Source organism: Phyllostomus discolor, chromosome 13 (assembly GCF_004126475.2).
Source record: "Phyllostomus discolor isolate MPI-MPIP mPhyDis1 chromosome 13, mPhyDis1.pri.v3, whole genome shotgun sequence".
In the NCBI taxonomy this organism is placed as follows: Eukaryota; Metazoa; Chordata; class Mammalia; order Chiroptera; family Phyllostomidae; genus Phyllostomus; species Phyllostomus discolor.
This window is the reverse complement of record NC_040915.2, coordinates 6130153-6273745: the sequence shown is the minus strand read 5'-3', so window position 1 is coordinate 6273745 and position 143593 is coordinate 6130153. Positions and strand designations below refer to the sequence as shown.

The window sequence follows — 143593 nt, the reverse complement described above, 5'->3', positions numbered from 1 at the left end:
CGAACGTGTGCGTGCCATGGGGCAGGGTGCAGGGAAGAGGGCCAAAGGGAACAGAGGTGCCAGGACCAACGACCTGTCTGCCCACTGCTCCTTCTTCCTTCAAGTGCCATTGTCTGCCCCTCACTACCTGAGGATATCTTCCTTGGGCTTCCTAAGGGCATAGTTCAGAGGCCCATCCTGTCCACTCCCAAAAGGCCCACACTGACTTAAAAAGTGCTGCCCTGGGGGGAATTGTCCAGAATTTTCCACCAGAACACGACTTGCTAGTATTTACATTTGTTTAATGAATTGTCTTTTGTTCTAAAATTCTACAACACCCAACTTTTACTGAATGTTCTCTGAAAGCCAGATGGCTGAGCAGATACCAGAAAGTGCACTGAGTGGAGAAAGTGACAGATTTCAGGCCTCCCCTACATGGAGAGGGGGTCCCCATGGGTGTGGTCTGACTCCTCAAAGGTGCTGCTGGTTGAGTCACCCCCTCATTGCTTACCTCACATCTTTGGGAATCCACCTTGTGAAACTGTCCTCTCTTCATTGGACACTCAGCCTAGCCTGTCCGTCCTGGGTGTTTTATGTTCCATTACCTTTTCCTTGTTTGGGACCTTTCATTCTACAGGTTAAAAAATTTTTTTAATTCTTTGGGATTGCAGGTGTACAGCACATGTGTGTGGGACCCACTGGTATTTTGGGTGGATTCCCCACTGTTGTCATCACCGAGTGCTTGTGGTTGATGCTAACTCTCTTTCCCTTCGGGGTTTGCCCCCCTGCAAACCACAGAGGCTGTGATGACTTCAGGGAGGAGGGGAATGGCAGCTTGCCCTGGCCATCTTCTCCTATGTCAAACCACACTAGCTCCTGAATTCACATTTTCTCCTCCCAAGAAATTAACACTTGCTTTCCTTTTTTAAGAAAAGAAATCCTCAACTCCTAATTTTAAGAGACATTATTGAGAGACAATGCCGAATTTCTGTGGGTTCCTTTTTAATGTGATTATTGCCAATTTTTCTATTAATAGGTAGAGTGGAAAGAACACAGGCTTGGGAGGCTGGATGGCTCTGGGTTCAAATCTCAGACCGGCTGTGGGATTTCAGGCAAGTTAGTCCAGTTCTCTAAGTCCTGATACCCTCAACTGCAAAATTGTGTTCATTAGTACAAATGAGTGCAAGCAACAGTAACCTACTCAAGCCACTTAAAGACTGATCAGAGGGCCCCTGGGTGAGTATCTTACCTGCTCCAAATGCAGGAATGCAGCACGGCCCCTGGGCTCAGGGATGTGGGCCCATCACAGGTTCCAACTCCATCACTCCATTGTGGACTGGCTAAAAAGCTTTACCTGGGATTGGTTTTGAGATGTAACATAGTTGGGCCTCAGCGCTCTTCTAGTCTGCTGTTTTTGTATTGACTTCTGCCACCCCTCACTGACCCTGTTGAGAACTCAACCAGGCATTCCTCTGTTTCTCACGATTTTCATGTTCTCTGCACATGCACACTCTCTGCATAAAAGGAGTAGAATTCTATCTCCAAATTCCTAGGAGAGAACCAGGATGGGCCCAGCTCTTAGATCAGTTAGTGATCACCTGGGTAAATAAATCACCAGTGACCAGGGGACAGAGTCTCACTGTGTGATATTGGGGATAGTGAAAAGATTCAGAACAGGCCTCCACAAAATGTGGCTTAACCATGCTAAATCCACTTTAGCATGTGGCCACAAAATGTGGCTTAAGCATGTGGCTTATTTTGAGCTGAAGGCGTTTGAGACTCTGCAAAATCATGAGCAAGTTTCACCTCTCCCTTAAAGAATTTAAATTGAGGGCCTCACCCGTAATAAGAGTCATCACCAGAAACATTTCATCTGACCTGTCTGTAGGGCAGGGCAAACTTCCAAGGACTGAACACCTGCTCTTCTTATCATCCTACAGTGGCCGTCCTCCCCTCTGAAACCCCCAAGGCACTTACCTCACCGCCTCCTCAGCTCAGAATGCCACAGAGATCTCATGTTCGCCTTTCTGTCTCTGAGCCTCTTGTGTTTGTGGGGTCTCTGACTCTCTCATGTATGTGGGGTTCCCTGCACACAAATATAATTAAATTTGGTCATTTTCTTTTATTAATCTGTCTTGTGTTGATTTAATTATTTCCTAACTCAAAGAACGTAGGTAGGGAGAGGAAGTTTCTTTTTCTCCCCCAGTGGGGCAAAGGGCATTGCGATGGCAACTTTTTCCAAAGATGCTGCTATAAAGATAATTCTTATTATGTTAGATAATAATAAATAATTCTTATATCTTAGAGTTGCTGGAGGTAGAGTGTAAGTCCACCATGCAATTGCACCTGGATGATGCCTAACAGACCTTCAGGTATTGCCTCAGCTGCTGGTCCCACATCATCCTGGCACCCTGGAGATAGCTTCTATTTTATTTTAGTGGAATTCAATTTACACACTTAATCCATCTGTTAAAATTTCATTTGAAATTGTTGTGCCTGCACTTATATCTGATATTAGCCTATGTTTTCAGTTGTTAAAAATCTGACATCACATCAAGTTTTGGAATTCTCTCTACTTACCTCATAAATAATTTGAATTGGATGACAAATAATGTTTCTACATAGTTTTAAATAACTTATGTAATACAGGGATTATTTATGAAATAATTTGAAAACATTTCCCCCAGGGGTAATGGATGGCATGCCCAAGGCTGGAGTCAGAAGGCCTGAGTTTGGCTCGGTCTCCCTCTCAATCTGCTGTGAGATTTTGAGTGAGTCCCCGCCCTCCCCGACCTCTGCAGGCTTAGGGAGGAGAAGTCAGCTCCCCCCCCCCCCCCCACAGAGGTCTGAGCCCTCGCCCAGCTGGCCTTTCTGGGCATTCAGCCTCTGGGCCTTGGGGTCATTTCTTTGGGCAGAGGCCCCTCTGCACCTTCCTGGAAGATTTCTAGCCAGCCTTTCCCCTGCCTTTGAAGTGCTTTGCATTGTGCTGTGTTTCTCTCCTGGCCCTGAGGGTGCTCTCCAGAAGCCCTGCTCCCTAGGGAGAAGGGGAGAAGTCGAGGGCACCAAGGTTTTGGTTCCCTGTAATGAGGTCTGAGAATGAGAGGCATCTGAACCTGCCTCCAGGAGATGCCCCACCCTCTTACAGAAACTCTCTCCTTTGACTTCCCTGGCACCTGGCCCTCCTTGAGGGAAGGCGCCTCCCTCCACCACCTCCAAAGCGTGCCGGTGCCCTGCTCCCCTCCCTCTCTGACACCTTTCCAGTATGACAGGAGCCACTCTGAAGGTCCTCAGGGCCACCTCCAGCCCTGACCTCTCTCCTCAGCCCCAGCCCAGTGTGAACTTAGGATGGCCACCAGAGAAGGAGGAGCCTGGGGCAGATGCCCAGAGAGAGACCCAGGAGCTGAGGAGTCTGACCCTCTGCTCCTACCCTGAGTTCCTGCCTGTAGGGGGGCTTGTCATTCTTACCCCCTTGATCTCCTTGGGACCTGCCTCTTCCTGTCCTGCATCCTGCCCTTTCTGAACCAGCAGAAATGGCCTCTTCTTATAATAGACTTTTGCTTGTTAGATGTCTATTCATGAAGAAAATTTGGAAAATATAAATAAATTTTTTAAATACATATACTCCCACCACTCAGTGATAGCCACTTTTAACCTTTTCCATTTTTCCATGAATATGTTAACACTTTTAGACATAATTGGCATCATCCTGAATGTACCATTGTATAACCTGTATTTTTCAATTGGCTACGTGCCACAAACGTCTCTCTATGTTGCCGTACGATCTTCTGCATCAGCATTTTTATGGGTAGCAGAGCACACACCACCCTACGGAGGCACCAAAATGAGTTCAGCTCTGTGATTGGACATTTGGGAAGTTTCCAACTTTGCACTATTATAAATAATATTGCAGTGATGATCCTTTGCACAAACAAGTCCTGATGTTTTTTCTCCTTGTGTTAATTCCCATGTACACCTGCCGATGGTGTCAAAGGTTAAGAATTTGTTGGGATGGTGACATGCCTGGCCAGCTGCCCTTCAAAAAGTGTTTGCAGGCTCTCAGACCCTCAGATGCTCACAGTCTCCTGGTCCCCACCCTGCTCTTGTCATTGACATCATCTGGCTTGGCCCCCAGCCGAGCCACCTGGGTGACCACCAGGAAACCCGGCCTGCATTCTGGGTATGTGGAAACAGCGATGGTGGGGACGGGCCACCAGGTGAGTTCAGTGGGCTCCTGGGGTGCTGACCCTCCTTCTTCTAACAGGGAGCAGCACACTGGGACCTGTCTGGGATGGGGGCCCCACCTTAGTCTCTGGAGAAAGGCGACACCACACAAGTGGTGTCATTCAGACAGTGGCTTCACGATCTCCCAAGGCGGGCAGCTAGGCAGACAGGGCGGCGTTTCTTCTTCTTTGAGTTGCCTGTTCATGTCCTTTGCTTATTTGTCTTCTTCTTGATTTGAGTTACGTGTCAAAGCCTTTTTCTGTGGCCTATAGTATAAACATTTTTTGTAAGTTATCTATTTATCTTTTAGATTTTTTAATGGTGGTTTTTAACATGCAGGCATTGAAATAGTCAGATCTTCAGATCTGCCCATCTTTTCCTTTGTGGTTTCTGCCCTCTTTGTTGTGCAAACAAAGAAAGATTTTCCCTACCCCCAGATGGTATAAAATTTGTATATATTTTCTTCAAAAAATTGTTTCTTCATTTGCAAAGCCTAAAGAATGTGGCTTATTTCCCATCAAATCCTGACCTTGTGCCAGTGGCAGGCATGCACAGGTATGTCCTCGGGGACCAGTGCTGGTGGCTTGATCTGCCCTGACTCCCAACCCTGTGGACTCAGGACGAGTTCTGAAGGCTGCATCTGTGTCCTTCTGCGGCTCTGGGGAGATCCCCGGAGCCCACTAGTTGTTTTATTGGCCTTTTTAAAAGAAAAGGATCTGGTTGCTTGTGTCTGCCTGGTTAGTGCCTCAGATCATTCTTAGTTAAAAGAAATCTTCCCACATAAGTGGGTTCATCCCCATGTGACACCTGGGCAATGACATTTCCACAGAACAAGTGCATTCCTTGTGGGCAGGGACTTTTTGTGTGTTGGTTCACTGTGATATCCCCGATACCTACACAAAGCCTCCAACACAGTGGGTTCCCAGTATATACTTGTTAACTGAGTGAATGCATAAATGACTACCATGTGTTTGTTTGTTTGTTTTTAATTTAAAGATGTAATAACATCTGAAAAATACTCATGTGGTCAGGCTTTAAAAAGTAGCATATGATACTGAATAAACTGTTTCCATCATTCATTCATTTAACAAATATTTATTGGACTGTGCTATGCATGAGGGGAAAGCCAGGGTTGATGTAAGCTTTAAACTAATCGCCATATGGTATTAGTGCTCTCTAACTGCCATAACCACAGACAGAGTGGCTTAAACAATTGAAAAGTATTTTCTCGCTGTTTGGAGGTCAAGTTAGCAGGTTGGTTTCTGGTGAGACTTTTCTCTGTGGCTTGCAGATGGCCACCTTCCTCTCTGTCCTCGCATGGCCTTTGCTCTGTGTGCACACTCCCTAGTGCCTCTGTCTCTTCTTGTGATGACAGCAGTCCTACTGGATTAAGATTCCACTCCTTACAGGTCCTGTCTCCAGCCCTGGTTGGTGTGGTCAGTGGATTGAGAGCCGGCCTATAAATCCAAAGGTTGCAGGTTAGATTCCCAGTCAGAGTACATGCCTGGGTTGTGGGCCAGGTCCCCAGCTGGGAGCATATGAGAGGCTCTCTTTCTCCTTCCCTTCCCTTCTCTCTAGAGATAATTTTTTAAAAATGTTCTTTAAAAAAGACCCTCTCTCCAAATACAATCACATTGGGGGTTAGGTCTTCAATGGGGAGAGACTGATTTAGTCCATAACGCATATGCAAAATTCGTAGAAACAGTGCCCGGCACACACTGAGCACTATACTAGTGTTTGATATTGTTATTAGGAAGTGCACGGAATTACACTGCTCATTCCCCTTGGGGAATGAAGTTACAAGTGATTTTAGTTTACATTTTTCTATATTTTCCAACATTTCTACATTGAACAATTTTATTAACTGAGGGCTAGGCGACATTGTGATTCAGCAAAAGATGTCAGTTGAACGTTGTTTACAGCTCCTCAACCATTTCAGCATATATTCAAAGACTTTGCTCTGAGAGGCTCTCAAGTTCTTGGCTCAGCTCTCCAGATGGGCGGTTGTCAGAGTAAAGAGAAGCAAAGGTCTGGCCCAGCTCACCCAGGCCCAGCGGCCAGAGCGGCTGTCCCCTAGTGTGCACAGGATGCGGGGTGGTGCCGCGCACTGTGTGTCCAGAGCTGGGAAACCCTTTAGCAGGTGGATAGTGAGGTCAGTCTGACTTCTTTTTTTTATTATTATTATATTTTAATCATTGTTCAAATACAGTTTTCTCCTTTTTAATCCCAATCCATTCCTCCCTCCCACCCACCCCACTTCCCTCCCATTACCACCCTCCCCTTAGTTTATGACCATGTGCCCTTTAAGTTTGTTCCTGTGAGCCGTTTCAAACAAAACCCATACGGACTTTTAAGCAGAAAATGAGCATATTAAAGAACGTTAGGTAGCTCACAACATTGTTGGAAGGTTCCAGAAACAGGGTCAGATATCAGTTTCCAGAAATAACTCCCCAGCCATCAACTCTTCCTCTTTGTAGCCTCTTCTCCCAGCCCTGTGCCAGCAAGATGGAGACTGCTGGCTGGACTCTTTGTCTCACTCATTGCTGACACTGGAATCAAAGGTTCATGTGTCTCCACCTCACTGGCATGGTCTGAGTCACTTACCTGCCCCTTCCTGCAAGGGAGGCAAAAAAGAGAGTTTTCTGGATTTTACCTTGGGAAGAAGGTACTTACAATGTGGGAAACTATCAAAATATAGGAGTGTTTAAAAATGTTGGCCAGCCCGAATAACAGAGGTCCTCTGCCGTCAGAGCACAGCCCAGACATCCTAACTGCAGCAGACCTGAGCCCAGAGGGGCTAAGGCCATCCTTGGCTGTCTCTTGGGACCAGTGGTCCTCACAGACCAGAGGGTGGTCACTGGTTATGAAAGAGGCAGCAGAGTCATGGCAAGTTGGTCCTAATTCCCAGAAGTCTCTAGATCAGCCCCAACTTACCAGAGAACACAGAAAGGGGCAGAGGATTGCCCAGGGCTGCACAGCATAACAGAATCAGGGCCAGGACTAGGAGTGGTGTCTATGGGGATTTAAAAGTCGGAAAATTTTAGTTGTAGGTAATACTAAATAAGCTTAGTAATCAGTGCATGTAAAAAGCCATTGTTTCAGGAACCAAAGGTATGACCCACCCTGATCCTAGGAGACCATAGGCAGTTCCACCTTTGCACCCTGGGAGGACTGCAAGCCCTCGAGATGATGTCTGAGTCATTGTACCCTGGGGGGAGATGTCCACTACCCAGGACACAGATAAAGAATCACTGGTCAACAGATGACAGAATGCTGCAGCTTTTTATCTGATTAACCTTCTTCCTGAATTCCAATCCCCTTACCTACACTTTTCTTCTCCTTACAAAAAGGGTTGTTTTGAAATAGAGTGTAAGATGGTCTGTTAGGGCACAGAACCCATCGTCTTCTCAGGCCACTAGCCATTGGGATAAAGCGCCCATACAAATTCAGTCACTGTCTCTGCTTATTGGGTCTGGTGGTGAGAGGCAGCACGAATGCCAGCTCTTCTGGTTTCAGTGTCCTTTGGCCCACTTCAGCGGCTGGCCAGGTTTAGGGCCTAACTCAAAGATCTCCTCCTCCAGGAGGTATTCTCTGGGTTAGGCCAGAACCAAATGTGTGGCATCAGGTTTGTCACCCTGGACTGCTGTTACTATAGCTCTCTTTCTGTCTCCCTGCACCCACAGTGCCCAGTGGGAGTAGGACCACATATCAGTGCACATGAGCCAATTGAGTGTCTGGTGGAGGAAGAAACTTATTTCTGTCTTTCTAGGTTCTTCCAGCTTGTCTAATCATTGAAACAATATAAGACAGATTAACAAGAGAAAATGACCAAATTTAATTCTATACATATGCATAGAACCTCACATCCATGAGAGGATAAGAGACTCCACATATACGAGAGGTTCAGAAACAAGAAGTTAAAATGTGAAATGTGTGACATTCTGAGCTGAGGAGGAAGTGAGACGCCTTGGGGGCTTCAGAGGAGAGGAAGGTCATTGGCAGGACAATAAGTTTTCCCTGCCCTATAAATGGGTCAGAAGAAGTATTTCTGGTGATAACTCTTATTATAGACAAGGCTCTTAATTTAAATTCTTTAAAGGAGAGGTAAAAGTTTCTTGGCCCAAAGGGTCTTGAATGTTTTCAGCTCAACATAATTCGCATGCCAAAGTGGCACTTCCTGAGGAAGTCTGATCTGAACTCCTTCAAGTGAATGAGTAAGTGAGTGAATGAGGGAATGAGAATTCGAAGGCCAGAACTTCTCTGTGATCTGAGACAGATACTCCCTCTCTAAACTTTAGTCTTCTGTTCTGTTGAACGGGATAATGTTCTCTGCATTCTCTGGGCCCTGTGCTGGAGCCAAAAACATGGTCAAGATTAGCTTGCCTGCCCTGTCCTCTCAGAAATGCTGATCTGGGAGAAGAAAGGTGTGAACAGAGGTAGATGGATACACTTTGCTTCCTCACACAACCAAAACAAGGACAACAACAAATTTAGAAACAAAAAACAACCAGAACCACCAGAAAACCGAACTGTATGGAAGTCCGACAACCAAGGAGTTAAAGAAGAAACATTCATTCAGACCAGCAGGAGGGGAGGGACAGAGATGGGCAGCTGGGGCAGAGAGGAAGTGTGGCTGCGGCTGGCAGACCCTGCGGTTCCACATTTGCATGTGGATAAACCAGGAAGCACAACTGGGAAGTAAGACAGACTGCTCAACCCCAGGTTCCAATATGGGGAAATAAAGTCTCAAAACATCAGGTTGTGAATACCTGTGGGAATTGCGGTGGTGGGAGAAACTCCTAGCCTCACAGGAGAGTTCATTGGAGAGCTCTCCACATGGTCCTAGAATGTACACAAGTCCACGCATCTGATAATCAGCACCTGAAGGGCCCAATTTGCTTGTGGGAAGTGGGAGAAGTGATTGAAAGTGGGTGGAGAGCCAAGCAAGTGGTATTGTTCCCTTCTGGGCTCCTTCCCTACATATAGCACCACAACCCAGCCTTGTGTGTTGCCCTGCTCTGGTGAATACCTAAGACCCCACCTCTTACAATGTAACAGGTGTGCTGAGACAAAACAAAATATGGCCCAAATGAAAGAACAGATCAAAGCTCCAAAAATAGAACTAAGCGATGAAGAGATAGCCAACCTATCAGATGCAGAGTTCAAAACACTGGTAATCAGGATGCTCACAGAAATGGTTGAGTATGGTTGCAAAATAGAGGAATAGTGAAGGCTATGCAAAGTGAAATAAAAATATACAGGGAACCAACAGTGAAGGGAAGGAAACTGGGACTCAAATCAACAATTTGGAGCAGAAGAAAAAAGTAAACATTCAACAAGAACAGAATGAAGAAACAAGAATTCAAACAAATGAGAAGAGGCTTAGGAACCTCTGAGACAACTTTAAATGTTCCAACATCTGAATCATAGGGGTGCCAGAAGGAGAAGAGGAAGAGCAAGAAATTGAAAACTTATTTGAACAAATGATGAAGGAGAACATTCCCAATCTGGCAAAGGAAATAGACTTTCAGGAAGTTCAGAGAGTCCCAAAGAAATTGTACCCAAGGAAGTACACACCAAGGCACATCATAATTACATTGGCCAAGATTAAAAATAAGGAGAGAATCTTAAAAGCAGCCAGGAAAAAGGAGAGAGTTACTTACAAAGGGGTTCCCAGAAGACTATCAGCTGATTTCTCAAAAGAAACCTTAAGGCAAGAAGGGGCTGGAAATAAATATTTGAAGTCATGAAAAGCAAGGACCTACATCCAAGATTACTTTATCCAGCAAAGCTATCATTTAGAATGGAAGGGCAGATAAAGTAGTTCCCAGACAAGGTAAAGCTAAAGGAGTTCATCATCACCAAGTCCTTATTATAAGAAATGTTAAAAGGGATTTATCTAAGAAAAAGAAGATGATCAAAAATATGAACAGTAAAAAGGACAACAGCACCTACTCACAACTATCAATAACTGAACCTAAACAAAAAACAGAAACAAAGCAAACAACTAGAATAGGAACAGAATCACAGAAATAGGGACCACATGGAGGGTTATCAGCAGGAAGAGAGAGGAGGGAGAAAAGGTATTCCCTAAAAATGTATAGAGAATAAGAAGCATAAATAGTAGATACAAAATACACAGGGGGAAGGTTAAGAATAGTGTAGGAAATGGAGAAGCCAAAGAACTTATATGTACAAACCATGGACATGAACTAAGGGTGGGAGGGAATGCTGGAGGGTAGCAGGTATGCAGGGCAGAGGGGAATAAAGGGAGAAAATGGGACAACTGTAATAGCATAATCAATAAAATATATATATTTTAAAAATGTGTGAACAGAGATGCCACTACTGTGGCTGACCTTACTGACTAAGAGAGAAGTTCGAGGACCCTCCAGCCTAGCCCCTGAATCTCTGGGCCCTGGTCCCTTTCTGCAGGGTTCCATGGCTGTCACACCAACAGTCTGGAGGCCTCAGAGTCACAACTGCCCATGTCCACAGATGGTCCATAGATGGAGGACCACAGAGAAGAAGGACACCTCAGGGGCCCAGGACAGGAAAGAGTAAGTCCCCTTCCACAGTGGTGGGAACAGGACAAGAAAGGAGGGAGTTACCTGGCCCTGATCCCACAGACAGACCTAGGGCCTTCCTGTCCCCATCCTTCAGGTGGGCCCAACCCATGCTCAGAGGAAAACAGAGGATTACTTAGTTAAGCTGGAATCTGACACAGCTCCTGAACAGGTTTTTGAATTAAAATATTCACAAGTAGCAGAGACATCTGTAGGAAGAATAACTGGATGCAACATTCTGCAGGAGGCCAGACTAAATGTGTCCCATGACATCACTCTAGGGAGGAGGCTGCCAGGAGCCGCGCAAGGGCCTGGAGCAGCGCTGCAGCTGAGTGCTGCAGAGGAGGACTGCGCCTGGGTTTGCTGCGTGGCTCTTGGGGTCCCTGCTCTGTGAAGAAACACTTTGCTGGCCCCTGGCTTATGGAGATGTTGTCGCCCACCTCTCTATGCCAGTCTAGTCTGGGGATATGCCTTTCTTCTGCCCAGCCTTCTGATTCCTTGTGGGTCTCCTTCTGAGAACCAGCAAGTCTTCAGTTAACCTGCTGCCAGTGGGTGTAGAGGGGGGATTCTGACAGTCATGTGACACCTTAGAGAAGCCCTGACAACCCTGGAGCATGAGAGGTTCCACCCAAGTCCCAACCAGGCTGTGCCTGAGTTCCAGCAGGAGCAACATTCCCTGCATCCAGATCCTGCGACAGGGAAGAAGGTGGAGGGTCTTATTGTAAACATGGGCAGTATCTCAGAGATGTGCATCTGCACACTTGCCCCTACCCGGTATACAGAGGCAGCCTCGGGCGCACACATGCCATACACGGGCACCGCAGGCACAGGACCCTACAGAAACGTGCGTCCCAGCTTAGAGCTGTGAGTGCGCATGCACTCAGGGTAGGTGGTCTCCGGTGTGTCTGAAGAGACTTCTGGCTCTTCCACCCTCTGCTGCCTGGCGTCTACTCTCCGGTTTCCTGTCCTCTTCTCCCTGAGTCAGCTGGTGCCAGCGGCGCCGGGGAGGACCGTGTGCACTGTATGTACACATGGTTGGGCTGCCGGAGCACTGTCCTTGGTGCTGGACGGCTAGTGGGACGTGCGTGTTTTGAGAACAGGCAGGAGTGTTGGGAAGAGGTGACCTTGAAATCCAGGTGTATCTACACTTTTTTCCAAAGAATGTGCAACAGGGCTTCCTCTTTTCGGTCACAGTGACAGGGACAGAAGGTGTCCAACCCCTCAGACAGCAGTGTGTCCATTTGTGGCACTGGGTGGCCGCGTGGCCATTTACTGTAGCTGTGAGGTGCCACGTAAGGTTGTGTATAAGGATCATCATTCTCTCTGTCCTCAGAGACTCCTGTGATTCCATGTAGCTTCCTGTGACCTCATGTGACCTCAGTGAGCATCCTGTGATTACAAGAAACCCTCAAAGCCAATCTTCCCACAGGGCAACTAGAAGGACAGGAATCCCCAGAGGGTCTGGGCACGATCTGGCCTAGCTAACCCCTTTGCTAGACACTAGAAAAACCTCACCCCCTCTTTCCTCACTGCCTTGCAGGCTTGGCACCCAGAGGATCCCGGTGTCCGCAAATCCGAGTCTTCAAAGAGGTCTGCGTCAGCCGGCAGCAGCCCACAGGCACGTGTGCCTCCTAGGACAGGTGACTGTGACCCCTCTGTCACTTAAGCCTGCCCTGCTATAAAAGTCAGGGTCGCGCGAGGTAAGAGTCGCGCATTGGTGGGGTGGACGCGGCGTCACGCTCCAGCGCAGGCCACCAGTGAGCCCCTCTTCTGCCGGTTTCCCCAGAACGCTGGATCCTGACGTTGGGGGCAGGGGCGGAGAAGGCCGGTCCGCTCTGCGGCCAGGCCCCTCCCCCGCCGGGGGCCTTGCGGGTTCCGCAGAGCCTGCGAGCTCCGATCGCCCCTGACCCGGGGCAAGACCAGGACGGGTGGGGGCGCCCTTGCAGAGCGCGCGCCGCGCCCTCCCCCTCCCCCTCCCGCTGAGACTCCACCGCGGTACGGGGAGGGGGCGCTGCGGAGCAGGGGGCGGGGGCTAAAAATACCCGGCAGCGGCGCGGCGACTGCTGGGGCTGCGGAGCCGCGGGGCTGTGGTCCGAGGAGGCAGTACCGGGCCGGGCCGGGCCCTGCTGCCCGACATGCTGACATTCTTCCTCGTATCGGGTGGCTCTCTCTGGCTGTTAGCGGGTAAGTCCCTCCCTGCCCTCGTCTGTTACCCCCAGCCCTGGCACACTGTGGGAGTCTTGATCCTCATTGGGGGTGAACCCCCAGCCCCAGCTGCCAAGCCGTCCCTTCAAGCCCTCTTCCCCCAAGCCGCCCAGGTGACCATCCTCCCAAATTCTGGCGGGCTCTGGGCGGGTTTGGTAAGCAGCCTGTGGGTCTGCAGAAATGAGGGGCCTTGCTCTCTGCGACCCCACAACAACCTCCCTCCGGTTCTCGTACCCCTACTTCCCCCATGGTGAGGACTATTCACAGATCAGACTAGGCCCTGAGCCCATTCGTCTTCCAAGGCCAAGTTCAGGGACAGAGTTAGTACATCCTTGCTTGTCTCTGGGGCCCGGAGGCTGAGGGTGTTGGTCCCATAGGTCCCGCAGCAGGTCCGCAACGTAACCAGGACTGACCCGGACTTCCTGATCTCGGTAAGGGGGTCTCTGGGTCTCCTCACGACTCCTCCTTGCCCACCCCTTGGCCAGAATACAAGGTTTCTGTGAAGCAGGGGCCCTTGGCTCTTCAGCTTCGCCCAGAGTTCATGTCCCCATCCGCCTTCAGGAGTCAGCCTTCACCCTGAGATCTCTCAGGAGGCTGTGAGGGCCGCTCCTGCCCTCCCCTCCCTGCACAGCCGGGCCCCACCGCAGTTCTTCGTCCTGCCCCGCGCTCCACACTGTGAGCCCCGTTATTGCACTGAGGGGTCTCTGCCCCACCCCCACCCCCCCATGGGCAGGTTCAGCCTGACAGTGTATGTGAAATGCCTGAACCTCAAACTGGTCCTGCCCAGAGCACACGCTCTATGAATGTTCGTGTTTACTAGTTTACATTCAAATAGCAGCATCAGAGGAAGTAATAAGGTTCTTTTTGAGCCAAAGAAGAGGGAAAGTCGACCCTTTTGGAATCCTACCTGAAACTTGGCCTGTTATTTATTATTCACAGCAAATCCTAACAGGTTGCTGGGCTTTCCCCTTTTTACTGACGTGCAGAGGTTAACTGACTTGTCCAGTGTCACATGGATAATACCTGGCAGACAGGGTTCCATCTGAGGTTTTAACTGATCCATCGTTGCTTGTGCTCAGTGGTATTAGACCTAAAATCAGAAAGCTGGGGGGCCAGGTCTTCATCTCTCCCACCCAGCACCCAGTGCCCTGAGCTGGGCCCCAGGGACACCTCCCCTGAGCGGGGATGGGCAGGCCTCTCTAATCCCCTTCTCTCCCTAAGCTCCTTCCGTCTGCTGGTGCCCAGAGCCCGTCTGCCAGTGTCCGTGTAGGCCACTCTGGGCCTGATGTGCTCATCCCGCAGGCAAGGTCAGGGCTGGAGCTGGGGTCAGGGGGAGGGGCAGGGGCCGTTACTCAAATGACTGCTATAGTATCAGCCTTTTGCTGCTGCATTATAGGACCTTTCTCCAGAGTCAGGACCCCTTAGCCCTACCCATGGGAGGCTCCCACCCAGCTGGGAGTTGAAGAGCAGCTCTCAGGAGCCTAGGTTGTCTGTGGCTGTGGGGAGGTATCTGAGGGCTATAGGGCTACATGTGCCAGGAGTCATCAACAGCCTGTGAAGTACAGCCCCTCAAGTATGGGGTCCCTGTCTGAAAGCAAGGTTTAACAGTCACTGACTCAAACTGGCCTGGCCCGCTCCATGGTGGAGCGTTTCCCAGAGGGCTCAGGGGCCTCCCCGAATGGGGAGGCTGCCCACTGGGGGGCTGTGCAGGGGCCTTGGAGCGGTCAACTCCTGTGCAAGTGGCAGCTGCCTCCATGGGAGCCAGACTTCTTGATGCAAACAGGAATTTCCTCAAAGATGCCACACTTGGCCTAAGACACTGAAGCTGGTATGTGGCATTCGTTGGAGAGAACACCCCAGACACACATTGGGGCATTCCCAGATCACATGTCCACTTTGCTGGGGTCTTCGCCTGGGCCCCAGCCCTTCTCCGGGGGGTAGAGGGGCTCCTGAGCTAAAACTGAGAACATGCTCTGCCATGCGGCTGCCACAGCCCTTTGGCTCAGACAGAACAGAAGACCCTTAAGATGATGTCACCCTTCAGTAGAGTTATGTACTTTTTGCCACATCATCTGGCCCTAGAGAGACAAGGACTGCCTTCAAGGGGCCACAGGGAGAGAATGACAGATGAGAAGGGTGTCAGGGAGCTGCCCTGGAGGAGGAACTGACTGCCTGGGAGAGGCGGCCATATGCTCTGAGCCCTCGAGAGCAAGGGCTGCGTCTGTCTTGCTCCCCACTACGGAGGCCAGCCCACAGTCCTCCTGTGTGTTGACTAGTCAACAAGGAAACAGATAATGTAGGACCAGGCTGAGTCAGATGCGGTGCCTGGTCTCAGTGCTGTCAGCGCTCAGAGGACCATGGCAGGATGGGCTGACTCTCTGCCTGTCTATATGGCACCATCGTGCAAAGTTGATGAATTTCTAAGAGGGCACCCCTTCCTCCAGCTGATGCACCCCCATGCCCTTGTACAGGGTCCAGTCTGCTCAGCCATATACCTGGCCAGCAGGGACAACTTAGTGGACTTTTGCAGCATAGAGGATGTTTGTCAAAGGCAGGGAGGCCAAACTCCAGGTAGAGAAGGTCATGCCAGCAAAGGTGTGCAGGAAGAACCATGGTGGGGGTGGATCTTCAGGGTCTTGTGACTGGGGAGCCTAAGTTGTGGATGGAGAATGGAGTCTGGATAGAAGCGGGGCCCTGGCTTTCATCTAGGAACAGAGAAGCCCTCCATGTAGCTGCGGTGGCCAGGCGAGCCAACAGGACAGAGTGCAGCCTGGGGAAGCAGCAGGAGGCTGTTGTGATGTGCATGAGACTCAGTGTGGCCCAGGGGTGGCCCATTTGAGGCTGAACCCCAGGAAGGGGGAGTTAGGAGGCCCAAGTGTGACCCCTGGCGGTGGCCCTGGTGGCAGAGTCTGGTATGGCAGCCCTCTGGCTGTAGGTGTCCAGGGCAGGTGCAGACTTGCACAGCCTGGCTCAGCTTGGCCCTGTCGGATCTTCCTGCCACCCTGGATCCCACAAAGGTGAACTGGTGTGATGTCTGAGACCATGCCAGGGGTCCCAGGGAAGCAGCTAGGACCTTGACAGATGGTGGGGCTCCAAGCAGAACAGCTGAGGACATGCCTCACCAAAGCCTGAATTTGCACAGGGCGCACAACTCTGTGGGAGAATCCTGACCTCAGCACCTTCTCACCCTCCCAGGCCTGTGGTAGGAGGATACAGGGAGGTCCCAGTGAGAGCACACGGACACCAGGGGGCAGCAGAGCCAGCCCATTCTGCTCTCAGGCTGGTTTTCTGTTCCTTGTGATTGTAGGGACTCGAGGTTGACCTTCAAAGGCCAAATTTGGCTCATCTACAGCCCTGGTTGGCACCCCAGGCTGTCCGCTACACACAGCAAGCAGGATAAGTGAGCATAAAGCTCTGGCTTATTTACAAAAAGAGGCAAAAGTTATGGGTGTTTGTGTAGCAGAAGCTGCACTGCGTGAGCTTCTATGGGAGGCACTCAGATGTTCACTGAATAAAGCACTGTGGGTGCGGGAAAGTTTCCTTTATGGTGAAGTGTTGTAGACAGGCTGACTTGGCTACTCGTTCCCTGAGCACCTACCATGTGTCAAGCACTGTGCTCTACGATCCCCCAAGCTCTCCTTCAGTCTTCCCCCAACACTGTCATGCTGTTGGCCCCATTGAATAGATGAGGCACTAAGACACGGGGAGGTTCAATGTGAAACAACTCCTCGGTGCTGTGAGCCAGACACCATTCTCAGACTTCAGTCCAGGGAGGGGCCACCAGGCACGATCAGGTAGCATCTGAGCCCCTCTGGCAGGCTGTCAGTGGTCACAGACAGGGAGGGTTTAAGAGAGGATGGGTATGATGTGCCAAGAACAGGGGCTGGCACATGGGAAAGGACTCACTGAGTATCAGCTGAAGTTATAACAGCGTGCGCTGGGTCTTCTTGAAAGCGGGTGAATGATTCTGACCTGGAGAGAGAGAGTAAGGAAAGAAAAGGCATTCCAGGTGGACAGACCTGTGTGAGGAAAGGTTGGCTGTAGGACCGGTGGAGACCGAGGGACATATTCTGCTTGGCCAGTGAGGTCTCCAGGGCTGGGCTCTGCAGGCTCTGGAATGCCAGGCCAGGCAGCACGGGCTTGGTTCTATGCAGTGGTTGTGTCAATGACCACAGCCCAAACTGGGTATGCAGATGGCCAAGGTGACACTGTCCCTGTGCCCCACAGGCCACATGTATCCCCTGGTGGCACACCTTCCACTGAACTACGGTGTTTGGTCTCCCCAACTAGCCCTTTGACCTTCTTGAGGGCGGGGTTCCAGATGTCTGCTCTCTGTATCTCAACCCAGGCACACAGAGCGAGTCGGTGTTAACTGCACCCATGAACGATACGAACAGTTCCCTGAGAAAAGTTGGTTTTGTTTTATTTATTTTTTGGTAGATGCTAAATTTCTTTTTTGTTGTTACTGTTCTATTACAGTTGTCCCAATTTTCCCCCATTGCCGTCCCCTTCCCCTCACACCCCCATTCCCACAGTCAATCTCCACCCTGTTGTCCATGACCATGGGTTATTTATACTTGTTTTTTAACTAGGCCCTTCCCCTTCTTTCCTCCCTTATTCCCCTTCCCCCTCCCCTCTGGTCACTATCAGTTTGTTCCTTGTTTCCATGCCTCTGGTTCTATTTTGCTTTCTTGTTTTGTTGATTAGGTTCCACTTATAGGTGAGATCATCTGGTATTTGCCCCTCACCATCTGTCTTATTTCACTTAGCATAATGCTCTCCAGTTCTATCCATGCTGTCACAAAGGGTAGGAGCTCCATCTTTCTTTCTGCTGCATAGTATTCCACTGTGTAAACAAACCACAGTTTTTTGATCCACTCATTTACTGATGGGCACTTAGGCTGTTTCCAGCACTTGGCTATTGTAAATTGTGCTGCTATGAACACTGGGGTGCATACATTTTTTTGAATTGGTGTTTCAGGATTCTTAGGGTATAGTGTCAGCATTGAGATCTCTGGATTGAAAGGCAGTTCCATTTTTAGTTTTTTGAGGAAATTCCATAGTTTCCCACAGTGTCTGCACCAGTCTGCACTCCCACCAGCAGTTCCCTAGGGTTCCCTTTTCTCTGCATCCATGCCAGCACTTGTTTGTCGATTCGTTTATGATGTCCATTCTGACAGATGTGAAGTGGTATCTCATTGTGATTTTAATTTGCATCTCTCTGATGGCTAATGATGCTGAGCATCCTTTCATATGCTTATGGGCCCTCTGTATGTCCTCCTTGGAGATGTGTCTGTTCAGGTCCTTTGCCCATTTTTTCATTGGATTGTTTGTCTTCCTGGTGCTGAGTCTTATGAGTTCGTTATATATTTTGGAGATCAAACCCTTATCTGATATATCATTGGCAAATATGTTTTCCCATACAGTTGGTTCCCTTTTCATTTTGCTGATGTTTTCTTTAGCTGTGCAAAAGCTTTTTAATTTGATGTAGTCCCATTTCTTTGTTCTTTCCTTTTTGCCCCTTGTCCTAGAGGACGTGTCAGTGAGAACATTGCTGGGGTGGGGGGAGATATCTGACATTTTCCTGCCTGTGTTCTCCTCTAGGACTTTTAAGAAGAGTTTATTTTAATACCAATGTGTTTTATAAGCTGTTTTCTCACCACAAGTCAACCAACAAACAAGAGATCTTGAGTCTGCTCCTACTAAGTGCCAGGCTCCATGCCCAGATGGGCACCATTGCCAATGTGCTGGAAGCAGTAAGGGAAAGCAGGTGTGAACTCCTTGCAGGCAGGGCCCAGGTCAGCCTTCAGTGAACAGCCCTTAGTGCTGAGAACTCAGAACAGAAGGAGGACCCCCAGAAGTGTTTGATGAATGAATGAATGCATGCATGCATGAAAGGAACCTGCTGCTGCAGGGTGATTGGTTTTGTGGATTATAGTCTTCTCTGAGGATGAGATCCTGTTGTTTCTTAGAGCTCCAAGTTTTCATTCTCCCAGTGTACTGGGAGCTCTGGCCAAGTAGAGCTGAAAGGAGGCCGCAGTGAAGGTCCAAAGCTCACTGGATGGCCTGGTGTGATGGCCCCACTCCCTGCCTTGTCCTGGCCAGAGTCCCCACTAACCACTCACTGGGCCGCAGGAGGGGATTGCTGTGGACGAGATGCCACTTTGGACCCTAGGGGTTGTCCTCCAGCCTGCCCAGGGGTGCTCCTCCATTGTCACCTAGCCACTCTCAGAGCCCATGGGCAGTGTGGTCATTCTCACACCTAGTTCCTTTTTGTGGCTTCTGATTCATGGAAGGCTTGGGGTCTGTGACATGCAGAAGTGGGAAGATGAGAAGTGGGCTAGGACAGATTCGAAGCTGAGCAGAGCTGAACTAGTGATGCTGAGGCCCAACCTGTAATCTCAGAGCCTGAAGGATTTCAAATCCCAAGAAGTCCCACCTGCTCTTCCTAGAGACACCTTTTTTTTTTTTTTTTTTTTTTTTTTTTTGCAACTGCTCCTCCAAGCATTTTGCTGAGAGATGTCTGTGGAGAGTTGGGGGTGGCTAGCTTCTGATTCGCCATCTGCCCATTCAGGTGTCCTGCATTCTGAGATAGCTCTCTCCTGGGGCTTTGGAGCAGGAGGCCAGGCCAGGAGAGTGCCAGTGAAGGAACAATGGGCATCTCAGTTTCAGACCCTGGGATAAGTAACTCTGGGCTGGCACCTATTGGGCCAGAAACAGACCTAGTGATGAATGGCTGTTGGAGGAGTGCGAGAGAGGACAGGTTGAATGGGCTGCTCTGGGATAGATCCCACTGCCCAACCACATCAGGGGCCCTGCCTCACTTGCAGCGCACTGCAGCCAGGCCCTGCAGCCCAGAGCTGGGCCCCCAGGGACTGGGCAGCAGGACTGGGCAGCATTCGGCCCTCCTACTAAGTCCTGTTCTTGCCTCCAGGATTGTCAGGGAAAAGACCCCCCTGTGGGGCTCCTGCTGACCACCAACTGCTGTCCTGGCCATGGCGATAAACCATCTGGGCATTGTCCTCAGATCCTGCCAAATAAGCAGAAGGGCCACTGGGAGAGACTGGGAGGTCAACCAGAGATAGGACAGCAAGGCCAGCTAGAGGCCACACAGCAAGGATAGTCAGAGATGGGGATGAGAAGGTCATCAGAGCCGAGACAGAGCAGCAAGATGGGCTGTGGGCCAGCTAGTGAGGCTGGACAGGGAGCTTGGCCTGAGGTGGATGGCTAGGCCCCATTGGCCAATGAGAGGAAGGCAGTTATCGGCATGGAGAAAGGGTGCTCATTTGGGACCCATCCAAGCCTGCAGTGACCCCTTGACTTTGAGAGGGACAGTGCTTCTGGCCCCCTAGAGCTACCTGGACCTCGTGACCCTACTTAATGGCTGGAGAACTTTAACAGTGACAATACCTTCCAGCAGATGGGTTGGATGTGATTCTCGGGGGGACACCTTCAACTCACCCATACTTAGCCCCCCACCCTGCCTGCAGGCTCTCCCCACAAGCCTGGCTCTATTTCGGGTGGTAGGGGGACAGGGAGTGTGGGGGGCCTACACTGGCCAATGGCTGGAGGAAGAATTGGATACGTGTGTCTCTGGTATCCTTGCCACGGTCAGACAGCAGGCAAGACCGTGGCCTGTGAGGCCCGTTCTCCCGCCCCTCCCTGGGCAGCTCCGTGAACTCTCTGTGCACAGTGCGTGGCCCTGAGGAAAGAGGCAGCGGAAAAGTCATCAGAGGTGGGCCCTTGCTTTGGACGGAGAGGCTACAGAGGCTGCTTTCCTGTGGGTTGCAGGAAGTCTGTGGAGTGTCCACCGCAGGGATCTGCGGGTTCAGAATCCCTGTGGGTTCAGAATCCCTTCTGAAATGGTTTGGTCCCAAACTGCCTCTCAGGCTAAACCGTCATGCTGTGTCATTGCCTCCTGTCGGTGGGAGTCTGAGTAGCACCCATGATCCACAGGCTGCATGATTTGTGCTCTGGTTGGGGACAGCTCCTGGTGGCCCTGGGGCATCAGCAAAGTAGCATTTCTGGCTCTGAAAGTCTGAACAAGACTGAAGTCTGACCTTGTCGTGGCACCTCTGTTGAGGATGGAGTCCAAGTCCTGGAGTGTTCCAGAAGCTGGTGATGGTGCACACCAGGCTCTGGGGGGGGGGGGTGTGTGACCACAAAGCCCACTGCCTGTGTGGAGATGCTGGTGGCTGCAGCATTGTGGGGACAGGCAGAGGACACGTGTGGCCCCCGTTCCTGAAAGTCCACTCTGTGTACTGCAAAGGCTATTGTTCACCATCACATTTTCCTTCTCGCTTCTTTTTCTCTTTTAAATAATATTTTATTTTTGTTTTATTTTAATTATTGATTGGTTGATTTTTGAGAAAGAAGAAAGGAGAAACATGGATTTGTTGTTCCACTTATTTATGCACCTGTTGGTTGATTCTTGTATGTGCCCTGACCAGGATTGAACCCACAATCTTAGCGTATCGGGACCACGTTCTAACCAACTGAGCCACCCGACCAGGGCCCAATTTCTTTTTCCATGTTCACCATCAACACCATCGTAATGACTGATGTTTCCTCATACAACAAAAAGGTTGCTACCTCAGACATCCAGGATTACTTTCGAGAAGGACGGAACGCACAGAGCAGCAGAGCGGGCTCTCTCATTTCTTGGCCCACCCCTGCCCAGAGGCAGCACTTCCCTGGGGACCACAGAGCCTCCAGCCCCCTCTGAAAACGTGGTGAGTTCAGTGAGAGTCCAGGTGGTGGGTGCTCTTGGTGGGTCAGTGTGAACAACGTCCACCAGCCTTCTTGGGCCAGCCAGGGCCTCATTTTGCTTTGGTCTGAAAGAGATTTTTGTTTTCCGGTGAGAACAGCCTCAGCCTGGCCAAGCCCGAGCCAGGGCAGGAATACAAACCCTCCCTGTGACAGCCCAGAGTGGAGAGGTGCAGCCTGCCAGCAACAGGCCCTCCCCTGCCTCTCCTGGCCTCCGAGGGGTCATTTGCATATTTCCCATTCACCCTGGCCTTGAAAAGGAGGCCTGAGTTCTCCCCGCTCCCTGCCCAGCGGAGGGCTGAGCTGCTTGAGCCTGGCATTAACCCTGTAGACGCCGTGGGGTCATACTGGCCAACCACAGGTCCTGGCCAGAGGGCAGTGAGAGGCAGTGGCAGCTGCCTTGTGGCCCGGCCTCCAGAAGGATGATTCAGGAGGTGGCAGAGTCCCATTGACCAGCTCAGCCTTCCACTGAACTGAGAGAAATTCAGGCTTGTCTATTCTTGTGTCATTCAGAAGAGGAATTTTGTCCAAGTGTGGGGAAGCTGGAACGTTAAGCTGTATCAGATTTGCTAGAAAATGTGCCTATAACCAAAAGCAAAACTCTCTTTCTCTGCTCATTGTCTATTCTACGAAAAACAGATGACACCTGGAATGGTTGGTGGGTGAAGGACCCATGCTGGTGCCTGGCTGCCCCAGCCATCCCTTTGGCTGGGATCTAGGGGCAGGGCTTGCCTGGGGCACTTTTACATCCTGAAACCCCTGGGTACAAGGTCAGGTGAGCTAGGGGTGCATAAGCTTGTGGCTGTGACTTCAAAGGCATGAGGCACATAGAACCAACCACAACCTTTTTCCTTCTGTAGCTAAATGGCAGCCTCCCGGCTTCAGCTTCCTGCCCCTGTTCTCAGTGCGGCCAGGCCCCTGCAGCTTCCCAGGAGCCCTGTGTCTTACAGGCTCTTCCTGTGACTTCACAACCCACTTCAGCCACTCTGTCCCTGTGTCAGATCCCTCCTTCCTATTGTGCTCCTAATCACCCCCTGCTCCCAGTCTCTGACTGTGGGTGGGCCTCAGGCCCTGTCCTTTGTGCCTTCTTCCCCAGCAGGACGTCCCCAGGTGCTGCTGTGCGAAAAAGCGAGCAAGAGCAAGCAAATTCCTGTCCTGTTCCCCCCTGGCTCAGGGGTCCCAACCAGACCTGCACAGGACCCTCTCTACTTTAAGGAGCTTCCCACTAACTGGAGGAAGTCACATCCTGTGTCCCAAGGCCTGGCCACCTGCAGTCGCTCTGAGAGCATGGCCCTGCCAGGAGCAGTCCATGTTCCCTTTCCTGAACTTGAACCTGTAGGGTTTGCAGTGTGTCCTCAGTCTGGGCCGGTGGTGGAAGCGGATTGCTGCTTCTGAGGCCAGCACCCTGGCAACCCCAACTGGACTAGCTGGCAGGGAACAGGGTCGTGTTGCAGTGCCAAAGCTTGGCTGTCTGTACAGTGGGGCCTGGCCAGGGGGTTTCCCTGTGCTCATGGGTGCCACAGGCCTCGCCAGCGTCCCAGCACTGTGCCTGCTATCCCAGGGCTTGGTGTGGAAGGAGGGATGATGAGGCCAGGGCTCCTCTGCACCATCAGTCCTGGACATTATACCCCAGAACATTTCCAAAGGGAATACTGCCACCATCGTGGCCTCTGCTGCTCCTCTTTGCTCTGAGACTTTTGTTGGGCCTGATTTGTAGCAAGAACAACGTTTATCTCAGAGCTGGTGAAAGACACTGTGTTTCTCTTTGCTCCTCTGTCCTCAAGGCTATTTATACATTTCAGTTTCTGAAAGTGTTGTTTGAGCCTGGCTTCCCGGTACGGTCGTCATCATGTGGGCCTCTGGTCCCTGACCAGGTCTTAGGGTGAGTGAGACTCTTGAGAAGTGCCGGCATGACGATGGGGGGGTGGGGACAAGGGGCGGTGGAGGTTGCTTCCCACACCTGATGAATTGTTACAAGGAGGCATGTTCCCAGCAGGTTCGAGCTAGTTGGGACAAGTGGCCCTGGGTGGTGGGCAGGCACAGTTGGGCCTTTTCACATTCAAGGGGCTTAATTGAACCTGCAGTTATAACCAGGTCCCTCAAGGAGGCTTGGTGAGGAGCCACTGTGTAATCGAGCAGGGCTGGCTCGGAGTCCCATCTGCCCTGGGGGATGTGCAGCCAGGCTCGGGGAGGCTCTCAGCCCCAGCTCTGCCCGGTTACTTGTGGTTCTGTGACTGTAATGAAAGCCCAAGGGGAAGATGGAGGGAAAGCCCCCTGTCACAGCTGAGGTCAGCGTGAGTGGTCCGTGTGTGCACGGGGTGGGTGCCAGGCCGCAGGTGGGCTGCAGTGTTTGCGCCTCTGCAGGTCCACACCACACAGGTGTGATGGTGAGATCTGTGCTCTTTTTAACCCAGTGACAGGGCCACACGCCTCCTGGGGCAGAGCTGCTGTGGTTCGGTGGCCCCTGTGCAGGTTTCCCTCGGCCAGGGCCTTGGTTGTGGCCAGTGGTGTTTTCTGCCCCAGGAGCAGCCCTGGGGAGCATTAAGGGATGCTTTTGTTTTAAAGATACCTCTGAAGATGTCTAGAGAAAAACAGGGACCTGCCCAGAAGGCGGGGAAAGGGCTTTGTGGGCCAGAGGTGGGCCAAAGATGGGTCCTCAGATATTTGTGGGCTTTGAAGCTTCCTCCAAGTGGGCTGGGGGAGGCTGGGGTCTGGAGGCCCGGGGAGGCTGGGGTCTGGAGGCCCAGACAGGCTGGTGCCAAGTTCCCTGAGGGCTGCTGGCGCTGGAAGCTGTCCTCAGGTGGTGGAGTGAGCAGTAGAAACTGTACCAGCCCCAGGGAAGGTATTGTTGCAGGGCCCGTGGGCTCCAGAGTTGCCACTCAGGGTGTGCAAACAGTTCTCAGGAGGGGGCTCAGGGCCAGGCCACACCTGGGATGGCCTTGCTGTAAAGGAGATGCATTGGATTTGGGTGGACAGCAGTGGCCTGGTTGTGGAAGGCTTGGAAACGCCCACTGCGGGTAGGACCTGGGGCAAGGGGTGAGCTAGGCTCTTCTTTCATTTTGTAGCAGTAGCCATCTGGTGCCTACTGTGTGCTCAGCCACCTGCTGGCCATAGAAATAGGCGTGAAAGTAGGCCGTACCTGATCCCCAGCCCCATCCCTCACCCTGTGGAAGCAGACCTTGCAGGCGTGAGGCCCTGGGAGTGTCTGGGACCTCAGCGTCCTGGTCTGTCTGCTAGACGTGCTGAGGGGGTTCAGAGCTCAGGTTTGGTTCCAACAGGCCCAGGTGTGGATTCTGGCTCCAGGGTGGCTGTGCGCCTGGCAAGCTAGGAAGACAAGTCTCCTGGCAGGCGTCAGGGAGGGAGGGCTGCTGTGTGAGCCCAGCACCTGGTGGAGATGAGCTGGCATCTTCTACCTGCAGCCCCTGCACCTTGGTCCAAAGGGCCCCCACTACCCAGAGCCTCTCTGAGCAGATGCTTTATCTGCAACTGTGTCAGTTTCCTCCTCTCAAGTAGACTGGCTGTGACCTTGTGGGGGTGGGGAGAGAAGCAGTCCCTGGGAGGGGCTGGAAGGCATGGTGCAGGCCTGCTTCAGCCCCAGAGACCCAGTGTCCCCGCCCGCTCCCACTCCTCCCTATCCCCTCAGTCGCCGCTGGCGGCAGGTCCCCAGCCTACAGCCAAGGCCCTGGCCCTTAGTCAGTGTTGCAGATGGATATGTAAGGAGGCTAAGCCCTTAAGCAACCCACCTGGCAAACTCCTCTCCAGCAGTAAAGGGGGTGCAGTGGCATGCAGTGGGAGTGTGAATTGAGACTCCTGCAACTTGGCAAAGTGGGGGTTAAGGCTGGGCTGCTTGGCTCTGAGCTGCTCTGAGCCAGCCCCGCCCAGTGTGCAGATGGAGGGAGGGCCCGCAGGGCCCTTGAGGGGCCAACAGCTTCTCTTAGAGCTGTTCTGTGCCCGGGTCCTCGCCAGACGCTCCCAGAGCTGCCAGGGAGCCTCTGCCACCGCTGCGAAGGCCTGCAAAACCACCACTTCTCAGAGTAGGTGGCGTTGCCACCTGCTGTCCCCAGGAGGGCGGACTTGGGGCAGGGCCTGCGCCACTCCTGTGCTTTGATCAAGATGTGGTGAGCTCTGTCCCTGAGCCCCACGCTCCCTCTATAAATGGAGGCTGGCACTAGTGGGACCAGCTCAGCTGCCTCCACAGTGCCAGGAACCCGCTGGAAAGGTAGGGTGTGACTGCAAGGACTTCTGCAAGTTGTCACTGTGCCCTACGGGCTGGCAAAGAGATGGAGGAGCCGCTTCAGCACACTACTATCTACTGAGTGTTTCCCTTTCTACGTGCCGGACACCGTACTCTGTCCTTGGACTTGTTTGAGATGAGGCCCAGAGGGGTGAAGTGACTTGTCCAAGGTCATACAGCTATCAAGAGTCTGAGCCAAGATTTGGACCCAGGTCAGTCCAGCACCAGCACTCCCCCTCAGGCCCTTTCCCTAGCTCGTTTGCTGGGGCCCGTGGGCCCTAGCAGAGATGGTGATTATTTCCCCCAGCCGCTCACTGCATTGAGCAGGTTCTTTGATCATCTGGTGGCGTGCCTTGTGCTTCCCTAATTTCCCGAAGGCCTCCAGCATCTGCAGAGACCCAGAACCCTGTCGCCAGCACCCACACCCCGCTCCAGGCTAACCGACACAGAGGGAAGCCCAGGCGATTCTAAGCGGGGGCGGGGGGGAGTCTGAAGATGGTGGAGGGCCTTGTGCTGGCATGAGGAGTTTGTGCTTTTGTCCTGAGGTAGCAGGGAGCCACGTGGGAGTTTTGAGCAGGAGCATGATATGGTCACATCTGAGTCTCAGGAAAGTGACTTTGGTACCAGTATAAGGACCGATCAGAGCCTTATACTGGTACCGGTGAGGAGGCTGCTCGGGGCATCGGGGCTGCAGCGGGTGGCCGCACCAGGCCCGGGGCTGTGGGGGTGGCACGAAGCGGGTGGGGCGAGTGCTGTCGGGCTGTCGAGCTAGACCGTGCAGGGCTGTGTTGGGCTCAGGAGGCTAGACCAGCAGCGGGCTCCTGAAGCCCAGCCGCAGGCCCAGGGCCATCTCCACAGGGACTGCACTCTGGGTGGGACTTGGCCTCTGTCGCTCTGCCACCCTGGAGCCACCGTGCTTCCTGCCAGGGCCCTCTTCTTCCCATCCCCGCCCTCCCTGGATTTTGAGAGCTAAGACACTCAAACCCACCCTGCGTGCGCTGTGAGTCAGCAGAGGACATGGTGAGGGGATCCCAGTGCCCCCAGCCTGTGCCGCCGCTCGGGATCCCAGACTGGCCTGTGCCGGAGAAGAGGAGGCCAGTGCCTACCTAGGGCTGGGTTCTCTGCTGAGATGGTGTTTGTAAACACTCACAGCCGCTCACTTGGCAACAGGACAACAGTAGCACCACTGAGTCCCTTGGGTGTCCCCCCTGTCCCCACACCCCAGGCTGCTACAACCAGGAGAGCCTCCCGGGCATGGAAGGTAGCTGTGGCTGGGACCCCAGGGACCACCAAGCCCTACCACCCTGGTCAACAGAGGGGGTGTGGAGTTCAGAGGAAGCCAAGGCCCTGTGAAAAGATAAAATGAGACCGGACTCCCAGCCCTAGGTTTTGCCCTGCCCCTTGCCACGGGCTTGGTGGTTCAGGCTGGCTCTGAGGCCCGTGTCCTCAGAGGACCTGAATTTTTAGCTCTGCCCTAGAATGGCTCCCAGGTCTGAAGGGAATCTCAGGGTAAAGGCAAGTAGCCTTGACTCTGATAAGCAATGAGCCTGGAAGAAGAACACCCTGGGGTCACTGCCCAGCCAAGGGGGAGGGTGCTGGCCCAGTCAGCCCAGACTGGCTGCTGCCACTTCCAAGATATCCGTTGTGGTGGGCACTGAGTGGGAGCCTGGGTCGAGGGGAGTGGGTGGCCAGGCCCATTCCCCCTACCTTCCGTTGCCCCAGGTGAGTGGGCTTCCTGGGGCAGAAGAACCTGGCCACGAGGAGATGGAGAGTTCTCGATGTGAGTCCAGGAGGGAGCCCATCCCTAGAGTGTGCATGGCAAAGGACAGGGACTGGTCTGCCCGGCTCGGCCATGCCTACAGGCTCTGGTGGCCCAGTGTGGTACCGTGGCCCCTGCAACCGGGGTTGGGCCCTGCGGAGCAGCTCTAGAGCTGGCTTGTTGTTGGTTCAGCAACGCTGCAGAGGAGAACTGGGGTTGTGGCTGTAGGTGGCGTGAGATTGGCTGGGCTGGGGCCATGGCACCATGTGAGGCCGTGGCTTGGGAGCCTGCGATCTGGGGCTTGAGTCCTGGCTCCCTCACTCACTGACCATGTACCTGTGAATGGCAGGTAATTTCTTCAGTGGAGTCTCCGTTCCCCACATTATAATGAGTCCAGGGAGCTGCTGTGAGGATCCGACAGTGCAGTGTGTAGGCAAGGGCGTCTCAGGCCCCAGGAATTCAGGAAGTTGAGGCAAGTTCTGTTCTTCCCTTTCCTGGGGACTGTGGCACTTGGGTGACTTCCGAAAGCTCGGCATGTCTGGGAGACCATTGTCAGACTTGTGGCACTGACCCCTGTGTAAGATTTCATGGGCTCAGGATTTTTTCCTCAATAGAATATTCAGTTTACTAAGTGCTCAATGACCTCTCTCAACCCGGCCTTTGTGTACTTGCTTCCCTCTGCTTGGGACACCCTTTCCCCTCCATCCTTCAGTCTCTGCTAGAGCCTGTGCTGAGCCTCCATTTGTGGGTCAGGCACCTGTACTGGCTCCCCAGGCCTGACCACAGCCCACACCACACTGCGCAGCACTGCCTGCTTCCTCCTATGTCTTCCCCATGGGACTGAGGGCAGGCCCCCTTGTGGCTTATCCCAGTGCCTAGCCCTGAGCTGGATGAGAGTGGGGACCTGTAGGCGATTGCATGGGTGGATGAGTGGATGGATGGGTGGGTGGTTGGGTGGATTGACTATGGGTAAATGAATGGCTCTGGCCATTCGGGACTGTGCTCTGTGAAAACCTGGTGTGCTCTGCTACAGCTTAGGGCCTGTGAGCAACAGCCACACACCAAGGACTAGTGTAGTGAGGCTCCAGGATTTTCTCCAGGATTGTTGGGACTCTATAGCTGAGCTTCCAGGAGCTCAGCAGGGACTTCTTGGGGCTTGGCTTCCCCGCCTGTTGAGTCCGTTCTGCCCATTAGAGGAAACATCAGTTAGCCCAGAGAGCCCAGCCCAAGTGCTTGCAGCATATCTGGATCATCCAATACGTAGGAAGTCGTTTATATGATGGGCCCAAGGAAGCACGCTTGCCAACCAGGCAGGACCCTCCCCAGAGAGGTTTTCCTTGGTGGATTCACTATGGTCCCTAGCTGGACCTCTGTTTTGCCAGTGAAGAACCTTGATTTGAACCTACACCAGGAGTAGTTCCTCCCTGTGGGACGACCTTGAACTGATCCAGCTCATGGAGGCTGCTGGTAGAACAGCTTCTGGCTCAGGCACTCAGAGAGAATGCTCTCGCTGGTCTGGGACTCACTTTCTCTGCTCTCTGGGGAGCAGCCAGAGCCTCTGGGGAGCTGGTGAGTGTCCCCAGGACTCAGACAGCCTGTCGTGCTGTGTGTGGGGCATGAACTCCTGTGGGGCCACAGTGCCTGGGCCCAGCAGCCTCCTCGCTCTGACAATGACCCCTTGGCCACCCCTTTGGTCCTGGCATGCCTCTAACTGCCAGATACAGTACAAGAAACTTCACATGCCTGAGTGATCCTCTCCCCATTTTAAAGAAGGGGACGTGGAGGTCCAGAGAGGTGGAATATGCTCAGTCTTACATAGCTTCTAAGGGAAGGAGAAGGGACTCGGACTGAGGAGCATTACTAGCTTCCTCCACAGTGACTCTGCATATCACTGACTTCACCTTTGGTGTGGTGACGTTAACAATTTTGCACAAATACCATTTATCGGCATTTCAGCAGGATCGCTGCTCTCTCAGGGGTCAAGAAATTGCTGTTTGGCTCCTATCCCACGGCTGCAGAGTGGCTGCTGTTGGGTTTCTTACTGTTTCCCAAGAAGGGAAACCACAGCCACACTCCAAAAGGGCGCAAGCCGGTGAGGTGGGTGCCTGTGGGTGGAGCATGGTGGCCTGGAGCCCCGAGCCTCCCAGGGCTGGCAGATCCGAAGGAGTCAGGCAGCACTTCTGGCCTCAGGTCCTCCAGGGCAGTGACACCAAGGATAAAAGCCCTGGCCACCTTCCTCAGTCTTGGGCAAGGTTCAGGCCCTGGAGGCCAGTGAGCCATAGGTCCGTCCTGCCAGCACTGCCCCACTTCTCAGCTAACAGGATGCTGGTGGGGCCCCTGGGGTCTGCTCTCTCTGAACCAAAGTCAGTTGCCAGTGCTTCTCACAGATGTGCTCCCACTGCCTTCCCAGGGCATTTTCCATGCCCCCTGCAAGGCCCCCTGTGTCCTCTGGGACTGCAGTGGGTGAGCGTGGCCTTCTGATCACCATATGCGTGGCCCCCTGACAACCATATGCACCATCCTGAGAGACACTGGCTGCCCTAGGAGCACACAGCCACTTGGCTGAGCACTTTCTCTCTGAGCCTGGGTCCTTTCCCTTCCATCAGTTTGACACCTGCTCCTCTCTGCCATTGACTGGACATTAGCTGGTGGGACCCCAGGGAGGGCAGCACAGGCAAGGACAGCTGGGCCTCCTGGTGCCTGGGCTGTGGTGGGCCAGAGGCACAGTGCACAGCCAGCGTCTGGGCCAGCAGAGCAGTGACCGGGCCCCACCCTGCTTCTCACAGGAATTGCTCTTTGCAGAAAGTTGGTGCCAGCCTCACCTCTGGCCCTGGTACCAGAGGCCTGCTAACTTTGGCTCTGACTTTTCTTCAAGGAGAGCCCATGGTGGGTCAGGATGTGGGCCTGTGGAGACCCTGGCAGATAGGTCCTTGCCCTCACACCATGAGGGCTGGAGGTATTTGTCAGGGCTGCTCTGTGGGCTCTGACCTCTTGCCTTTTCTATCTTCCTCAGGATCTGGGCCTGGGGGCAGGAGCTTTGAGATGGAGTGGGAGGAGTCTGCACCCCTTCACCCCCACTCAGTCTGGGCACTGTGCCAGGCAGGCCCACAGCTATCTGTCCTCTCTGCACCCCAGGACCAAAGATAAGCACAGTGCTGTGACCATGCTACAGAGGCAGAGCACCTGGGCCCTGGGCTCAGGAGGTGTTGACTCTAGAGCTGCCAGAGCCCCTGGAAGATACAGAAGCAGCTGTCCACCATGGTCCAGGGCTTGAATGTGTGGTTCTCAAGAAAACTGGCTTCATGGCTGGCTGTCAGGTGTGACTGCTAAGGGTCCTAGCCTGTCACCTTCAAGGCGGCCAGCTTCTGGGATGCACTGTGTTGTAACAGGAGACCACACCCTTCTAGTCCAGGGCCTGCCCTGCAGTGTAGCTGGCTGAGGTCATTGTGTCACGTGATCCAAGACAGGTGGGAGGACACACCCAGGACCCCTCCCTCACCTGCCACCAGGTCTCCTCCCTCACCTGCCTCTTGTTTCCTGCAGAGTTCATTCTCTCACTTCTGGAGAAGATGCAGACACAGGAGATTCTGAGGATGCTGCGGCTGCCCGAGCTGGGTGACTTGGGACAGTTCTTCCGCAGTCTTTCAGCCACCACCCTCATGAGTGTGGGTGCACTGGCCGCCATCCTCGCCTACTGGTTCACTCACCGGCCAAAGGCCTTGCAGCCACCGTGCAACCTCCTGATGCAGTCAGAGGAAGTGGAGGTGAGCAGGGTTCCAGCAGCCAAGCTATGGAAAGTAGTGCACAGAGGACAGTCATCGTGAATGTGGAAGCAGAATCCTGGCTTCTTTGACCTGAGATGGCCCAGAGAGCTGTGGTTTGCCCTGGAAGCCAGACAGCAAGCCCCACTGGCCTTGGGTAGTGCCTCCTACCAGAGGCTCCTTTGCCTCTCTCAGCAGCTGAGCCCTGGGCAGAGCCTGACCTTGGCCTTGACCTGGGCTTCTAGTTTGCCTGCTTCTTGGGTGGGGGTGTTAGCTCATTGGTGCCTCAGCAGGAGGCCTGAGCAGGTTCTCTAGGGGCTGCCAGGTAATTCCCTTCCAGACTCGCCCTGGGCCCAGCCCTGGTCTGCTGCTGGGACTCAGAGCTGAGCCCACCCCAGTGCCTACCCCCCACTCCCCAAGGGGAAAGAAGGTACAGTGGCCCAGTGTGGGCAAGGGTGTTCTGAGCTAAGTCTAGAAGGACTAATGATACTTTTCTGTTAAGCGCATGGAATTTATTTTGCCATTTAAAAACTGCCTTTTCCTGAGCTTAAATTCTATTCATTGTGAATAGATAAGGTATTCACCCAGTTCAAGAGGAACAAAGGGACACGAACTGAGAAGCTTCCACCATCTTCTGTAGCCTCCCAGTTCTGCTCCCCCAAGAACCATGTTGACGATTGTCCGTGAGCGAATGTATAGATATCCACCCTCTTTTTCATGATGCCATGCTGCGTACACTGTGCAGCACCCCCACTTCTGCTCTGGGTGGTGCATCTTGCTGAGCATGGACACGGCAGAGTTTGGCCTGGCGGGAGAAGGCACAGGTGGAGATAGGGCCAGTCTCTCCGGGCACTTTTCCAGCAGAAGGAATGATGTGTGCCAGTCCAGGTGTGTGGCGAAGCACCTGGTGGCCTTGGGAAGTAGTGGTTTGTGTGTAGAGGCTGGTTGGTGGAGAGGGGCTGCAGACGGGCTAGCAGAGCGGTGACAAAAACAGCTTGGGTAACCTGGGTTGAAGGCCGGCTGTGCGTCTCATAGGCCATGTGGTCCTTGGCAGTTTCTTTGTCTCGGAGCTTCAGTTTCCTTAGCAGTCAAGTGAGTGAGAACAGGAGTGCTGCTCCCTGGGGTGGTGGCAGGGTCTGCTGAGGCGGTACAAAGCACTAAAACTAGTCGTTTGGGGTAAGCTTATCATGACCACTCGCCTGGGGAGGTCAATGAGGCCAGAGTCACAGGCCTGGGCAGGGGTGGGCAGTATGGAGGTATGAGGGGTCCTCAGTAGTAAGGGTTGAGCTGGGTTGGCTGTAGAAGGGTGGCTGTGGTGGGCAGGGGTGAGGGGGGATCTGGGGTGCCTGGCCTGGAGGTGATATGTCTGGACAAGGTCTAAGTGGGAGGGGCCTTGGGTCAGTGTGTGGGGGCCACAGTCACTTCATGGGCCTGACTGGGAGGACAGGCCATGGACACAGCTAAGGCCTCCCTTCCCAGGAAGACTGAGCCCTGCCCATCACCCGGGGCACAGGAAGCCAGAGCAGCTGCAGAGGAATAGGCAGAGGAGAAGGTAGGGGTTGAGGGGAGGGGGCCCAGGCCACGTGGGGCCTGGTGACATCTACTGTGTGCAACAGAGTGAGAAACGTGATTTGGATCATGTCACGCGCCCCAGCTTAGAATCCTCCCCTGGGTTCCGTTGCTCTCAGCCTAGAGGCCATGTTCCTGGCCTGCACCCACGGTCTCTCTGGCCGCCTCTGTTTACCACCTGGAGCTCCACATGTGGCCCACAGTTTCCTGAATGTACCTGTGTCTCTTACCCATGCACTTGCACTTGCACTTGCACTTGCTCTGGTGAGACCTCTGTTTCCTGCTCCTCCTGCTGCCTCCTGTGCATTCTTCAAAACCCAGCTTGGCAGTCACTCCCTAACACACACGTCACTTGAGCTCCTTTGCCCCTGGCATGCAGTCTCTTGCTGTCATTTCTGTCACCCTGAGTGCTATCCGGGTCTGATAGCGTGTGCCCCCAGCTTCCCTCATTGGTGGTACCTGGGCCCGGTGCTCAGGAGGCATTCCCTGACCAAACGGAACTTTCCATAGACAGTTGTGAGCCGCCTGTGGTTTTGAGTCTGGCTGTCTGTCTGATGGCTCTCACCAGCATTTTTCCTCAGCCCTGATGTTTCGAGAGATGGTGGCCACAGGCCAGCCCAGTGCGGCCGAATCATGCTCAGAGAAGAGGTAGAGCTGTGGTGCCAGAGTGTCTGGGTCTGGGGTGGCCTCAGCAGGGGTGGCATGGTGGCAGTGGAGGAGGCACAAGAGGCCCAGCTCCGCTCCCTACTTCACAACGTAGGGGGTGCTTGCTGCTGTCCCATGCTGGATCCACACCACCGAGGGCCCAGGAACTTGCTGCCCTGCCCCCTGCCCCATGGCCTTCTAGGCCTCTCTGTTTCTGGGAAAGTATCTCCACTTAGTCCTCAGACTAATTCTCACTATCATGTGATTGACGGATGGCACCCAAATGATTCTTAACCTAGGGTCACAGAAGCAGCAGGTAATGGCATGAGGAGGGCACCTTGGCATGTTGATCATGAAGCTGGGGGCAGCCTAACTCCAGCCCACTCTCTCCACTCCATTGTATGAGTGGGCCGAGGTGGTATGAAGAGCCAGTGACATCCTGGACGTCTGTGTATGTTGCTGTGGTGTGTAGGGGCTGTGGGTGGGGGGAGGCCAATGCACGGGGCCTGTGTGCATGAGCCAGGTGTGTGTGTGGATGTGGTGGATGCACACAGGTCAGGTATGTACAAGCCACATGTATGTGAACCTGAGTACAGGTTGTGTGTGTACAGGCCATGTGTGGCGGTGCACAGAACGTGTCCCAGCCCCCCTGGGGCGTGTATCCCAGCTATGCACAGCCCAGTGCATGCTGGTGCCCCCTCCGGATGCCCCTGCCTGCCTCAGCCAGCTTCCTGGCCTGTGCTTGGCTCATAGGACAGCGGTGGGGCCCGGCGGTCCGTGATTGGGGATGGCCCTCAGCTATTCACCCACTACTATGATGATGCCAGGACCATGTACCAGGTGTTCCGCCGTGGGCTCAGCATCTCAGGTGAGAGGGACCATGGGAGTGTGAAGGGGCTATGGCAGGGGTTGAACACGTTCAAGGGTAGGGGCGAGCCAGCATGGTACCAGGGGTGTGGCAGGTTAATGGTACCAGGTTCAGAGGAGAGAAGACACTCTTGGCTCTCCTCCCACCCCATCAGAGAAATAGCTGCATTATGTGGCCAAAGAGCTGTCCTCAGCTTTGCTCCAGCCCTGGAATGAACTGACTTTAACCATCTCTTAGCCCATACGCTGTGTCTCCCACTGGCAGGCCCCTGGTGAGACCTGAACCACCGGGCCACTGGCTGGCATGGTTCTGAACCCTGAGCCCCTGAGATGTTTGGGTGACCTGGGGTATGAGGCAAGGCAGGTGGGTGCAGAAGGGCAGCCGCTACCTCTGCCCAGTGGCCCCAGTCTCTGTGCTCTTGGGCTGCATCACAAGGTCACGGTGGGGACCAGCACTGTATCAGCCCCTATTTCTGGGGCTTCCGCCAGTCAGATAGGCAGGTGGGGGTGGGGCTGTACACTTGGCCCATGGACCACCCCACCATATGTGGTGTCCATCCAGGTGTCTGCTGGCACCCCCACCTGCCCTTCTCCCTTGCACAAGGCCTGCTTCTCTCTCTGCAGGGAATGGACCGTGTCTCGGCTTCAGGAAGCCCAAGCAGCCTTATCAGTGGCTATCCTACCAGGAGGTGAGTGCTAGCGGACAGGCTCCACTCTGTCTGCCCTTGCAGGCCTGGCACTTGGTGGGGCTTGCGGACACCCTGCTGGGTCTCAGGGGATCACACTGGCCTTGTCTGGCCTGTCTGCCACACTGCTGGCAGCAGCCTCATCGGGCTGCCAGACACCTGGGCGGGGAGTCAGGGAGGTCTCAGACCTGTGGGAGTTCCCCTGGTCCCCCCTCCCGCAGAAGACTCCTTACTTCCCCATCATTTCCCCATGTACACGTGCAGGTGGCCGACAGGGCTGAATTTCTAGGGTCCGGACTTCTCCAGTACAACTGTAGAGCAAGTACAGACCAGTTTATTGGCGTTTTTGCACAAAATCGACCAGAGGTGAGCATCTGCCTTGATTGGTTTTAGAAGAATCAGTGGAGTAGGGGGTTGGGTACCACAGAGCAGCCCTGCTCCCACTGAGCCCAGGACCAGTGGAAAAATGGAGGCCCTTTGTCCGTGCCACACCCTCCTTCCCCCTTGCCTTCATCAGGAGTGGGCATCCCAGCCCAGCTCCTTCCACACCCCACCCAGCCCAACACACAGCTGCTCCTTGAGCCGGAAGAGGGAGGGACTCTAGAAGTTGGCATGTGGCTGTTTGGAGTCCCAGAATTCCCTGGGGCCAGCATGGTCTAAGGGGCCAGGCATGAGCAGCCACACACAGAGCCCTGTCATCACAGGAGGTCAAGCGAGGACTCCAGTGGCCTGAGCCTCAGGGCAGTGCAGCCCTCCCATCTGCTCTGTGTTCCCCCACCCCTGCCCCACATGTCTCCACAGTGGATCATCGCGGAGCTTGCCTGCTACACGTATTCTATGGTGGTGGTCCCACTCTATGACACCCTGGGCCCTGGGGCTATCCGCTACATCATCAACACAGGTGAGCCCACTCAGCCCCTCCCTGCCGCTGGCAGCCAGCGCCCGCTGTGGCCTCTCAGGCTGTGCCAGTCATCTGACGCTGCTCGCAGCACTGTGCTTCGCTTTCATGGAACACTAGGGGCTTCCGATACAGCCCCTGCATTGGTTTCCCGAGTCCAGCTGTCTCCAGTTAGACTTCACCACAGGGCTCCTTCCACAGGGCCTGGCCACTGAGAAGGAGCCTCTGCACCACCCTCCGTGGGTCACTGCAGCTTGGAGCGGATGCTGGCGGTGGTGGCTGTCTCAGCCGACCAGGGATGATAGAGATTGAGCCCGAAGCACAGGGTGCTTGCAAACCTCTCTAGGAGATGTCATGGCCTTCCTCCCTGGGCTCTCTCCAGCCTCCCTGCACTCTGCTCCGCATGTAGCACAAAACCCAGACCATCTGTCTTACCTGTCACTTCCACACCGGCTGTGGCACACACAGACCGTGGTTCCGCTACCAGGCGTGTGCTGCCCACAGTCACTGCCTGACCCTCCCTGATGGTCCCTGCAGCTGACATCAGCACCGTGATTGTGGACAAACCTCAGAAGGCCCAGCTTCTGCTGGAGCATGTGGAGAGGAAAGAGACTCCAGGACTCAAGCTGATCATCCTCATGGAGCCACTCGAGGAAGCTCTGAAAGACAGAGGACAGGAGTGCGGGGTGGTCCTCAAGTCCATGCAGGCTGTGGAGGTGAGGGGCTGCTTCCGCCTGGGCTGTTTGCTGGGCCACAGCTGGCTGGCTGTCACGCCAGAGCTGCCAGTTATTGGCCCCTCTCGGGCCCTTGGGTGGGTGTCGTGGGCTGTCGGACCACACGAGGGTTGAGACAGAGCAGGCTTCACAGGGCTGGTGGCGGGTGACAGACTCAGCTGGCCTGCACAGTTAATGACACAGGCACTGACAGGTGTGTGGTGGCACCAGCCAGCCCCAGAGCTGTTCCCGCAGCCTCCACATTCCCAGCTGCAGCAGCCCATCTGGGCCTGAGGAGGTAGACATGAGGTCTAGGGGTCACAGAGTCGTTCTTACAGGTGTGTCCCAGACCCCCGGCACCCAGCAGAGCCGATTTTTCTGCTCTTGGCTTCCCCAAAGATGTCAGATTGGTGGCAGGTGGTGACCTGCTGGAGTAACACAAGACATTCTGGCCTCCAGGGCCTCAAGCCCTGCTCAGTAGCAGCTGACCCCATTTCTGCCTCATGGGATCCAGGCCCCTGGGCCCTCCAATCCCCCTCCTGCCTCCCTATCTGCTTCCAAATGTACCTACAACACTGTACACTTATACCCCGCCAGGGCTTTAGGGGCCACACCTGTGCCGACACCCCCATCTGCCCCCCCCAGTCCTGACTGACCCGGAAGCCCAGGCCACCCAGCCACGCTGCCCGAGCAGGCAATGCAGATGCACAGTGGGCACCTCAGGCCACCTCCCCCATGTGTGCTCGCAGTCTCTCCTCTGTGTGCCTCATCGCTCCCGGCCTCAGGCCCCCTCTGCAACTTGGGCAGTGGCCTTGGCCCAGATGTGTGTCTGAGGAGAGGCCGCTGAGGTGGTGTCTCCACATGGGCCGTGTCTGGGCAGTGAATCCTGAACTCTGGGCTTGGCGTAGGGGAAAGGCCTACTGTGCAGAGTTTATTTTGATTTTTTTTTGATTGATGAGAATTTTTGAGCATTTAAAATCAGTGCTTTCCTCTTCTAGGACTGTGGCCAACAGAATCATCGTGCTCCCGTGGTAAGGCTGCCCGTCAGCAGGTCTCTATTGAGCAGGGCGGGGTGTGGGCGCGTGCTGTGGAGCCAGCTCTCCCTCTGCGCAGGTGCTCAGTGGAGGCACCAGAGCAGCATCCCGTGTTCATGAGCAACCCTGGAAACACTGATGTGAGGTTCCCAGGACTTCTGTGGGTGGGGGACCCGAGAGGGACCTGAAGCAGGAGTCAGATGTTTGGGGGGAGGAAGAGAAGGCCGCTGGTCTTCTCTGTTGGGGGGGTCTTCCTTCTCCCCTTTGAGTGCAGTGAACCCCCCAGAGGGTGGGATGGACAGAAGCAGTAGCAGGGCCAGTGGGTAGTGGACCCTGGGCCTGGAGGCCTGGTGGCATCTGTCCTCTTTGTTCATCTTTTCTGTGTGTCACCCCCAGTGATACTGACTAGGGTCGAGTCACCAGTGAAGCTGGCTATTCCCTGGGAGGGGCTGTTTAGGGGCTTTTGACTTTTCAGCAAGGCCTGTTGCCTCCAGGCCTCCCCCAACTTAGCCCTCCTCGCTCCCTTACCACCTGCCCTCCATGAGCTTTCTCATCCACAGGCCTGAGCAGGTCACAGCGCTGTTTTCCAGGGCCCCTTATGGGGGCCCCTAGTGTGTACCCACCTTGCACACACCATGCCCCAGTCTTAGAGAACTGCTGTCCAACACCCCCCACGCCCTGGCCTCTCAAACCTCAGCCTCTGTCTGGGGTGGACCCTCGTTCAACCTCATTTCATCTGGAGAGAGCCTGCTTGTCCTCCAGCCTCAGATCAGGTTGCCTCCTCCGGGAAGCCAGGCTTCCTGTGCCAGCAGCCATGGTGGGATCTTCCTGGTGACCCCAGGACTCTGTGGCCAGTGCCAGGGCAGTCTCAGTGACACAGTGGGGAGCTCAGTCCGCCGGGCTCCATGTGCTGTTCCTAAGCCTAACCAAAGCCTGGGGAGAACCAGGGAAGGGAGGAGGGAACGGGGTCCCATTTGCTACAGAGGTCAGATCTTTGGTTGAGGCCTCGATGTGGCCACTGCAGCCCCGTCCCACCTGGAATTCAGCTCAGATTCAGTGGGGGGAGTGGAGGTGGGGGACCAGGTATGGGGTTGATGGTGCAGAGTGATGACCATGCTCCTGTTAGGGTTCCTCAGCTTCTTTCTGCCTATCCTGGGGCTTGCCTTTCCACACCTTTCTGGCTGCAGCCCACGGGCACACATGTGTGCCTACACAGACAGCACACACGGGGAGTGCACAGCAGGGCTAGCTGGTGGAGGGGCCGTGGGTCTTACACCCTGGTTGGCCACACCAGGCCTCTTTAACACACGTTTCTTCTCACCTCTGCAGCCCCCAAACCCCGGCGACCTCTCCATTGTGTGTTTCACAAGCGGCACGACAGGTAAGTAGAGGCACCCAGGTCACCAGCCTGGCCTACCTGCTCCCTTCCTTGGAAACCTGGTCAGGGTGACTGCGGGGGTCTCTGGTGCCTTCTGGGATGGGCTGAGCCATGTCTTGTGACTGGCTCCAAATGTTGGGTCCTTGCTGCTACCTCCAGTGCCCAGCACAGGGCAGCATAGGGGGGATAGACACGGATGGACAGGTGGGGACTTGCCACTTCCTGGGGTTGGAGCCAGAGGAAGTCTGGGCTGAGGGATCATGCCATTCCTCTGTGAGAAGCAGCTCCCACCCCTCAGCTTCCTGCCCCTACCTGGTCTTTGTGTCAGGGACTTCGGAAGGAAGGTAGGGAGTGGCATCTGAGAGCCACTTTCCAGGGGGCTACAAGCAGGTCACTTAACCCTTCTGCCACCACTGTCCCTGATTTCTCATCTGTGATGGGAATGACTAGAGGTGCCCAGTAGAAGACGGGAAGGGGTGTGAAGGGGCAGGGCAGGTGCTCTGCAGGCTGGCGCTGGTGTGCCTGGCCAAGGCTGTCAGGAAGAGAGCAAGCAGAGATGACACACTGGGTGTCCACCATGGGGACAATAAGGGGAACAGCGCGTTCCTGGGTGAGGCCAAGTGCACGCAGGAGGACCTCGGCCCCAGGCACAGCACCTTGCTGCCTGCAGTGCCCCGTTTCCCCCTTACTGTGCCCCTGGGGCTGTGGCACAGCCTGTGTGGTTAGCAGTGTGGGGACTGTCCCAGTGGACACCACCAGCAAATGGAGGCGTTGGACTCGTGCCCTACTCTGCCAGCTCCCAGCCCACGGCTCTTCCCGTCGCTGCCTCTCTCTCTCTCATCTGACAACTTGGGAAGTCACTTGCCCTGCCCAGAATGGGCGCAAAGTTTCCAGCCATCTTTCTCCAGTGTGGAGACTGGCCCACCTGGATGATAGCGCTCAGTGGGCAGTGACTGGGGCCCCCCCGAGCCTTCTACAGACACAGCCTCGAGGGCATCTGGCGGGACCCTGACCAGCCCCACGAGGGGGCCTGTCCACATGGGTGGATCGTGACTCACTGGCCTTATTGAACCGAGATGAATATTTGCCATTAACTCAAGGGGGGTTGAGAATTTCTAGCACATTGCTAAGTCTGTTAGAGAAAAACTAACATAGCTGTCGCTTTCCAGGGGCTGGCACCCAGAGCCAGCCCAGAATTCAAAGACACCCTTCTGGTTGGTGTCTCTTTGTGTCACGAATTTCACACTGTGAAATCATGGTGACACATTCTTCTGCCTGGGGTTGGGGAGCAGGTCACTACTGTGGCTTTTAGCTTTGGGTCCTTGCCATCCAAGAGTGCCCCCAGGCTTTTAGCAGGTCCCTTGGTCACGGATGGCACCCCTGCATCTGGAAAGAACTCACAATGCATAAATGTGCTCTTGCCCACCTGGAGAGGGCAGGCCACACGTGGGCACCTTTCTGGATGCTGAGCTCCCCTGCCCAGGCTGTGTCTGCGGCGTGGGGGTGGAATGTAGGAGTGGGGAATGCAGGGCCTGAAAGCAGGTGGCGGGTGGTGCCAAGCCTCCCCCTGCAGAGGTGTGGCTGGTGCCAGGGCAGAGCTGGGCAGTGAGCAGGCCTCTGGCTGATGTCACCATGCCTGGCGGTACACTTACATTTCCTTGGCGTCAGTCTAAGCGTGTGCTGCGCCTCTGGTCGTCATTGTTCCATCCAGCACACGAGCCGTGCACGTCCTTGGCATCAGAGGCCCGGACATAGTTTTTCTTCCATGCCGTGCCCCAGCTCCCAGCTTCGTCAAGAGCTACGTGATTCTTTCTGTGGGGAAGGCTGGAACAGATGGTCTGAACCTGACATGTGGCTCATGGTTCTGGTGGTGGAATTATTCTGGGAAGATTTTCTCCTTGGCCGTGATGGCTCTTGTTTCAGAATTATAAGTGTCAGTCCGAAGCATGAATCAGTCTGCCTCACCGGACCTCTGCCCTCCCAGCCGGACTGGCTGCAGGCGTGGTGAGCAAGGCGTGGTCCACCCTTCCCCTGTGGGCTTTCTTTCTTTTTTATATCCTCACTGAGGATATACATTTATTGATGAGAGAGAGAGAAACCAACTGAGAGAGAAACATCAATCGGTTGCCTTCCAGGATCGAATCCGCAACCTAGGTATGTGCCCGGACTAGGAATTGAAATTTTTTGTCATATGGGACAATGCTCCAACCAACTGAACCACCCTGCCAGGGCCTCTCTGGAGTTTCTCCTCCTCCTCCCTTGTTAGTGAAGGATCCTAACCTCTACCACCCTCTCCCACCCTCTCCCACCAGGTGGACATGGGGAGGGAGAATGAGTAAGTGGGAACGGGAAGCTGGGAGCTGGTTTGGGTCAGATGGTTAAAACTCACTCTTTGTTCCCTGGACGCTTGCTGACTCAGTGCAGTACTCTCCACCCCTGTTCACTCAGCCCTTTGATTAGCACTTTCTGGGTGAGGGTTGCAAAGTCACGTTATTGGTTTACTTGATATTGGGGGGAAATTCTGCACATGGCCTGGCCCATCTCTTTTGGAGTTTTACAGCTATTGTATCTGCTGACTTGGTGGAAACTTCTAACATCTTTTGTGCATGGATTATGTCCTTAGAGCATATAAAAGCCCTATGAGGTCAGTCCCCTGTCCCCATTTTGCAGGTAAGGAAAGTGAGGGGAACAACCGCTGGCAGTGAGAGCCAAGACCAGGATTCGAGCCCAGTCACACCAGCCGGCAGCATCCCAGGGCTGTCCCGGGCTCCCACCAGCCCTCTGGCCCTGTGAGCCACCCTGGAAGCCCTGGGCGTCCTCACAAGCAGTAGTGACAGGTCATGTCATGACAACACAGGACCATCCATGTCCCATCCCTGCGAAGAGCAGGCAGAAGGGACTACTTCAGCCTCCGGGCCTCCTGCCTGGCCTGAGCTCGGCCTTCCCGGGTCGTAGATGCAGCAAGGAAGTCTCCTCCCAGCAGAGTTGACTGCTGGTTCCCGGGGGCTAGGGCAACACAGGGCCCTGGGTGTCTGTGAGGTGGCCTGAGGGAGGCAGGAGAGGGGGAGGCCACAGGTCACCAATCCCTTGAGGCACCTCACCTGTGCAGCTGTGTCCCTTTCCTTCTTTTCGTAAACTGCTGGGAGCCTCCAGATGGGCTTCAAGCATCTGCAGACGAAGTAGCCTTCGTCTGCCTCGGACTCTGAGGACAGCTGTGGACGAAGGACAGAGGCTTGGGTGGACGGCACTGGTGTCCGGGGCTTCCGGCTTGGATGCTGCTCTTAAGGAGTGTGGCCCTTGAGCTTCCAACTAATTCACCTTCTTGCTTTCTCTTTCAGGGAACCCAAAGGGTGCAATGCTGACCCATGGCAATGTGGTGGCCGACTTCTCGGGCTTTCTGAAAGTGACAGAGGTGAATAAAGTAGACTCACTAATGCAGGTGCCTCTTGAGGACATCCTCAAACCTCAGAGGTTTTTTGTGTTTGTTTTCTCCCCCCTGCCCCCGATAGAATCTGGACTGCCTTTCACAGGCAGGAGTTTCCATTCTTGTTAGAGCAGCCCCCCTCTCACAGAGGCTTTTAATCCCAAACACGGAAATGGTCTTCACCCGATAAACATTCAGTTGATTTCTAAGAGTGGTCAGAAATCCCAGAAGGAAAAAACACATACATCTGTTTTTGCATTTTGAACTTCAAAAACTGGTACACCTGTGGTTTGTGTACGCCTTGACTTAGAAAAAAACCTTTAATAGCTGTTTTTCAAGCAGGTCAGGGTTTAATTCAGTCATTTCATGCTGAAGGACTACTAGGGTCTGAGAAATGATGGCAACCGCTGAAATGTAACACTGTGCTTATTAAAAAGGTAAATATAAAGTGAGAAGGCCCGATAAAAACACGTTAGCATTTTATAACTGACTTAGAAAGAAGGACCTTTTTCCCACACGTGGTGAGTATCTGAATGTCCTACAGTTTCCTTTAGGGGCAAGAAATGTGCCTTTTCATGGAAGTGAGGCCTTTCCACCCTGTGGAGAGAGACCCACCCTCGGCACATGGCGCTGTGGAGGGTACCCCCAAACATTCCATGTTTTGGTAGAGCCGGCTTCCTGGATCTTGTCCACACTTGTCCAAAGTCAGCCCAGCAAAAGGACGGGGAGCAAGGAAGTCCAGCAAAGGAAAGCTCCCAAAGGCATGGCCCAGCCCGGTCCCCGAGCTCAGTCCATCTGTGAGACGTGGGCCTGGGGACACAGCGGGCCTCCCTCCCAGCCTTCCCCTTTAAGGCCCTGGCCAGTGAGAGGCCAAACACGTCCATCTTCGGCTTGGCCTTGCCCCTCCTTGGTCCAGGGCAGGCACCCCAGCCACAGCTGGTATAGGTCTAGGGTATGCTGGGTCCCTTTCTCTGGAAGGACTAGGAAATGCTGACAAGCCGAGACCTGTGGAGAGCTGCCCAGGTGGCCCAGGCGGCCCAGGCGGCCCAGGCAGACTGGAGAGATGGGGCCTGGGCAGGTCCTGCAGCCAGGGACGGGGAGAAGCTGTCTGGCGCCAACGGACCCCAAGTGAGGTGCAGGCCCTTCCCCAAAGGAGACTTCGCTGCGGAGCTGCGCTCTGCTGGTTTATGTGTGCTTCATTTGGCCCTTTGCTTCTGCAGACAACTAGACCCTCTGGCGCTGCGACCTAACACTCCGCTTCCATGCTGCCCTCTCTCTCTCTCTCCCTCTCCCTCTTTCCATCACTCTTTCTCTTTCTGTCTCTCACTCCTCTCTCCCTCTCTTTTTTGCTTCGCCTTTTCTCTCTCTCACTCTCATTTTTTCCTCTCTCATCTCACCTCTTTTTCTGTGCCCCCTCCCCTCCCCTCCCCTCTTCCTGTTCGCCCCTCCAGGACCATTTTCTCTTTATTGTTTTATGACTCTCTTGTTGTCTTCCTGTCAGTGTTTCTTTCCTTTCTGTCTCCCATGCCCGTCACCTGCAGAAAGTGATCTTTCCGAGACAGGACGATGTGCTCATCTCCTTCCTGCCTCTGGCTCACATGTTTGAGAGAGTGATCCAGGTAAGACGCCCACCTGCCTGACCGGGCCTTGCCTGGGCTCCTTCTCTTTTCTTGCAGAGTCAGTGGGCTCCCACTTGTGCGGATGTGCACATTTCCTATTTGCCTTTAGCACACATGTTTGAGCGAATGGTGCAGGTAAGGCCCTGGCTTCAGGGAGGCACAGTCTGTGCCCAGAACCCAGAACCCTAGCAGGGTGTCACTTGTCACTGGTGCCAGGAAGTAGAACTAAACCACCCTGTCCTCAGAAGGTACCACAGGGGTTTGAGGGGTCAGAGGACCTTGGCCAACCCACCTGTCCCTCCGGGGAGTATGGCTCCAGCAGAGACCCCAGGCCGGCCCTGCCTCACTTACCTGTGGACACACCTGGATGGAGGCCCCAGCTGGTGGCACGGGCACAGAGAGCACTGCAGCTTTGCGGAAGCGCTTTGCCATCCAAGCTCTGTGCAGTGTGACTCCACTTATGGCCAAAACACTTGCATTCTATAGGTTCCATTACTCACGAACCCTTCACAAAGAAAACAAGACAGTGAACTTGGGCAGTGAACCATCAGAACCCCTAAGGCTGTAGAGGGACTGGTGCTGGACTGGCCCTGAGACAGGCCTTGTGGGGTGCAGAGGGAGTGGGGGGCCCACATGATATTGTGCTAACGAAGAATTTTCTATCTGTGTGTCACTCAAGGGGTCAGCCTGCGAGTAAACAGTCTTCTAAGCCTCTCCCCCCTCCCCTTGGGGGAGATGTGGCGTATTAGGTCACACTGTCCAGCTTTCCAGACCTAGATTACAATGCCAGCAACACTGTGAACTAGTTTTGTGACTGGGCTGGTCCCTTTACCTGTCTGAGCTTTGCATTCCTTGCCTATAAAAGGGAGCTGTGAAATGCTCTCTCCCACATAGGGCGGCTATAAGCATTGAAGACAGGAGCATATATTAAGCCCCTGGCACATGCTAGCCCGTTAGCAACCACCAGGCCCCCGTTGGCCTCCCCCACAACATTAGCAGCCTATCCAGTCCTTGTGGGCACTGCACACCCTTCCAGAGTTGCTGAGGTGTCCCCAGGGCATCTGTGGGCTCTCTGAGACCTGCAGCAGACCCATTTGTAGGGTGCAGTACAGCTCAGAGACTGGAGTCCCCAGGGGGGCTCCAGCCCAGGGTTTGGCAGTGAGCAGGAGGGCAGCACAGGGGCACTGGCTGCTCTGGCGTCTCCCAGAGGCTCTGTTCCACCCAGCTTCTGCTTCTCCTCCCCATGCCTCAATGGGAAGGCAGCGAGGTGAGGGAGGGGGACTGTCGCTTCAGATAGTGTTGGGTGTCTCATGGCAGCAGCCAGACCTGGGGTGGGGATCATGGGTGCCCTCCACATAGGGCAGAACTATGGATAGCTGTGGACCGCAGCCAGGAGTGACCGTCCTCAGAGCCTCCTCTCTGCTTGTCCTCCCCTCCAGTCTGTCGTCTACTGCCACGGAGGGCGCGTCGGCTTCTTCCAGGGAGACATCCGTCTTCTTTCCGATGACATGAAGGCTCTGTGCCCCACCATCTTCCCGGTGGTCCCACGGCTGCTGAACCGGATGTATGATAAGGTGAGCCCCGCACGGAGTCCCTGGCCAGGCTGAGGAGCTTGATATCTGCTTGTGTGGCCAGGGCCTAGAGCCCCAGGTCCTAGAAGTGGCCTCTTCTCATACATTCCCTGATTCTCATCTGTTTTCTTCCTACTTCCCAAAACCCTTGTTGGGGAGACTTTTTCCAGGAGTTTCTAGTCCCATGATGTGCCTCCACCTCAGTGGTGTTGACCTTCAGCCTGGATGTCACACGTTCACTGACCTCCCGCAGCGGCACAGTGGAGTGTGGCTTCCCTCGGGCCAGGGTGGGCCTTCTTCCTGTCTGAAGGCGGGACGTGCAGGCTCACAGCTCCTTTTGCCTTCTGCCCCTCAGATCTTCAGCCAGGCGAACACACCGTTAAAGCGCTGGCTTCTGGAGTTCGCAGCAAAGCGTAAACAGGCTGAGGTCCGGAGTGGGATCATCAGGAACGACAGCATCTGGGATGAACTCTTCTTTCATAAGGTTCAGGTAAGAGGATGAACAAGAGGTTATAGAGTGACACGCAAGTGTCCAGTGCATGGCCTGACTGAGGAATTAGAGAAGTTCATCCCAGTGGCTGCTAATCTTATAAAATAACTCATTTGGTCATGAAATCAAAGCTTTAAGCTTCCATTGAAATCTTAAAGCAGGGATGACAAACTCATTTTCACTGGGGGCCACATCAGCCTCGAGGTTACCTTCAAAGGGCGAATGTCATTTTAGGACTGTATAGCTGTAACTACTCCTTAACTAGGGGCAAGGAGCTCAGCGCTGCCGCCGGGTAGAAACAAGGTTCCAGGCCAGATAAAACAAGGTGGAGGGTGGGATCCAGCCAGTGGGCCTGTGTTTGTCACCTGTGCCTTAAAGGACTCACTTTTGTTATTTGGAGATGTGTTATATTTGCCAAAAGGCAACCAGCAAGGACTCCTGGAAAGTGGGTCCACTGCCTTCCACGGGCATCGGGGCAGCTGTGCCTGGGGTACCACGTCTGCCAAGGAGCTCCTGGGCTTGAGGGTTCCCGTGGCCCTCCTTGTAGCCCTGGCCACGGTGGCTTCCCGGCAGCATTGGGTTTGAGACAGATGGCCAAGAGTCCTCCTTGGCCCTCCTGTGTCCCCTCCCTTCAGCCTCTCCCAAGCCAGGCTGACCATGACTTGCTCACCTCCAGAGACGCACTAAAGCATCCAAGCCCTGCGTTACCCCAGGAATGCGTAGTCAATTAGTATCATTACTTACTTTTTTCTTACTTCTCTATTTTCAGCTATGAAAATTAATATTTAATCTCTCTTGGCTCAACTTACAGAAACAACACATTTAAGGAATTCTTTGTTCTCTGCAGCACATAGTAAATAGAGCAGCCAGGGTATTGATTTGTAAACGAAAAAAGCTTACGCCATTAGAATGGAAGTGGGAAGGAGTTGTCCTAAGTAATTGTTTTGGGTGCTTGCAAATGATGGGAGGGGGAGGGGACAGCTGTGTATTTGAAGGAAAGTAGAACCGAAATCATGGAATGCCTCGTAGATTAACAGCACTTATCTCGAAAGACTTGAAAGAGTTGGCTACATGGAGGCTTGAGGTGCGCAGCTGGTTGTGTCGGTTCCTTTGAAGGAGAAGGGACTTCCTCTGGCCCGTTATGCAGCCTCAGACCTCCTCTCCGAGCCCTACCCTAGGGTCCAGATCAAGTCCTGTTGCTGAATGTTGACCTTGGCTGAGGCCCAGATGGGCTAGATGCCACCCCCAGCCACACAGAGCCTGGCAGTCGCCTCTCTCCTCGCAGGCCAGCCTCGGCGGGTGCGTGCGGATGATCGTGACTGGAGCAGCGCCCGCGTCACCAACGGTCCTGGGCTTCCTCCGGGCGGCTCTGGGGTGCCAGGTATCACCTTCCCTCGGCCTTCCCTGGGGGCAGTGCGGCGTGTGTTAGGACAGGGCCAGAACCCTGCTACACCTTTTACTGTGCAGAGAAAGGTTCTGGGGGCAAGATTTCAGTTGGGTAAAAGCCCGGTCTCTCTGAGGATGAGAAAACCCCAGTGCCGGTGAAAGCCAGGCTGACCTTCCCACATTCGGAAAAGCCTAGGTGCACCCACCCCGGGAAGAGGGGTCCGATGAACTGCATGAGGGTCGTCAACATGCTGGAGAATCCTCACCAGGCCCGGAACAGCACCTCTGTGGCTGGCTTCATTCAGCCTGCAAAACCCCGCCCAACCCAGCAAAGGAGCCCAAGGGAGGGGGTGATGAAAGTCCATTTGGGTTTTGTCACTTGATTTAAAAAGTCCATTCCTACATTTACCCATTCGATTAATATTTATTAAGTTTCTACATATGCAGGGTACAGTAACACAGCTGTGACTGATGGATAATAAGTAAAGTAGACACAGCTATTTCATCAATATTAATGCTTAAATTTTTATACTTTCAAAGCCACCGGCCTCTTCTACCCCAACACCGCCTGACCACTCCTAAGGGCAGACGCTCCCACATGGCATATTCCTGCAACACGTGAGGCTCTGGAGGGGAATACTTTACAGAGACAAAATAAAGCACACAGTAAACTTTAAAGTGTTTGCCTTTAATAGACATTATCTGAATGAAAAATAGAGTCAATAGTTGAAAATAGATCAGAAGACTTTATCCCGAACCACATAACCTTATCTACTAAGTGTGGTAAAAGTAGCACTTCTTCCGAGCAAAGTAACCACCCCTGTTATCTGTGTTCAGCTTCACCTGGAGTTACCTGCCTCCATAGCATCTCCCTTCCCACCGTGCCCAGCACGGAGCAGCCAGGCGTCCGGTGGGAACTGAGCCCGCGGCAGGGGCATGCATGCCTACAGTGTGATTTCCATATTTTGCTTGAAGGTTTATGAAGGTTATGGCCAAACTGAGTGCACAGCTGGATGCACGTTCACCACCCCTGGGGACTGGACCTCAGGTAGGATGGACGGGAAAGGTCGAATGGTTCACCAGGCACTGCCGAGTTAAAACAGCTGCAAACCTTTCTCGTGGAAAGTAAATTGACCGCAGAAAAGCCACAGCACAGAGCACACCGATGGCGGTTATACCTAGGTTGTGGCATCACGGGTCTGTTGTTCTCTTCGTTACATATTTTTGCATTTTCCTGCCTTTTTTTGAATGTTCCCATTTCTTTTATAGATAAATAGAAGTCATATTTTTTAAAAAGAAGTAATAGATCACAATGTAGCTCCAGGTAGAAAATGATCATAGCAGTAAATGTCAGTGTACTAGATTTCATAGGTTCTGGGCACCACATAGTCTTGCTTATTGTCGTTTCAAAATGAAGGAATCAGGCTATGAACTGGATGTTATTAAGGAAGGGGAGGCAGCTTCCTAGTGGCCAGAACACTGTTTCGTAAAGGGCCATTGCCGAGGCCCCTTGGGAACTACTGCATCCTATCACATTAGTGTCTGTCACGTCAGATGGCAGTGGCAGCCTCAGGAAGGGGCAGCTCCTAGCCACACCCTTATTCGGAAGAGACTCATCTTTCAGGGCAAGCAGGAAGCGGCAGGTAGCCCCTGTATTGTCCATCACAAGTTTAGACCAGATGCTGGAAGAATCTGAAGACCAACCAGCAAAAGAACCCTTTAGGGCCCCAACCTCCCCTGTGAGCCCAGGGCCACTCTCATGCTTTGGGTTTGCTCACTGCAAACTGGAAAACCTGGGAGAGCGTGTGTGCACAAGAAAAACACCCAGAAACACAGTCCTATCTGCAGGGCACCCTGGGTAGTCGGCTGAAACATGATAGGTGGATTTCAAATCGAAATCATATTTGTCCAAGTCAAGTAGAGAAGTATTTTTTTCTGAGTTTTATCCTTTTTTTATAAACTTGTTTTTTTAAAAGGTTTTATTTATCTATGTTCAGAGAAGGAAAGGGATGGAGAAATAGAGGGATAGAAACATCAATGTGTGGTTGCCTCTCACGCGCCCCCCCACTGGGCACCTGGTCCACAACACAGACATGTGCCCTGACTGGGAATCGAACCAGTGATCCCTTTGTTCACAGGCTGTCACTCCATCCACTGAGCCACACCAACCAGAGCTGAATTTTATCATTTAAGCTCTAGCAGAATAAAGCCTTTGGTGTGTACGTAAAGTCTTGGATCTTTCTACCACTGGCAAATACACTACAAGGACCGTCTTCTGGAGCCCTGGCTCACTAACGTTTTTCTGGTAGCGGCCATCACATTTACCGATCTCTCTGGTGCACCCTCTTCCTTTTGGCCACTTTCTTCCCTCTTATGCCATTCTGTACATTTTCCTGTGTAAGACTTTTGAGGTTTTGCCTTTTTTATTCATTCTTAGCATAAAAACTTGCGAAGGCAATTGACTATGGGAAGATAGGCATCTTTGTACAAATTATAAAAGACTTTACAGCCTCTTATTTAAAACAGAAACCAAAGTGTCACCGCTAATTTTTTTATCTCCTTGGCTCTGTCGCTCCCTTTTCTTTCAGGACCTTGGCCAGCACCAGATTAAAACTCCACCATCTCGACAGTGAATTCTGTAACAACCACAAAAAATGACTAGAAAATGACTCCACTGTAATTTTGTGGTTGGAGTGTATAAGGCCCAGAATTTGAAGTCTTGTTTTTCAGGGCGAGTTACCTCATTCTGTTTTCCATTCCTTTCCATTTCCATTGTTATTCAAAATGTAGTGTGTGGAGCAGAAGTGTCAGCATCATCTCCTGGGTGACTGTAAGCAGTGCAGAAGCTCAGGGCTCATCCCAGATCTACTAAATCAAAATCCGAACTTGAGTAAGAGTTCTAGACGATCACTGTGCACATAAACCAACAGTCCGGTGATTGCAGCAAAACCAACGCTGAACCCCAAACCAAGGCATGCGATCTGGCAGTGGGGAAAATCTTTTAATATGGGCACAATTATAAAAAAATCCTGCCCTGACCTGCGTGGCCCAGTTGGTTGCATGCCATCTGGTTTTGGATGCTGAAAGGTTGCGGCTTTGATGATTCCCAGTCAGGGCACATGCCTGGGTTGTGGGTTCAGTCTCTGGTCAGGACACATATGAGAAGCAGCCAATCACTGTTTCTCACTCACATCAACGATCTTCTCCCCCTCTCTCTGTCCCTCCCCCCTCTCTAAAATAAATAAAATCTTTAAAAATAAAGTAAAATAAAAAGCATCTTATGCCTTGGCCAGCATGGCTTAGTTGGTTGGAGTGTCATTCCATAAACTGAAAGGTTGTGGGTTCGATTCCCAGTCAGAGCACGTGCCTAGGTTGCTGGTTTGCCCGGTGAGGGTGCGTATGAAAGGCAACCGATCAATGTTTTTCTGCTGCTTCGATGTTTCTCTCCCTCTCTTCCCCTCTCTCTAAAATCAGTGAGCATGTCCTCTGGTGAGACAAACACGTATCCCGACCATGTGGTTGGTGTGGGTATGAGCCCCACGCAGACCCCGTGCAGGCTGGTGCTAGGCCAATGTGCCTGTGCAACTCTTTAAGAACCAAAACAAGGCCCGCAGAGGCTGGCCTCTCCACTCTCCAGAACTCTGTTCTGGAGAGAGTCTGCCCTGGCCTGTAACAAATGCCTGTGGAAATGTGTGTTGCTTCTCATCCACAATCCCCAACTTGGGCTGCTTGAAGGGTTTGGTGAGGCATGGAGTGTCTTCAGTGCTGAAACCACCCTGCACACTGACTGGTGCCGTGCTGCTCCATGTTCCAGGGCACGTAGGGGCGCCGCTGCCCTGCAATCACATCAAGCTCGTCGACGTCGAGGAGCTGAACTACTGGGCCAGCAGAGGAGAGGGAGAGGTAAGCTCAGCATTCAGCTTTCGCACCTGTGGGTGTTACATGTGGTGAGTGAAAGGAAAAAAGAACTATTTTCCTTTTACCCTGTGTGTAAAGTCACTTTAAACTACTGGTTAATTTGACTCAACCAAATTCAGGGGGGTTTTTTTGTTTGTTTTTGAAACAAGGCTGGGACTGAGCTGGTCTAAATAAAGAACTGGAATTTCCAAACTTTACAAGGAAATCCCATTTTTCCCCTCAGTGGCGTGGCCTGCTGCTGCGGCTCTGTCCCAGCAGAAACATGACCGTTTGTAGACAGGCCCGGTGGGGGAGGGGGAGCTGGCCTATGCTCACTCATACCCTGGGAGGGGAGGCTCCCTGGTCGTGAGGCTGGGCCGGAGGCATCTCTGGTGAAGTCAGCCAGCCTTCGAGATCGAATGTGACCCCATCAGTGCCACAAAGCAGCACATGCCGCAGGCCAGGGGTTCCTGAGGAAGAAAAGGTGGTGGGGAGTCCTGGGGTGGCCAGGGCAGGGAAGAGATACAGAGAGATGCTGCTTGAGAGAGGGCAGGAGACAGCTCAGACCTCTGGTGGCTGTTCTTGTCCTCCTGTCATCACTGCCGTCTCCCCAGTGGCTTTCCTGAGGGACGGTGTACAGTGTTCTTCCGCACAGGCCTCGTGACAGCCGCACGTCAGGAACCCGTGTGCTGTGGGCTGAGAGAAACCGGTGTCTGTCCCCGCAGATATGTGTGAGAGGACCAAACGTGTTCAAGGGTTACTTGAAAGATCCAGACAAGACTCAGGAGGCCCTGGACAGTGACGGCTGGCTCCACACTGGAGACATCGGGCGCTGGCTGCCGGTGCGCAGGTTTGGGGCCGAGGAGCACCAGCCCTGGGCTAGTGCAGGGGTCCTTTCTGCATCCTGCCTGACACCTGGTCACTCAGGAACACCTCCAAGGATTGAGATGTTCTTCTGTACCTCGCCCCCAAAGCTCCTGTAGCCTCCTGAGGCCGGGGGTAGGGGTCCTTGTGGGAGGGTGGAGCTGGACCCACTGCCTACCCTAATGGCTTCCAGGCAGAGCCCCCACAGAGCCATGGAATGCGATGGGTGGACCGCAAGCAGCAGGAGTTCATAGCTGTGGGAGACCTGAGACAGACACCTCATAGCTGGGGGGTGGCACTGAGTGGTATGGAGGGCTTGGAGCAGGGCTGGAAGACGGCTGAGTTCCTTTGGCTGTGACAGCGGTGGCTCTCGTGACCGCGGGCAAAGCCCATCCCTCTGCGGGGCTCTGTATTGACTCACTTACAGAATCAGAGTGTGAGGACATGTGAAAACCTTTGGCCATGGCCCCCCACTTGTAGCCCAAATCAGTTATTGTGCCTAATTCTGTCTGTAAAACGGAGATAATGCCATTGTTTACCTGTGCAGTTATTACTGTCAGGAATAAGTGAGGTTATACCTGTAACACCCTTAGCACAATGCCTGGCACATAGGAGATGCTTAGAGGGAGGCTGTGAGCAGGAAAAGGCTCTGTCACTGAAAGTGAGAGCCCTTGCCAGATGCAGCTCACCCCAGGAACCTGTCCTGTGTCTCCGGGAAGGTGCTACGGTTTGGGGGGGGCATGTTCTGAGATGCTGAGTCTACCGGTCACATGAGAGGCATTGCACCCTCTCCAGGGCTGGCGGGCTGTTTGCCGCTGCCTGCATCCACATGCTTCCCTCTGAGAAATGCTCACTGCTGCAGCGAACAAGGCTGTGTCCTTGGTGTGTGCCCCGGGCCAGGGACTCGCTCTAGGGAGAGATGCATCTCTAGACAGTTCCCAACCCAGTGTGATGAGCTTGAATGGAGGGCCACACCCCTGGGGAGAGCAGAGGAGGACAGGGGCCTGCTGGGCCTGCATCCCGGGAGCTGAGTCCTGCCCTGAGCGAGAGGAGAGAGTGGGGAGGATGCTCGGGGCAGGAGGAATAGCCCATGTGGAGGGCAGAGACTATAGAAATGTGAGGTGTGCCGCTCTACCCGAGGACCCACAGGTGTGGAAGAAGCAGCGGGCCCTGGACCCTGGCAGAGGGCGCATAGTCCCATCAGCTAAGGAAACTAAGGCTTCGGGTCCCCTTACTTGTGTAGGCCCCATCCAAGGTCTGTACTTCATTTCCTGTTATTTTTCTCAAAGAGGACCCTCAGAATTGGACAAAGCTCAAAGCCACACAAAGTCTTGGCTCTGCCACTGATGCCCCGTCACTTGCATGGAGCTGCCTGCCTTGCAGGCTGTTGTGAGAAGCAAGTAAATTAACTCACGCAGAGTGCCCAGCATTGTGCCTGAACTCGAGCCCAGGACAACAGGCAGGCCTTCTGTGGGGTTGCGTTCCTGACGTTACTGGTTTGAAGTAGTATTAGAGTGAGCAGGGAGAAGGTATAAGCTCCTCCAGAAGGACCTGATTCAAATCCTCATTCCCCTACCTCCTATCTGTGTGGCTTTGGAGGAGTTAAGTAACCTCTCTGGTCCTCCCTTCCTTCGTCTGTGTAGCAGAGGTGACCTCGCCCAGCTGGTGGGTGCTGTGAGCACCAAAGAAGCCAGCATGGGAAAAGCACTCGCCATCCAGCCTGGGTTCGGAGCAGAACAGGGCCTGCTGGTTTTTCCCTTCCGGAGAGGGTGCCCTGGTTCTGGTGGCTCAGGTAGACGGAGCGGGACAGAGCGTATGCAGCAGTCTGGTCAGATTTTCATGGAGAGAGACTTGTGAGGACCTGGCTGCTACAAGTCCCAGGGATGGCAAGGCCATCTCTGGCTTCAGGGCTCAGGGACTGGGACAGGCATGAGGAGGACAGGGAGGAACTTCCTGTGGAGGCACACTGCATCTGCAAATGGCTTGGTTTCTGAAGCGTTCTGGGTCTTCACTCAGTCAAGAGGCCTGGCTGGAAGCTTAGACAGTTGTGGCAGTGGCCAGTGGCAGCTACCTCAAGGAGCATTGTCAGTGGGGATGAGGGATGGGCAACAAGCAGAGGCTGAGCCGAAGGAGAGACCCACTTAGGAAACTCAGGAAGGGAGGCGGGTGGGGGGTGGTCTGGAGGCCAGTAGCACAGCACGCACTGCCCAAGGGGTGGCCTACCTGCCTCGGAGGTCCTGGTTATCTGGCCCATCAGGTAGGAGTCCCTGGGGGCCTCTGCCAGAGCTGTGTTGTGTGCTGGGGGTGGAGAGGCCACTCTTTGAAGGTGGGGCAGCAGCTGGGGCGGGAGACCTAAGCATGGCTTAAGGCAGCGATCTGAAGATGCCAGCAAGCAAAGGGACAGCTGGAGCAAGAGCCTGGGCGAGGGGGAAGACCTGGTGGGAAGTCAGGTGGGCCTCCTGGGGAGGAGGGCAACATGGAGTGGGAGGGGAGCAAGGCAGGGGGTAAGTGCTGAGAGGAAAGGACAGTAGGCACTTAGGGTCCTGCAGAGCTTGGGAGCCACCGACCTGTGGTGCTTGGTGGCTGTGGAAGAGCAGAAACATCCGAGGGAGAAGCAGATCTGGGTGGAGCCTGCAGGGTGCGACAGGACAGAAGTGAGTGGCTGTGGCACTAAGGAGCGAGGGGTTCAGGCTCAGGGGGTGCCACTTTTTAATGAAGCTGTTTGTCCATCTCCATAGGCAGGAACTCTTAAAATTATTGACCGGAAGAAGCACATATTTAAACTTGCTCAGGGAGAATATATTGCACCTGAGAAGATCGAGAACATCTATATCCGAAGTGAGCCCGTGGCACAAATCTATGTCCATGGGGACAGCTTACAGGTGAATCCCCTGCCTTTTGCCCTCCCACCTGTGCTGGGCCCGCTGGAAAATGTGGTTATCTCGGAATGGCTCCATATATATTTGGTATTTGATTAAAGGGGTAAACATTAATTTCTTATCAAATACCAGTATTCCCTTATATATTGGATTATGAGAGAAAATTCCTGTTTTAGAATAAAATTTTTAACAGATTTTATTTATTTATTTTTGGAGAGAGGGGAAGGGAAGGAGAAAGAGAGGGAGAGAAAAATCAGTCGGTTGCCTCTCACACTCCCTCTACTGGGGACCTGGCCTGTAATCCAGGCCTGTGTTCTGACTGGGATTGGAACCTTTGGTTTGCAGGCTGGCACTCAATCCACTGAGCCACACCAGCCAGGGTAAGGAAAAATTCCTTTTTTAAGGAGAAATCTTTATTGCTTAGGGTTTAGTAAATTACACTTAGGTAATAAGTTGCTTGAAGTAGTAGTAATGAACACTGGCAGTACTTTCAACTTCATGTGTATGTTTAGTAAATTTTATTTTTCAATTACTGCTGACGTATAGTATTATATTAGTTTTAGGTGAACAACCCAGTGATTTGATATTTACATTACTTACGGAGTCATTACCCCAGTAAGTCTAGTACCCTCTGTCACCACACGTAGCTATTATGACATTATTGACTATATTCCCTATGCTATACCTGCTACTTTTAACTAATGTTCTACCTACTTCCAAGAGGAATATTGAAGTCAGATGCTGAGGCAAGATTCAGGGTTGCTACTGTTTTGACTTTGAAATATGCAAATGACCTTTACAGATAAATAGGTATAGTATTGCAAGTAATGGCACTGATGATGATATAGCTTAATATATTAAACTGCTATGTTAATTTATATGGTTTAGGATAAAATTATTTGGAGAGGGTTTTTTGTTTTGTTTTGTTTTTACCTGAGAGGGGATGGAGGGAGAAAGAGGGGGAGAGGAACATCAATGTGTGGCTGCCTCTCACATGCCCCCTCCTGGGGACCTGGCCCGCAACCCAGGCATGTGCCCTTACTAGGAATCAAACCAGCCACCCTTTGGTTCAGCCAGCACTCAATCCACTGAGCCACACCAGCAAGGACTGGAGAGGGTTTATTTTTATTCTTCTTTCAACATCATTTAGATTTGAAGTCAGGAAGATCACTTTGTGAATCTAATTCTTTCATTCATTGGATTTCTATAATTAAATCTTATGAAATTATTCTAAATAATTTGATGAGCTATATTAATGAAATTGAGGACCATATTAATTTAACTATTTTAAAATTGTCAGGAAATCCTGAGAAATACATATTTTGGTTCCCAAAGTTACTGGTCAGCATTCTGACAATGTACATGTTTGAGTTTAGCATGAGAATCAAAAGTACATGTAGGTCTAACTTTACTGATTCTTAATCTCCTTAAGTTTATTCTTTATTAATTTTTTATGAAGTCAAGAAAGTAGATCAGAAAATAAGCTGTCAAGAATGTGTGATATATTGGTGGAAATGTTTCATAACATAAGGCGTACACTTATTTTTAGAAAAGGGTGGTGTCCTAGAATACCAAGAGATTATTTTTAAAGCTGGACCACAAATAACAACTTTAAAAGCGTTTGTCAGTAATACAATATCATATACCAACTATACTTTAATAAATCCAAGGAAAAAATATAAGGGCTTTTGTGACTTAAAAAAGCTTTTGTCAATTTTGGTAATTGTTTTATCTTGGTGATTGGTGTATCTTGTAGTACTAGTATCTTAATTTTGTACCTATATCGAAATTTTTATAATGTTCTTAGGGGAAAATTGACATAAATATTGTAGAGTGGAAACAAGTGCTTCTGTCATGACTCATTTCTCTCTGGTGGGACTGCAGGCCTTTCTGGTGGGCATTGTGGTGCCCGACCCTGAGGTCATGCCCTCCTGGGCCCAGAAGAGAGGAATCGAAGGGACGTATGCAGAGCTCTGCACAAACAAGGTCGGTACCGTGGGGCTGTCTCCTGAAAGGCTGCAGACCTTCCGTGATGCTGCATAACCAGAAGACAGAGAAACAGTAGACGGGTGAAGCTGGAGCACGTAGGGAGATCTTTAGCTTTAGAAATGGCGTGAATCCTAAACCAGAAGCCCATCTCTCTTCATTGTTGAAGGGACTCACATTTCTTCTTACACAGTTTGGTGAACGACCGAATTTTAGAGCCAGGAGATGTCACAGACGCTTGTCCAGCCCTCGGGTTCTACAGCTGGCTGGCAGCAGAGTCCAGAGAGGATGGCCACTTGGCCACAGCCCCACTGCTGGCTGACAGCAGTGTCAGATGCGAGCACAGCCCTCTGACTCACTGGCCATGCTCTCCCCAAGTATGGGGTGGATTTTGTGTCTACTGGACGTAGAGAGGCAGTCATAGGCTTGAAAAAGTAACACAGTTCTTCCTGCTTAGAGCATTAGCCCCTCACACCTGGCAGAAACCTTGTGGTACAAGGAGGGCACCATGGAAGAGAATCTCCATGTGCTGGCTCAGTGTCAGCCCCTCCAGGCGCATGCCCATTTCTCAGCAGCAACCACAGACCCCCTCGCTTCCTCTAGGCCCTGGGCTCTTCTGGGGGGTGACAGGGCCCCTGGGACTCTACCAGAATGACCAGGGGGCCACTTAAAAACATCAGGTGGTTGACTTGGGGTGGTGAACACACCATACAATATACCTGAAACCTATATAACTTTATTAATCAATGTTATCCCAATAAATTAAAAAAAAATGGTCCCTTAGCCTGTCACTCCTTTGGGCATGCCCAGTACTTACTTGTTAGATGAGAAGTATGCTCCCAGGGAGGGTCATCCCCACTTGGGGGGAGGGGGGCTAGTGTATTGGTATGAAACGTGTTTTGGTATTGTAACCTTACCTATGTTGTTCAATTCAGGAGCTGAAGAAAGACATTTTGGAAGATATGGTGAGGTTAGGAAAAGAAAGTGGACTCCATTCCTTTGAACAGGTAACTATAACCTTCCCCATGGTCGTTATAGCCCTTCAGGCAGTAATGAGAATTAAAGTAACCCCCGGTGACCCTGACCTCAATTGCCCACCCCCATGCTGCGGCCGGCAGGCTGGCTTTGCACCCACGGAGCCCCAAAGGCCTGTGCCAGCCTGACGGCCACAGCCTGCGTCCTGGACTAAAATGGGTCACAGATCGAGTGAGGCCACTTGCTGTCCTCAGCCTCACGGAGGTTCAGGAAGCTGAAACAGGACCCTAGCCATCACTGCTAGACCACGTGCACACGGCCTGTCTCCAAGCTGCCTGCCCTGCGCCAGACCAGGGCCCTGTCTGGTTTATTTTCACAGGGACCCTCTTCTTGGCTGCAGCAGGCAAGCTCACTTGCTAGAACATCTGAAAAATTGTGCTCCTCAGGCCAATGATCTGTTAGCACAGCGTGCACTGGGCAAGGAGGGAGACCCAAGGGACACGCTGGGGGGGGGGGTGGGGAACACAGCAGCTCTCTCGGGCCTTTTGTCTTTGCGAGGATGCAGTTCTTACTGTAGCTGAGTTCAGAAGCGACTTGCTCCTGCTTACATGTTCCATTTATACATCTTCTCTAGTCAAAATTTCAAGAAGAATTTATTAAGCAGAAAAAAATACTGATTATTAAAATTTCCTGGTGTGTAAGTAATATAATTGTTTTCCATAAAATTTTGTTTCTCCAGTAGGGTCCCCAAATATAGTATTAGAGATCTGTATGTTCATTTTGATGATAACCTAAAATATTTTTAAACCAGTTTTAAATATAAAGCTCTTAGAGCAATTACATGCAGTTGAAAAACATTTCCACAGTTTGAGACTAATTTTTTTAAGTTTGAAACAGGAAATCTAAACAAAATTTCAGGGTCTGAGAGAATTGTTTTTCTTTTGAAATAGCTCTTTACATTAACCTAGTTTGAGAAACACTGCTTTATTGTCATCTGACAGCATGTTTTAGGGCAAATAAAACCCAGATGAATAAATCTTCATAAAGTTATAAAACTAAAAATAAAACCTGAGGCACTCAGGCAAGTTATATTTATCTCTCCGAATGAAGGGTCAATTCTGGCCAAATAGTTATTTAAATACCTAAATTTGGTAGAACTGACCTCACTGTCCTTCCATAAAGGAAGCTGCTGACCAGATCATATGGTCAGGTGGGTCAGGGGCCACAGATGGGTGGTCCACGGCCTGGCTGGTCCCGCCTGCCTGCCGATGTACAGGGATGGCTCTGAGGGCCCTGGGCATGCCTGGGGCAGCGGGCCAGTATTACTGAACTGACCTGTTCCTGTGATTCCTGAGGACTGCGCGCCCCCTGCTGGGCTTGGGATGCATGACCTGCCCCAGGGCACGAGGAGAATCTGACAGCTAGATTCCTCCTCCCTGGAAAAGACCACGGACTCTTAAGATTATGCTTAAAAGCCACCTTTGGCTATGTTTCCAGGGTTAACCCGTGGGCGAGTCAGAGCTTTCACTGAGAGGAGACATGTTCTTGACTTTCCATGAGCCTTAAGCAGAGTTCCTGCTCTAATGATCTGCCCTCACCATGGTAACACCAAACACAGAGAAGCCCTGTGGCGTCCCAGGGGTCTGAGTGTTGCTGCCAAAGCTGTCACCTCTTTGTTGGTCGGCGGCATCCTCCCCGCCCCAGCCAGGGTGCGCCCGGCTGACCACAGGAGAGCACAGACCAGGCCTCCTGCCCAGGGAGGGTCCACTGGTGTTGCGAAGTTCAACAGAAATTGAGTTAATCCACGGTCCATCATCAGCCTGTCCTTTTCCGTTTTCCTCAGACGTGAATGATCAGTTAAGGCCTAACCCTAGTCTTTGAAGAAACACACACAAATAGGTGTCCAAGCCCAAGGCTCGAATCGTTCAACAAAAGCAAAAAGAGTACAGACTTACTGGGCAGGGTTGATATGAATTAAACTTCAAATTAGATTTAAAAAGTAATTTAATTTACAGAAACAGACAATTCCTGGAACTAAGCCACCCATTGTTAATACATGGGGATCTTTGGAGGATATGTTTTAATGAGTAGACACGAAGCATTTAAAGTAACTACCAATAACTTTGAAACGTAGACACCTGGGAAGTGTTTGAGCATAGGTAACTGTGACTTAACCACTTTCTTGACTTTTATACACTTTACTGGTTTGCACAGGCAATGCTAAGTGAATTTTAGTGTGAGAGATTTTTCAAATTCTGGCTGGGAAGTCTTCATTAAAGATATTTTATTGTATTTCCTGTCATTGAAATGAATATTTACCTAATCAATATGCCCTTAAATTAGAAATGAATTGAACATTTTTCTAATTAAGTGTTTTTCTACTTTATTCTTCTGTCCTAAATTAATCACTCTGTGTTTATTATCTATAAGCAATATTGTGTGTTAAAAGTATTTCATTGAGTAATACCATTGAAAAAAATTTAAATAACTGTGTTTCTTCAAAACCCAGAAAAGTTCTATGCTCTAACAAGTTAGCATAAATGGACACTTCAGGTATTTTATTCCAAAACAATATTTAAATGTTATATTGCTTCTACATTTTAAAAAGCCTGCAGAATCACTTTTCAGGGACAAGAAGGCAGTTTCAGAACGAAGGCTAACAGCATCTCCTATCTTGCCTCAGCAGAACATTTTGCTTAGTACAAATTGGAAACTGAGTTTCATGTTCTATTAGGCATAAAGGGCGCTTATTCTCATTCCTTTTTTCACACTTGACAGTTTAGTTGCACTCAAACGTATGTAATTATTTATAAAAAGTGAAATTGGTTTTACCGTTGGTTCACTTCTTTAAAAACTGCAGGTCAGTGAGCTTCCGTAAAAGGCACTGCTAGGCCACTGGTGCGGCCCGCCTTCCTCCCACACACTGCCTAGGCTTTTAGTTGCTGGAGCAGTTTGCATAGTGTTTTCCTGGGAGAATTTACGGAGACCTGGGGCTGTGGGTGGGACTGGAGCCCAGGTGCCCCTCTGATCACTCCCTAAGGGGCTGAGAGCTGAGCTGAGTGCCGTGCTGCTCGCTGACGCTCCTGCAGAGCCTCTTTGTAGAGTCGGCTTGAACTGCAGATGCCCCGTCATCCCTTTAGCTTGCTGTAGTGAGCTGTTTGACAGATACTCGGAATCTACCTGTAGGTGCTGTCCTTTCTTCCTAAGATCATAATGTTTTCTTTTACCTTCTACTTACCATATGAAAGCATCATGGAACTCTCCCTATGAAATCCATCTTCCCTGATCTGTGCTGCTCTTAGCTTCTGCTGGTCATTCCTGGATTCTCAAAGCTTTGCTCACCCTCATGCTTGTGTTGAACACAGACTCTTGTCCCGGTTACACAGTGTTCTCCATGTGCTGCTAGGGAGGCAGAGCAGCTGGAGCCAGGCTGCTGGGACGCTCTGGAAGTTACATCTTGGCATTTGCAGCTCCTTCTAAAATTATATAATTAATTTCACTTACAAAAGGAGGTGGTTAGCTGATAGAAACAGAATCACATAAAGTTTTATGTGATAAAGTCTTATGTGATACCGTTTCCATCAGACAGTAACCAGAGAGGAGGGGAGAGAGGGATAATGGGGGAAAATAGGGGAAGGGCCATCAAGAAGCATGTATGAGGGACACATGGACAAAGCCAAATTTATGAGAGACAAAGATGAATCTGATTTATGAATGCTGTGTTCATTTGAAAATTTGCACATTTTTAAATTACAAGCATAGGTTAAAAAAGCCAGAATTTGTTAAAAATTAAAGCTTTTCAAAAAGTTGGAAGTATAGCTGTTTTAGAGGTATTCTTTGTATATTGAGTTTTTGATCTGGAAAATTGGTGAATGTAATGGAGAGTTTTCTAAGCAAAGAATTCTCTGACATCTCAGAATACCCACCTGCCAGGGCACTAGACTATGAGCATCAGAGATTTTGAAAACTATCAATGACATTCTAAATTTTTGCAACTATTTGCGTACATTGGGGTTTTTTCCAGTTTTGTTGTTGTTGTTGTTGTCGTGGTAGTAAAATACACATAAGATAACATCTATCATCTCGACCATTTTTAAGTGTACAGTTGAGTGGTGTTGCATGCATTTGTAATATTATACAACTATTACCACCATCCGTCTCCATAATTCCTATCATCTTGTAAAACTGAGACTCTGGAGTCGTTACACAGTCACTCCCAACTCCATGCCACCCTCCTCCTGCTCCTGGCAGCCACTGCTGCGCTTTCTGCCTCCAAGACTCTGACTGCCCCAAGCGCCTCATGTGAGCAGGGTCACACAGTGTTTGTCTTTCTGGGACTGGCTCACTTCGCTCCGCAGAGTGTCCTCAACGTTCATCCATATCATAGCATATGCTAGAATTTTCCTCCTTTTTAACGTGAATAGTGTTCCTTTGTGCTTATGTACCACATTTCACTTATGTATTCGTTCACTGATGGACATTTGGATCACTTCCACATTTTAGCCCTAATGAATAATGCTACTGTGAACGTGGTTGCACAGTGATCTTTTGGAAAGTCTGCTTTTGATTCTGCTGCTGGGATGTAGCAAGAAGTGGGGTACTGGGTCACACGGCAGTTCTGTTTTTAATGTTTCGAGGAGATGCCAGACTGTTTTCCACAGTGGCTGCACCATTCTACGTTCCTACTAACAATGTACAAGGGTTCCGATTTCTCTTTATCTTCACTTTTTATTTTGTTTTTGTTTTGTTTTGTTTTATTTTTTTGGATGATAGCCATCCTACTGGGTATGAGGTAGAATGTACATTGATTTTTTAAGTAAGTCATTTCCTAATCATGTCTATTGATTTTTTATTCATTAACTATATTTTATTGATTATGCTATTACAGTTGTCCTGATTTCTCCCTCTTTTCCCCACTCCACCCAGCACCCCCACTCCCTCAGGCAATCTCCACATCATGGTTCGTGTTCATGGGTCATGTGTATAAGTTCTTTGGCTACTGCATTTCCTACATTGTTCTTTACATCCCTATGGCTACTCTGTAACTACCTATTTGGACTTCTTCATCCCCTCACCTCCTCCCCCATTTCCCCACACCCCCTCCCCCATTTCCCCACACCCCCTCCCATCTGGCAACCCTCAAAATGCTCTCCATATCCGTGATTCTGTCTCTGTTCTTCTTGTTTTCTTAGTTTGTTTTTTAGATTTAATTGTTGATAGATACATATTTTTGCCATTTCATTGTTCATAGTTTTGATCTTCTTCCTAAATAAGTCCCTTTAACATTTCATACAATAATGCTTTGGTGATGATGAACTCCTTTAGTTTTGTCTTGTTTGGGAAGCTCTTTACCTGCCCTTTGGTTCTAAATGATAGCTTTGCTGGATAAAGCAAGCTTAGCTGTAGGTCCTTGCTTTTCATGACTTTGAATATGTCTTGCCTATCCTTTCTTAGCCTGCAAGTTTCTTTTGAGAAATCAGCTGACAGTCTTATGGGAACTATGCCTTAGGTAACTAACTTCTTTTCTCTTTCTGCTTTTAAGATTCTCTCTTTATCTTTAACTTTTGGCATTTTAATAATGATGTGTCTTGGAGTGGGCCTCTTTGCATCCATCTTGTTTGGGACTCTTTGTGCTTCCTGCACTTGCATGTCTGTTTCCTTCACCAAATTAGGGAAGTTTTCTTTCATTATTTTTAAAATAGATTTCCAAATTTTTGTTCTTTCTCTTCTCCTTCTGGCAGCCCTCTGATGTGAATGTTGGACCTCTTGAAGTTATCCCAAAGGTTGCTTATACTATCCTCATTTTTTAAGATTCTTTTTCCTTCTTATTGTTCGGATTGGTTGTTTCTTCTTATTGGTTGTATTTTGCATCCTTATGTTTCAAATCATTAATTTGATTCTCAGCTTTATCCTTATCCACTCTACTGTTACTACCCTGTATAATGTTCTTTATTTCAATTAGTGTATCTCTTATTCCTGACTGTATATGTTTTATGCTGCTGAGGTCCTCACTAAGTTTATTGAGCATCCTTATTACCAGTGTTTTGAACTCTGCACCTGGTAGATTGTTTATCTCCATTTTGTTTAGTCTTTTTCTGAAGTTTTGATCTGTTCTTTCATTTGAGTCATGTTTCTCTGTCTCCTCATTTGGCAGCCTCCCTGTGTTTGTTTCTGTGTATTAGGTAGAGCTGCCTTGACTCCTTGTCTTGGTAGTGTGGCCTAATGTAGTAGGTGTCCTGTAGGGTCCAGTGACACAGCCTCTCCTATCACCCAAGCTGGATACATGATGTATGACCTTTGTGTGAGCTTAGTATGCCCTCCTCATGTGGTTGAGCCTTGATTGCTCTTTGCAGATCAATGGGAGGGATTTATCCAGCCCAGTCAGCTGCAAGGACTGTCTGTGACCACTGACCACCAACCTCCACCTTCCATGGGTCATCAGCTGTGTAGGGGCAGGGTGGTGGTGCTCCGACCTAGTCCGTAGCTGTCCACTGGAGGTGTTGGCCCTGGGGTTTCCTGGGGGGTGCAAGCCAGGGTCAGCCACCACCTGTGTTTTGCCTGGGGCCATCCTGAGTGAACTATCTGAGATGACTGCTGCTTATGCTTGGTTTGGAGATTCTCAGTCAAAGCTAAGCTGGAAATCTAGGCTGGATACTGCTAGTGCTGGGCCTGGGGCTCACTGAGGCCAGCTGTTTCTTGTTTGAAAGGATTTAGGATGTTGTAAAATATGAGCCAAGACCAGCCATTCATATGGAAAAGCAGCTTAAGTGGGTCCATCAGTCAAGTGGGGCTGATCTCTGGGGATCTCCAAGGTGGGTCAGTGTTAGCTAGGTTGATGGAGTCTCAGATATATCACCAGTTTTGCCGGCTCTGTGGCCTTGGGGGTGGAGGATTTAGAGAAGGGACAATGGCCTCTGCTTATCTTGATGCCAGACACTTTAGTTTCTCCCAGTACGCCACTGGTGTTTTTCAAGCTGCTACCCTGGTGCTGGAGCTCAGAGGGACTGAGCCTGAGTAGGTAAGTCCATGCATGGGTTCTTTAAGAGGAACTGCTTGTGGCTCCAGAAGTTTCTTCCACCAACTCAGTCCCCTCCAGTTTTTGCGGGGGACTCATTTTCCTGGCACTGGAACTCTGAGCTGGGGGCCCTGGTGTGCGGCTGGGACTCCTTGCCCCTGAAATTTTCCTCCTGAATTTTTATCTACCACACGTGGATTTGGGACCAGCCCATCCCACATCTCTGCCCCTCCTACCAGTCTGGATTTCGTAGTTGTCAGACTTCCATTCAACTTGATTTCTGACAGTTCTGAGTGATGGTTGTTCTATAGTTTAGTTGTCATTTTGATATGGTTTTGTAGAGAGGTGAGTCATGTCTGCTTATGCTGCCATCTTGACCAGAAGTCTCCATTAATTCTCCACTGATTTTATTAAAAGTTCTCCTATGACAGCACAGCTGACACAGAAACCTCTCTCTCTTGTTCTCCTGGCTTTTGTAACCGACATTCCAGTTCTTCTACTTCTCAGATCACTTCCTCTCTGTCTCAAGCCTAGGGTATAGCTCTGTCCAACGCACTAAAATTCATACATCCAATGTCCAAAGACTGCTTGGTGTCTCAGAAGCATTTCATACTTTACATGAATACTTCATCTTACCATCTCCAAAGAATCTTTCTGCTCCTCCTCCTCCAGTTTTTCTGCTCAAGCAGAAACCTAGAACCATTATTATCTCTCTTTCTTTACTACTTAACCAAGCCAATTGTAAGTCCCATCCTTTCTACCCCTGAATCTATTTCTGTCTCCACAGCCAACTTTTTGGCCCAAATCACCATCAGTCTTGCCTCTCCACTAGTCTTCCAGCTTCCACTTTTACCTCACTAACAGTAACAGATTAATCAATCTAAAGAGCCATTCTGGTTCTGTCTCTCCCTACTTAAAGATTATTTTAAACAGTACTTCCAAACTCCCTACCTTAGCTTATTAGTCCTTTATAATTTGGTCTATCCTTCCAGTCTCATCTCTTTCCTCTTCATGTGCACTATGTGCTTCAGCCTACACTTGCAGTGCCTCAGATATGCTTTGGCACATGTTGCCTCTGCCTGGGGCACCCTCCTCTCCTCAGGCCATATAGCGCCAAGCACTACCCTTCCCTTTGCAGTCGTCCTCTGGCTAAAGCCTACTGATCCTTCAGAGCTCAACTCGGGCATCCCTTTTCAATGAACCCTGCCCAAGCCTGGGTTAGGTGCTAGATCAGAAATGCATTCAGCTCAAAGAGGAAACCCACAGTACCTTAAACATATAGGGTATGTTTTTGTGTTTTCATTTTTCTCTCACTAAGAAGCCCAAAGATAGGCTGTCCAGGCCTTCAAAGACCTAGGCTGTGCTGGTCTTTCTGCTCTCAATTTTTAGTGTGTTGGCTTATTACCTAATGGGCACAGGGAGGCTGCTACAACTTTGGACATTGTTCATATTCAAGGGAGGGAAAAAGGAGAGTGGGTGGAGATGTCTGTCTTTGAACCTTCCATTAGGAAAGCTAAACTTTCCCTTCTTGTTAGCCACACATGGATTTCGAGGCTAGCCCCTAGCTTCAAAGGAGGCTGGGAAATTGGGGAAAAGGATTGTCATGATTGACATAGACTGTTTTGGCCCCAAGCCAAGTCGGGGTTTGATTAGCATGGGAGAAACAGGGAGTAGGTCCTGGGAAAGCAACTCACTCTGCCCGCGGAAGGCGACCCTCTCTGTGCCCATCCCCATCATCAGTCTCACGCTGCAGTGTCTCTCAGTAGATGGCAAGCTCCACGTGGGCAGGGACTGTGTCTTATTTTTCTTTGTCTCTGTAGTGCCTAACATGATACCTGACACAGTAGTTTCTCAGTAAGTGTCAGTTATACAAAACAATATGAATGTACATGTGTATTTAACAAATGTATTTTGAATTTTTAAGTCTGTATTATAAATTTATAACCTTATTTGCTACTTAATGATCTAAATCCATTATCTCAACAAAAGCATGGCATTCAGACCTAATTGTTAGTCAGGATACAGTTTCTTAGAGATAGTGACATTCCAGGATTCAGCTCAAGCCCCGGTTGTAAAACTCTCATAGAACTGACTGACAGTGACCTTTTCTGCTGGAGCGCACTCAGGAGGACCCACCAGGCCCTCCTAGAGCAGCTCCTCTACCCCGCTGTCCGGCAGTCAGCCTCGCAGAGAGGCGGTGTTTGCGAAGACCCAGGATGCTGTCATGAAACAGGCATTGTGAACACCAAGTCTGATCCCGCCGCGCCTCCTTCCAGTAGAGGCGAGGCAATTCTGTGGACTTATCATGTCTTCCCCATTCTTTATATTCTTCCTGCCAGTGGCACCGTCCTCCACACAGCCATCCAAGCTGGAAACCTGGGAATCCTCAGGGCTGTCTCCCTCTTCACTATTGTCCATTTATCTCTGAATTGTTCTTAGAACTGCTTACTTATCTGTCACTGCTCTAAGTGTAGGCCCCACTCTTTCTCCCATGGATTAGCCAGATCCTTCCAGTTGGGTTCCCTGCTCCTAATCTTAACGTCTTAAAAACCATTTTCACATTTCTCTCTGAAAGACCTTTCTAAAATGTGTATTCGGCCATGTCATTGCCGCATATGAAAACCTTCAGTCCCTCCCTGAAGTCCCTCGCTGATTGTCTTCAGCACCAAGTTTGAGCGCCTCCATAAACTGTCCCATCTGCTACCCCATTTACCTCTCTTACCCCCTTTACCTGCTACTTTATGTAACTACGAGAAACCATTGGTTTTCCTTTATCACACTCAGCCATTTCTCGCTTCCATAGCTTTGTTCTTGGGGTGCCTCTGCCTAGAAAGCCCTTTCCCACCCACCTCTCCCCCTTTGCTGGCTAACTGACTCATCATTCCTGGCGCTCATGGATTTGGCAGGGCTGTGCCCACAGCTCCTCCCCCTCCCCGCGGTAACTGCGTTAGGTGCCTTCCTGCTGCGCAGAGCAGGTTGTCTGATGACTACCCTGTGTGTCTGCTCTGCTGGATGTGACCGGGCACTGCCTGTGGGCAGCGCCATTCGGGGTTCCTCTCTGGGCCGCCAGTGTCCGGCACAGAGCATGCAACCCATTGACTTCTCCCTACTCCTTGGCTAAGCGAAGGAGTAGGAAGGCGAAGAAGGCAGCTTTCAGCCATGTGGAGTAGGCTGGAATGTCATTAACATAATTTTGACTTTTAAATAGGCACAGAGTTTTTATACATCAATATAACCCCATATGCCTGTTTATTTTGATCATGTGTGCTATAAATGCTGTGTTATATTCCTGATAAAGATGTATTCTGCATTTGGTTTTTAGGTAAAAGCCATTCACATCCATTCTGACATGTTCTCAGTTCAAAACGGCTTGCTGACACCAACACTAAAGGCTAAGAGACCTGAGCTGAGAGAGTACTTCAGAAAACAAATAGAAGAGCTTTACTCACTCTCCATGTGAAGTTCCAGGGAAGTTCTTCTCCGTACAATGGACTGTGTAGCAATATTACAGTTATTGTTGAAAGTAATGAGTCAGAATGATGCAGCTGAAAACGAATAAGCACGTGACCTTATGACTGAGCCTTTTCTTGTCCTGAGAGATCTTTAACAATATTTTCTCTACCATCACCGAGTACACTTTATTTTTATTAAAATGATACTGTAGCAAGCTGCTAAAAGTATTGCGAATGGCAATGTAAAAATCAAGGCTTTTCTCCAGAACTGTGTACCACTAAATATATGCTCAATGTTCTCAGCACCCCTATTAAACATAAAGGAAAAACATGACTGATATAGTGTAATTAATTACTTGTGGAATAGTGACCGGAAAGAGCAAATATCTAGGCAACGTGCACTACCTCATTCAATAACTAACTGTCAAAATCACAATTAAATCAGACTTAAAAGTGAAAACTGTGTACAGAATCATGCTACACGAAACACTGTAACTCGCATTCTACACAACTTCAGATTCTTCGGATGTGACAGTCCTTGTTGATGTGAAAAAAGCTTTCTCTCTAATTTTTACTTTTATTCATGAAAAGTGCAAATTCAGATATTCTTAAAACAAATGTTATGTCTATATAACATGATACAGCACTCTTCCAATACATTTTCTCATAAGCTTATTAAATATTCAGTAACTACCTAGAAAAAAATGTAATGTGTAACTAACTACTTCAAGAATAGTATGTGTATATTCTTGGAATTTTTACCACATGAATTCTAAAAGCTGCCTGTTGACTGTACAATGAATGGGTCTTTGGGAAGACTTGGGAAAAGGAACCCTGGAATTATTTCTCAGGGAGGGTAGCAGTTAAAGTACTTAGTTCCTTGCTGGGTTCTTTCAGGCTTCCATTCTCAATGTGTCCAGGCCAGGCCTGGGAAACCCAAAATGGCCATAATTCTGAATGATCTTACTTTCTTTCAGTAAGACTATCAAGGCATGATGTAGGGAGGAAGGAATGTTATTTCCAAATAAAGTAATTTTTCCACAACAATTTCGAAGAATATAAATATCTCCTCGGGGTATAATTTCATTCATAAAATCTTTAAGTGCTCCTAAGCTCCACCACAAAAATCTCTCAAATTATGTATTTAGACACGCCCTGCACCCAGCTGCCAACAATTTTGTGTAGTTAAAGCCCAGCATAAACGCAATTAAGGTTCAAGCTACAGACTGTCCACCTGCAGAAGGAAACCTCCCTTGGAAAGTGTTTCACGTAGAGACTGGACTCTGAAAGCAGAAATGGAGGCAGTGTTCACAGTCCACAAGCCCCTTCCCCCGGAGCAAACCCAGACTGAGTTAAAAGCTGCACAATCACACAGGCCTTCTGGATGGGCGTGCACGAGTGACTACACACTTACATGTCAGTCTTGGCAAAAGTGAACCACAGCTTCATTGGATGTATTTATCCAGTTTTTAATATATATTGCTTTGCAATATTCTCTTTGCAGACCCACTATTTGCCTTGCACTTACAAATTTGACTTTTTGTAAATGAGCTAGTTCTGTGCATATTAATTTAAAGGCATTTCTGAATAAACAAATACTAGAAAATGCCTAAGGCCACGTCTCTATAACATTAAATTTTTATATTTAATATATGTTTGACTAATTAAAAGGGAAAATCATTACCTGAATTGGATATTCATACTATTTTAAAGACAAATAGCTTCATATCTTGAAGAAAATGAAACTTTGGAAACAAAAGCAGTTTAGTTTCCAAAAGGATTTTGACAATATCATATAAGCAAATTATTTAAAATGTATTTTGATTCTACTTATACCTCACAGAGGTTAGATAAGGTTGATTATGGACACTTTGAGATTTCTTCTTTTTCTTATTTTAAAGATCTAATGTTTCCACCAGCCTTCCTGAGGTGTCTGAAATCATCACACTTGGGCCAATAAATCAGTTACTGCGGATATGATGAGAAAAGTGAACAGTGGGTCCCCAAATATATTGCAAGTACATTTATCCATTCCTCTGTTTAGCTGCACTGAATTTTCTTTTTTAATAAAGGAGGGATGAAACAATATGTATTAATGGAAAAATCCTTCATGTTTCTGATTTCCCAGCTTTATTTAGGGCAAAAAGTCTGTGTTTCTCTTTAACCAATACAGGAAAAGGCTATGTACTTAAGACATTCACCTTCATAGTGGAGGTCAGATCCAGTTTAAGTCTAGAGGTATAACCAAGATCAATTCCTTAAGCATAAACATATTCCTAAACATTTGGCCTTTTACCTGTTTCTCATGTAAATGTGTTAGCAATTCTCACATTTTACAAGCTAATATTGTGTATATTATAAAATAGGATATGTGCCATTTTTTTTCCTTTTGCCGTAAAAGACATCTCTATATTATACTGCGATTCCCCCCAGGTGATAGAGGAAACTCTGGCCAGGCATGGTGTGGAGGCCTAGCTCCAACTATCAGGAACTCAGGAACGCAGGTGTCCAAGGAATGGACATACCATGTCTCCCTCACATGAGCAAGTCAATCTTTCATTCCTAATTTAGGTAAAACTGCAAGCATGAGAAAAAAATGTTATTTTTATAGTCAGGTGATGTTTTAGCTACTTGAAGTTGGCACTGAACTTGATTGTATTACCCACTGAAGAACCAATAATCTTATTTTTCTGCATAAAGAAAGTAAATTATTCTTTATTTTCCAAATGTATAAAGCACAAATGTGATCTAGTTATTTAGAATACAAAATACTATGAAATGAATGTAAAGAATGGAAAAATGTATTTTTGCATGAAAACAGACTACTACTTACAAACTTGCTTAATTATCTCAGGAAAAAAGATTGAATAATCATACATAAAATTGATAAAGTATACGTTGAGCTCCATAGCTGCATTTTCTCGCCTGTTTTTATTTTAAGGAGGCATGTACAGGAAAAGACAAAATGATCCCTGGAGTCTGAATTTACTCTCAAGTATCCTGCACAGTCCTTTCTGTGGGTCTACAATTAACTGCAGTGAGAATAGGATTAGCATTCAAGTGAGGACAAAGCCCCAAGTGAGAAACTTGGTTATCGCCTAGAGGATACTGATAAATATCTGAAATACAAACATTTCTGAACCTGGTCCCAAGCTAAAAGGTTTTCATGAGGTGACAGTGGCTTTTAAACATTCATTCGACTGGTTATTTTAATTTTCCTTGTTAAGTCATTGCAACAAGTGCATGGGGGGAAATGGATATTTTTTGAAGACTTGCTTATTCAACTTTCATTTTTTAAAAGGAGATTAAAATATTACTTTTTAAATATGCATAAAAATAACAACTATATTTTAGTTGCTTTGTTATAATAGCATGCATATCAAATATAAAATGCATTTATGAAAACTTTTGTAAAAATAAAGATTTTTTGTTTCTCAAAGTTGCTTATAATTACTATTTTATTTATTTATATCACATAATCCTGTAATGTTAGTATATTTGGTGATCATCAGTCATAGTGCTTATGGCAAACATGGTATAAAGCCATGCCACTAGTCTACACGCTCTACTTCCTCTGTAAGGGTCCAGTCCCCCAAGAGGCTCTCCGTTGCTTTGCACATTTACACATCCAAATGTGCCCTGGATTTAAATCATTTCTATAGTTTCTATAGTTTTAAAAGAACAAATATGGTTCAGTCCCAGGTTTCAGAACCATAAGTAAATAAATAAATAAGTAAATAAATAAGAACAGCCCTGATTGGGTGGCTCACTTGGTTGGAGCATCATCCCGTACACGAAAAGTTCACTGGTTCCATTCCCAGTCAGGGCGCATACCCAGGTTTCAGGTTTGGTCCCTGGTTGGGGTTTCTCTCTCCCTCTCTCCCTATAATCAATAAATTTATCCCTGGTGAGGAAAAAAGAACAAATATCTATTCAAGTTTTTCATCATCGTGACCTGTAAAACAGTATTTTCATAATGTCTTTTACCTGCATACAAGTCAACAGGTACACTTTCTTAAAGTGGTACGTTCTGTGATGTCTAAATTATGCAGATTCTGCCTTCTCTGTATTTGCTAGCCTCCACTCCTTTCTATTCTCACAGCTTTTAGTGTAACTGGCTCCCCTCTCACCCTTTTTCTGGCTATAGTGCTTTGTTTTTTTAAATCCTCGCCCGAGGATATATTGATTCTAGACTTGATCTTAGCTCAAAGGCCGAGAAGTGATGATATATTGATTTTAGAGAAAGAAGAAGGGGGAGAGAGAGAAACATCAATTGGTGGCTTCCTATTCACACACCAGGGATTAAACCCACAACCAGGATATGTATGCGCATTGACTGGGAATCAAACCTGCAAACTTCTGGTGTATGGGACAGGGCTCCAACACTGCAACCAAGCCACCTGGCCAGGGCTATTATGGTGCTTTCTTAATTAGTCTTCTGTTTCCACCCCAGCTTCCTGAAATTTCATCACCCACATTTCAGTCACAGCGACCTTTCTAAATTGAAAATCTGGTCATGCCACTCTCCTGCTTAATATTCCTTCGATGACTTCCCATAGTTTCCAGGATAAAGTTCAGACTCACTGGTTCAGCACACCAGGCCCAGCACTTCTTCTCCTGCCCTTCCCCCATGGCCCTTGACTCCAATCATACCAACTACTTTTTGTGGTGTCCTATAAGCAACATGTTTCATGCGGCACATACAGTCCCCTTTCTGTAGAATGCCCTTTCCTTTAATTCTAACTCCTACCATTCATCTGTTAAAACTCAGCCCAAGTATTTTCTCCGAGCAGCTTCCCACATGATTGACTGGTTGATTATCCCTTTGCCTCACTCCGATTCAGACTGTGAGTTGCTTGAGGCTGTAGCCCTAGTGCAGGTCTGGCCCATAGTGGGTGCTCAAGAAAAGTCTATCGAATGGAAACCCCCTTGCCTTTTTTTTTTCATATGTTGTATAACATAAGACTGCCATGCTTGAAGGTGCTTTTCATCTGTCACTGATTTTTTTTCTTCTTGACAGCTAAGCATAAATAAACCAATTCTCAATTGGACCCTAAAGCCTGTGGATTGTACTACAATTGAAGCTGCTCAGTGGGTCACTGCAAAAAACCCCACAAAACCCCAAACAGTATTCATAAAGATTTTTTCTGGGCTCCAGGGAATCCTAAACCCACGAAATGGCTGTTTTCAAAAAAGCTTTCTTCAGAAATCTCTTCAAACTTTGGAATTTGTTTTCTCATGGAAGTTAGCATCTCTGGCTGTCATAAGCTTAATCAAACCTGTCACATGACTGAAATGAAACACTGATAGCAGAATTCTGAATCTAGATATGACAACAGTACAACAGGGAAGTGAAAGAAGTTCAATGAAACGACTGAATTCTTGTACTGGCGTTTGTGTATTTTGGGATGGAGTGAAGGGACATAGAGATGACTGAGCTGAGATGTCTCTCTGCCCTACCTCACCCTTTTGTAGGGGACTCATTTCCTTCCCTTTTATATGCTGGCTCTAGGTGAAGTTTGTTTTTTTGTTAAGATTTTTTTAGAGAGAGGGGACGGGAGGAAGAAAAAGAAGGAGAGAAACATCAATGTGTGTTTGCCTCTCACATGCCCCCCAATGGGGACCTGGCCTGCAACCCAGGCATGTGCTGTGACTGGGAATCAGACTGGTGGCCTTTTAGTTCACAGGGCGGTACTCAGAGCACTGAGCCACACCAGCCAGGGTCCTAGGTAAAGTTTTAAACAGACCGAGTCTACCTGTAGTTCCTTCCCCTTCCCTTGCTACCAAGGACTTCAAGCTTCTACCCTGCTCCCTCATCCCTTCCCCAGCCATGTGTTAGGAGAAATGGGCACATGACAGGCACACTCACCAAGTGCCAGAAGGTCTGTGCCTCCTGTACCAGCCATCTGTCATAACAAGCCTCCTTGGATTGTGGTTTCTTCACCTGCATAATGAGGAGGCAACTAGATCATCTCTAAGGACCTTTTTGGCTCTAGAAATCATATCAAGGGTTACTTCCAGTTTTGAAACCCTGAACTCCCTTAAATCTTTACTTGATGGCACTTCAGTGAATGATTCTGTATAGTCAGAAAGTTCAAGGGAATAGGACCACCAAAGGGCAGGTCAGATTTTGCTCTAAGCTGTTGCCTGTTTTGATGTTTCTTCCATTTCTAGGCCTAGGACATCACAGGACCCAGACCTCCTGAAGGTCATTTCAGAAAGGGACAGAGGAGGGGCTGGAAACTTCACTTATAAACTAGAGATTGACTATCACCATATTATGGATGTGACTAAAGAAGATATTGAAATATGATCATTGCTTTATACTGCAACGAAACTGTGAGATCCTCCATGACCAAAGGGTCATTCCTAATTCACCTCTGTCCCTAAGACTTACCACATTGCCTAACACAGAGTAAGGTGCTGAGTAAGCATTGATTCAGTGACTCAACACACTGTATCTAACCAGGTAAGAATGGCCACCCTCTGTTCTTTACAAGGTTAATTTTTTATGGATTAATTATATATGAAATCAGTCATAAATGACTTTCTATGAGCAAATTTGAAATATAAAAATACAGTGCCCATATATGTGTTTATAGTCAAACACAATATTGGAGCATCACAAAGAAGTCTGAGTTTTTGTAATTTCATCTCTACAAATGCCATTTTTTTATCTTATGAAATGTCATTAAAAGAAAAGATGGTTATTACATGCGCAATATGTTTATCAGATGCAGCCAGATGGTTCAGTGTGGGTGTATGGAGAGAGAGGGAGGTTGCTCCTATGTCCTATGAGCAAAAGAGCTGAGCCCCAGGATACTAGGAGGGGTGCCCCTGTGGAATTCTCCACCTTGACACGAGGCTGCCAGATGTCCAGGAGGCTCCTGGGCAGGGCCTAAGGGATTCTGTTTGTCCTCGAAAAGAAACTTCTGGAATGCAAGGTTTTCAAATGCTTGGATAGATTCTCAAGTACCATAGCCCCCCCAGCTGACTGAAGTTGATAGTCCAAGAGGACACTCCCAGACTCTTTAAGTGCTTTCATTCCTCTCTGACTTTCCTGCACTGAGTCAGGCTACCCCTCTGCTCAGAGATCTGAAACTCCATTCCCAAGGCCTTAGTAAGGAGAGCAGCCGAGGCGTCGGAAGCACAGGGCACAAACTCCTACAGGAAGAAAAAGGCGTCTTCCTGTAAACTTCTGTCAGCATGAAGCGAGGGGCTCAGAGCCGTGCAGGCCACCGTCAAATACCCGGGCCCTGAGCCTCACGGAGGGCTCGGCGGCCATCATCTTCCTCCATCTTCCCAGAGGCCTCAGCGCGGCCCCGCTAGAAAGGCGGGAGCGAGGCCAGCGGCTGCAGCGCAGCACCGGGGTGGGCGCTGCTGGCCTCGTGTTCCTCTCCCTACTCCTCTGGGGCTAGTCCTCACTCAGGCTGCCCCTGGACGTTGACTCCCTCAGACGGTAGCTCAGTTCCTCAGGAAGGCGACGGCCGAGTCAGGCAGTCGACGGCCAAGTGGCCTCTGAGGCCTGGGAGTGGGTGGCAATGTGGCCGCTACGGGTCTATACCCGCAAGAAGAGGGCCGGCCAGAGGCTCAACCTGACCCCGACGCCGGACCTTGGCTCCTCTGCGCCGGCCGAGGCCCGCGCAGGCCCGGGCGGAAGGCTCGCTGCGCACCGTAAGCTCGGCGGGGCTGGCCTGCCTGCGGTGGAAGAGCGAGGAGGCGGGATGGGGGGAGGGCGGGTGTCCCCGGAACCCCTGAAGCCAGATTTCCTGGCCTCCAAGGCGTTTGCGGTGAAACGTGCTGCCCTCCCTCAGGCCCGAAAGGGAGTGGCCCCGCGCAAGGTTTGCGGAAGATCTCAGAGAAGGCCGAGCGGACTGGGCAGGGCCGCAGCGGATCTGGGCGGCCCAGGTGCGTAGCCTCGAGTGACAGCCCTGTGCCTCTGGCCTCCCCCGCAAACCTTCAGTCCCCATGTCCTAACAGCTAACAGCCTCTCATTCTAAAAGTCAGCGAAGAAAACCAATAAATAGAAACTCTGATTTCGCTCTTCTCAGAACGTAGACCCAGACATTTGATTTCAAAAATAAATAATTTTTTAAAAGGGAATTTCGCCAACATACCTAAAAGCAAGTGAGATAAAACACCCAGGAAAGCATTCGTAGCATCAAGTGGGTGTTGGTACAAGTCACCCACGCTGCTCCTTCCTTTTTCCTAATGTACCCAAAAGAGCCTTTCAGATTCTGAACTGTGTGCGCAGTGAACAGAAATGTGGAAAACCAAGTCCAGACAGTGCCAACTAATCGTGTTGTTTGTTCGTTAGCTCTCAGTTAGGAGTTGCAGGGGAGAAAAGCCTGCAAGAAAGTAGCGCTAGAGAAGAGGAGACCCGGGATGAGAAGATGGTGCCATTGAGCGTATGTATGTTTCTCCTACGATCCTTGGATGCGCTTGGTGCACGAACCAGTGGTATCTGATGTACTTCCAGATAGAAGTATACTGTGATATTTGTTGGATAGAGACTAAATAGCTTTCTAAGGCTTTTATGGATGTTGATGCTGTGTCTTCAAACAGGGCCTTGCTTGAATTTCTGAGTCTGGTAGATTCATTGCCATGCATTTTCGTTGTTTCTTTCCCTTGCATTTACGGTTTTCTTTTTTTCCTTTGACAAAAATTTGCGAAAAGTCTGTCACTGGCTAATTTTTTAAAGAAATGGTCCTTTTTTTCTTAATAAAGATTTTATTTATTTTTAGAGAGAGGGGGAGGGAGGGAGAAAGAGAGAGCCAGAAACATTAATGTGGTTACCTTTTGCATGCCCCCTACTGGGGACTTGGCCAGCAACCCAGGCATGTGCTGTGAATGGGAATGGAACCAACGATCCTTTGGTTCACAGGCTGACGCTCAACCACTGAGCCACACCAGCCAGGGCTGTCACTGGCTAATTTTCTGTGTGACGGATATAAAACGTTTTTAATGATTCTTATGTTTCTAACTTCCTTATGTTTGGTAGTCCTTAAACATTTTAAAGCCATTTTCACATTTTGCCCTTTGACTTTCTATTACCAAGAAACAGAAGATTCATTTCCATTAGAATATTATCTGACTACTTGATCTACTGTATTTAATATTGACTTTTTTCAATACTTTAAAGATGGCTAGCAGTATTTTGGAGAAACTCAAATTTTAAAAATTGTTTGTGATTCATCTGACATTAACTTTAAAGTTGATAGTTATCTCCCAGTGTTTTAGTTTACATATTCCTCTATAACATATTTTTGGGGGAGGACAGTTTCAACAAAAAGCATTTTTTAAAGAGGCTTTTACCCTAGATTATAACTATTAAGTATTCCTTATAGATGATTTAGACTACTCAAAAAATAGTGTTTAAGCAGTTTCTTCTCATTTTTATATATTTATTTCCATTCTTTTTGTGCCTTTTTTCCATTTTATAAATTATTTTACTGTATATTTCTCTAACATTAGTCTTCAAAAATATGATTTTTAGTGTCTGCCTACTGCTTTGTCTTATAACTAGATACACTGTAATTTGTATAACTATTTTCCTGGGGGTGGAGGATTGAAATTGTTTTCAAGATTTTGCTGTTATAGGTATCAGTTGGATATCTTACTACAGACTTTTTTTCATGTTCCTCAAATTGTTATCCTAAGACACATACTTTGTAGTTGGTCACAGGATAGGTCATGTTTAAAGTTTTTGATTCATGTTGGCAAATCAGCACCATCTTACCTGAAAGTGTGTGTGTGTGTGTGTGTGTGTATTTGATAGATGACAAGTAGGATATTCTTACACTTTCCATTTCTTTGAATGCTAGTGAAGTTAATACCTCTCATTTCATTGGCCATTTGTGATTCTTTTTGTGTGAAATACTTCATTAGATACTAAAGATAGTTATACTTTTACACATATAAAATAAATATTTTCATATTTGTTTGCCTTTAATTTTATTTCTGCTATTTTAGACATATCTTTTATCTTTTAGACTAAAGAAAAAACATGTCAGTCTTTTCTTTTGATCTATCTTGCTTTCATATTTGGAGGAAAAAAAGGCCTTCCTATCTAAGGAGTCAGAAAAATACTCACATTTATCTTCTGGTTGCTGGGTTACCTCACAATAGTTAATTGACTAGTATGTTGTTGACTCCCTAGATACATCTACATTATTATTTTTTAATATTGATTTTCAGATTTAATATTAAATATCAGATTATATCTGTGATCAATAAGCTGAAAGACTATACATATGAAACAAACATACAAAGTTGACCTTAGTTTTTCACTTTCAAAATGACCAAAACATTGTGATATGATATAATATAAAAACACTCAACCTCATAACTTGTAGTATCTTTACTTCTTATTCACATAGGAGTCAGTGACTGGTGATCTCCAGGTTGACAGTAGTTCATCATCTGATGAACTAGTATCAGGTAAGACTGTCAGATGTGAACTTCCCTCAGTTTTCTTTTTCAAGAACATAAGCATCCATTTGTGTCTCTGCTGTCTTCCTGTATCAGTGAAAGGAGTGTTTTCTTCCTACTTGAAGGTGAAGCCTTCAGCCTGTGCTATGGCTCTCATGCTCTTACCAGACCAGTAAATTACACTTGTGATAAGTGCTACAAAAATGAGATTGACTTTGGTGTAACTCATTTTTGGTTGGAGAGATTAGGGAGTGCTTCCGTGAGGGAATAGCAATTTAACTGAGATCTGAAGAAGAGTAGAAACCAACTATGCAGAGAGATGAGTAAAGAGCACTCCAGGTAGAGGGAACAGCATGTGCAAAGGCCCTAACATGGGATTGAACATTATGTGTTCAGCGAACCTAAAGAAGGCCAGTGTGGCTGCAGTACAGAGAAAGAGAAGGAAATGTGATGATAAGGCAAGGCTGGACAGACAGAGGCCTTACAGGCCATGTCAAAGCTATTGGTGTTTATCTTTGGAGCAGCAGAAAACCACTGACATCTTTTAAATAGATTGATATGATCACTTTAGGTACAGCATGGAAAGAAGCAGATGTAAATAGACCAGTTAGGAGGCCATTACAGTCATTTAGAGAAGAAATGATGTCACTTTGTGCTAAGAGATGACATTGGAAATGGAAAAAGTTGGGCATATCTGCTGACCAGTTTAGTTTAGGAAGTGAAATTGACAGAATTTGGCAACTGAAGAAGGAAGGAGATGGAAGTATCAAAGATGATGCCTGTTTCTGGCTTGAGTAACTGAATATATCAAGATGGTGAAAAAAAATCTTGTTTCAGGGAAAGATCATAAATTTCATTTTTAATATATTAAGTTATGGGTGCTGTTAAGATGAATAGCAATGTCAAATGGGTAGTTGGATATGGAAGACTGCTGGTGAGCCACATACACATGGATGTAATTGAAGTTATTTTTTAAAACAAGAAAGGATGTCATCAGCACACCAGAAATACTGAAGAATTCTTAAAAGCAGATGAGATCAGATTAATGAATATATCAATAGCAGAGAAAAACTGCTGCAGAAATAAAAATAGTTCTAAAAATACTTGAAATGATTGATCAAGAAATGCAAAAAAAAACAAACAAACAAACCAACAACAAAAAACCCTGCAACAGAAGAGACCTTAATGGAAGTGTCAAGCACTACATTCTGCATTACATGGCCTGGCTTCCTCTCCTCATTCCCTTCTTATATAGAAAACATTGGCAGCTACCAGTACCTTCTGCCAGGATAAAACCCTAGAAACTACTCACAAACAAAGTGAACTAAGTAAGGGGTTGGCTCCCAAGGGTCAATGTTGGGGCTGGAGTGAGAAGCTGAAGTATTCCATATTGCTGCAAGGATCGCACAGGGAAAGAAAAATAAAGATAGATTATGATTATTAATCTTAGGATAAAGATATGGTATGGCTTTCTGGAGTGGGAATTCTGATACTGGAGACTTCCAGTGTGGACACTAGCCAGACAATAAGGGCAGTGCCCCCATGTAACCTACAACACCCAGAAAGCAGGGGGACCTCCCCACTTAGAACGTAAATTCTCAGAATTTCTCATCACTCTTCTAAAATCTCTAGAGGTGGGCTACAGAATTTATAGTCACTTCCATATAGAGATTCTCAAGTAGAAATCTGGACAAACAACCAGGAACAGCTAAACTTGTAAAGAGAGGCAACAAAGGCAACAAACAGAAGAACTAACACCCAACTAAATAGCAGAAAACTTTCAAGTGACTATCTCTTTAGAGACAAGAGTCCATTGAACCCATAATGTAATAGGCTACTATAAAAAATTATAGCGCCTGGAAACTAAAAATATCAAATTTAAAGACTCATTAAATGAGCCTAATATTAACATAATTCAGCTGAAAATCCAATTAATGAGTTAGAAGTTAGGGTAGAGGAATATTTCCTAGAGTATAGTGCAAAAAAACATGGCAGGTGCTCAACAAATGCTTTTCTCTCCTTCTCTCCCTTCTTTGCCTGGTTAACTTCTCCTGTTCTTCAAAAATAAATTCAAGTGCCATCTCTTATGGGAAGCCTCTTCTGGCCGCTCTTTTCTCTTCCTAGATGAGTTGCTCTATTCTGGTAGTTCCGTGGCACTCTTTGTCATAAGACTCGGGACAGTACTCTAATTGTTTTTGTTCCTCTTGGCTCTGAAGCTATTGAAAATAAGCACTACCTTTTATCTTCCTATCCCATGTTTGGGACATGATATAGTTTCAAATGTTATTGAGTGAGTTTTGTACTCTATTTAGAGAAAATAAACCATTTAACCTAACCAGTATTTTCTAAAGTTATAATGTAAATATATGATAAATGCCCTTGGTTACCAGATTTAACAAGTTGATGCATGAAAGGTATAAGGAAGTAGAAAATAGACTATCTCTAATTTACTAACTGGTTATATTTCTAAGATTATATTTGTTAATTTATATTTGCAACTTGGAATGTTTTTTCTCACAAATGTAAACGGTTAGGTTTTGGGCAGCCCACAGAATTCTGTTTAACATGTAATTGTTTTAGTTCTATTTTGGGATCTAATAACTTGGAAATATGATGAAAGTTAATTTAGGACTTTATATTTAATGTGGAAGAGTAAACATATGCATTTAATTTTCCCAGCTGAAACCTTACTAAAATATTAATAAAGGCATAAAGAAGGCATGAAACCACAAGGTGCAGAAAAAGAGAGAACTCAGTTGACAATACATAATCAACAAATTTGGAATCTAGGAGGTAGATAAACATTATAATTTGACTGACAGGCAAAAAAAATGCTGGGGGGAAAATGGTGCCTAGAGTAAGAACAAACCAAAAATTAAACTGACTTAGGCTATAGGTTTAGTAATTAGAGGCATCACATATTTCTGAAGGAATGGTTATAGTGTTGAAAAAGGAGGTTTTTTGAAAATCTTTAAAAGTAGCAGTTAGATGGTTTGATCCATTCTCCAACACTGTATGGCCAGACACCTGCTCTTTTTCCTGCCCTGGCAGTCCAGAAACATTGAAGCAGGGGGTCTGGACTCAGGGATGCTAGATAGTGCCCAGGTCAGGGCATTGAAAACTGCCCTGGGGGTAGAGGGAAATGGGAAGGGAATTATTAAAGTCTGTATATTTGGTAGTAAATCCCTGGGGCCCCTTGTCCTACTCAGAAAAGTATACCCAAACTTCAGGATGGAGGATTTCTGTTTTGGAAACTTCTTGCTCAGGAGAAGACTGGTATATTCTGACAGCAATGACTTGGTCTGTGTCTAAATACCCTTCAGTAATACTCACTAATTCCCAAACTCCACTCATGAGTTCAGTTTCCAACTGCTATTTTAGTACCTCATTCTTGAGCATTCAAAAACTAATGTTCTTTAATGTTTAAGGAAACAAAGAAAGCATTTAAAATTTAAAAATATATACTAAATACAAAAAAACTCAAGAGACACAGACAATGCAAGGAAGAGAAAACTTTGAAAAGCCATATCTTTATTATTGTCCTCCTGGTGATGAAACAAGTGCAGGCTTGTATAAAAAGAAACATTCAGAGAACAAAAAGCATTCTTTAAAAGCATGAAATCAGAAATAAAATATTCTATGAAGGATTCAATGATGAATTCAAGGAAATATTCTAAAAGTTGAACAAAATTAAAAAATAAAAGATAAAAACAGTGGCATTGGTGATACAACTTTGAGTATACTAGAAACCACCAAATTGTACACTTCAAAAGGTTGAGGTTTGTGGAATATGAATTTATTTCAATAAAGATGCTATTTTAAAAAGAAAAATAATTAGAAGATGAGTCCAGGCATTCTAACGTCTTGAAAAATAGTGGTTCCAGACATTATAAACAGGAAGTAATTAAACACATGAAAATAGAAATTTTTCTAGAATTAGATATGGTCATGAGTGAATATGCTGAAAAAACCACCCACTGCCCATCACAATGAATGAAGAAAGACCAACACCAAGACACAACATTATGTAGTTTAAAAATCCTCAGAACAAAGAAATCATTCAGTCTTCCAGAGGAGAAAAATTGTTGATTGAAAATAAGCCATCAAGAATCTGAGTAGCATTGAACTTCTCAAGAGTAACTCCAGAAGCTAGAATGTGATAGAAGAAATGTATTTAAAATTCTAAAGAGAACTACTTTTGCAGAGACTGGATGGGTCCCCACCCAATATTTGGTTCAGATTTCCAGACAGCTGGTGCCATCCACATACCAAGAGGGAATGGAAGGGTTTATTATTCATATAAAGAGGCTCTCTGGAGAAGAGGGCATCCCAAGCAGGATTGAAAATGGCTTGACAGAGCAGGGAAAGGAGATTGGGCTGGGGTTTTTATTTGGTTAGAGGATGAGTGTGGAATCAGTTTTCCTGTGCGTGGTTGTACCTTGCTGCCATTGTCAAAAGATGGAGCACCAGGACTGTCTTATCAGCTTGCCCAGATGAGGGGTTTAATCTGTCAAACATCAAAAAAATGGAATCAGTCTTTTTGCTATATTAGTATAGAATTTGGTACCCAGCCAAACAATCACTCAAGTGTGAAGATAGCATAAAGAAATTTTTAGACAGGTCTTTTATGCACCTTTTCTGAGGAAATGAAGGAGATACTCCATCAAAACCAGAGATCATGGATCCAAGAATCAAAGGTTCTAATACAGGAAACACGTGAAAGAATTTCTTAGGACAATGGTAAAAGGAAATCCTAAGGAGACATCTGTGCAGCTAGCTTGTGTAGAAAACAACCAGTCCAAATTTGAGCAAGTGTATTGTGATCTCCAATTGCAATACTTTTTAGAAAAAAGATGGGAAAAGGGAAGGAAGGAAAGAGAGAAGAAGAAAAGGAGAAAAAGGGAGGGAAGAGGAAGGAAAGAAAGAAAAAGAAATTGATAGAGCCCTGGTTAGTGTGGCTCACTTGGTTGCCATGGCATCCTGTAAACCAGAAAGTGAAGTCAAGGATTTGATTCGCAGTCGGGGCACATGCCTGGGTTGTGGGTTTGGTTCCTGATCAGGGCACATATGAGGGGCAACTGGTAGATGTTTCTCTCCCTCTTTCTTCCTACCTTCCCCTCTCTCTACAATCAGTAAGCACGTTCTCAGATGAGGATTAAAAAAAAAAAGGAACTGATAGATAACCTGTTGTTTTTTAAAGTATTGAGAGGAAATTTATACTTTTGTAGAAAGTTGAGATAAAATAGCGATAGGTACTTAGAAAACTAATTTAAAAATTAGCTACCATATTTTTAGGACTATAAGATGCACCAGATCATAAGACACACTTAGGTTTGAGAGGAGGAAAATAGGAGAAAAAATTTTGAAGCAAAAAATGTGATAAAATATTTAATAACCTGTGACCCCCGCTCCACTGCCACCCACCCCCCCACAGCGAGCCAGGTAAGCTACATTTGGATTATAAGAGGCACTCCCCCTTTCCTCCCAAATTTGGGAGGTACGTCTTATAGTCCAAAAATACGGTAATCAACTCCAAGAAAAAACAAAAACTTGTAGCAAAAAGGTGATGAATATAGCTCATAGTACATGGCTCAGCTGTAAATACATTTGAGCAGTCTTAATAATAGAATTGTTGAATACATTTAATTTATAAATATAAAGGTATCCGTAAAAGAAACAGTTAATAGAGTTAAAACTAGTTGTCTCTAGAGAGCAGGGAATTATGATGGAGGGATATGAGGCAAAGGATTGTAGTTTTTGTTATAAGCATTGTAGAACTATATGATTTTTTAAAACTGTGTAGTATGATTTAATATAAATGTAATTTTAAATACATTCACATTTCTAATTTGTGACACCATGAACACCTCCAATGGATAGAGTCATGAAGGTTTATTTATTTTCTTTACCCAACAGCCCAGATGGTGAGTGCAAGGGCTTTCCTAACTTGACTTGAGTTCTAGAATTTGGCTGAAGGGATAGCTCTCTTGTGAGTGATATTCATGGAGTTTTGAGAGATGGAAGACAAGAGAGATGTAACAACATGTGAGGGGAAAAAATGAAGGCAGAGTGAGAAGACTAAAAAGTAGCAAGGACAGGGACAGGATATTCTAGGACACTTGGAGTAGGGGAAACAAAAGATGCTCAGAAGAATAATGTACTTCTGACACCTGAGTGGGTGAAGAAGGATGGTAGATTGAGTCATTCAATGTAAGTATTGCAGTAATGGCAGGAGGAAGTGGCCAGGTAGGAAACAATTGTCAGCTTTAAGGGGAGGGTTGAAGTGCGAAACAAAAGTGTGATGAGTTCAAAGTAGGAAGGACAGAGTTAGTTCTCTCAGGTAGGTAGTAGATGAGCAGAAATAAGCATAAGTCAGTTCCAGGGCAGAGATGGGATAATAGGGGTTTTTTTCTGTTTGTTTGTTTTTTTTTCACATTTTTAAAATTGTTATTCAAGTATAATTGTCTTCATTCCCTGCCCTCGCCCCCCCCCCCACCCGTTCCCCTTTCCTGCCTTAATCCCCGACCCACCAGTTTCTGTTAGTGTTGATCTCTATTTTGTCGTGTTGGAAGTGTTTAATAAATGCTTACTGACTATAGCAGGTTTTCCCTTTCCTCACTAAACTTTCTGGTTCTTAACTTTTAGTTCTAAGTTCTATTGCAATAATTTATTGGAAAATTCTTTATTCTAGTCTACTCTCACAAGGATAACTGTAAGATTCTGAGCCTGGGAGGTTCTGAGTTAAAATATTTTACCCATTTTCTTATTGAGATTTTTTTTCTTATTGTTGGGTTTTCAGAGTTCTTTAATTCTGGATTCAATTACACTTGCAAATATTTTCTCTTCACCTGTGGCTTGTTTTTTCATCTTAACAGTCTCTTTTGAAGAGAATTCTTTAAATTTGAGGAAGTCCAGTTTATCATTGCAGTTGTTTTATGACTCACTTGAGTGTTATAGCAAAGAAATCTAACCCACTATCATGAAAACTTTCTCCTTTTTTTCAGGAAGTTTTATATTTTTAGGATTTATATTTGGGTCTATGATTCATTTAGAGTTAATTTTTTTATGTGATTAAAGGTATGAGTGAGAGCTTTCTGTTTTGTTTTGCTTTTGCATGTGAATATCCAGTTGTTCCAGCATACTTAAAAAATATATATCCTTTCTCTGCTGAATTGCCTTTGCATCTTGGTCAAAATCAGTTGCTAATATATGTGTGAGTCTATTTCTCGGCTGTCTGTTCATTTCCTTCAATCTATTTATGTTTAGGTTCATTGTTTTTTTATAATGCAATAACTAAGAATTACCCTTTCTTCTCTCCAGCTATTTAATGGGTTACTTATATATAAAACTGGGACTTTTAAGTCAAGAATCATAACTTAAACAAAGTAAGGAAAGATAAAGTTATATAACTTTGAAAAACAACGGAAAAGAATTATAATGCATTTTCCCTAAATCAAAAACAATTGTTTTCTAAGATGAAATTTAAATGGTTTACCAATAGTATGTTTTTTCAGTTGTATGTGGAAGTAATTTTACATTCTTAACATACAACTGCATGTACATTTCTAAAAATTTGAATTCAAATTAGGATTTTACGTCTATTTACTATGGAAATATTTTACCTTTTTTGTTTGTTTATTCTACAGGACTAAGTTCACAGCATGATATTTGTAGTTCTCTTCTGAGCTATTCAATCACAGACTCTTACACAGAATGCAAGAGTTTTGAAGAGAATTTAAGTAGCTTCCCATCACCTGAACTCTTCAGAGGATCCGATTATTTAGGTGAGGAAATAATTTCAACCTTAAGTTTTTTCAGTATAGAAATTGTTCTTTTGTCCATAAACCCTCCAATGAATAATGATCTTTTTGAGAAGATGTACTTGTTTTCCTCACCAAAACCTCCTTTTACACTTTGGCTGTGGAGTTGGTGATGTGACTTAATTTGGCCATAGGATATTAATGAATAAAACATATGCAAACCTTTGAAATATGCTTAAATGGTTGGGCTTACCCTCTTATACACTGTTGCCATTGTGAGAAGAATATATACAGCTTAGTCTCTGCCTCTTTGTGGGACCCCAGAATGACAGGTACAGAGCAGAATAGCCCAGGCAACCTCAGAGTACGGAGGTGCTGCCCAGTTGATCAGCAAACCTATAATATGAAGCAGAACTGCCTGAACCAACTAGTAGACATGGGAATAATAAATAAATGCTTTCATTTTATGCCACTGAGATTTTGGGGTTATTTATTATACAGAAAAAGGCAACTTCTTCAGATACTGTATTGAACACAGAAGAGGTAAAATTTAAATGAAACTACATGCTATAAATTGTAGGACCTGCTCACTCAGTGCTTATCTCTATCTCAGCCCAACAGCTTGTTTCTCTGCTCAGTTCTCAGAATACTAGCACCCAGACATGAGCCTTTCAGACAGGATAATATAAGATACTTTCCTGAGAAATCTGAGCAACCCTAAAGAGAATGTCTAATGATAATGACCTCAGAAGTCCTTTGATGACACTGACAGGAAAACCCTACAGTGAAGCCAACTATGTAACAAGCCACAAGATATTCTACTTAGCCTTTTAGGTCCCCCTCTTAAATATGAGCAGAGAGCCAAGGGTCACCAGACTTCTGAGGAAAGCCTTTAACATAAAACATAGAGATAAAAACAAAATTAAATATGGGAGTAACATCAGAAAGGTATCGGAATAGGAAGCCCTGAACCCTCTTCCCTCATGGGCACACCAATTCAATAGCAATGAATGGACTAATTCCATTTATGAGAAATCTAGAAACTAGTTGAGAGGCTTCTGAACTCCAGAAAAGCATGTAATCAGCCACATCAGGAGGAATATTCAAGATACCTTCTCACCATAAACCCATCCTCTAGCATGGTACCATATAATTGGCAGGAAATCCCCAGCTCCCAGCTTTTCCCTGGAGAGGGAAGGAAAGGACTGAACCACGTATTAAACATTCTAAATTTCCTGGGAACTACTCAGAGGACTGGATACTGTCTTGCCTGTTCCAGAGTTCTGGTGAGACCTGACGTACTCTAGAAGCCAGATGGGTGCAGAGAGCAAAGACAGCTGTTTGTTCTAACGTGCAGGTATTCACTAGATTCCGGCTTCTCTCTGGGAAAGAAAAGAGTTGGGGGGATTCCCAAAGAAATGGTTTCTGTCTCACCTATCTCAGAGCACTGATGGGACCTGTTGTACTCTAGACACCTGGTAACTACTAAGAATACAGAGGGTAGTTTTGACTAGGGAGAAGGTTTAAGAGGATCCCACAATTTCTGGATGAGCTGATTGGTGAGAAACTTTTGTTTGAAGTTAGTCATGAAGACTGCACGAGGTGGCTGTTTTTATAATGTGCAGATATCAACACAAAGAATCAAAGAAAAAAAAGAAAGAAATATGGCCCAAAGAAAGGCATAAAATAAAGCTCCAGAAACTGATAATGATTAACTGGAGATATATAAATTACCTGACAGGGAATTTAGAATACTCATCATAAATATGTTCAATGAGCTCAGGAGATCAATGCATGAAAGTAGTGAAAATTTCAATAAATGTATAGAAAACTTTTAAAGGAACCAAATATAAATCTTAGAGCTAAGGAATATAATAAATGAACTGAGAAACCCAATAAAGGGTTTCAACAGCAGACTAGATCAAGCAGAAGAAAGAATCGGTGAACTCAAAGAGTAAAGAAAGCCTAAGCGGCACATGGGACATAAACAGATCAAAATATTCCAGAGGGAGAAGAGAGATTATGATAATATGAGAGAGAAGCTTATCGTAGAAACTGCCTAAAAACAACCCAAATCTGGGAAAGGAAATGTACATCCAGTCCTAGGAAGTACAAAAAACCTCAACTAAGATGACCCAAAGAAATCTCCACTGGGACACATCATTATATTGTCAAAATTCAAAGAGAATTTTGCAAGCAGCAATAGAAAAGTGGCTTGATATGTATATGGGAACTCCATTAGACTTTCACTATATTTCTCAGCAGTAACCTTGTAGTCCAGAAGGGAATGGCACAATGTAGTCGAAGCACAGAAAAAAAAAAAACTGTCAACCAAGAATACTATAAACAGCATAACTATCTTTTTTAAAAAATGAAGGGGTCCTGGCTGGCGTAGCTCAGTGGATTGAGCGCAGGCTGTGAACCAAAGTGTCGCAAGTTCGATTCCCAGTCAGGGTACGTGCCTAGGTTGCAGGCCATGACCCCCAGCAACTGCACATTGATGTTTCTCTCTCTCTATCTCCCTCCCTTCCTTCTCTAAAAATAAATAAATAAAATCTTAAAAAAAAAATGAAGGGGTAAGGACCTTCCCAGACAAACAAATGCTAAAGGGGTTAATCATTTCTTGACATGCTTGGTGGGAATGCTAAAGGGAGTTCTTCAAGTTTAAACAGAAGATGCTAAACAGCAACATAAAACCATATGAAAGCGTAAAACTTGCTGATAAATATGTAAACATAGAATACTTAATACCATATCAGTGGCATAAAAATCACTTTTCATTCTAATATAAAAGTTCAGACTTCCGGCAAGATGGAGGAATAGGTGGACGCACCGTACCTCCTCATACAACCAAGATTAGAAAACCAATAATTTACAACAATAATTTACTATCAGAATAACACCCAGATATGGCAGAGGATTTATCTGAATGGAAGTTGGGCAGCCAAGAAGTTGAAGTAGACGCATTCATCCGGACTGGTAGGAGAAGACGAGCCGGGTGGGCACGGGGCTGGCTCGGGTCGGCAGCACGCGGAGGTCGGGGGAAGATTTGGCGCAAAATCGGCACAAAAGCCATCCGGGGGCGCAAGAAGGCAGCGCTGATCCCTGAGTATGCAAGCTGCGGCTGGCAGACCCAGAGGGGTAGCGATTGTGGACCAGGGCAGAACTTACGCCCAGAAACCCAGACAAGGGTCTGAGTCCAGGGGAACGGAACTACTGCCATAGTTTTCTCCCGTCCCGCTCCGGCTCCCGCCCCACCCCCACATATAACGTCACATTCTAGCGACTGGGGTGTCCAGCCCCAGTGAGCACCTAAGGCTCCACCCCACACCGTAACAAGAGCAACCAGACTGGGGGAAAAAAAGGAGAGACAGGGGAAAAAAAAATATGTTTTCAACAGAGCAGATCAGTCCCCCAGGACTCATCCTTTTGAGCGACCAAGAATTAGCCAATCTATCAGATGCGCAGTTCAAAACACTGGTGATCAGAAAGCTCACGGAACTGGTTGATTTTGGACGAAATTTAGATGAAAGAAGGCAGATTACCATAAAACAGATGCAGGAAGACACGCGGAGGAGAACCAATAGTGAAAGGAAGGAATATGAGTCCCGAAACAATATAGTGGACCAGAAGGAAGATAGAATCAGCCAAGCAGGAAAGCATGATGAAATAAGAATTCAAAAAATTGAGGAAAAGATTAAGAGCATCCAAGACACCTTTAAACGTTCCAATATCAGAATTATAGGGGTACCAGAATCGGAAGGGGAAAAGCAACAGATTGAGCACATATTTGAACAAATAATAAAGGAGAACTTCCCCAATCTGGCAAAGGGAACAGTCTTCCAAGAAATCCAAGAAGCTCAGAGAGCCCCAAAGAAGTTGGACCCAAGAAGAAACACACCAAGGCACATTATCATTACATTAGCCAAGGTAAAAACGAAGGAGAGAATCCTAGAAGCAGCAAGAGGTAAGGGGACAGTCACCTACAAAGGAGTTCCCATCAGACTGTCAGCTGATTTCTCCAAAGAGACCTTACAGGCAAGAAGGGGCTGGAAAGAAATATTCCAAGTCATGAAAGACAAGGACCTACATCCCAGATTGCTCTATCCAGCAAAGCTCTCATTTAGAATGGAAGGGCAGATAAAGTGCTTCTCAGATAAGGTCAAGTTAAAGGAGTTCATCATCACCAAGCCCTTATTTTATGAAATGCTAAAGGGACTTATCTAAGAAAAGAAGATAAAGAAAAGACATGTATAGTAAAAGGACAGCAAACTCACAAATATTAACAACCACACCTAAAGCAAAACCAAAAGAAACTAAACAATTAGAACAGGAACAGAACCACAGAAATGGAGGGCACATGGAGGGTTAGCAGCAGGGGGGTGGGAGGAGGAGAGAGGGAGAAAAGGTATAGAGAATAAGTAGCGTAGAATGTAGGTTGAAAATAGATACGGGGAGGGAAAGAATAGTACGGGAAATGTAGAAACTAAAGAACTCATAAGTATGCCACATGGACATGAACTAAAGGGGGGGAACGTGGGTGGGAGAGGGGGTACAGGGTGGAGGGGAGAGAAGGGGGGAAATGGGACAACTGTAATAGCATAATCAATAAAATATATTTAAAAAAAAGTTCAAAGACTATTTAAAATAACTATACTATAAAAATATGTTAAAGGATACACAATATAAAAAGATGTGAATTGTAACATTAATAACTGTGTGTGAGGGGTGAAGTAAAAATGTAATGTTTTTGTATATGATTAAAGTTTTTATTAAACTTGAAATAAACTGTTAAAACTACATTTTGTGTCTAAGCCCTGTGGTAACCACAAAGGAAATACCTATAGCAGATACACAAAAGAAAAATAGAGCTCTGGCCTGTATGGCTCAGTTGGTTGGAGTGTTGTCCTGTAACTGAAAAGTGAGTCCAGTCACCAGCCAGGGCACCTATGGGAGGCAACCAACTGATGCTTCTTTCTCACAATGATGTTTCTCTCTCTCTCCCTCTCTCACTAAAAACAATGGGAAAAAAAAGTGTCCTTGGGGGGGAAAATAAAATAAAAACAAAATTTAATAAAAATAGAAAGACATCAAACCATACCAATTTAAAAATCAATAAAACAAAGGATGATGGGAAGAGAGGAAAAGAGGGGTAGGGGACAAAAGGACTACAAAAACAGACGGAAAACATTGAACAAATTGGCAGTAAGTCCTTTCCTGTCAGTAATTGCTTTAAATGTAAGTGGGTTAAATTCCTAATCAAAGACAGTGGTTGAGTAGATTTTCAAAGACTGACTCACTTTGTTTTTAAGGACAAACATGCTGAAAGTGAAGGATGGAAAAAGCCATTACATGCAAATGTTGACAAAAGAGAGCAGAAATAGCTATACTTATATCAGATAAAATAAACATTAAGTCAAGAAGTGTCATGAAAGATAAAAAAGTACATTATATAATGATGGAAGGGTCAATTCACCAGGAACTGGTAACAGTTATAAATAAATATGCATCTAACATCAGAGTGTCTAACATATAAAGCAAACACGGACATAACTGAAGGCAGAAACAGCAACACAAGAATAGAAGAATTCAGTACCCCCACTTTCAATAATGGGTAGATCATCTAGATAGAAAATGAACATATATTGCAAATTTTATTTTAGAGTAATTATAACAGTATGGTACTGGCATAAAGACAGACTTAGACCAGCAGAACAGGATAGAAAGCCCATAAATAAATCCATGTGTATGTAATATGTCACCATATCTTTAACAAGGATGCCAAGAATACACAATGAGGAAAGAATTGTCTCTTCAACAAATGAAGTTGGGAACACTGGATATCTACATGCAAAAAATTGAATTGGACCCTAACCTTACATTGCACAAAAGTCAACTCAAAATGGATTAAAAACTTAAACAAAAGACCAGAATCTATAAGACTCCTAGAAGGAAACATAGGGGACAACTTCCTGTTTTGTTGGATTCTAGTGTAGAATCCATTGGCCTTGCCAATGATTTTTTGGATATGACACCATAAGCACAGGCAATAAAAGCAAAAGTAGACAACTGGAACTACATATAACTGAAAAGCTTTTGTGTATTGAAAGAAACAATAAGCAAAGTATAAAGGCAACCTCCAAAATGGGAGAAAAGACTTACAAACCTCAAATGACAAAGGATTACTATTCAAAATATATTAAGAAACTCCTCCAACTCAGGGAGAAAAACACAACATGATTTAAAAATGGGCAAAAGACTTGGATAGATTTTTTTCCAGAGATGACACAAATAGACAACAGGTACATAAAAAAGATGTTCAACATTACTAATTAGGGAAATGCAAACCAAAAGCACAGTGAGACATTACCTCATGTCTGTTAGAATGGTTATTATTTTAAAAAGATGTGTTGGCAAGGATGTGAAGAAATTGGAACCCATAATCACTTTTGATGGGAATGTAAAATGTTGTAACTACTATGGAAAACAGTATGAAAGTTCCTAAAAAAAATGAAAATAAAACTACCATATGATCCAGCAATTCCACTTTTGGATATTTATTCACAATAATTGCAGTCAGTATCTCAAAGACATTACTTGCATTCCCATGTTCATTGGAGCATTATTCACAATAGCCAAGTGAGGAATCAACATAAATGTCTATGGATGTATAAATGGGTAAAGAAAATATGGTATATACGTGCAATGGAATATTAGTGTCAAGAAAGTAGGAAATCCTGTCATACATGACAATGTGGAAAAGCCTCAAGGACATGTTAAGTGAAATAAGCCAGTCACAGAAGGACAAATACTGTATGATACCACTTATATATCTAAAATAGTCAAATTAATAAAAGTATCAGATAGAATGTTGGTTGCCAGGGTATAGGGAGAGGGAGGTTTGGGGAATTGCTATTCAACAGCTGTGAAGTTTCAGTTATGCAAGATGGATTGGTTCTGGAGATTTGCTGTACAACTTTGTAACTGTAGTTAATGATGCTCTGTGAATTGACAAACTTACAAGTTTAAGAGGGTATATCTCATGTTAAGTGTTCCTACTACAATAAAGTAAAAGTCTTAAAAAATAAGAAAAAAAAACCTAGTAGAAATAGAAACACAAGGAGAGGAAAGTAACTCAAAAGTTTCTTTGAGATAAAAATATATATTGTAGCCACCGAATGGGAATGGGATGCTATAAGAAAAGGGACTATTCAGAGAACAAATAAAATGCAATAGCAGAGCATAAAACTGTAGAAGTATTAAAAGATAAGGCTGAGGAAATTTTTCAGAAAAATGAAAGAAAAAAGATTGCAATTTGCAGAAGGTAAGGTAGAGAAGACATATATGATATCCAATATCAAATAGTAGGAGTTCCAGAAAAAAGATAGTGAAATAAACAGAAGAAAATTATGAAAGAAGTAATTCAAGAACATTTTCTAGAGATAGAGAATATGATTTCTAGGTTAAAGGGGCCACAATATGTCTAGCATAATAGATGGAAAACTTTAAGATGGAGCATTATGTAATTTCAGAACACCAGAGAATGGAATAAATAGAATGAATTTATATAGTTTGGTAGAGTTTTAGATTAAATAGATGAAAATACAGAGAAAACTAAACAAACAAAAGAGGCTTTTATTGACCCCAGGAAAAGCAAAAGGTGGTTATGGGATACCACAAGAGTAAGTAGCATTTTTATAGCAAGTTACCATCATAATATCTACATTGAATATTGATCTAATTACATATGTGATATAATAATAAGGACAATGGGAAGGGTAGGAAAGGTGGGAACAAAGGGATGTAAGAGAAGAGTTTCATTTTTCCATAGGGGGAAGTCAATGGAAAGCTTAAAAGCGACATCAAGTAATAGTATGTTGTTCAGTGATATGAGAGAGTTAATGAGACATAGGTATAACATACATAAAATATGAGAGGCAGCTCCCATGTGTGCTGTCTGTCCCTTAGGTCAATAATCTTCATGGGGCAAAAGTCTGAAAGAAATTGGGTTAGAGCACAGGGATAGGCCAAAGACTGTTCTCCATCCTGAAGCTGTCAAGGCTTGTCTTTTTTTCTTTTTCACCCCAAACTTCAATTTGGGAGTTTCCATAGAGGGATACTTCAATCCATAATGGGATATGGGCTGGGGTCCTAAGGTGAAGGGGGGAAAGGTAACCTGCTTGCTGTTGTTGAAAATTTTATGCCTTTCCGTCTGCTTTCCTAGATTGGGAGTGCCCCAGGTTGGAAGAATACACACAATGCAAGAATTCCACTCTTCTGGATACCAGTAAAGCAGTAGCAGTAGAGAAGGCACCCCAGTTTTCAAACCTATCTTCAATTTTAGGTGAGTTTTCACATTCTTTTTTCTCATATCACAGGAAAAGCCATCATCACATGGTTAAGGGTATTGTCTGTTGGTTTTCACCACTGTCAAGTTGTTAGTTTCTCTTTGTAGTTAACACATATCTAATAAATGATAGTTTGAAATACTGAAAATTCTGTATCTCCTCAAACTTTCATTCACTGATATTGTCACACATCAGAGGAAATTGACAGCAACTACTGCTTGTCTAGTGGTGACTTTCCACTTCATTCTTTCCTGCTACATTAGTTAATTAAATTTTACTGTAAAAGAACTGTCTCTTTTCTGCCCTTATTAAATTATTCTTATCAGTATGGGCTTATGGATATTTATTTTATGGATTAAAGTCCAATATTTTTATTTATTAATTTATTTAATTCTAGTGTACATATAAAGAAGTTTTAGAATTGTTTCACCAGACCCCTGTGAGAAACACATTTACTAAATAGAATAAAGCATTTACGTATGGTTCTTTTTGTCTTCAGCATTATAGTGTCCAATCAAAATACCATTTCCAAAGTTGTGTAGATTAGTTCTTTTCTTTCCCTTCCCTGATTTCATGCAGTTGTTATTCACTTGTAATATAGTTAGATTCAGTTCTTAATGTTGGATTCAGTTTTTGGTTCCCCCATCCTGTTCCGTTTTGTTTATGTATTCATGGAGAGAGGGCTATGTGAAACCACACAAAACATTCCTGTGGTTCTAAGAGTCATAGCTACACACAAAAAAAATACTATCAGAAAAGTATCACTTCCTCCTTCTTCCTGTCTGGATGGAAGTATTTCCAACAGTGTTTGGAGGCCTTATCTTCTGTTATGTTTAGTTTGGCAACACCTTTGCTGATCTAAACTGCCCAAAGACACAGTCTGCCTTTTTACTAAGTATTTCAGTTAGTTCTTTGTCCACTGCAAATGACAAAACAAAAACAAAAACAAACCCCCACCAAAATCAAAAAACCCTATCTCAAACTGTATTAGGTTAAAAAGGGAATTTATTACCACGTGTACCTGAAAAGATCCAGCACTAAGTCAGATGCTGATACAACTTGATATAGGTTTTCAAATGACATCCATAGGACCCAATTCCTTTCTCTCTCTCAATTCAGGATCCTTCTGTATCATTTATGCTCTAAGCCAGGCTCCTTTATTTAACAACCCTTTCTAGCTCCAGACTTACATACTTACAGCCTCACATCCAATGAAGTAAGTGCTTTTCTTTCCTGTAATTTGAACAGATGTCCTGGGCCTTACTCATTGGCTTAAATTAGTTCATATACCTATCCCTGAACAGTCCCTTTGGTCTGGGAGATATGCAGGGCTCTTACTGAATTCAGTAACAGGCTGTGTCTGGACCATCAGAAGAAAAAAGCAGGAAACTCTTGTGAGCAAAAGCAGAGAGTAGATGCTAAATGATACGTATCCACTGTAGTCCTTTATGTTTGGGGAACTTCCCTTTCAGGGAAATGGTTTGTAATTATTGGAAAGCATGGTTCACATCACTTTTACCTAACTTGGGATTTTTATACTCTAATCTAATGTAAGCAGAGTTCTGCAGGTGCTGAGGGTTATAATTCAGAAGACCACACCCATGGCTCTTTATATTCCTTGTAATATCCTTATGTATCTAGGCAGTAAAGTGTTGATTGATAGGCATTCTTTTCTCTAATGAATCTACTGATATGCATATCTAAGTAGTTGGTCCTGGGTTAAGAACCATGAGACCTGAGTTTAAGTTTCAGGTATACAGCTATTAGTTTTACAACTTGACCGGTTATTTATTTTCTTATATATAAAACAGAGATAGAAAAATAGTATGTTTTCCTCAAATAGTTGCTGTAAGAATCAAGTAAGATGATAGCTGTAAAAGGACCTCAAAAGTTGTAAAGAACTATTCAAATACAAGGTGACAGATTCCTGCATCTCATAAAATTTTACAACAATTTTGTTTTATTTTGGTATTTTGAAAATACTTTTATTAATTTAAGTGGCAGACATGAGAGCAATATAAAACAAAAATTGAAAAATAAATGGCACTATCACTATGAATTTTAGAGGAAATATTTATTTTTAACAAGAGTAATTTGAGCCTCTGGTCTGTGTTTGAAATATATTTCTAATAGATTTTTTTCCTTTCCTAGCTACCTCTTTGGAAGACTATCAGAAATGCCATAGAAAAATGTAAGAACTAAAACCAACACTTTAACACTTATCATGCTTTTCAGAACTTCATGTTCTAATAGTTATATAGGAGGTATGATTGTAAATACCCAAATTTAGGTATTCATTTATTAAGTAGTTTTTGAGGACTCACTGTGTGCCAGTACTGTTCTAATTGCTAGAAATATATAGTAGTGAATGAAATTGATTAAAAACAAAATCTCTGCCTTCCTTGTGTCCACATTCTAGTTGGAAAATATGGACACTAAAGGCAAGCAAGTAAATTTATATTGAGCTATATGGTAATGAATTCTATAGAGAAAAATAAAGCAAGATATGTGTTAAGGAGCCTTGGGATGGAGGTTTGCTATTTTAACAGTGTGGTCAGAGAAGTCATCAAGAGAAGATAGCATTTGAACAGAGACCTAAAGAAGGAGACAGACTCACTGGGTGACTCTCTGGAGAAAAGAGCATTCGGGGTAGAAGGAATAGTTGGAGCAAGGCTCTGAGGCAAGGAGGCCTAGGCTCTGGAGTGGAGTGAGCAAGAAGTCGGAGATGAACTGAGAGAAGAAGCAGGAGGCCAGGTAATATAAAACATTGTAGGTGAGTGTAAATGCATTGGAAAGCCTTTGAAGGTTTAGAAGGATGACATGATATGACTTATGTTTTAACAACAGCAGCAACAACAACAAAAAAAACCCCACCATGGCTGCTATGTTGAGACTCGACTATGAGGAAGCAAGGAGTTGGGGATATTATAGTTAGGAGAATTTTTCCATAATCTACACAAGAGATATTGGAATCTGGACCACGTGATAAGAGTAGAGGTAGTGAGAGTTGAGATTTTGGATATAATTTGAAAGCAGAACCGATATGGTACATTGTTGGTGGATTATGAAAGTAGTCAAGGCTGACTCCACAGCTTTGAGTAACTGGGAGGATGGAGTCACCATTTATTAAGATGGGGAAGACTGAGGAGAAACATATTACTGGGGAAAGATCAAGAGTTTGGTTTGGGGCACGTAGACTGAAGGGTAAGGTGTACGTGAGATATTTGAAGGAAGTGGTCGCAGTCTGGACCATGAATGGCCTTGAGGGCTGGGATCTTTATTTTATCCTGAATGTGATGGGAACCCCTGAAATATTTTCATTAGTTCTGTAAAATATAATGAAATTTGTTAGCACCTTAATCTTAAAAGTTTGAAGGAACTTATTAAAAAATTCATACAGGTTTAAAAACAAAGTCAGTAGATGCTCTATAGGAAGTGAGAAGACAATCCACAGAATGGATGAAAATATTTGTAAATTGTGTATCTGATAAGGAACTTGCATCCAGAATAGATAAAGAACTCTTACAACTCAACAATAAAAGGACAAATAACCCAATTCAAAAATAGGCAAGGGATCTGAATGTATATTTCTCCAAAAAAGATATGCAAATGGCCAATAAACACATGAAAAGATGCTCAATATCATTATCCATTGGGAAAATGCACAACTTAAGTGCCATACCACCTCATATCCACTAGGATGGCTATAACCAAAAAGACAGATAATAACAAATTTGTCTTGGATGTGGAGAAGTTTGGACTTTCATACATTGCTGGTGGGAATTTGAAATGGTGAATGTAGTTCTTTGAAAAACAGTTTGGCAGTTCCTCAAAATGCTCCATATGATCCAGCAATCCACTCCTAGCTGTGCATACATACCTAAGAGACATTAAACATATGTCCACACCAAAACTTGTACATGAATGTTCACAGTAACTTTATTCATAATAGCCAAAAAGTGGAAACAATCCAAATGTCCATCTACTGATGAATAGATAAGTAAAATGTGGTATATTCATAATAGAATATTATTCAACAATAAAAAATGAAATATTGATATATCCTACAACATGGATGAACTCTGCAAATATCGTGCTAAACATTAAGCCACATATTGAATGGTTCCTCATTTGAATGTAGAATAGACAAATCTACAGATGCAGAAAGCTGATTAGTGGTTGCCTAAGACTGGGAGGTTCAGAAAGAAATGGGAAGTGACTTCTGTAATAGAAAATTGTGATGATGGTTGCACAACTCTGTGAATTACACACTTTAAATGGGTGAATTTTGTGGTATGTGAATTACATCAATAAGTTGTAAAAAAATAAAGTTAGGATCAAGGAGATATACTTTTTTTAAAATTGATGTCTTTATTTTTTAAATATATTTTATTGATTATGCTATTACAGTTGTCCCATTTTCCCCCCTTCACTCCCCTCCATCCTGTACACCCTCTCCCACCCATATCCCCCCCTTTAGTTATGTCCATGTGTCATAAGTTCTTTAGCTTCTACATTTCCCATACTATTCTTACCCTCCCCCTATCTATTTTCAACCTACAATCTATGCTACTTATTCTCTGTACCTTTTCCCCCTCTCTCCTCCTCCCACTCCCCTGTTGCTAACCCTCCATGTGATCTCCATTTCTGTGGTTCTGTTCCTGTTCTAGTTGTTTGCTTAGTTTCTTTTGGTTTTGCTCTAGGTGTGGTTGTTAATAATTGTGAGTTTGCTGTTCTTTTACTATACATGTTTTTTCTTTATCTTCTTTTCTTAGATAAGTCGCTTTAACATTTCATAAAATAAGGGCCTGGTGATGATGAACTCCTTGAACTTGACCTTATCTGGGAAGCACTTTATCTGCCCTTCCATTCTAAATGAAAGCTTTGCTGGATAGAGTAATCTGGGATATAGGTCCTTGCCTTTCATGACTTGGAATACTTCTTTCCTGTAAGGTCTCTTTGGAGAAATCAGCTGACAGTCTGATGGGAACTCCTTTGTAGGTTACTGTCCCCTTATCTCTTGCTGCTTCTAGGATTCTTTCCTTCATTTTTACCTTGGCTAATGTAATTATGATGTGCCTTGGTGTGTTTCTTCTTGGGTCCAACTTCTTTGGGGCTCTCTGAGCTTCCTGGATTTCCAGGAAGTCTATTTCCTTTGCCAGAATGGGGAAGTTCTCCTTTATTATTTGTTCAAATATGTGTTCAATCTGTTGCTTTTCCTCTTCCCCTTCTGGTACCCCTATAATTCGGATGTTGGGATGTTTAAAGATGTCCTGGAGGTTCCTAAGCTTCTCCTCGTTTTTTTGAATTCTTATTTCTCCGTTGTTTCCTGTTTGGTTGTTTTTTTCTTCCTTCTGGTCCACTCTATTGACTTGAGTCCCAGTTTCCTTCCCATCACTATTGGTTCTCCGTGCATCTTCCTTCATCTCTTTTATGGTAACCTGCATTTTTTCATGTAATTTACGCCCAAAATCAACCAATTCTGTGAGCTTCCTGATCACCAGTGTTTTGAACTGTGCATCTGATAGATTGGCTATCTCTTGGTCCCTCAAAAGGATGAGTCCTGGGGCATCGATCTGTTCTTCTATTTGAGACATACCTTTCTCTCTCTCTCTCTCTCTCTCTTTTTTTTTTTTTTTTTTGGTCTGGTCGCTCCTGTTACAGTGAGTGGCGGAGCCTTAGGTGTTCACTGGGGCTGGGCACCCCAGTCACTAGATTGTGACGTTGTATGTGGGGGCGGGGGCGGGAGGGCACAATGGCGGTAGCTCCGTTCTCCTGGGACCTCAGTCCTTTCTCTGGGATCCTGGGTTGAGCGCTCTGCCCTGGTCCACAGTCGCCGCCTCACTGGGTCCGCCAGCTGCTGCTTGCATACTCAGGGTCCACCTGCTGCGATCTTGTGTGCCCCAGATGCCTTACGCACTCCCTCCGGGTTGCCTTATACGCCCAGTTCTCCCTGTTCTCAGCGAGCTGTGACCCGCGCCCGGCTGCTCCTCTCCGCCCCCTGCTGCTCCTCTCCGCCCCTCCTACCGGTCTGGATGAACGAGTCTGCTTCAACTTCTTGGCTGTCTGACTTCCATTCAGATAAATTCTCTGTCAGTTCTGGGTGTTATTCTGCCTCTAAATTGTTGTTGTTCTAATCTTGGTTGTGTGTGGAGATACGGTGAGTCCACCTATGCTTCCATCTTGCCGGAAGTCCCAAGATATAATTTTTAATAGGAGACACAGATAAGGAATAGAGCAAAAGTAAATAAGCCATAAAAGTTAAGAGTCAGATGACTTGAGCCATATTCTGACTCTAAGCTTCTTGACACACAAGGGAAAAGTCTGTAGCTATTTGATAGATTTCATGTCCTTCAAATAATCATGTACAACCCTTACTATCTTTTACCTAGATTTTCCCCCACAGAATTAAATGGTAGACAGTACAATGTTGTCTTTTTTGGTGGGGATCTATACTGTATAGATATTCCATACTGACAAGTGTTTGGGGGTAAGGACTGATATACTTCTGAGTACAGATATCTGTGAAACTTTTATATTGCCCAACAAAAATTCTTGCCTGTTATCCCACTGTTCTCAGAGATATGCATGATCATGGTTCAGTCTTCGAGCAAGTATTCTTGCAGCAAGGAAAAGATGGACTAGAAGGAGTGATTAAGTTGAAAGGATGACTACTGTAGCATTCCATGTGAGGCATGATTAGGATCTGAACTTTAGCAGCAAGAGTAGCCTAAAGGAAAAATTTGGAAACAATCCATGAAGGATAATCAGTAGTTTTTAATGACTGGTTGGTTAAGGGAGAAGATGGTGTCCAAGTTGGCCCCCAGTTCTCTGACGTAGAAAACTGAATGAATAATTCATTCACTTGGGGAAGGAACACAAATAAAAAAGGGAGAGTAAGTTGGGGTGACAGACAATTTTAGTTTGGAAAATGCTGAAATAGCTACACTATTTTGAATTGATGATATCCAGCAATTCTCTGCCTGGAGAGCCAGGGGAAAGTTCTGGGCTGAAGGCATAGTTGTCCTCTTGGGAAAGTATGTAGAGTGAGAAAAAAGTAGTATTAGGGTGATAGCCTCCTTATGAATATGTTTGTATCAGAATGGTTAGAAATTTCCAAAGAAAAGAAAATCTATTACTGTTATTTCTAGGTAAACCCCAGTGAAAATTCTAAAGGTGAATAATTAAGGTCACCAGAGAGTGATGATAGACTTCAGAATTTGCAGTATGATATTTTCTTTTCTGTTTTAAAAGATTTTATTTATTTATTTTTAGAGAGGGGAAGGGAGGGAGAAAGAGAGGAAGAGAAACATCAATGTGTAGTTGCCTCTTGAGTGCCCCCTACTGGGGACCTGTCCAGCAACCCAGGCATGTGCCCTGACTGGGAATCAAACCAGTGACCCTTTGGTTTGCAAGCTGGCATTCAACCACTGAGCCACACCAGCCAGGGCACAGCACAGCATAATATTTTCTTAAGAGGGAAGGAGTAAGGTTTGGATAATAATGATACCACATTTGAGCACCTATTATTTACTAAATATTTTGGCATTCTCTTTAATTAAGTAACACATTTACAAAATTAAAACCTTGCACCTTTGACATACTGCCTAGTGGAGAGAAGTAGTGTTGTTTATATTGCTATAAAATCTGTATAGATTCACTTCAATGACTGTTGCCTGTTTATATCGAAATGGAGCAAATATAATATGATGCTTTATTATATGTATGTCATCCTGCTTCCTGTCTCCCTTAAATGCTGACCTATCTTTAAAAAACAAAACCTATCACTTAGATGTGCAAAGAAAATATATCTATATTTTTAAATAACTGATCTAAACTTCTCATGGGCTCTCATCACCCTTTTTCTTTATTCAGCTAGGGAATCACGAATTAAACTTGATTAATAGCATCCAGTTACTTCCATTGAAAAGTGTCTTGTGCTGGGATATAAAGTACAGCATAGGAAATACAGTAAAAAGTGTTGTAATAACTATATATGGTGCCAGGTAGGTACTGGAAATATTAGGGGTAACATTTTATAAAATATGTGATTGTCTAAGCACTATTCTATACACCTGAAACCAATACAAAATAATATTGAATGTAAACTGTAATTGAAAATAAAAAAATTTTTTAAAGTCCCTTTTGGGTGAATGCTGAGACTTTTAGATTTTTTTCCCTATTCCATATTCCTGAGGATGCTATGTGAGTAGGTGATCATATCTCTGGATTTGCCTTGAACAGCCCCAATATGTGCCTTTTGTTCTGACATGATTTTTAGTAGAGCTCACTTTTATTCTCACAAAGGTCCCAGTTTGGACAAATAGCCACCCTAAGTAGGCATAGTGGCAGGTCACAGGTGGGGGAGGGTGAAGTTGAAGTTGTCTCTGGATGTTTACTAATTTGTGCTGCAGGTTCCAAGACTTATTCTATGCCCAGGCTGGACTCTACTGATAAAGTCATTGGTGAACTTACAGCCTTATTTAGGGCCTGAGGTCCTCCATTGCTGATTTTTCCATCAGCTTTGTTTTTGTTGCTACCCTAAACTATTCTTGAGGTATTCTTCAAGAATACCCCAAGTATTCTTGAAGTCCTCCATCCAGGCTTTGATCTGCTTGCCTTTTTGCAGCCTTTGTGGTAGAGTCACCTCACCACAGTAACTCTGTGCCAGGGGTTTTGGTTCTAAATTTGACCACCTTGCACATTGTTCTTAGTGTGTGGAGCCTTGAGAACTTGTTCACAATGTTCAGGAATTAAGGACTCACAGGAGGGACAAACCGAGGCTCCCTCTCTGCATAAATGTCCCAAGCTCTTACTTTTATGTTGATTTTCCAATCTGTGTAGATGTCTACTCCCTGAGTTCTACAGGATAATTCATTGCATATAAATGTCCTTATTTTAAGTATTATTTGAGGATTCTCAAAAGTTACTGAAAGATTAAGAGAGTACTATAAATTTGTTCTTATTATAGAGTGATGACATTAGCAGATGAAAATATTTCTCCAAAACCAAAGGGTACTTCAAATTCAGAATCAGGTAATAAATAGTGAAACTAGTTTTCGTAAATCTGCATTTTATTATTTTTGTCACAAAGCAGTATATATTAAGAAAATTGGTAGCCCAGGAAACTGAGTGCTTTTTAGCTTGGTTGTATTTAAGAAATGAAGATATGTCAGGTTAGAAACTGGGTCTTAACTATCATCATGGCACCCATCATTAGTTCATTTAATAAACATTTACTGAGGGTGTACTTGCTGTACATTCCAGTGTTCCCGTTGTGTGTCAGGCTCTTTAGTAAGTGTTAGGAAACTGAGAAACAACCTCTATTCCTGTCCTCAAGGAGCCAATAGTCTAGTGATAGAGACAACAAATAAACTAGAAATTTCTTCTCAGGCACCTCCTGCTCAGTCTCCTTTGCAATCTTATGTACTGCTATTAGCCATTATATGTGGGAGTTCTTCAATGCTAGTCCTAAATTTTAATCTCTTTTCAATCCACCCTCTGATATGTACAGGCGTCCTGTAAAAAGCAAGGCTTCCAAATACTTTCTCAAAAGTTGCCTGTTTTAGCAAATAAAGATACGGAATGCCTAGTTAAATTGGAATTCAGATAAACAGCAAATAATTTTTAATATAATTATATCACAAATATTTTAAAGAATACCATATCTGTCAGATTATTCAACCTATATTGCTTTTCTTCTAAAACTATTACAAAATTGTGGTTATTAAATTAGTTTTTTCAAATTTGAGTTTTCTGTACTTACAGTTAATGACAAGTTAAGTAATTTAAATGCTAAAGTGTGTTTTTATTTACAGATAATGCAGCTTGCAAAGTACTTGCTGAGAGAACTTATCCTTTAACTCCTGAAAGAACAAAGAAAAAAGTAAGTATTGAAGCAGAATAACTACATAAACCATATATTTCATTAATATAAGACATACTTTAACCAACACTTTTATAGGAGTTATTTTTCAGCTATTTTTAGAGTTTAGCAATTGTATGATGTTGTTACATGGATATATAGTCTATGTAAGTTTAATGGAAGAGAATTAAAATTTATAATTTTTTGAAGTTCATTTTGGATAATTTGATGTCTGTTGATCACTAAGGCAAAACTAAGACATTTGCTGTGTAGCCAGAACGGTGTTTTGTGCTGAGGAATGTGTGTGGATTATTACATTAGGCTAAGAATCTACAGATCTTTGGACTTAATGTACTGGGAGCTACTGTCTAGGTGGCTATTCGAAGCTCAGCATTATTCCAAGCACTTTTCATTAATTATATCTTTCTTTATGGCATTCCTATCAGGTAAGATTTTTTTTCTTTCTTTTTTTTGTTTGTTTTGGTTTTACCTTTTTATTGCTGAGAAAAATGAGGTTTAGATGTTAATCAATATGTTTAAGGAGCTGGTGGCAGGTCTTTCTGGATCTACAACCTATACTCTTTCCCCTACACTATAATGTTATTGTATCATAACATGGACATTGGGGAGCCCCCCTGAAAGAGGGCAAGAGTGTCTGTCAGCAGAAAGAGTTATTAGTATGAAGTTACAAAGATTTTTGGTGTGAGATTTTGGTGGCTTTGACTAGGGTATAGGAAGAATGGAGAAATATGTATGGATTTAAGAAAATTTTGCCTAGAGTTCATGGGTTGAAAATAGGGGATGAAGGAGTGAGTGGTGTTAAGAAAGACTTCTAGGTTTCTGTCTTAACCAGCTTTGGTGGATAAAGGTGTCCTATTTAATGTGACAGGAAAAGTAGGCAGTCTGAGAGCACACAAAGATGAAAATGTTGAAAGCCATTGGCTATAAATCTGTTGGTCAGGGAAACAGAATAGGAGTAAATAATACTATAGATATTTTTAAATTAATGGAAATGGATAAAATCACCTGAAAAAGAGTATCTACAGAGTGCAGAAGAGAAGGGGGTCCAGGATCAATCCTTGGAAAATTCTATATTCAGGTAGAAAAAAAAACAGAGAAAAGGAGGAAAACAAATAGAATATGCTGCCATAGAAGCCAAGAAGAGAGTATTTGTTCTTGAAAGTGAGAGTGGTCAATGATATTGAAGCTGCTTGTAGGTCCAGTGTTATAAAGGGACCTCCAGTCCAGCACATAAGGAACTCAGAAGTTACCTCTCTGTCCTAACAATAAGTAAAAACCTGGATAAACTGAAAAAGCGACAACTCTTTTTTTGATCCACCAGAGCAGTAAGGACACAGGGCATACTGCTGCACCCAAATGTGGAAAGACAGACAGGTGGGTACAGAGAATCACAACTTACTGGAGCAGAAACACATGAACAGAAACCTCCCTGGGAACCAGTGCTGGGGTGCAAAAAACAAAAGCATGCTTGATGAATTACTGGAAGTTTAGTGTAGACAACTCTGAAAGTTAAAAGCTTAAGGGGACCCAGTCATCAGGGAACCTTTACACTTTTGTCTCTACTGGAGATTTTTCTGCAGGAGCTCTACAAGATTCTGATGGTGAATATCAGAAAAATCCCCTCATGCTTCCACTATTAGGGATGGAAAAGGAACCATTTTGAAACACACCACAATATTGTTTTTCTTAAGAAAGCCTGCCCTCAGGAAAAAGTATTTTACCAAAGCCTAACTCATCCAGGGAAAGGGAAATAACCAGCTCTAGCCAGTTCTATCCTTCCAAGTAGGGGAAGGAAAAAACTCTAGGTCCCTCTAGTCTTCCACATTTGGGGAATGGAAATCCATAACTACAGCCCCCTCTAGCCATGCTGTCCCACCTGGGGGCAGGGAGCAGAAACTGAGAAACACTGGTTCGCTGAGAAGTTCACAGACCAGGGGCAAAGGCTAGACAAAAAGCTGAGACCCAATCACAAAACTGTAGAGTGCTTCCCATCCCACCACCTTATACTACTAAAGACTTACTCATTGCCCTGGCTGGCGTAGCTCAGTGGATTGAGCGCAGGCTGCAAACCAAGGTGTCGCAGGTTCAATTCCCAGCCAGGGCACATGCCTGGGTTGCAGGCCACGGCCCCCAGCAACCACACATTGATGTTTCTCTCTCTCTCTTTCTCCCTCCCTAAAAATAAATAAATAAAATCTTTTAAAAAATGATTGAAAACTCTAAAACTATATGTTTAAAAAAAAAGACTTACCACAGTTCCTATTACCCAGTACATCACATTCACATTTTAACAATAACATACATACTAAAAAGTAAAAAGAAAAAAACAGTTTAAAGAGACTGAATGGCATCAGATCCAGAGTTATAAGTAGTGTTAGAATTACCAGACCAGAAATTCAAAATAACTATGATTAGTATGCTGAGGGCATTATAGGAAAAAGTAAACAACCTACAAGAACAGGTGGGTAGTGTAAGCAGAGAAATGGAAATTCTAGGAAAGAATTTAAAAAATAAGTTTTAGAGATAAAAAACAAAGAATAAAAAGAAAGAAATTCAGAGATTGAAAACACTGTAGTGGCAATGAAGAATGCCTTTGATGGACAGACTCAATAGTAGACTAAACTCAGCTGAGGAAGGAATATTTGAGTTTGAGGATATGACAATATAAACTTCTGAAACTGAAAAACAAAAATAAAGAAACTAAAAAAGAACTCCCAAAATATTCAAGAACTATGGAAAAACTATAAAATATGTGACATATACATAGTTGGAATTCCAGAAAGAGAATAAACCGTGAAAGGAAAAGAAGCAACATTTGAAACAGAATGACTGACGATTTCCTAAAATTAATGTCAGACACCAAACCATGGATGTAGGATGCTCAGAGAACACTAAGAAGGATAAGAAGGACAGACCTCATATACCTGGTATTGAAGCACTGTTAAACCAGGTATATGTTAAACCAGCGGTGTCAAACTCATTTTCACTGGGGGCCATATCAGCCTCTTGGTTGCCTTCAAAAGCCAAATGTAATTTCAGCTCCTTAACAGTTAAGGACGAGTTACATTTTTACAATCCTAAAATTATTTTGGCCCTTCGAAGGCAACCATGAGGCTGATGTGGCTCCCAGTGAAAATGAGTTTGACATTCCTGTATTAAACAATTTGTAACAGACCTAAAGGCAGAAGTAGACAGCAATGCAATAATATTAGATACTTTGGTACACCACTTTCAACAATGGATAAATCAATAGGAAATAATGGGCTTAAACTATACTCTAGACCAAATGAACCTAACAAATATACACAGAGCATTTCAACCAACAACAGTAGAATCCACATTCTTCTCAATAGCACACTGAACATGCTCCAGGATAGAGCACATGAGAGGTCACAAAACAAGCCTTAACAAATTTAAGAAGATTAATCTTATCAAGTATCTTTTCCTACCACAGTGGTTGAACTTAGAAATTAATAACAGGAGGAAAGCTGGAAAGTTAAAAAAATATGCAGAAATTAAAATACACTAGTGAACAAGCAAGCAAGGAGATTGAATTGGTAATCAAAACCTCCCAGAAAATTAAAGGTACCAGATGGCTGCACTGGTGAATTCTAGCACACATTTAAGGAAAAATTAATACCAGTTATTCTTAAAGTCTTTCAAAAATTTGAAGAGGAAGGATTACTTCCAAATTCCTTCTGCAAGGCCAGCATTACTGTGATAACAAATTTGGTGACACTGAAAGAGAAGAAAATTATGGGTCAATATTCCAGATGAATATAGAATAAAAATCCTCAACAAAATACTAGTGAACCAGATTCAAGAGCACGTTAAAAGGATCATATACCATGATTAAGTAAGATTTATCCCTGGTATGCAAGAATAGTTAATATATAAAAATGAATTAATGTGATACATTTACCACATTAAGAGAATGAAGGACAAAAATCATCTTATTTCAGCAGATGCAGGAAAAAGTAGTAGACAAAATTCAATATCTTTTTATGATAAAATTCTCAACAAATTAGATATAGAAGGATTGTACATCAAAATAATTAAAGGCCATATATGACAATCCCACAGCTGACATTATACTCAAAGGTGAAAAGTTAAAAACCTTTCTTCTAAGATCAGCAATAAGACAAGGCTGTTTTGCCACTTGTATTCAACATAGCAGTAGAAGTCCTAGCCAGAGCAATTAGACAATAAAAAGAGAAAAAGTTATCCAGAAAGAAAGAAGTGAAACTACCTCTGGAGAAGACATGATTTTATACATTGAAAACTCTAAAGATACTGCCAAAAAGACAAAACAAAACCCTGTTAGAGTTAATAAATGAATTCAGTAAAGTTGCAGGATACAAGACAACATACAAAAATGTATTGCATTTCTTTTCTTTGTTTTGCATTTCTCTATACTAACAACAATCTGGAAGAGATATTAGAAATTAGAAAAAAATATCTGCCCTGAATTCCTGAGCTCCTAAACATTTGTAATTTCCTAAGTGATAAGAACTGGAGAGCATTATGCTAAGTGAAATAAGCCAGGCAGTGAAAGAAAAATACCATATGATCTTACTTATTAGTGGAATCTAATCAACAAAACAAACAAGCGAGCAACATAGAACCAGAGATATTGAAGTAAAGAACAAAGTGATGGTAGCCAGAGAGGAGGAGGGAGGAGGATAATATGGGAAAGAAGAGGAGGGGTCATCAGGGAACATGTATAAAGGACACATGGACAAAGCCAAAGGGGGTAGGATCAAGTGGGGGAGGTGGGGATGGATGGGGAGTCGGGGGGAATGGAGACAACTGTACTTGAACAACAGTAAAATAATAAATTATTTGTTTATGAAAAAAAGAGAGAAGAGAGAGAGAAAGAGAAAGAAAAAATTTTAAAATTTTACTGTAGGAGTAACTCTTGTTTTATTATTCGGTCTATGGCCCCATTCCTGACACAAGTTTCTTAAAACCCTTGTAAATTCCCAAACAGTTAGAGCACTAGAAGATTCTTTGTTCCAATGAGGCATTTTGGGTGGGCCCCTCCTGAGTGGCTCCTAGATGGGGGCCAGTCACCAAAAATACCAAGCTGTAATTAGAAAGTTGGAATTTTCAGCCACCTACTCCCCTGCTCCAACCTCTTTTCCACAGAGGGAGAGGGTGGAAATGAGTTAATAACTGAGTATGCCTACATGAAGCTTATGGAGGCTTCCCAGGAATCGGGGGTTCAGAGAACTTCTAGGTTGGTGAACATATCTACACTGGTAGGGCAACACACCCCACTCCACAGGGACAGAAGCTCCTGTGCTCAGGACCCTCCTAGACCTCACCCTGTGTATCTCTTTACTAACTGTTCATATTTATTCTTTACCATATCCTTTAATAAATTGGTAAATGTAAGTATAAGTGTTTCCCTGAGTTTTGTGAGTCACTCTAGCAAATTAATTGAACCTGAAGCAAGGTTGGTGGGAAATTCCAATTTGTAGCCAAGTCAGACCAAAGTTGGGGGTAACCTGAGAACTTACCATTTACAATTGGCATCTGAAGTAGGGTGGGAGCAGTCTTGTGGGACTGAGCCCTTAACCGTGGGATCTGACACTATCTTTAGGTAGTAGATAGAATTAAGTTGAATTGTAGGACACCTAGCTGGTGTCACAGAGAATTGTTATTGTGGGGGAAAATTTCCACATACTTGGTGGTCGGAAGTGTGGGTGTTTTGTATGAGTAGTAAAGGAGACTCACAGATGAAAGGCTCATAGGAAGAAAAACTAAGGTTTTTTATTTTAAAAACTCATTTACAGTAGCATAAAAAACAATAAAATACTTAGACATATATTTAACTGAGGAGGTAAAAGACCTGTACACTGAAACTATAAGACATTGATGAAAGAAATTGAAAAAGACCCAAGTAAATGGAAAGATATTCCTTGTTCTTGGATTGGAAGAATTAATATTATGAAAATGCCCCACCCTGGCTGGTGTGGCTCAGTGGATTGAGTGCCGGCCTGCAAACCAAAGGGTTGCCACTTCAGTTCCAGTCAGGGCACATGCCTGGATTGTGGGCCAGGTCCCCACTAGGGGGCACACAAGAGGCAACCACACATTAATGTTTCTCTCCCTCTCTTTTTCCCTCCTTTCCCCTCTCTGAAAATGAATAAATAAAATATTTTTTTTAAAAAAAGAAAATGTCCATACCCAAAGTGATCTGTAGAGTCAATTCAATTTCTGTCAAAATTCCAGTGGCAGTTTTCACTATCAGAAATAGAAAAACTTTCCTAAAATTTGTATGGAGCTACAAATTCCCCAAATTGCCAAAGTAATCTTGAGAAGGAACCAAGCTAGAGGAATCACATGTTCTGATTTCAATCTATATTACAGAGCTATAGAAATGAAAAGAGTATGGTGCTGGCATAAAAACAGGCATATAGACCAGTAGAACAGAATAGAGAGCCCAGAAAGAAACCCACACATTTACATCCAACTAATTTTTGACAGGGTGCTAAGAATACAAAATGAGGACAGGATAGTCCACATTTTAATAAATAGTCCTGTTGAAGTCTCTTCAATAAATAGTCCTGCGAAAATTGGATATTTGTTGATACATGCAAAGAATGCAGCTGGACCCCTATCTTACACCACTAACAAAAATTAACTAGAAATTGATTAAAGACTTAAATATAAGACCTGAACCATAAGATTCCTAGAAGAAAACATAGGGGAAAAGCTCCTTGGCATTGATCTTGACAGTGATTTCTTTGGTACGATACTGAAGAGACATGCTACAAAAGCTAAAATAAACAAGTGGAACTACATCAAGCTAAGAAGCTTCTTGCATGGCAAAGAAATAATAAATTAAAAAGGCAACAAAGAGAATGGGAGAAACTATTTGCAAATCACATGTCTCATAAGGGGTTGATATCCAAAATATATAAAGAACCTATACAACTCAATAGCAAAAAAAGCAAGTAATCCAATTTAAAATGGGCAAAGTACTTGAATAGACCTTTTTTTGAAAGAAGATGTACAAGTGGTCAATAGGCACATGAAAAGGTGCTCAATGTCAATCATCAAGGAAATGCAAATCAAAGGCACAGGAAATGTTACCTCACACTTGTTAGGATGGCTGTTAACAAAAAGACAAGAGATAACAAATGTAGGCAAGAATGTGGAGAAAAGGGAAACCTTGTACACTGTTGATGAGACTGTAACTTGGTAGTACTGTTATGGAAAACTATATGACAGTTCCTCAAAAAACTGAAAATAGAAATACCATGTGATCCAGCAATCTCACTCCTGGGTATGTATCCAACGGAAATGAAATCAGTATCTTGAGGCAATATCTGCACTGCTGTGTTCATAGCAGCATTATTTACAGTAACCAAGATAAGGAAACAACCTATATTTCCTCAGTGTATGAATAGATAAAGAAAATATGTTGTAGATAGTGGTATTAATCAGCCACACACAAAAAAAGATCTCACCACTTGTGACAGTATTTCTAGGCATTATGTTAAGTGAAATAAACAAAACAGATACTATATGGTTTCACTTACATGTGAAATCCTAAAAAAAGAAAAAGTAAATCTCATAGAAACAGAGAATAGAATGATAGTTGTCAGGGTCTGAAGGGGTGGGGAAGTGAGGCGATATAGGTGAAAGGGTACAGACTTTTATTTATAAAAATAAGTTCTGAGGATCTAATGTACAGCACAGTGATGATAGTAACAAGGTACTGTATATCTGAAAGTTGGTGAGAGTAGATCTTTAGCTTTCTCACCACACACACACACACACACACACAGTTACCTATGGGAGGGGATGGATGTATTAATTATCTTGATCTTAGTAATCATTACACAATGTAATGTGTATCAAATCATCACCTTTACACTTCAGCTATATACAGTTATACTTGTCAAGTATTCCTTGATATAAGTGGAAAAAAAAGTGAGAAGTAATGATTATATAGAGAGGTAGACTCTAAAGGGAAATAGAAAAAAAGAACAGTAACAGGAGGGAGAGGCAGGGTTGGGAGATACTTGTTTTGTTTTAAAGATGGTATATATCGGATCACTTTTTAGGGCTGGTGGGAATTACGGAAGGGAGGAGGAGGGGATAGCCGAATATAACTCAGTAGGCAAGTGGAAGGCCCTATGACCTAAAGATCTAGTTGAAGTTGGCCTGGACTTCACTTCTTTAACCTAAAAGCCATAAAAAGTCTTCTTCATACTTTCTATGTTTTCTTTCCTATGCTTCTTTACTTCCTCATGGTTACATTTTTCTTTCCTGCTTTCATGCATACTGTCTCAGTTCCTGCTCCACCAATTCACACAACACACACACACACACACACACACCCCTCTATATTTGTCAAGCATCTTGTAATTTAAGTGTGTCATATCTTGCATTAAATGTCATTTCTTATGCTCTTGTATCATCTGTCTCTTCTTAAAAGCTCTGCTCCTAGTAGGTATCTTTTCTTAATTATTGCTTCACCATCCCTGGGAAGCTGTTATATACAAATTTCCCTACATTTCTCCAAAGAAGATGTATGCGTGGTTGATAAACATGTGAAAAGATGCTCAGTATCATTAGTCATTAGAGAAATGCAATTCAAAACCAAGATTATTACTTCATATCCGCCAGAATGACTAGAATAAAAAAGACAGATAACAAATGTTGGTGATGATGCAGAGAAATTGGAACACTCAAACATTCTGGTGGGGATGCAAAGTAGTGCAGCCATTTTGGAAAACAATTTGGCAGTTCTTCAAAATTTTAAGCATGTAGTTACCATAGGACCCAGCAGTTCTACTCTCAGGTTTATACTCAAGAAAAATTAAAATATACATTCTCATAAAAACTTACACATGAATGTTCATAGCAATATTTATTCATAGTAGCCAAAAAGTGGAAACTACTTCATTGTGCATCTATGATAAATAAAGTGTGGTATATCCATATAATTAAATATTATTTGACAATACAAACAAATGAAGCAGTGATTCACATTGCAACTTGGTTGACCTTGAATATATTATGCAACATAAAAGAAGCTAGCGACAAAAGACTGCTTATTACATGATTCCATTTATAAGAAATGTCCAAGATAGGCAAATCTATGACAACAGGCCTAGGTTAGTGCTTGCTTAGGGCTGTTGGAGATGGAATGGAGGTTGACTGCTAATGAGCATGGGTTTCTTTAGAGGGGACAAAAATGTTCTCAAGTTAGGCTGTGGTGATGATTGAACAACCCTGAGAATATACTAAAACCGTTAAATTTTGTTTTTTAAATGGGTGAATTGTATGGTATGTGAACAATATCTCAATAAAGTGTTAAAAACAAAAACTTCTCTGTACTCTCATATGGAAGAGGGAAGTCCTTGGGGGAAAAAGGGAAAGGATAGGGTGGAGAATACAGACAGAGGAACTGGCCTTTAAAAGATGAGGGATATTTCCACTGTAGGACATTTGCAGCTGTAGTGGTAGCAGGGCAGGCTTTGTGCTTAGAAAGACTCCAGTTCATTTAATGCTCTGTGTCACCATCTTAACATTTTTAATAGTTTTTTTTTAACAAGGGACCTGACATTTTCCTTTTGTACTGGGTCCTAAAAATTATGAGTCCCGAGTGGTTGCATCTTGTTTGATGTCTTCTGTAGTTGGAGGGAAGTGTAAAGTAAGGCTGTCAGCTGAGAATGGTAGAGAAAAGGGGCTAGAAGTTTAAGGAAAATAGGGTGAGCATGAAATAGTCATGAGAAGCTACAGAAGCGTGGGAGAGGTGCCTGCCTGTGGCTCCTCCTTTTGAATTTGTGGTGTCTTTGTTCTTTCTTTTGCTTGGAATACACCTCTTCTACTTTTTTCTCCTCTCTCTCTACCATCTTTTTATCCTCACCCAAGGATATGTTTTCTCATTGATTTAAGAAAGAGAGGGAGAGAAGGAGAAAGAGAGAGAAACATCAACATGAGAGAGAAACACTGATTGGTTGTCTCCCATATGTACCCCAGCCAGGGATCAGATCTGCCACCTAGGTATGTGTCCTGACTGGGGAAGGAACTCGTATCCTTTTGTATGGGGCAGTACTCCTACTGGCCAAGGCTCTACCATCCTCTTTATGCCCCTTATGCCCGACTCAAAACCCTGTCATTCTTTCAGGACCTAGTTCACATTCCACCTCCTCAGTGATGTTGAGTATATTCAAACTTTGGATACTGTTTTAAATACCTCTTGAAAGCATTAGGACAAAGAAGCAGTCACTGAACAATCTACAATTTTCAATGGGGGGACTAGTTGGTAAAGCAACATTTCCTTGTAGTTGCAGCTGATATCTTAGAGAGGATTTTTGGTTTTTTAAATGAAGATTATTGCATAACAAAGACATTTAATGTTTTCTCTAAAATTTAGTTTTAAATGTTGATTAATAGATAAATCTAATTATCATTTGTTTTAACAGAACACTTTCTGGGAGATGTTGCCTTAAATGTGGTAGAGAAATTTTTTGAGCTCATTAAATTGCAAACCATTTGTCTTTCAACACATTTTTTTCTTTAAATATACTGGAGTGGGCAGAAGTAGGTTTACAGTTGTATGTGAAACACAGTGTTTATTCTCTTTTTTCATTATTTAAAATTTTTTTTTTTATTTCAGGGAGAGAGGGAGGGAAGGGAGAAGAGAGAGAGAGGGGTTGGGGGAGAGAGAGAAAGAGAAAGAGAGAAACTCCATCGGTTGGTTGTTTCCCCATATGTACCTCAACTGGGGACTGAATCCACAACCTTTTGGTATACAAAACTATGCTCCAACCAGATGAGCCACACTGGCCAGGGCCAGAGTTTATTCTTGCATTATTATTTATTATTGTATTATTTTCTATATGAACACCTATAAACCTACTTTGTCCACCCTTTATAGGAAACCTGACTTTTTAAGAAAAAGAATTATCTTTAAGTTTAAAACTTTTTGCAAGTTGAGGGGATGATGGGAAGGAAGGAAGAAAGGAGGGAAGGAAGGAAGGAAGGAAGGAAGGAAGGAAGGAAGGAAGGAAGGAAAAGGAAGAAGGAATTCTATTTTAAGTGTAACAATTATAACATTTATTACAATAAAATAGGACATTGAGAAGCACTACAATTTTTTATAGCCTGTGAATAATATTTCATGATTATTAATTTGTTTCAGCCTGGAAAAGATCCTGAGTTTAGAGGTACAAATTCCCAAACAAAGTTAAGCTCTCATCTAAAAATCAAGGTTCAGTCATCTCACCAGAGGCCTGATCTTGAAAGCAATGCAGATAAATCAGTTACCAAAGTTCTGCTGCCTCAGCCCCTCGAACCTGCATTGGTAAGCACTGGTCTTTTACTAATTACTTCTTGGAAAGGCTATGAAAATAAAATGTACTTATTGGGAAGATTTAGATATACATAGTTTCTTAAAAATTTTAGGGAAAATTTCAGAGATGCTATACTTAAGCTCTGTAAGGGCAGATGTTTGTAAACAGACTGACAGTTGCCAGTTGGGACACAGATATTCAGAGAGGATTAAGAGCTCAAGTCTGTATTGGCAGGTGACACCTGAGAAAGGAATCAGGGAAGAAGCAGGAGTGGGCAGGAATAGCCTCAGGGGTTTTTGGGGTTTTTTGGTTTTTTTTGGTATCTCAGATGGCAGAATTTTTTGATTTTACTAACACAAACACAGTGTGCACACAAGCTGTCAACTCATTTTCTTTGTTGCACAGCCTGGCATTGGGGCTGGTCACCCTGACGGCCGGCTGGGCTGCTCTGTGCGCAGTGGCTGTGCAGTTGCAGCAGGAGGTGTTGTGAGGCGTCTCAGCACAATGACATTTATTGCACATCCTCAGCACTTCAAGCTCCCTGACATTGTGGATCAGGAACTTCCGAAAGCCCCTGCGCAGCATGGGCTCTGTTTTTGTGTTGTTCCCCTAGCCAATGTTGGGCTCAAGGTCTAGCCCTTTAATCTGCTGCTCACCCTTTTGTCATTGCCTCTGGGTCTTGGCCAGTTATGCTTAAGTCTGACATACCGGTCTGACTGGTGCTGGATGAACTTCTTGGTCCTCTCTTTTACAATCTCAGGCTTCTCAAGGGTCTGAGGGCAGCCCTGGTGCCCAACAGGGAATGACTGCTACCCATGTAGGCAGCACTGGGGAAGAGAGCCTCAGTTTTCAAAGCAGATCTTCCAGAAGCTCTCCCAGTGGGGAAGTCTAGAGCAAAGATTGCCCATTACAGGAATCTTATGTTGAGCTGCTATGCTCAGATGTTGGCTGGGGTTTGCCTGAGAAGATGATGGCCTCAGTCTGAGAGCTGAAGCAGATTCTAAAGATGGTGCCTCTGGGGACTATCAGCTAACCGCACTCCTTGCAGTGGAACAGCAGGCTCTTTGTTTAAGGTCTGAGTGGAGCACCTCCATGGCTTGCCACAGTGATAATAATAACAGCTATCATTGAGCATCTCCTACTCTCCACGCACCAGAGGTTCTCTTTACAGCTGTTATTTGTAACCTTTGCTCAGCAGTCCCTAGGGGTAGAATAATCCCCAAGGTTCAGAGGAAGAAATTAAAAGATTATGTAGCAAATAAATTAGAGAACTGACATATTCAGTGTACCAGGTAAGCATGCCCATAAAATTGTGTTCTTATTATTTTGATAAAAAATTTTCTACTGAACTATTCCAGATTGTATCTTGAACAACTAGTCCCAGAGATTTTTAAGTCAGGAAGAAAAAGAAACTCAACATAAATTTTCCTATGCTGTGCAAGTTTTAACTCTTGAGTTTGGGTTCCAGACTTGGCAGCATATAATAGACATCTTTCAAAGAGATTCATCCGAGGGACATGGTTATCTCACCAAATCCAAGAGTTGAAAAGGCAGCTGATGGCTAGAAAGGACGCTGCCTGTCATCCCTTTTTTTGACTCTGTCACTGTTTCTTTCTGCTCTGCCTCTCCACCTGTTTCTTTGTCTTTGCTCTCCCTGGTTCTGTCACTTAGTCTCAAGCTCTGTCTCTTTTCTCCCTGTCTCTGTTTTGATCTCTATCTGTCCTTTTCTGTCTCTGACTCTTTCTTTGACATCAGTCTTGGTCTTTCTGCTCAATCCCTGTTGGTCTCTATCTTCTCTATTTCTCTTCTTCTTCCCTCTCTCCCCTTAATCTTCCTATTTTCCTTCTCTCTGTCTTTTGTCTCCCCATTCTCCCTCTCTCCCCTCCCCCTGCCTCTTTTTTTACTTTTCTTTCTCCTTTTCTCTCCTCTACCTTCTCCCTCCCTCCCTCTCACTCTCTGGCTATTCCTCTCTGACAGTCCTTCCCTCTCTCCATCTTAAACTCTTTTGCTCTCTGATCCTGTCTCTTGCTCTTCTCTGTCTCTCACTCTTGATTTGTCTTTCATTGTCTGCCCCTCTGCATCTTCAGGAAATAGAAAATGAATCTCTATCCTACTTTGTACTCTCTTTAACTTTGGTGTTCTGTAAATGAAAGTGTATGCATTTAAATATATGTACTTTAAACCAACTATCCTTGCTACATATTTGAACAGCTTCAGAAATAACTTATAACCCCTTTCCATAAAAGGAACAGTATGTACTAGGAATTAAACAAATATTATAAGTAAAATGCCTTTCTTAGCAGTTAACAAAGATAATCAAAGCATCATTTCCTAATTCAAATCTTTAATTAGCTTTTTCTTCCTAAATTAGTGATTTCAACCAAAGTATTTTCAGATAGTTGTTATACCACATCAGGTTCTCTTGGAAGTTGTTTGATCTAGCTCAAGCCAGAAATTTCTTTAGTTACCTGTCTAGTGGTTTAAAATTTAATCAGCAGGTTAAAAGTTTATTAGTAGGACACATTACTATTTAGTCTACTAATTTTAAGTTGTGTTTTTATGGTATTAAAATAATTTATTTCTTTTTGCTATTCAATCCCATATTTCGTAAAACGTTGATAGGACACAAATCCCACTACTCCTGATAAGAAAAGCAGAGGCCTGTTAACAAGTACTCCAACTTCACAGACAGCTGGTTTAGAGGTAAGAATTAGTATTTGCACTTTGTGGCATCTAATTTCTGGCTCCCCTTCCTCCCTATTATTCTGTTTCTGTAACACCAGGGTAATATTGCACATAGAAAATTATATTTTTTATTTTTCTGTTGCATAAGCACACTTTCACTGGAAGTATTCTATATATTGCTATCCATAAAAGAAAGGAAAAAGAATACTACACCACCAACCTGTCTTGATGTCTCTCTGTCTGTCCTTTTCTGTCTCTGACTCTGTTTCTTTGACTGTCAATCTCAGACTTTTGGTTTGCAGAAAGGGTAGATAGAGTTCAGTTAATAGGCCCCTTATAAATATAAATTGGATGAAGAATAGGAAAAATTACATGATGTTATAGCTAATAAAAATACCTATTTAAACAATAATTTTAAAGCTGAAGAGTATTATAATCTTCTTTATAGACTGGTTTCTCCCCAGTTAAACATCATCTTTTGAAGAACTTATTTCCAAAATGTCAGCGATTGTATTAATTCAGATAAAATTGTTCACCTGTCAAATTCACAAGAAAATGCTTCTAATGAAATAGTATGTTTCAACTTTCCTTTAATTACTTAAAAATAATTGGTTTTGCAGTATTTAAATTCAACAAAAGAGTAACATATTCTTTTGTAGATTGATCTGTCTTCAGTACAAAAAGTGTCTTTGGAGGAACTATTTCCAAATGACAGCAACTGTGTTAATTCAGATGAAATTGTTCCTGTGTCAAGTTTGCAAGAACATTTTTCAAATGAGGTATTTCGATTTTCCTTTCCATCACCAAAAGAAATACTTACTGTTATATTAGATTCTTTGTAGATGAGGTACCTTTAAAAATCTGTAACTTGTTTAATATCATGTACATGTGGAGTCTGTCCTCAGTTATAATTCCAAACAAAGGATATTAGGCTGCAGAAACCAAAACATTTTGCATCCTCTGGATTAAGGGATATTGAACAATTAGAGGAAACAGTATTATTCTACTTTGATCCAAAACTCAGTTTTTTGTCTTGACATAAAAATTGTGGTCACCAACCTCATTGTATTATGTTAAAGTACTGTGCCCCATTAATAAAGAAGACATAAAACTCATGGCTCTAAGAGCCATGGTGGGAGGTGTGGGTGGGAGTAGAGAGAGGGGATGAGCAAAAAAAGAAGAACAGAAGGAGAGAGTGGGGGAGAGAAAGGGCCAGAGAGGAGGGAGCTGGGACAGATACAGAAAGACAGAGTAAGACAGGAAAGAGGCCGAGCAAAAAGGAAGAGGCAGAACTTCAGGACTGTGTAGTAGTTCAGTGTAGCCAGACCTTCTCAGAGTGACCCTGGGGTGAGAGTGGGGATCCAGGTGGTGAGAAGGAAGCTAGAGATGAGATTGTAAAGATAAACCAGGGCCAAGAGAGTAAAGGGTCTTGTAATCCCTTTAAAGAATTTGTATTGTTTTCCTGAGGGGAGCCAGTAAAGAATTATGGACAGGGCATGATATCAGGTGTTCTTATATAAGGTTTATTCTGGCTCCAGAGGTAGAGAACAGATTGTAAATGGCTGAGACTAGAGGCAATTGGAGGGATGATAATGAACAACAGAGCAGAAATAACTGAAGTAGACTAAAAAGTCAAAGGAAAAGATCAATGAAACTAAGAGCTACTTTTTAAAATATATTTTATTGATTATGCTATTACAGTTGTCCCATTTCCCCCCTTCTCTCCCCTCCACCCTGTACCCCCCTCCCACCCACATTTCCCCCCTTTAGTTCATGTCCATGTGTCATACTTATGAGTTCTTTAGCTTCTACATTTCCCATACTATTCTTGCCCTCCCCCTATCTATTTTCAACCTACATTCTATGCTACTTATTCTCTATACCTTTTCCCCCTCTCTCCTCCTCCCACCCCCGCTGCTGCTAGCCCTCCATGTGCCCTCCATTTCTGTGGTTCTGTTCCTGTTCTAATTGTTTACTTAGTTTCTTTTGGTTTTGCTTTAGGTGTGGTTGTTAATAATTGTGAGTTTGCTGTCCTTTTACTATACATGTTTTTTCTTTATCTTCTCTTAGATAAGTCGCTTTAACATTTCATAAAATAAGGGCTTGGTGATGATGAACTCCTTGAACTTGACCTTATCTGAGAAGCACTTTATCTGCCCTTCCACTCTAAATGAAAGCTTTGCTGGATAGAGCAATCTGGGATGTAGGTCCTTGTCTTTCATGACTTGGAATATTTCTTTCCAGCCCCTTCTTGCCTGTAAGGTCTCTTTGGAGAAATCAGCTGACAGTCTGATGGGAACTCCTTTGTAGGTGACTGTCCCCTTATCTCTTGCTGCTTCTAGGATTCTCTCCTTCGTTTTTACCTTGGCTAATGTAATGATGATGTGCCTTGGTGTGTTTCTTCTTGGGTCCAACTTCTTTGGGGCTCTCTGAGCTTCTTGGATTTCCAGGAAGACTGTTCCCTTTGCCAGAATGGGGAAGTTCTCCTTTATTATTTGTTCAAATACATGCTCAATTTCTTGCTTTTCCCCTTCCGATTCTGGTACCCCTATAATTCGGATATTGGAATGTTTAAAGGTGTCCTGGATGCTCTTAAGCTTTTCCTCGATTTTTTGAATTCTTATTTCATCATGCTTTCCTGCTTGGTTGATTCTATCTTCCTTCTGGTTCACTGTGTTGTTTGAGACTCAGATTCCTTCCTTTCACTATTGGCTCTCCTCTGCCTATCTTCCTGCATCTCTTTTATGGTAATCTGCATTCTTTCATCTAAATTTTGTCCAAAATCAACCAGTTCCGTGAGCTTTCTGATCACCAGTGTTTTGAACTGTGCATCTGATAGATTGGCTATTTCTTGGTCGCTCAGAAGGATGAGTCCTGGGGGACTGACCTGCTCTGTTGGAAACATATTTTTCCCTGTCTCTCCTTTTTTTTTTTTTTTTCAGTCTGGTCGCTCTTGTTACGGTGCGGGGCGGAGCCTTAGGTGTTCACCGGGGCTGGGCACCCCAGTCGCTAGATTGTGACGTTATATGTGGGGGCGGGGGCAGGGGCAGGAGCAGGGACGCGAGGGAACAATGGCGGCAGTTCTGTTCTCCTGGGCCCAGACCCTTCTCTGGGATCCTGGGCTGTGAGCTCTGCCCTGGTCCACAATCGCTGCCTCACTGGGTCCGCCAGCTGCAGCTTGTGTACTCAGGGATCACCTCTGTGTTCTTGCACCCCAGATGGCTGTCGTGCCGATTTCGCGCCAAACTTTCCCCAACCTCTGTGCGCCACCGACTAGCGCCAGCCCCATGCCCGCCAGGCTCATCTTCTCTTACCAGTCCGGATGAACGGGTCTACTTCAACCTCTTGGCTGTCCGACTTCCATTCAGATAAATCCTCTGTCGATTCTGGGCATTATTCTATCTGTAAATTATTGTTGTAAATTATTGTTGTAGATTATTGTTGTTCTAATCTTGGTTGTGCGAGGAGGTACGGTGCATCCACCTATTCCTCCATCTTGCCGGAAGTGTCACTAAGAGCTACTTTTTGAAAGGATAAACAAAATAGACAATCCTTGAGCAAGACTTACTAAGAAAGAGAGGACTCAAATAAATGAAATTAGAAATGAAAGAGGAGACATTACAGCTGATACCATAGAAACCCAACAGATCATAAGAGACTACTATGAACAATTATACGCCCAAACTGGACAACCTAAAAGAAATGGATAAATTCCTGCAAGCAAAGGCTACCAAAACTAAATCACAAGGAAATAGAAAACCTGAACAGATCAATAATAAGTAAGGACATTTATCAATAATCAAAAATCTCCCAACAAATGAAAATAAAGGACCAGACATTTCACTGGTAAATCCTAACAAACATTTCAATTAGAATGCTAATTCTTTTTAAACTCTTTCAAAAGCTAAAAAAGAACACGTCCAAACTCATTTTACAATGGCAGCATTACCCTGATATCAAAACTAGACAAGGACCCCATAAGAAAAAACAATTAACGGGCAAGCCCTGTTGAACATAGATACAAAAATTCTCAACAAAATGGTAGGAAACCGAATTCAACAATACATTAAAAGGATCATATACCATGATCAAGTGGAATTTAATCCAGGGAGGCGGGATGATTCAACATTCACCAATCACAAAATGTGGTATATCACATTAACAAAATGAAGGATAAAAGTCATGTGATTATATCAATAAATGCATAGTATTGAACAGGTAAACTGTGAGACCACCTTAATATTTGTTCCTTTCCAGATAACTTGTTTATTTTACTACTTGGTCTTTAGTAAGTAGAAAACAGCCTTCTTTTAAAGATGTACTTGAATGTAAATTTTATATTAAAATAAAGGGGAAGGGGAAAATGCTATCATGTATATTTGAAAGTTGCCAAAAGAGTAGATACTAAAAGTTCTCATCACAAGGAAAAAAGAATTTTTTTTTGTAAATATATGAGGTGATGGATGTTAACTAAACTTGTTGGGGTAATCATTTCAAAATATGCGCTATGCCAACATTATCTTCTACACCTTAAATTTATACAGTGTAGTATGGCAATTATATTTTAATAAAACCGGAAGGAGAAAAGATGAGGGGCTTTAGGAATAGGCTGAGGCCTTTTGGTCCTCTTGCACAATATCTTTTTAGTTCAAACATTTTCTAGTATAACTCTGATTATTGTTTAATTTCATTGATTCTCCATTCTAAAATGAATAATTTTTAACTTTTTTTCCTGTACTGCATTAGTTTCCTAGAATTGCAGTAACAAAGTGCCATAAGCTAGGTAGTTTCTTAAAATAACAGAAATTTATTCTGTTACAGTTCCAGAATTTGAAATCAAGGTGTTGGCCATGTTTCCTCCGAAGCCTTTAGGGGAGATTCTTCCTTGCCTCTTCTAGCTTCAGTCAGCCCCAGGCATTTCATGGTTTGTGGCTGCATAACTCGTTATAATCTCTGCCTCTGTCTTCATATGGCTTTCTTCTCCTGTGCTTTTGTGTCACTGGGTCTCCATATGGTGTTCTCCCTGTGTGTCTTTAACTGTGTCCAAATTTCCCTGTCCTTATAAGGACACCAGTCATATTGGGTTAAAGCCCACCCTAATGACTTCATCTCAATTATGTTAAATCTGCAAAGACCCTATTTCCAAATAAGGTCCCCTTTACCAGCACTGCGGGCTAGGATTTCAACATATCTTTTTTTGTATGAGAATACATTTAACCCATAACACTTATTTTCCTATTTTTCTATCTAACAGTCCTAAATACTTTGCTGGTTACCATGTGGCCCCTCTAGATCTTCAGTTGCATCAAGTTTTCCATGAATTTCAACTTACTAAATAATTCTTTTCTGGAGCCTTCTGACCTGTCCTAATATAGTATGTCATATTGCCTTTATCACTGGGGCATAATTGTCACCTTGGGATCTCCCTGTACCTTCATCCTGGGGACTCACTTGCCCTCTCTCCTGGCTTGGTTCTCCTGTTTCCCCCGTGACTTTCTCTCTCTAACTTATTTTGGTGGAGCTAATCATCCATTAGCTTTCTGAGAAAAGGGTATGTGGTATAGAAATTGTTTGAGACCTTTCATGACTGAAACTGTTTTTGTTCCATTCTCATACATGATGGATAGCTTAAGCTAGCCAGAGAATTCTGGGTTGGAATTAATTTTCTTTGGAAGTTTTCCAGAATAACTTTATTTTTCTTCTAGCTTTCCATCTTAATTCGAGAAGCATGCCGATTCCTAGTCTTTTGTAAATGACCAACTTTTTCTTCACTGTATCTTCAGTGTTCTAAAATTTCATGATGATGTGCCTTGGTACAGGTCTCTTTCCATGTATAGAGCTAGAATATCTCTTTTAATCTGGAAACTTACACACTTTGGTTTTGGGATTCTTAAAATTATTTCATTAATAAGTTTTAGGTCTGCATTTTTTCTCCTTTTCCTGAAACATCTGTTATTTGGATATGGACTTCCTATACTGGCCCTCTCATCTCCTTATCTTTTTTTAAAAAAAACCTCTTTATCCTTTAGTTTTGTTCTCTGGGAGAGTCCCTCAATTTTACCTTCCAAATCTTATATACATTGAAGGTTTTGCATCTATGTTACAATATTTTAAAAAATATTTTATTTATTTATTTTTAGAGAAAGTTGGGGAAGGGGAAAAGAAAGGGATAGAAACATCGGTCAGGTGCCTCTTGCACACCCTCAACCAGGCCTAACCCTAACCTGGCCTGCAACCCAGGCATGTACCATAACTGGGATCAAACAGACAACCTTTTGCTTTGCATCATGCTCAGCCAACTGAACCACAGGGTCAGGGTGCTACAATATTTTTTAGTGCACAAGAGCTCCTTTTGTTCTCTGGATGCCCCTTTACTTTAATGTACTTGTTTTATGCTTGTCCAATTTTCTAATGTTAGTTAGTTAATATTGATGTTTTCTATCACTTCTGTAGTCTCTGTTTTCTCTGAGGTGCACCCTTCTTTTCTTTTTGTTTTATTTCATCTCTTCTCTTCCATCCTCTTCTCTTCTCTTGGCTTTCACTTGCTCTCTCTCCCTCTTTTTTCTTTCTTTATCTATTGTATTAACTACTCATCTATCTACTCATATTTAAGACTGTGTTTTTAAAAACCTGACTGGACACTGTGACTCCTGGGTGGGCCTTTGTCAACTATGAAATTTATTGTAAGGTCATATACCTGAGCCTTGTACTTACTTACATCAGCAACATTAGATCTTTCCTTTTGGACTGCTGAGAGCAGAATCTTTCTTTCCCCCCTAATATTTACTTTTCTCACATGCAGACTAGCAAAACATAATCAGCTTTATTATGCAGACAGGTATCCTTCTACATTTTTAAATAATTTAGGCATGTATAAATAGAAGAGCTCTTTAGAAAGGAAAAATTCAAGAATGAACAAAACCTTCCAATTTTGACCTTGTAATTTTCCTATTGCAATGCTTAAAATGATTTTAGGTCACTCATTCTGAGATATATGACAGCACCTTAAAAGTGGCTGATCTATGTCCCCACTAACATTTTTTTCATGTAACAAAGTATTGAAAGTTAACAAATATTTATATGCACAAATAGCTACTTTCTAAGAAAAAATGTGTAGTTCTACAACATAATGAATGTGGTATCTGCACTAACTTAATATTAGCCAATTTTTAAAAAATCCTTATCCAAGGACATTTTCATTGTTTTTTTTTTTTTTTTTTTTTTAGACAGAGAAAGGAGGGGAGAGAAACATCATTGTGACAGAAGCATCACTTGGTTGCCTTCACAGGGACCAGACCAGGGGTCTGTGCCAGGACAGGGGGTCACACGTGTCTACACCTGGACTGGGGATAAACACGTACCCTGGATATGTGCCCTGACTGGGAATCAAACCTACAACCTTTTGGTTACAGGATGACACTTCAAACATTGAGCTATACCGGTCAGGGAATAATTAGCCAATTTTTAATATATATGATACCAGTACCTTTTCTGCCAATTCACAGCTTTAAAATTGTTACTGGAGCCCTGGCTGGTGTGGCTCAGTGAATTGAGTGCCAGCCTGTGATCCAAAGATTACTGGTTCGATTCCCAGTCAGGGCATGTACCTGGGTTGTGGGCCAGGTCCCCACTTGGGGACATGTGGGAGGCAGCCAGTTGTTTCTCTGGCACATCGATGTTTCTCTTTCTCTTGTTCCTTACGTTCTCCTCTCTCTAAAAGTAAATAAATAAGATCTTAAAAAAATAAAGTTGCTACTGGAGTCCTCTGTTTTATGTATATCTCCTGGTGTTTAATACAAAATGCAGGCTTTTTAAAGACTTCTCCCGTGTTTAAAGCTAAGATCAGTGAAACAAAACAACAGTGCAAGAGGTGGAGAGATGTAATGTGACCATGTAAAAGTTTGTTCCAGTAAAATGTCTATATAAGACTATCAGAAAGGATTGGTGGATGAACTTCCTGTTGGATTACTGGATACTTCAGCAGCTACAACTTGACCAAAAGGGGTTATCACTGGCTTTGTTTGTCCAAATGCTGTAAAACCTGCACCATTGGGCTGTTGAGCATATGTCTGTTAAGGAAACAGTACTTGGGCTAGGAAGGCAGGCTTCTGAAAGCTGCCACTCAGTCTGGTGGGAAGACTACGGGAAGCAGGAATATGGAACCCTGCAGGGATGCTCATAGATGCAGTGCCAAAGGTCACTGCTGTTTCTCCTTTGGCATTGGTCTGAGATGGATTTGCAGAAGATGTCACAGAAGGACCATCAGCAGTAACAAATGGGTTTGTGGAAGCTGTAGCTCCAAAGGGAGCGGGCACACTTGTAGAAGCAGGCTTGTGTGTGCAGAAGCACCCACTGGCACTGTTCCAAAAACATGTTGCTAGCATTACTTGTGGAAAGGGGATGCATTACTGGGGTAGCTGCAAAGCTGAAAATGCTGTCTACTTCTGCCAGGTCTGCATACTTGTCTGCAGATGCACTTGACTGACTGGGAACTGAAAACACAGGACCAACAAGAGATTTACCTGTGGTCTCAAAGCCACCCTTCTCCCTGATCACCACCTTACCCAGCACTGAGGATATTGTCTAAATTAGCAAGTGCTGCATATGTGTCTGCCATCTGTAGACCAGCTTTATTTATTGAAACTTTGTTAACAGCTGATGCTGTTTGATGAGTCTGAGAGATATTGAAAGTTCCAAAATCAGCACTGGGGGATTTGGGGAAGTTATCAAAATGAGCAAAATTAGCATTTACTGAACTGACACTTCTACCTGTAGGTTGGGGCTGAAAAGAAAAGTGACTTGCTGTGTGAAACCTCCCAAATTACAGGAACCACTGGACTGTCCAAATGCATCAAAATTTGCAAAATCTGCATTTGTAGAATTCTGAGCTGCATTACTGTTGAAATATGCCAAGTTAGGAAAATTGGCTGTAGCCATTGACCGAGGAACTGGAGCAGCATATATGTATGAGCCAAGATCACTTAAAAGAGCAAACTGCTTCTTTTCCTGATGCTGTCCTTGAGAGCCACCTACAACCTGGGGCTGACTAAGGGTGCTCTTAAGTGCCGGGCTCTTGCTGAATGTCCTAAGAGATTTCAGTGGTTTGATCCCAGGTGTGCTGCTTGTGCTGCTTGTGCTGCTGGCAGAGGGCCCTGAAAGAGATGCATCGAACTGATGCCACCACTTTGATTTGTTCTGGTGAGACATACCATCTTTTCTTTCATATTTTTGTTGTAGGAACTCTTACTTTTTGTGGATCCCTGAAGTGTGGAATTGCTGAAGATCTATCATCAAATAATCCTAGCCAGATCTGTTTACAGACTTCATTTCCATGTTTTTGCAGGAACTTAATTTCCTGTTATGTGAATATTATCATGGAGATAGAGTTCATCCTGTGTGGTAGGCTTAACCCTGGCAGTCTGTCGGGGAGCAGGGAGTACAGACCAATGATCCCAAGGCACATTGTAGTAGGTGTAGCATGCTGGTCCCAGTCAAGCACTTTCTGTTGTGCTGTGCTGTGCTGTGCTGTGAAGATGCTCATGTCCCGTAAGCATCTTCAGGTGCTTCTCATGTTTCCACTTGGTGCTGGCCACCTTGGCTGTGGCACAGAGGGAGGAGGTTGTGGGGGCCTGGGAGTTGGAAGGCGCTGTACTTGAGAGCCCATTGTCCCACAGGCTACCCTAGCCACAGCTGCCTTCTTCCGGTCTGCACACACCAGCACCACCCACCAGGGACCTGGGCACCACCCAACTGAACTAGGTTGCGTGTGGCTAACTGACCCATTGCCACACCAACTGGTGCAGCCCGTACTACCAAGAGCAGAATTTTTCAAGCTTTGACTGGAGAATATATTGATAGATAGACCTCTTTGGACTAGAAGTCTCAGTATCACTTTTATCAGAATACTTCCCCTTTCCACTGCTGGAAATCCCTTGGAGAGCAACCATTTGCTATATTCCCTTTTCAGAGGAAAATCTTCCAGTCCTTTGCTTGAGTTGGGAAAGAGCAGTTACAAGAAGTGGGAGAGTAGATCTTGGAATCTGACTGCTTTCTCTTTATAAACATACAGCATTCATGCAAAAGAGAATATGCATAACTTAAAGAAAAAAATATATGAACACCCTTGTGCTCACCATGCTAACAGCGAAATACAATATTACAAATACCACTCCTTCAAAAGCCAGTGAGTCCCATGATTCCATTCACACTTTCCTATAATTAACTATTATCCTGAGTTTTATGTCCTCTGTTTTTTAGAACTAAATCTTTTATCCCATGAACATGGTATATCTTCTCATTTATTTAGGTATTCTTTAATATTTTTCAGTAGAGTTTATTATTTTAAATAGAATGATCTTGCATTTTTTGTTAGACATATATCTTTTTATAAATTACATTTTTCCAACATTGTTAATGAAACATAAAAATACAATTGTGTATATTTGTGTATAACCCAAACCCTGCTAAATCTTACTAATGGTAATATATGTCTGTAGATTCTTTTGGGTTTTCTGTGTCAACAATCATATCATCTAAGCATAATAACAGTGTTGGGTTGTTTTTTTTCATGTAAATGGTATCTGTTTGTCCTGGATAAGACTTCCAGTACAACATATTTTATACTTGGGATCTCAAAGGAAATTGTTTTCAAAGTTTCACTGTTAAGATTAAAAGTTGGGCAACTTATATTATAGATAACTGGTACTAAGCAGGATAAGATGTGGTAACAAACAACTCAAAAAATTTTAGCAGCTAAAACTGTTTTAAATAAAGGTTCATTACTTGCTCATGCCATACCTCCATTGCTCATTATAGTTGACAAAGAAGCCATCGTGAATATTGCTAGAAATGATGCCAGTGGAAAAAATAAAGCTGAGGAAAGTCTTACATTGGTAACTAAGTGTTTTGGCTTAGAAGTGACATGATTCTGCTCAAAACTCATTGGCCAGAAATAGTCATGTGGCCTTAACTGAACCACAGGGCCAAGAAGTGCATCTTCTCCAATAAAACCCATAAATCTTTTGAGAAACAATACTTAGTACTGCCAGCATCCTTTACAAGATTGAGGTCTTCCCCCTGTTTCTAGTTTGCTTATGTGAAGATGATTTTTATTCAATGTTTTTGCATTGGGTATATAGTTCTTTGTTGACAGGGATTTTCCTCTCTGTTCTTTGATGTTATCATTCCGCTGTCTTCTGACTTCCATATTGCTGTTGCAACTCTTTTGTTAGCATCATTATCATTTCCTTTCAAATTGTATGTATACAGGAAAGGGTTAATTCAGCAGGCCTACACATTCCCACAATTCTCAGGACTGTCCTGTGGCAAAACTCCTGAGAGATGACCTTGGAGTATCCTGCCTGATAAGAATGTCTTTTATGTCCTGAACCACCCAGGTAGTTTATCCTAACAATGTGATTTTGGTAAATACCTGTTTTTGATACCTAAGTCTTTGGGCCACCGTGTATCAGCCTGACCTCCAGGGGACTGGGGTCTGAGCCAGAGCTCACTGAGCTTCCCTGGTTGGCAGCACCGTGCACACAAGAGAATTAATTGCTGTTCATGTGACTTCAACTAGGAGAAGATAACTCAGAGCTTGTCTATCTGGATTCAGCTCTATAGGCCTTTTCCACTGGACTCCATTATGTACCTTTTCCTTTGCTGATTTTAATCTGTATCCTTTTGCTGTAATAAACCATAACTATGGGTATAACAGATTTTCTGAATCCTATGAGTCTTTCTAGCAAATCACTTAGCCTCAGGGAGATCTTGGGGTTTGATACTTTTTTTTCTTCCTGGCTTTTTTTAAAGTTCTCCTTATCTTGGGTATGCTATAATTTTATGAGAATGTATACATAAATGGATTAGTATTTTCATTTATTATTCTTTTTTATTTTAACTTTGCGCTATTAGGCTTCCTGAATCTGTGGACTCATGTCTCTCATCAGTGTGGGAAATTTCTAGGCTATTATCTGTTTTATTCTCTCTGGAATGGTAATTAGCATATGTTAGGCCCCTTCCTATCCTTTACATCTCTCAACCTCTTTTTAATATTTATGACTTATTTGTTGTATTCTGGGTAAGTTCTTCAGTAATTCTCTCTAGCTGTGTCTACTCTGCTGCTTAAACCTACCATCAAAATTTATTTCAACAATTTTATGTTTCATTTCAAGAAGTTCTAGTTGTTTCTTTTTCACGTCTGCTTTTCATTCCTCATAGTCTACTGCTTATTTATCCATAAGATTTGAATTGTTAATCCTTTAATCATTTCACACATTGTTATTCTATTCTGATTTGGCAATCTAATATCTTCTTTTCTGAAGGCTTAAATTCACTGGTTGATATTCTTATGTAGTCTTATAATGGTAGCTTTATTTCTGATGAGTTTGGTCTTTCCTTTATTGTTATAGTGAAACTATAGGAGGAGGTAAAATGTATTTTGTACATCATTTCTGCTTGGAACTATTCTCTGGGCTGAACTATTCTCTGGGCTCAGAGTTGTCTTGAATGACAACTCTGGCGTTGCCCCTGACCCTCACCATTTATTTTTCTTGCTCTTATTTGGTAAGAGTCCCACAGACATAAATTGGGGGTCCTATTATCCTAAGAGTATTTGTGTCTGTTTTTACTACAACTGCTGTAGCTAGGGTTGGGTATCAATCTGGGGCCACTTTAGTCCCCTTTAAAGATTTCAACTTAGTGTGGGAATCTCAGGTTCAAGCATTCCCTTTTTCCTGCTGGCCCATTAATAGTGTCATCGTCTGAGTCTGCCACTGTGTCCAGGGGCATGGAATACATTGATTGGCTAGGCTGGGGGATGTGGCCATCTTGGGGCTCAGAAGTATCATCAGCTCTACCTGATCCATATAGAGGGGGTGGTATACAGGCTGGTAGAGCAAATAGGTTCTCCCAAGAGAACTTGAAGTACCAGAAGGATGGAAAATGAATGCTGGGCTGGAAAATTGCAAATGTTCCTACTGAGGATGATATGGAATTTTATAGCAGGAAAGGTTTCTGTGTAGGCTGTATTTAAAGTGAGAGGAGCCCTTCCCCAAAAGGCATGGCTCAATTAGTTCAGCATCATGCTGCAAAGTGAAAGGTAGCTGATTTGATTCCCAGTCAGGGCGTATGCTTGGGTTTTGGGCTAGTTCCCTGGTTGGGGTGCATGTGAGAGGCAATCAATCAGTGTTTCTCTTACACATCAGTGTTTCTCTCCCTCTCTTTATCCCTCCTTTCCTCTCTTTCTCAAAATAAATAAAAATAATATCTTTAAAATGAGAGGAGCCCTGGCAGTGTGGTTCAGTGGTTGGGTGTTGTCCTGCAAATGGAAAGGTTGCAGGTTTGATTCCAGGTCAGGATACATGTCTGGGTTGCAGGTTCATTCCCCTCTCACATCGATGTTTCTTTCCTTCTCTTTCTCCCTCCCTTCCCCTCTTTCTAGAATCAATGAAAGAAAAAAAAAAAGAGAGAGGGTCCCTTGATAAATGCATCTTTACATTTGTGTACTAAGAAACAAATATATCACTTTTGAAAGATATGGTATTTCTTTATTTTAGAGACTCTGCTTAATGAGAAATTGTCAAAATTACATGAGTTGGAAAATCAAGGAAATCAGAATTTGACTCAGAATTCATTTTTTTAAATTCAGTAAATTTTGTAAACACTCCCCCACTTTGGAGTGCTTGAGTCTCGACTCTATCATTGCTTTCTGTCTCTCCTTAAATAAGTTATCCAATCTCTCAGATCTAAGTTTTCTCATTTTACAAATGGGGATAATGTAATCTACCTTATTTGGCTTTTGTGAGTATTAAATAAGTATTTTAAAGCCAATTAGTTAGTGTCCAGAGTGGATAAGTATTTCATAAATGCTGTTAATGAATATTTATGAAATACGGATGTTAAGACTATTTGCCTTTGAAATAAAATAACATATGAATATAGTACCTGAAAGAATTATACAATGTCTGCTTTTTCTTCTTTTTCAGATTCCTTCAAATACATCAGAAATATGTTGTATAATTAGAGCATCACCAGGAACCAGACAAATGAAAAGTAAAAGCGTTACTGTAAAGAAGAAGAAATTTTCTTTTCCTAAAGGCATTCCTGAAGGTACCGTAGTGTGAATGCAGAGACTACTTTTAAAAAGCTATAAACATGTTTTCCTACAGAGTCCTTGTGTACACAGGAAGTTCAGTTACAAATTGTATTGTGAGAGTTTCTGCACAAGTGCCAATAGTAAAATTACAAGTTTGGTCAGGTTTCAAAACCTTGTTAAAATAATTTTTTGAAAGTCAAATATTTCATCTTTTGAAAAGTTAACTAATACCACTGATTTAAAAGGTATTTAAGATAATTCCTTTTACAACTATTAGAAATTTAGTGTTGTTAGATTTTATTTTTAGTAGCCTTCTTTTTAACGGTATGGAGATGTTTTTGTATTTACTTAACATTGGTTGAACACTTTCTCTGTGAAAAGCATTCAGCTAAGCACCTTATTATATCTCATTAATTTCTCACTATGACTTTATGATAGAGAAGATTTGTACTATTATCTTCCTTTTATAGATTAAGAATCTGAGGCTTAAAGTAGTATGCAATTTCTCCAAGATCGTATGTCTACCAGGAAGTAGAAAGGAATTCAGTCTTTCTATTGAACTCCCAAGTTTAGGTTTTCTCTACTTCTCCCGCTGCATATCAAACCCTATTGATCCTTGTCCCTATTTTTTCCACAGAGCCTGTTCTGAGCACTCTTTAAATCCACAGAGATCTTCTTCTTTTCCAAGTTCCTTGTATTCTTAATTCAGTGCTACTCATTTGACACTTAATAATATACTACTACCTGACACAATTTATAATGCTTACTTTTTATATTCTTTAGGTTATGAAGTTTTTAAGGACAGAGGCCACATAGTAGACTTCTATTTCCATTTCTGATAACATTAGCATGGTGATGAGGAATAGTAGAGGCTGTATCACTCCAAGTTCTACCAAAGAAATAGAGCTAGTCGGATGTAAATACATACTTCCAGGAATTGATGTAGAGAAATTGTAAGGTCTGGCTAAAAACTGTAGGGCATGCTGGAGACTCTTAGGCAGGAGCTGATGTTGATGCAGTCCTCAGAAGGAATTTCTTCTACCTCAGAGAAATCTCAGCTTTGTTTTAAGGCTTTTCATCTATTTGGATGAGGCCCACACACATAATCAAGGATAATCCCCTTTATGTAAAGTCAGTTGCCGCAACACCAAGATTAGTCTTTAATATAATTGGGTGATATAACCTAGCCAAGTTGACACATGCAACTACCATCACAGGTCACTCTATGTCAATTATGCATTCCTACACATCTCCTTAAACTATACTTGATCTCCAAATAAAGACAGTAACAAAGTCATACTTCTACCTAACATAATACAACTGTCCTACATATAATAAAAAATGTCCTAACTTTTTCCCCAGAAGAGGATTCAAAGTCCTTGGGAGATGTTTATTCTTCACCTTGGTATTCTGAAACTCAACTATTCTGTATCTTAACTATGATATAAAGTTAACTGTTACTAATATATCTTATGTTGAATAATATGAGCGCAAGAGAGGGAAGAAAACAAAGGTATTTGCTTAATTAGTCATGTGGTCCCAACTGGTATTTATAACTACCTATCTCTACTACCCATTCCATATTCCCTCTGCTCTCAACAAGTACCTCAGCTGGTCATGGCTCTTTAATGGGTAGGGTGGCACAAACTCTCATTTATGAAGTGTCTAGGACTTTACTAGTCCTGCTTGGATTGGGTTGTAGTTTTCCATTGACCTCGATCATAGGGCACAGTAATACTAAGGGATGTCCAAAGGGGTCTCCTGTATTCCACACATGCTCTTCCACTGTGGAGTAGTGGTCCAGTTTGCTGTTGGTGGTCAGGATCAGTCACCCCAACCAGTCAGTAACTCCTTTCTTTGCATGTTGACTCAGATGCATGAGGAGACTTAAGTGGCCAGACAGCAGTCTTTACTTCCAGTTCAGTGGAATTATTGTTGTATCTCCTGGCAGAAGCATTCCTCCCTTTGGAACTAAGGCCTCTACACCAATAGAGCATATGGTCATTGGAACAGGAAGCAAAAATTTAGCTAGTGGGCCACCAGGAGTAGTATTGAGTGGTCCCACATTCATTTCCACCCCCTAAATTTTTGGACCTTTGAATTCTAGTTGCAGGATGAATAGCACTGTATATTAGATGTTGATCCAGAGCACATACAACCTCTGGAGAACCTTGCCCCAGCCCTACAAGGCATTGCACCCTAGCTGGTACTGTAACTGAGTCTTCAAAAGGCCATTTCACCATTCTGTTAAGCCAGCTGCTTCAGGATGGTGGGGAACATGGTAAAGCCAGTGAATTCCATGAGCGTGGACCTATTGCTGCACTTCTTTCACTGTGAAGTGGGTTCCTTAATCAGAATCCATGCTGTGTGGGATGCCATGATGGAAGATAAGGCATTCTATAAGTCCTTGAATGGCAGTTTTGGCAGAAGTATTACATGCAGAGAAGGCAAATAATCCAGAGTTAAGTATCTATTCCAGTAAGAATAATATGTTGCCCCTTCTGTGATGGAAGTGGTCCAATGTAATTAACCTTCCACCAGGTGGTTGGATGCCATGTTGGAGACGAGATGTGGACTCTGCTGCTGACAGACTGGGTACTCAGCAGTGGCTATAGCCAGGCTGACTTTGGTGAGCAAAGTTCATCTTGCTGAGCACATGCATAACCTCCACTGGGCAATGACAAGAGTAGCTAGGGGAAAGGTTAACTGGTATCCACAGGACGAATCATCAGCTTGATTATTGAAATCCTCCTCTGCTGAATTCACCCTTTGTTGAACATTCACATGAGACAGGTATCTCCATGGTTTTTTCTTTTCTTTTTTTCTTTTTTACCTATTCAGAGAGCTTCTTTCTCACATTTCATTGTCATCAATGTTCTAGCCATGCCCTTTCTAAGTCTGGCCACAGTCCATGAATCGGTATGTAATTGTACATCAGGTCCTTTCTCCTCCTAAAAAAGTGAAAAACAAGGTGCACTGCTCCAGGTTCTGTCCCACTGGGAGGATATCCCTTACCAGTTTCCTTCAGGGTTGCTCCAAGAAGGAGCTATAGGTACTATAGCCATCTACTTTCAGGCGGTGCCTGCATATCATGCAGAACCATCTATAAACCCAGCCTGAGTTTTCTTTTCCTCAGTCCACTGATTTTAGAGAACTCCCCATGATGCCGTAAGTGCAGGTTGGACGAGAGAAGGTAATGTACCTGGAGTGGGGGCTGTGGGCATTTGGGCCACTTCCTAAGATAACTTACTTATGCCTTCAGGGCCTACTTGAGCCCAGTTGGCATACATACCATTTCCTTTTGATAATGGAGTGCTGCCCTTCACAGCTAGCTTTATGGCTCAGTGCATCAGGCAACACACAATTCACAATGCGCAGCAGCTCTGCTCTTGTTATAACTTGGTGGCCTGTGGTTAAGTATTCAGTTTCCACTAAGGCCCGGTAACAGGCCAAACACTCTTTGTCAAAAAGAGAGCATACTTATCCACAAAGAATGGGAGGCCTTTGCTCCAAAATCCTAAGGATCTGTGCTGTGATTCAACAGGCTCCAAACAGCACTTCTATCAGCCACTGACACTTCAAATACCATTGGATCAACTGGGTCATATGGTACAAGTAGCAGAGCATCTTGCACAGTAGCTTGGACCTGTAGCAGAGCCTTCTCTTGTTCTGAGACCCTCTCAAAACCATCAGCTTTTTAGGTCACCTAATAAGTGGTCAGGAGAAATACACTGAAATGAGGAATATGTTGGCTCCAAATCTAAAAAGGACCCCTAGGCATTGTGTCTCTTTTTTGGTTATAGGAAGATCCAGGTGCACCAACTTACTCTTTACATTAGGATCATATCTCATTTCACTGGACTCCCAGAAATTTCACTGAGGTAGAAAGAGACCCAGCAATTCCATTTCCCTGGAACCTGGAGACCCAGCACTTCTACTTCTAGGAATATATCCAACTATAATACATATGTTCATCAAAAGATTTATATTAAAATGTTCATAACAGCAATGTTGATAATAACCCCAAACTGGAAGCTGTCCAAATGCCCATCAACAGTGTAATAGATAAGTAAACTCTGGTATATTCATGCATTGAAGTGCCATATAGCAGTGAGAGTCAATGACATACAGTTACATGCAACAGTATTGATGAATCTTACATAAGGAACCAGGAACAGTAAATTACATTTAATATTACTTGTATTTAGTACAAAACTAGGCAAAATTAAACTAAGATGGAAATCACTATAGTGGATGTCCTTGTTGGAGACTGGGTAGTAACTGGAAAGGGTTTTGAGAGGGAATTCTAGGATGCTGGTAGTATTTTGTTTTATTACCTGGATGCTGATTATATTGGTATGTTGTTTATGAAAACCCATGCAGTTGTATAGTACACATATGTGTACATTTCTGTGTGCATGCTAGCCTTCAATAAAAAGTTAAAAAATAAAAATAGAGAAACTTAATTTGATCTTTCTGGCCTTCATATTGGTTTCTGACATCAAGTAATATCACAGTTTTGGGTTTAAGTATGCAACAAATCAAAACTAAAATGTGTCTGGGAAGTTTGTTGGAGTGTTCAGATGGAAGTTTTTAGTTTAATTCTCAGAGACCCACTGATGCATTTTGAACCAATTGTGCCACCTTCTGGCTTCTTTCTAGGCTCTCACCTCATTTACCAGACTCCTCGTTTAAGTAATTAATTCCCTTTCAACCTCTGGCCACTTGTCTCTGCCTTTCCTTTAGTAAAAATAGCAAAGCTCCAAGCTAACCAGTGATCATGTTATTTTAAACATGCAGCAGCCTATTTTTAGTCCTGGCATTTAACGTTTTAGCTAGTTTGGCAGTAATCTAATCAGCAGTACAGAGTGAAGCTCACTTTTGATGGGCTAGGAATCCTGTTCAGTATGCTGCAGTTTCACTAATGACTGGCGCTGTGCTGATTAAAGAACAAATTTGGTGAAAGTGAACCACTAGAGGAATCCAAAAGAGATTGATGGGGGAGGTGTGTGGGTAAGCAGAACCAAGAATGGTGACAGCCAGATAGAAGAGGCTTTAGGAAACATCTAGTCCAACATTTCTCTGACCACCTGCATCAGAATCACTGCAGACCTGGTAAACAACACTCTCTAGAGATAAGGCACAGCAGCCTGCAATTTGATGTGTTCTCAAAGTGATTCCAACAAGCACTGACATTTGAGAACTATATAATGATCTAGTCTCTTTTGCTGACTTTACAAAACAAAAATGACCCAGCCAGATCAATAAGTGACTTGCCCAAGTTCACACAGCTGATTACTGGCAGAATAAGAACTACAACTTAGCTTTCTTGATTCTCAGTAGTTTAACTGGGTGGCTGTAAAATAGGGGTTGGGGGAGGTAGATAGGTCTCTGAGCTTCCTAGTTCATCCAGACAGAGCAGTTTTGCCTCTCTTTGCTTTATACATTGGGCTTCCGTATTCTATTTAAACAGAGTTGTTTGTTGTTGTTGTTGGTTTTGGTTTTGTCTTTGGGTTTTTTGTTTGTTTGTTTGTTTGTTTGTTTTTTGCCAAAAAGAGGTTGGGACAATAATTGCTTAGTACTTCTTACAGTTACTAGCAATGGATATCTAAAATATTGGCACTTTAATTTGACCCACATACGTGTAGTAGGCACTGAAGTATTACCTGGGAATAAAGCACAGCATTAGCCCTCCAGGGCTTACAGACTAGTGATGAGATGAACCCCACAATCTTCTCTGTAAGGTGATAAACTAGAAGTAAAATGAGGCACTGCTGGAATCCAGAACTTTGCTTTGAAGTGTCAGGGAAGACTTTCAAGCTAACAATACCCTTTGGAAAATTAACAAATCTGTGGCTATTCTTGTAGTAAGATTTTAAGATTTCTATTTTATTTTCTTATCTTCAAAAGAGGTGATAAATAGCATGTTATACATTTCTATCTCAAACTAAAAATAGGATAACAGCCTTTATTTTATACATGTATATAAAAATATATGTAATAGCAAAAGTTTATATTTTTTAGATAATAATAGCAGGTAGAAGTATCACACAAAAATGAGATAGTAAAAGATTTGAGTATCTGAGGGATGGTAGTAGAAGTCAGTTAAGAGTAGGACATTACCACCCCCTCCCCCCGACAAAAAAAAACCAAGCTGGCTGGTGTGGCTCAGTGAATTGAACGCTGGCCTGTGAACTGAAAGGTTGCTGGTTCGATTCTCACTCAGCCAGGGCACTGTCCTGGGTTGTGGGCCTGGTCTCCTGTTTGGGAGGTATGAGAGGCAACCATGTATCTTTCACACATTGATGTTTCTTTCCCTCCCTCCCCACAGTCTCTGTCTTAAAAAAAAAAAGATTAGGACATTTCTAAATCCAAATTTAACTCTGTCACATGAGCAAATTCCTTAAATCCTCTGAATTTTACCCTCTTGTCTGTAAAATTGTCATTAATAGTAGCCTTGCCTTACAGAATTGTTGCAAGGATTAGAATTAACCTATGTAAAGTGTCTGACATACAATAAACATTCATTATACAATAATATTGTTTGCTTCTATAGGCTAGGTTAATTTCTGAAGTTCTATCTCACTATATTTCCCTTTTCCCTTTGAAAACTTTGATTCCTTTGTTTTCATTAAATTGCAAAAAGCCTAAAATATATTATGTGGTTATTGTATTTGATAATAAATTTGGTTATGCCATCACATATAAAGAATGTACCAGGTAAGTATATGTAGTCTTTGACACAGACCCAGTGATCTAGTACAAATGCAGAGGTGAAGTACACCATTTAGTTCCTTGGGGAAAAAGAAATCTAAGTAGTTTGACATCATGGAGACCTTTTAAGACTGTTGATTTGGTGTCATGTAGCTATAGAATAAAAAGAAAAAGTTCTACTGTTTATTGTTTCATTCATTCAGCAAACATTTATTGAGTTGATGTCATATGCTAGACACAGTTAGTTGCAAATAATATTGAAATAATCCTTAGTTGTCCTTTGAAGTTTGTAATCTCATAGAGGAAATAAGATATATAAAACAAGTCCAGTGGAGGCATAGATGCTTTTGTAGAGCTCTGCGTAGGACCCTTTGGGGTACAGGGGAAGGTAGGAAATGCTCTGCAGGATGATCTGAAGTCCCCAGGGGCATCCTGAGCACCAGCATCAATAAACACCCAGAGGCCTAAAGCACCCTTGGGTAGTTAAGGAACTGACTGTAGTTATGTTCAGCTGGAATGGAGATTGGACTCTCTGAGACTGAGCTGTGAGTAGAAATCAGGGGTCAGGTTGTAGAGAGCCTCCTAAGTCATACTTATTTTGATTTTATCCTGGTCAGATTGCTCTTTAATTAGATCATTCTGGCTATAAGCATGGAGGTGTCTTGGAAAGAAGTGAGCCTGGAAGCAGAAAGATCAGGTGGGAGTTTTACAAAAGTTATGATGAACAAAGTTGAGAAAATAGACATCTGAACTAGTGTATCTGAGTGTGGTACTCAGACCACCTGGGGAGTTTATAAATAAGGCATATTCCCGGTCACTGCGTCAGCAATCTGGCCGAGAGTGCTGGGATTGGAGAACCGGTTTACACGGAAAATGTTTGTTGGTGTGATCACCAGGGCTTAGTGACTGATTAGGTACTGGTACAGGGTAGTGAGAGAGGGCAGTTAGAAGAAATGACACATTCTAGGTGATGTCAGGGGAAAATACAGGGCATGGCTTCAGATGTATATATTAAGGCTGAGGAGGGATAGCTAAGACTGGGTGGGATGATTACCCACTTGGGAAGTTAATCAAAATTTGGAGCAGAAAGGATGACTGTTGCCATATTCTTTAATAAATGACCAGACAGTGTCTGAGGTCAGTAAAGAACAATAATGAGGAGCAGAGAGGGTAGAATAGCCAGTACTTCCCAAATTTTAATGTACTTATGAGAATTGTTTGTGGATCTTGTTAAAAATGGAGATTTTGATTCAATGTGTCTGAAAGGAAGCCCAAGATTCTAATAAACTCCTGGGTGATGATGACGTTACTGGTCCATGGACCACACTTTGAATGGCAAATGTATAGGTCTCCAGTGTTCAAACTCAGCTGTACATCAGACTTTCCTGAATATTTGAGTCCCTTGACCAGAGATTCTGATCAAATTGCTATGGAGTATGGCCTGGATATCAGGACATTTAAAAGTTCAGTTAATTCTAAGGTACAATGAAATTTGAGAACCATTGATATAAATAGGCTGATTAGGTCAGCAGGTGAGGTGTATCATATGAAAGTGACAATAGGAATAAGTAAAGCTGGTTCCACTCTGAATCTCCGGGTACAAGATTTGGGGGGTGGAGGGGAGGTGCAGGAGAAAGCCCCAGAATCCTGTATTGGGAAGAATCTGGGCTCAGTTAAAACAAAGAGTAGGAGAATGTAGAGGAAGGGTAGATGGGGAAATGTGTGGGACTTTGGCTTGGGTGGTGGCTGAGGAGGACAAGGATGATTTACTCCAGTTACAAGGCTGGGGACAAAGGACTTGTGATAGCCACTGACAGCCATCCTTGCTGGGCTTTTTCCCACTGGAATGTTATGGAGCAGGTCTTTTTGTGTCTCCAAGGAGAGTGTCCTCAATGTGTCCAGGAAGGAGTGGGCCAGCTATTCCCCTGCACTTTTTTTAATGGACCCTAGATTTGTTTCCTTGGGCTTGATGGGATGAAACTAGAGTGGTCGGGGTGTCAAGAGCTCTCTCCCCAAAGTCTGGTTATTAATAACTATTTAATAACATGCTTGTGATATATATGAAGTAATTGATTGTTTTTCCCCCTCCAGATATTATAATAAAAGCAAATGGCAGGATGTAGCAGCTGTGGCTGAATTTTCACCACATTGAAGACATGAATGTGAAGTCAAAGTCCATAAAGCAGGATGTCTGCCTGAAATTATATCAAATTCAAAAATCAGACTTCTCTAATTATTTGTGATATATCCTAGTGTTAAAATTCTGAGATTCTTACAAATTACGTTTAGTCAGATAAGAGAGAAACATTTTTCTGTATGCTTCTTAAATAAATATATTTGTATTGTAAAATAAGAAAAAATAGCTTATATTAGAGGACTATGCACTAAATAGATGATTTCAACTATTTATAAAAAGCCAACACCAGAGCTCTGTGTAACCTCCTTTGATTGTTTTTCCCAGAGTTTATCCTTTGTATTGGTTGAAATTAGTAAAGTTGTTAAAGCACTAAAAATGAAAATGCTTATATTACAAACTATTTTTAACAGAACTTCATTGAAACCACATGAGGAGAGAACTAATTTCAGGTCTGACTGAAAGAAACTCTACACTCAAGGTTTGCTGAAGCAGGGAATGTATAATATGTACAATAAGTCATGCAGACAACAGTGTGGTGATGGCCAGAGGGAAGGGGGAGAGTGGGCTGGTAAGAGGGGCCCAGAGTGGGGGGAAATAAGGACATCTGCAATGGTGTCAACAATAACAATAAAGAAAAAATAAATCATACACTAAATATTTAGCATATCACCTTATCTCCAAACAACTTTCTTTAGCTAATACTATCTGTAGGACTTTTTTTTTTTGGTACTATAACTGCTCACATCTCAACAGTGCCCTTCTTACAAAGCAGTGATTCTGTTGTCAGTTAACATAGTACAGTTGTGTGACTGTTAGTGAGATTTTAACTTTGATGGTTTTACTAATGTTATTATATTGATACATAAAAGTAAATAAGAGTCCAATTTTTGAAGCTGTTTCCATAAGAAAGAAAATTTTAAAAGTGATTGATTAATTTGAGGTTATATAACCTATATAGTATTTATTTTTAAATAAGTCCCATAAAGATATTCTTGCAAATGATTTGACAAAGCCTTAAACCACTAACAAAACTATTTGTGATTTTTGTTTTACATTTTCATCTGCAGGTGAAATATGGGAAAATTTTTAGGAGATGCAGAAAGATCATTAATGATGGTGGTTGGAACCAAATTTAGACCTGAATTCGAAATCAGTACTGAACTAAGTCAATTCTTGTTGTAGTTTTAAAAAGCAAAAATGTGATAAGCAGAAGGGGTAGAGGAAATTAAATAGAAGGTTTGTTCCCTGCCTTCAAGGACTTTGTAATCCAAGGGCAGGAGAAGAGAACTATAACAGATTACTTGACAGTTTAATCAGGTAGTAGGTTCCTATGAGAAAGAATGATACCTAATTCTTAGACTGAGTATAGTGGAGCTGGAG

At 44.7% G+C, this 143593-nt stretch overlaps 2 protein-coding genes and 1 long non-coding RNA gene across 7 annotated transcripts; 2 read left to right on the top strand and 1 right to left on the bottom strand.

The window, feature by feature from the left end:
• The first annotated feature begins 12565 nt into the window (after positions 1–12565).
• ACSL6 (acyl-CoA synthetase long chain family member 6) lies at positions 12566–71747 on the top strand. Of its 5 annotated transcripts, XM_036014676.1 has the most exons (22): positions 12785–12950; positions 31274–31494; positions 34459–34573; positions 35197–35261; positions 35523–35624; positions 36060–36159; positions 36694–36872; positions 37868–37900; positions 39233–39284; positions 42620–42693; positions 44247–44324; positions 44382–44459; positions 45764–45898; positions 46251–46385; positions 47671–47766; positions 48747–48819; positions 51586–51674; positions 52394–52510; positions 55271–55414; positions 57296–57397; positions 58333–58404; positions 68710–71747. In XM_036014676.1, exons 1-22 carry the CDS (start codon positions 12902–12904, stop codon positions 68845–68847), a joined length of 2247 nt encoding a protein of 748 aa, XP_035870569.1. In that variant the 5' UTR covers positions 12785–12901; the 3' UTR covers positions 68848–71747. The 5 variants fall into 5 exon arrangements, with proteins under 5 accessions (XP_028384037.1, XP_035870569.1, XP_028384038.1 ...); XM_028528236.2 differs by lacking the exon at positions 44382–44459 and having other exon boundaries at positions 12566–12950; XM_028528237.2 differs by lacking the exon at positions 44247–44324 and having other exon boundaries at positions 12786–12950.
• LOC118498021 lies at positions 12994–29830 on the bottom strand. Its single transcript, XR_004900543.1, has 3 exons — positions 28745–29830; positions 25546–25553; positions 12994–13005 (listed from the first exon to the last, which is right to left on the bottom strand). It is a non-coding gene; the product is annotated as an uncharacterized LOC118498021 (long non-coding RNA).
• A 3221-nt stretch (positions 71748–74968) lies between the features above and the next one.
• MEIKIN (meiotic kinetochore factor) lies at positions 74969–133530 on the top strand. Its single transcript, XM_036014021.1, has 12 exons — positions 74969–76492; positions 76654–76747; positions 77157–77247; positions 79219–79279; positions 86917–87054; positions 95255–95374; positions 97530–97569; positions 104350–104414; positions 105197–105264; positions 119205–119285; positions 119927–120046; positions 133253–133530. Exons 1-12 carry the CDS (start codon positions 76381–76383, stop codon positions 133388–133390), a joined length of 1128 nt encoding a protein of 375 aa, XP_035869914.1. The 5' UTR covers positions 74969–76380; the 3' UTR covers positions 133391–133530.
• Positions 133531–143593: the final 10063 nt, after the last annotated feature.

What these genes read in the sequence shown, in the direction of transcription:
- ACSL6 (XM_036014676.1), top strand. Translation starts at nt 12,902, where the DNA reads ATGCTGACATTCTTCCTCGTATCGGGTGGCTCTCTCTGGCTGTTAGCG. An exon ending in TTGCACAAAATCGACCAGAG is followed by an intron (nt 35,625 to 36,059) that starts GTGAGCATCTGC and finishes ATGTCTCCACAG; the next exon opens with TGGATCATCGCGGAGCTTGC. An exon ending in CCCTGGGGACTGGACCTCAG is followed by an intron (nt 48,820 to 51,585) that starts GTAGGATGGACG and finishes TCCATGTTCCAG; the next exon opens with GGCACGTAGGGGCGCCGCTG.
- MEIKIN (XM_036014021.1), top strand. Translation starts at nt 76,381, where the DNA reads ATGTGGCCGCTACGGGTCTATACCCGCAAGAAGAGGGCCGGCCAGAGG. An exon ending in CTGAAAGAACAAAGAAAAAA is followed by an intron (nt 105,265 to 119,204) that starts GTAAGTATTGAA and finishes AAACGTTGATAG; the next exon opens with GACACAAATCCCACTACTCC. An exon ending in CACAGACAGCTGGTTTAGAG is followed by an intron (nt 119,286 to 119,926) that starts GTAAGAATTAGT and finishes ATTCTTTTGTAG; the next exon opens with ATTGATCTGTCTTCAGTACA.